The sequence below is a fragment of the Notechis scutatus genome, chromosome 1, assembly GCF_049901735.1.
Source record: "Notechis scutatus isolate UNSWTSFEM ecotype Mainland chromosome 1, rNotScu1.2, whole genome shotgun sequence".
NCBI lineage: Eukaryota > Metazoa > Chordata > Lepidosauria > Squamata > Elapidae > Notechis > Notechis scutatus.
The window spans coordinates 27245765-27389943 of NC_142009.1; the positions used below are offsets into that span (position 1 = coordinate 27245765).

The window sequence follows — 144179 nt, forward strand, 5'->3', positions numbered from 1 at the left end:
GGCCCAGATCCAAGAGGTAAAACGGAAGGAGAAGGAAGAAATGAAAAAGAAAAAGGAACTGGAAGAGCTTAGGTGAGTGAGGAAATAGGTTCCTTTCTTGCTATCCCTAGAATGGGCAGCTATGGAAGGTCTGATTGAACTGATAAGCACAGACAGTATCCATAACTTTGGATGTTTAGCAGGTCATGGAAAAGTTTTGTTTTAAATTGGGAAGCAAGGTGGTTTGGCTTCTTCAACATCTTGCTTGGATCCCAGCCCAACTCCTACTTGATTCCTCTCCTGTGCCCCTAACGTTCCAAATAACTTTAAATAGAACTTTCAAATAATGGTAATGTAATGCCAAGATTTCAGCTTCATCCTAATGTTGTTGCAAGTTAACAGTTTGTGCTGCACAATCAACAGAATGCTCACAAGCAACCTTGTTACAAACATAAGTTTTAATGTAAGAAATGAAGTAATTAATTTCCTAGGGTGGAATGGATTGCAGCTTTTTCTAGCCATATAGTCCACTAATCAAAATGTTCTTTTTTGCTCTTTCCTCCCTTTCTCTTCTTGGTTTCCTTGCATGCAACCAGGGTGGGCAGTTTTTGTAATTGCACAGTATGTAGAATTGTACTGGTCCAATTTGATAGTTTCTTGCTGGTCAACTACATTCTGCTATTTCAGAATAGTTGTCTCAAAATATATCCTATCTGAGAAATTGTCAGTCCTTCAAGAAAAGCCAGGACTGGTCAGGAAACACATATCACACAAATGATTCTAACTCTTGTTTATTTTTAAATTGCATAGTAACAGCATCTTGGAAGAGTTTCTCTTTCCCTCTTTTATGCCCAAGAGAGAAATCCTGAAGATTTCAGCTCCATTTCTGCAGCCCCACAAAAGACTTCCCTTCCGTGCCAGAGGGGAGCTGAAATCCTTTGGCAGACTACAGAATGTTTAAGAGTGAAATGGGTACCAGCTGGGAGAGTTTCAACTCTGTGTGGCACTGAAATCCTTTGGCAAGCTTCTGTCTGCTTAATGATCCAGGAGAACAAGTGTAACTAGGAGTGCTGGGATTGTGGTTGTTGAGCAAAGCAGTTATGTGGGGATTTCACTTAACAATTTCTTCACTGAATAACTGAGATTCTGGTGCCAATTATGGTCATCAAGCAAGGACTACCTGTGTATTGCAGCTTTGTGTCTTTAGAGTTTACAGGAATCTTTTAAGGTTGTTTTGTTTGAGAGATTTTGAAGGTAAATTCAGCAAGAGTTGATACTTGCATGTGGTTCAATCAAAAGACACTGCCAGTATCAATTTCTAATTGGTCATATTACAAGTAAGGTTTTAAAGTTCATTAAATAAGCATGGCAGCATCTTACTCCCCGTTGTACAAGTCTTATGCTTATCATTCAAACCAAACCACTTTTGGATTTATGGAAACTGAAATTTGAATTCTAGTCATGAATTCTAATTATCACAATTTTATTCTACACTTAGACTTTTAACTTATAATTTATAATATTACTTTTTTTTCTGTTGTTGTCACTCATGCTGGATCTTACCTCACTGACAAAATTCCCATTTATATTAATTATTTAACCTCAAGACATTAAAATATATTTGTTTTCTTTTTATAGAAGTTACTCTTCCTTAATGAAAGCAGAGAATATGACTTCTAACCAGGTGTGTTTTTTGATACTTTGTGTTGAGACTATAGATATTATGATAGTCCTCTTTGAGTCCACATTTCATCTTGGGACTTAGCAAGTAACACATACAGTAGAATGACAGAGAATGAAATGCTTCTTGTTTACCTAACTGAGTCCTAATTTCCTCGGCTACTTTAGTAGAAAAATCTGTAGTCTTGAGATCTTCACTTTCTATCTTGATGAATGCAGTCCATCGTTCTCTTCCCATAGTTAAGTCTTAGATAAGTCATGCATAGCCATTATATATAACAGTAATTGATAGCATTACACTCCATATAATTTTCTAAAGTATCAATCAGTCTTTTTTAAACAAATGCCAGTTTACCAATGTACTTGATAAAAAATATATTATCTTTTATTTGTTCTGCATTTCCTCTAATTAGCTTCCTTGGACAATCCCCAGATTCTCTTATTATAAGTGAAGGAAAGAAACTTTTTTCTATCTACTTTTCCACATCATTAATAATTTTTTGCAGCTTTGTCATGTTAGGTGTCTTCTTGTCTGCACTAAAACATTTCAGATATTACAGACTTTCCACACAGAAGAATACCTCCAATAAATTGACATTTGGTAGGCCATTTCTGCATGTGCTGTGTGCTGTGAGATGAAAATGTTTGCAAATCTCTGCTTTGGGATCATAGGAATGGAAGAATGTGATTTCAATATTTCTTTCTCTGAGGAAGTTACAACAGTTAACTGAAAGAAAAAGAGAGAAAAGGGTTCTGGTATTAAATCCGTGTGGTGCTGAGCAGCCTAAAATATTAAAGTCATAAAAATATCCCTCCTGACGCATTTTTTGTATTTCCTTTCACAGGATGGCAATGACTCCGATGACTTCATGTAAATCTAGGCACCCTCCTTGTGGAAGATGAAGATGAATTTTGACATCTTAGCCTTTTGCTTTGGATGCCAAAAATAAGCAAATGAAATTGGGAGTCTCTTTACTTGTTTTATTATGAGCAGCAAGTATGTTCATTTTCCTGGGCAGATCATTCCAGTTAAAGTTCTGAAACCATCAGTTGTGACTCCAGAGCTATTAGGATGTCTTACTTCCTGGAGAGGCTGGATTTCGGGGTGTCTATATTTCCAGGATAGGTTGAGGAGAAGGCTACACTCAAGAGGCTTTGAGCCATAAAATCAGTTTCTGCCTTAAATTTTCCTGGGGAGCAGATCTGGAATGTTTTGCCATTATCTTTTGAATATACGTCATTGAGCTCAGAAATATTTTTATCTCACAGTATTGGAGTTTGATTTTTTTTTTTTTTAGTTTCCTTAGTTGTTTGGGCACCTGGTTGCACCAATTACAATTTGATACCTCTCATCCCTTAGAAATCTGAATTCAGAACAGCTGTCTTTCCATACTTGTTATACTTGGCTAGAATCCAAAAGTATCTTTCACCCAGAAATCAGCATTTCTTTGCATTTGTAGCATGTTGCAAAACCCGGTACCATCTTTCAAGGAGAGAAGTATGCACTTATGGGCTGTTTTTGTTATGTTTGGGTTCCTTGTGATCCTGATGGAGAACTTTATGTGAGATTTTTTTTGCATTGGAATAGTAGAGGATCCAGAAAAGCTGTCACTATTGATTCTTCATTCAAGAAGGCATTCAGAAGGTCTACTTCTTTCGTTCTCTTCTAGCTAGCAACATACAATATTTCTTTGCAGTGAACGTCAATCTTATTTTTCCCATAAAAAGCGAAAACTAAAAAAACAAAAACAAAAAGTGGTAAGCTATTTTCTCAATGTTGCGTCTTAGTTTGGCATTACCCACATTTTTCTTGTTTGGGGATTTTGTCTATTTTCTGTCTTATGGTGTCACCCGGGCATCTTCTGAAATGTATAGGTATTGGATATGAAGTCAGGATCCCTAGATAGGAAAACTGTTTGCTTAGCCTCGATAGGGAAAAATGTAAGGTAAACGTCTTTATCTGAACAAGTGCCTCAGTATAGAAAAAATTATGAGGGAAAATGGTGGTAGCTACAATGTCTATAGCGTGGGTGTCAAACTCGCCGAGTCAAGTTGCCATCACGTGACATTTTGTGACGTTTTTCCCATTCGCAGAGCTGGAGTGGACAGGGCCTGCCCATGATGCATCTGGCCTGTGGGCCGCCAGTTTGACACCCCTGCTCTATAGAATCTACAAACTCTAAACTAGAGAGCTTCTGACAGGACGTTGGAGAAAAAATTAGGTTTGTTACCATCTTTTACTGTATTTGCTTGTTTTCTGCGGTGTTATCACTGAACATGCAGAAAAAGTTAAAGGCTGGCTTTGACTTCTCTAAAGTTCTTAAATAATCTTAGAAAATGCCTTCAAAATAGTTCAAGGTTCAGCATTAAAATTCCGTCACATTAGAAGTTACAAATGCTCACTTGGAACCTCCAAAAATAAAATAAAAAAAAAAAAAACTACACTGAAATTTGATTCTGTATGCTTGCCTTCCTGAAATCTGCTGCAATGGTGTCTCCAGCTCTCTGAAGCAGAATTTTTGAGCATGCAGGAAGAGAAAATAGTGCTAACAGAAATCTAGTTATGCCGCATTGGATCTTGGACCTTACTTCCAAGACGTATTGGGTCTCGTTAAAAAAAGATACATACTAGTCAATGTGTTTATAGTAAAACAAAATCCCCTGAAGATAAGCTAATTTATGAGAAGGGTAATAGTGTATACACTAAACGTAATACTATTATTGGCAACCTTGTCTTACTACAAATTACTCAGAACAAAGAGTATTTTTTTCACAAAGAAACAAAAACATGTATCTAGTTATTGATTTCATAGAATGTCATTGATCTTCAGCAATTTGAAATAGGTGAATATTACATTTTTGGTAATAACTTGGCAGACTTCTATAGCAAATATAGTTTGTTTCCTTCTGAGACTATACAAAATTTGGCTCGATGTTGCTGTTCTCATTCTCTTATAAAAGCATTCATTTTTAAAGGGTTGCAAATAGCATCTCATTGATTAGTATTAGCCTAGATGGGTGACAAAGTTTTATATATGTTAAAAGCCAAGCTAAATAGTTGGCTGTAGTTCCTAACACATCATCATGCCCCAATTTGTAGTATTGTCTCAGATGGTTTTGGCTGTATAATACTATTTTTGGAAGGTGAAACCTAGGGTATAGAGTACTTATCTCCCTCCAGGAAGTTCACTATTTTTAAAAGGTTGCTTCTTTAGGCTTCTAACCATTTGGGCTTTCTAAGTGTGATAAACTTTTACTGTATTCATTGTATACTGTGACATGATTGAAAATGACTACTTTGATTCTGGAGACTAACATGATCAGGATTTCAGTGCAATCTGGGATGTTTCCTTTTTCTTTGCTTTGTTCTCATTGACTTTGGGAAAGTGAGGTTCAACAAAGTGGGGGGAAATGACTCCAAATAAGTTCTAAACATTCAGTATAAAGCTTCCATTTTTATTAAAAATAACTTTAAACTTCAGGAAATATCAACTTTTCTGCAACAAAGAATTTTAAAGAGGTGACTCAAAAGATTCTTCTGAATAATAGGACATCTTTAACTAATTAGAGGATGTGTATTTTTTTTTGTTTTTAATGTACTATGTTGTTGGTTTTGGATTATATCCTGAAACTAAATTGTTGAACTGTTGCTACTCTTACATATATGTTAATTGCTGAGACTGCTGTTGTTTTCTCACTGAAAGTCATCCAGACAGTTTCCCAAATTCAGTGATCTTGTTCTTCTGAAGGATTCAACTATCTGTATATACTTGTCTTCTGTCTTCACCTGAATCTTGTTCTAACTGACACATAAACTATTTAAACCTATGATTGTCTATGTTTTTTTTTAATTTAAGTAATTTGGATTCCTCTGACATTTCGGCATATGGACAAATTATCTTATTCTGATTCTTTTAATTTACAACTAAACATTTTCCACTTGTTTTGTGAACTAGTTCGGCCAAATGCATGTAAAGTGATAGTAAGTTTGTATATATTAGATTGTGATTGGTTTTGATTGATTTTATTTATATTTGGAACTAAAGAAATAAAAGAGAGTGTGATGGTTCAGTGTTAAAGACACCAAGTTGTCAGTTGGAAAGCTGAAACCCTGGATTTAAGACTGTATGCCATGCAGCAGGATGAGCTTTAGTTACTTGCCCCACAAAAGCATGCAAATGCAAGTAGATAAATAGGTATCACTTGGTGGGAAGATAACAGCGTTTCATGCACCTCGGTGCATAGTCATGGTGGCCATATGACTACGGAAATGTCTTTGGACAATGCTAGCTCCCTTGGCTAAGAAGCAGAGATGAGCACCACCCCCTAGAGTCAGTCACAACTGGACAGGGGATAACAGATGACTAGGAACTTCCGGTTTGCAGGGCTTCGGCGGCAGCAGGAATCCGTGATCGTGCGCGGTTTCTGCTTGCGCTCGCCGCTGGAGTGCCCCGAGCCACCCGGCTTCGGGGCTAAGTCACCCCGTAGAGGTGACTGAAGACAGGGGAGACCCGGCAGGGCTTGAGGGGAGCCGCACCTCCTCTCCTCAGCTGGCTTAACTCCCTTTTCCGAAGGCGGTAGAGCGGTGGTCAGAAATGGCCGCCACAAAGAAGCACTCATCCGGAAAAGAATGTGCAGGAGGAAGCTAAGAAGTGAAAGTTTTGGCTGACCGGGATAAGAAGCAACATTCAAGATATCCTGGAATTTAAATTTTTAAAAAAGATACATCACTCCCAAAGAAGATCCGGAAGCAGCGAATGAAAGTGAAAAGGGAAAGTTTGTTTTTTCTTACTCTCCTTCCTTACGGTGACAGCAGATGAATGAGAAATCGGAAAAACCCGCTTTGGCATCAGCAGGTAATTAAACTGGAAAATTAAAGCCAAGGGGACAATAAAGATTTCTGATCACGGCAGTCCAGTCTCTTCTTGAAAGTCTCAAGTGATGACGCTCCCACAACTTCCAAGGGCAAGCTGTTCCATTGGTTGATTGTTCTCACTGTTAGAAAGTTTCTCCTTATTTCCAGGTTAAATCTCTCCTTGTTCAGTTTCAATCATTCCTTGTCTGGCCTTCGGGTGCTTTAGAAAATAGCTTGACTCTTTCCTCTCTGTGGCAGCCCCTCAAATATTGGAACACTGCTATCATGTTTCCCCTGGTCCTTCTCTTTACTAGACTAGCCAAGCCCAGTTCCTGCAACCGTTCTTCATATGTTTTAGTCTCCATTCCCCTAACCATCCTGGTTGCTTTTCTCTGTACTTTTAAAGAAATAAATTTCAGTCAGAATCATTAGCTGAGATCTGAACAACCTGTTTAAAGACTTGGACACTCAGGTGACTTGGGTGAGATGGAGTTTGGTCTTTGGTCGGATTAGAAATGTTGCAACATGAGAGGGAAAACTTATTTAATATAGCTGCAGCTACTCAGGTCTTCCAAGGGTTGTCTCACAGAAGAAAGGAAAGAACAATTCTCTGCTGGGATTGTATCTTGAAAGTTGCAAACCTGCACAAAAATCGATTTCATCTGAACTTAATAGTGGCCCAATTGCGATGCAACTCACACTGTCCCAAAATGCATGAGGCTGAAATATTTGGGCCCATTTTTCAAGGTAGGGAATGTAAGGGATGAATTAGATACCTTAATCCCTTTAGAAATTTGAATCTGATTACTCATTTGAATACCAAGTCCTTGTAAACTAGATTGGGTTTTTTTGGTTATCTTTATATAGTAAAGTCTTTGCCTCTTAAAACCTCCTATCTCCCAAACTCAAAATCCCACTTTCCACTACCTCTTGTTATTTGAAAACTGTAGTGTTTCGCTTTTATCGGCAGAGGGAGCTGTAATGCTGAGAAAAATTTCAGTATCTCACATAAATGAGGGAAATGAATGATAGCAGCTCCTGGCCCACTTTAAGTTTGGAAGCTCCGCAGTGTCAAACTTGGCTAGTACTTGAATGGACCATCCAAAATACCCCAAAGGTAGCAACAGCAAAACATTTGCATAAGCTAAAAAAATTACATGAATGTGCCAACCAACCAAGAACTCATTTTAATAATAATCTATAAAGATTTAAAACATTCTGAATGCCTTTTTGTTCTGCTGCTCTGCCTCACACCTTTCTATGCTTGAAACTGTCTAATGGCTACATTCATAATATCTTTTCTATTTTTGGTTTTTTATTTAATTTGGAACACAAGTATATATACAAGGTATTTAGTGCAATTCGTTTTTCTGCTACGTCACTAAACTTCCAAATTGGAACATATTAAAACAATTTACTGATTCCATTAACGCATTCTCATTCTGAACAGATTCTCTCATACACTCAACCTGCTGCTTTCCAATTCCCAGAAACCCCATCTAACAAGTCCCCATGGGAATTTTGTGTATCGCAGTGCTAACATGCTAAGTGGTTATCATGTTGGGGAAGATGGCATCTAAAGCTCCAGAGAGAATAATCAGACCTGTCCAGAAGGAGGTTTGGGCATTTGTTTTTGGAACATTTTAAGCTTGAGACCAACAGTCTGGAACAATTTTTGTTTTCCAGACTGGTTGGTGTTTGTTGGTTACCATCAGCAGCTGCAAACAAATGAGGCTATTGGGTGGAGGCCTCTCCTCTCTCTTGCTTGTTCTGGAGGCCTTTCCAGAACATTATGAGACTTTCCGGTTGGGCTGGTACTTCTTTGCTCCCCCGGTCGGTGACCGCCTATCTTTTTACTGGAAGTCTGCTATGATCTTCATGAAAATCTAGCAGAATGCTGGCCAATGGACTCGGGCTTCCTGAACCCTTGGTACGAGACCAAGATTTGTGTTGACCTAGACATCAAACTCACTTCAGTGGGATTGGCAGTGTCTCAGTGGAAAATTGGACATCTGTAGTATCGTTTTGCAAGTCTCTGTATGAAAACGAAATATACTGTTGATAAACAGCATTAGTCCTGAGGGAAGGAATACTTTTAGAGAGATCAGTTTGGGAATACTGTTGTTATTGTGTTTCTGGCAAATAAAAAAAGAGCTGTTTAAAACAAAATATCAACACATGGTAGAAGGATGACAGTTTATATGGAAACTGGCTTCTTCAGCTTTCTTTTAAGAATATTCAAGAGCAAAAAATGCAGGTTTGCCTACCATCCTAACTTGGTGTTTTCTAATGCAGTTTTAAATTGGCTTATTCAGAAGGAAACCTGGGCAACTAGAGATTTTCCCACACTGCTTGACTCTCATACATAAATCAGCTAGAAATGAAACTGGCCCTCAGATTTTAGCCCCTTCCTCCATGGCGGCTGGGGAATTGTGGGAGTGAAGGCCACACATCTTAAAGTAGCTGGGGTTGAGAAATTCTGATCTAGCACACCCTGCAGTTGGAGCAGTTCAGTTACCATAATCTGCAGAACAGTCAATCCAACCAACCAGATTTATGCCAAGAAACCTTGTTTTGCCAAAACAGCCATGTTAAATATGAACCTTTGTATTGCTTCGGTACAATTTTTAAAGATTGTAAGGGAACCTCCTCCCTTTGACCTATTTTCTTTCCTTTTTCCTTTCATATCCCTTCAGATTGATACAAGATGCTGAAGAAAACTACCAGGAACTAATTACAAGTTGACACAAGCTAACTGCAAACAATTACTCACACAGGCAAAGAAATTAGAAAAAGATAACAGCTATTCCATATCTGTAGATTTCTGGAGGATCCAGATTATCTGGAGCCTTATCTGAGTCTGGATTCAGGCTTTGTTATCCAATGGAAACTGCATTGGTTGCTGTTTGATAACTTCTGGTGAGAGGAGGATAGGGGGAATGTGACCTTTCTGGTCTTGCTTACTTTATAATTGGCATTTGATCTTATTGATCATAGTAATCGATTGGACCACTTGCAGGTGTTGGGAGTCTGAGTGTTGTGTTGCTTCAATTGGTGATGGGTAGGAAAAGGCAAAATGGTGGTTATTCGCTTATGGGGTGCTGCGGAGCTTGTATTCCCCTCTGTTACATGAGCTTCCAGGTTTCGCTTAATGTTGCTCAGCATGGGATGAGTTATCAGTATGTAGATGATGCATATCAATTGCCTCTGGCTGAATAGGTGATATGGTGGAGGAGGTACAGATGCTGACCTCTATCTTCACCATATTATGTTAAAGTCAGAACGGGGAGGAGCAGAATAAAACTGAATAGCGGATACCTCTGATTATAGTGATATGACATGTTTGGTTTTGATTGAAGTGTCCCCCCATGCAGAGCTGCCTCACAATTTGAGGGTTCTTTCTAGATTCATGGTTCCTGTTCAAGCACTATGCATAATTTCATCCCGTGCACCAATTGTGACTCTTCCTGGATCAGGAAGCACTATGTACATTCACTTAGAACTCTGGCCTTATAATGGGGATATTACAATTTGTTCTATGTAAAGCTGTCCCTGAAGACGAAGCACAAACAAACTGGTTCAGTGTGTTTTCAAGAGATTCTACCATGAAACTATACTGCCTGTCTTGGAGCAAATAGCTTTAAGTATACTTACCCCTGCCTCCTTTAGATCCTAATAAATTAACTAAATGTCTTCATTCCTTCCTTGTCTCCTACAGTGGCTGAGTCAGTGTGCGGACTCATGTCAAATTTAGGCTATAATCTTCAGATCTGCCCTGCCCTTTGCATTTGGATGAGTGAAAGCAACATGGTGACTCAACCATATATTTGTATTGCTTGGTGATACGGCTGGTCTATAGGTGTAGGAAAGAACTGAATGGAAACAGACCTGTAGTCCTCTGGTAAGTTGCACAGTTGGGGGAGATGAAAACCAGAGGAACCTTAGCAGCAATACCAGTTAGCATATTGTAAGCATAAATAAGCTTTTCTATAGTATTTTGCTTGCTGTAATGAACCCAGTGGATGGAGAGACAGAGACAGGGCGGGGGGAGAGGGGGAGAGAGAGAGAGAGAGAGATTGATTGTGGCTTCCCAGTCACAAAGTAAGTTCAATCTAACATCTTTATTCAATATTGCATCACCCAGCTCCAAACTTTGCAATGAACCTGTGCGGGCATCTTAGTTGCACAGACTATGCATTTCACCTGCTACAGCCTTATGCTCTTGCTTCAATTAGTATTCATAGTGAAAGGCTCCTTCTGGGAGTGTAGCAAAAGTGAATTTTTAGAAAATTACTTAGTGGTCAGAATCAGGCCTGTCAGCAGCCCCAACAGCTGCAGGACTGTTGACCTTGGCTGGGGATAATGGAGTAAATGAAAAACCCCAAAATCTTGGACCTGGCCTCTCCTTTTTTGCAATGGCTTCTCTTTTTACTGAGTCAGCAGCAGCCAGGGAATCCTTGGCTGACTGAGGTAACACAAGGCTGAGGGATCATACAATCTATTTCCTCATGTGTGATTTCAAACGTCTTCTAGTGTCACTTAATCATCATTAAAGTGACATAAATCCTGTCCTTAACACCTGTATATCAAAACAACTATGGGTAATACTGGAAGATTCTGTAAATCAGAAGTGAGCAAGTGGCTTTTATTCAGAACTTGGTAAAGTTCAAGACTGATCTCTTAGATGTATTTAATAGTCAAGGAGTGGACAACCTAGTTGTTCTTGATTTTCTTATTGATCTTGTGCAGCTATGCCAATATGGATCTAATTTGGGCAAAGTTTGGAGAGAGTAGGTACCGATTCTAAACTGATTTATTCTAGGAATCCCTTGCCATGTTTGGAAGAACTTTTAAGAATTCAATGGAATGCATACATACAACAGGGTCTGAAGGCATTCTACACTAGATGTTGTCTTACTGCAAATAACAAAATTAGCTGATGTATTCTCTTTACAGCAAGTGGACAACCTTTTGATAGTTAGGGATCATCTCAACATTTGGGGGCTGGGTGGAATTTTATTAGCTTACTAAGGCTATTAGAAAGGTTGGTACAGGTTTCATGCGTTTCCCATCAAAAAATGAGAATAAACCATGTCATTTGATCAAAGGGGACTAGAAAAGTAATTACATCCACTGCCATCTCTGTTCTACTTTGACAGCAGCTCTCCAGAATTGCAAACTTACCTTAAGATGTCTGAGGTTTAACCTTTAAGCCCACTCCTGCTGCTTAAGTTCCACTGTGCGGATGTATATGAATATACCTACCATAAAAACTTGTATGTAAGGAAAGTATATCTTCCTTCTGTCATTTTGTTTTATTTTATACTTAGCATCTGTCAATGCTATGGTGAAAAAGTGTTATCAATGATTCTGGTAGTTACATTTGAAAAAGTCCTTCGTCTTGCCTGCCTTCTTACATAGAGGACAATTGGGTCAGCCCCAGATCAATAAACTTGGCTCAGGCTAAGTCTGGTGTAAAGGCAGGGGAAGTAGGCTGGCAAGCTCAGCCTATGATCATTTAGCGTCTGAAGTAGAAACACAAATGAAGATTTCCAATTTATAATGAGGGAGCCTCCTCCCCACCTGCTGTCTTACACAAAAGAAGCTCCATCTCATTGAGCCTCAGATGGGAGGCCTTTTGTTGACGGCAATATGTTGACTGTTCTGATCCGGGTCCCAAACACAACAAACCCTCTATAGTTAAATCAATGATTCCTTTATGAGGTGCGCCAGCAGCCCCGGCAAAAAGTCTCACTCTCTCTCACAGCAGGCCAACAAATGTGTCTGGCAGGGAGATGAATGGTTGTCTGCTACACCTATTCATCTCCACTCCCTGCCTTTTATCCCCACAGCTAGGGTGGGGCTTTGCTAGCAGTGGTGTCTCTTCCATCCCAAGGATTGGCTCATGGATTTGCACTGCTTTCCTCTGCCTTCTGCGCATCCACACGTCGGGCACTGGACACGGATGTTCCTTCTCTTCCTCATCAGCCACCTCTAGACCTGGGAGCTGTTGACTCTCCATCTGAGGGCTGATGGATGGCCCAGGCTCCATCCCTTGTCTCTATCACTGACAGCTCCAGTCTCTCTTCTCCCTCGGAGCTCTCAGGTTTCCTTGATGCTGGCCCTGACTCCCACGCCCCCTCCTCATCCGATTTGGCTGCTGGAGGAGCTGGCAGTCGACAGGCCACAACACTGACTCAAACTGCTTAGAGGGGGCTATAGAAATAGAAATAGAATAGAATAGAATAGAATAGAATAGAATAGAATAGAATAGAATAGAATAGAATAGAATAGAATACTTTATTGGCCAAGTGTGATTGAACACACAAGGAATTTGTCTTGGTGTAAGTACTCTCAGTATACATAAAGAAAAGGTACATTCGTTAAGAATCATAACGTACAACACTTAATGATAGTCACAGGGTACAATCAACAATCAAATCATACTAGGAAACAGTCAATATAAATCATAAGGATACAAGCAACAAAGTTACTGTCCTACAATCACAAGTGGGAGGGGATGGGTGATAAGGAGTGATGAGAAGATTAACGGTAATAGTAGTGTACACTTTGTAAATAGTTGAACAGTGTTGAGGGAATTGTTTGTTTAGCAGAGTGATGGCTATACAGCACTGTGAAGCGGTATGTGCTATAGCTGTTTAGATTTAATGTAGTTGGGGTTAAAATGTTTGAATAGTATTTAGAACTTTTGCTTTTGTGAATGTCTTCTGTTTCTATCCTCTTTAAGAAAATCAGTAACATTTTATTTATTTATCCCCACCCACCCATTTTACAACATGACCGCTGATGCTAGTGAGTGAGTCATTTGGGTGCTCTAAGGGATTGGGCTTCATTCCCAGTCACTGGTTAGCTCTTTTGCATGCCAGAGCCTCACTTAATGGAAAACTCACAAACCCAACCAAAATAATCACTGAAACCTCTCCTTTTCCTGCTCCGGCCCTGGAAGAGGAGAGTTTGGTGCTAGTTAGAATCAGGGGCTCATTAGATCTCGGAGACAGACAGCATAACGGTGGCCTTCCTTGGTTTCTGTCACCTTTCCCTCTTAGGACAGAGCGCTTGAACCCCCGCCATGTCATTGAGACATCTGGCTCACACTTGAAACACAAGAGTCTTCTTCCCAGCACTATTTCTTTCAATATTGCATTGTGAATTCTTTTCGATTGTGAATCGAGTAACTGCTCTCCTGTATGGGTTATCAAGTTCCTGTGGAGCGGCAGTTAGAAGTGGAATAAATACAGTGGTGTCTCATAGATGAAAGAGCATCTGGAGCAGATCTGAATGACACTGATTTTATAGAGTGCCAGTCTGGCGTAGTGGTTAAGGTGCTGGCCTAAAATCCAGCAGATTGCGAGTTCTAATCCTGCTTTAGGCATGAAAGCCATGTGGGTAATCTTGGGTCAGTCACTGCCTCTTAGCCCAACTCACCACACAGGGTTTTTACTGTGGGGAAAATGAGAGGAAGGAGGAATATTTGTTGTGTTTTCCATCCTGAATTGCTTATAAAAATGAGGTGGGATATAAACAAAGAAACAGCTCCCTACCATGACAATAATGACCCCAAATGATCTGAGACTAGAGAATGAACCTCCAATTAATAGATAGGAAATGCACCATTCCCCCTACTGTAATGAGGTAGCAGTGCGCTCCACCTGTAGTACTCCCATGTGTATCTCTCCCCCAGTAGTAGCAATGCCACACTACCCTCCTGTTGAATCAGTGCTTTTGGATGGTCCCCAAAATCAGGGGTCCCCAACCACCGGTCCGCGGACCGGTACCGGTCCGTGGAACAAGTCCTACCGGGTTGCTGGTTTTGATGAAAAGTGCTGCCATTTCTTTTTTCATCAAAAAATGTGCTTCCGGTGAAAGCTTTCTACCTCACCGGAAGCACTTTTTGATGAAAGTGCTCATCAAAAGATGGCGGCGCCCAGCTAATGCCAGTACCGGGCCACGCCATAAAAAAGGTTGGGGATACCGGGCCGCGGCATAAGAAAGGTTGGGGATCACTGCCCAAAATGACACCAATAAGTACAGTAGTCAGAGAAGCATGGAGCCTTCTCCGCAACCCACACAATGAGGCAGTTGCTTCAAGTGGTAATGGATGGTCTTGGTCTGGATTTTGGGATAGTTTGGTTATTGTATTTACCTTTGGCTTATTTTAAGCTCTAAGGTAGGCGTCTCCAAACTTGACAACTTTAAGACTTGTGGACTTCGACCCTCAGAATTCCTCAGCCAACCATGCTGGCAGAGTAATTCTGGGAGTTGAAGCCTACAAGTCATAAAGTTGCCAAATTTGGAGACCTCTGCTCTAAGGGACAGTTCCCAACTGTTTCTACAAAGGGAGGGGAAATTGTGCTATCAGTTTTCAGCAAGCATAGATAACATCTGGCCTTTAAAAGACTCAGAAGTCATATATGATAGTCCCAAGTTTAAGTCCCAAGTTTCATTTCTCTCCAGCATAGCCTTCACAAATGAAGACATAGATTTGATGCAAAAGTTACCCAGCATCTTAGTAAACCAGGTTAGGACAAGAAAACTCATCACAGCAGTCAGAAGTATACCAATAGCAATTGTAATAGCAGCACTTAGACTTTCAAAGTGCCTTAAAGCTTTCTGTAAGCGGTTTACAGAGTCAGCATATTGGCCTCAACTATCTGGCTCCTCATTTTACTGACCTCGGAAGGATGGAAGGCTGAGTCAACCTTGAGCTGTTCAGAATTGAACTGCTGGCAGTCAGCAGAATTTGCCTGCAATACTACATTCTAACTACTGCGCCACCATGGCTCAATGAAAAGAAAAATGGGGTTTGGACTGAAAATAGTATCAGGAGGATTGCCTGTGTTATATGCTATGTATTCCACGGGTAAAGCAGCTATATTACAAGAATAATACTCTGATAATCCACCCTCCAGTTTTCAGAGGTCTAAATCCTGGGATTAGACACCAAATGCTGTTCTCCTTTTCTAAAATCTGTTTACTGAATCACAAGATCCACAAAGCATCAATTACATTAAAATTAAATTGATTCGCTGAGAGCCAAAAAGGAACTATGTAGTTGCTTGAAGCCTTTCCATAAATGATTTTGAGGTTTGTTAAATGTTCAGGTGTAGCTGGTATTTTGGAAGCTGGTTGAATACCCACCCATTCTGGCACATAGCCTCTTCCCTGGGGCCAAGAAGCAACAAGAGAACAAAATATTCCTCAACACTGGAGCATCAGCCAAAGCCTGGATTATTGGCATACATACCTTGGGACCTCTTTAAGAAGGCAAGAGACTTACAACAGGATGAGAATGGAACGATCAGCATAATCCACCCTGTTCATTGTGCATTGTTACATGATCGATCACTGAGGAAGCCTTATGCCATCCCTTGGCAAGCTTCACTTATCCATTGGTTTGGTCAGTCCAGAGTGGTGGAACATGCCTTTATGCTTTGCTGAATATTTATTCTGCCTTTTCATAAATTCTGTTAGCAGAAAAAGTCTATTGTTTCCCCATATTTTTCTGTTATAATTGTTCCAGGATAGGAAGGAATTAGTGTAGAAAAGAAATAATAAAAGGCACAGAGATGGGAAAAGGCAAAAAAGCTTATATAAATACACATAAATATATCTATAAAGAAGCAAAGGTGCTTTTTTTTTTTTCAAAAGGCAACTTTGTTTTTTCTTGAAGATGTTTTGCTTCTCATCTGAGAAGCTTCTTCAGTTCTGACTGAATGGTGGAGGAGGGAAGGATTTATATGCCTTGCAGTTATCTGGTCATTAGCACTCTTTCTGAGAGTTGTTGAGGCCACTTGAAGATTTATCTGTTCCTCAGGGTCACCTGAAAAAAAAGCACCTTTGGGACAACCATGATAACTGAGAATCACCATAGATATCTAAAGAAGCACTTGCAGAAGCTATGCTGGATCTTCAGCCAAGATTGTCCTTTTAAAATATAGCATCTATTGAATCCATGAAAAGTTGTGAAATGTTTGCTATTTCTGTTGTACACAACCCTTGTTGCTTTTATCTTTCATTGCTTTCACAAATTTACCCTATTGCAAGTTCAAGAATGTCTCCTAGTTTCTTTTTCAAAAGTTGACATTATATTTCAGCATACTTACCTGTCTTCTGACACAGGAGTTTATTTTGTAGAGCTGGTCCTTTTTATATTATTTGTAAGATCTGCGATTTCATATGAGAGTTCTTTCAGTAATCTTGGACGGGCTTTCTCTGCATCCAAAGATTTGTTTGCTTTCAATTTGTTAATAAGGTCTAGAATGTAAGGTCAAATAAGCAGCTGGCTGAGAAGGTTACGGTGAATATATAATTAGATATAAGCCAGAAAAATCTGGCAGCAGACAAAAGAAGGGCATGTTTTCCTGGAAATTGATTAGCCCAAGATCTTCAAACAGTTATTTTATTTAATATGTTTATACCTTGCTCTTCAGCTGGAGAGGCACCCAGAGTGACTAACCAATCAATAAAAACAGAGTGTTCCTGTGGTTAGGCAACACATATGAAAGAGCTGGAAAAGGAAAAAGACAAAACAAGAATTTATGACATCAGCTGATGTCTGCTGTAAACTAGCAGAATTGGCTTTTTCAGAATGTAAATTTGGATTGGATTATGAATGTCCAGCAAAAAACACGATATGAGAGCTTCTAGGACAGTTTCCTTTAATTGGTTTTCGGATGCAGTTTGCATTCATCATAATTACCCTGGATAAATCCATTTTCAGGGTTTGCAGGACAAACATAAAATTAATCAATGGGGCTGGGTATACACAGCATACTAAACCATGCGCGTGCGCGCACGCACACACACACAGAAACAAACTAAAAAACAGGATTAAACCTAGTGATGTCTACTTGCCTTTTTCAGGAGGCAACTGAACTTGTTTTTTCTTTGAAGATGTTTCACTTCTCGTCCAAGAAGCTTCTTCAGCTCTAACAGGATAGTGGGGAATGAAAGGATTTATATTTCATGCAGAAAACTGGTCATTTGTGTTTCCAAGGAATATAAATCCTTCCATCCCCCACCATCCAGTCAGAGCTGAAGAAGCTTCTTGGATGAGAAGCGAAACGGAAAGGAAAAAACAAGGAAGTCCAATTGCTTCCAGAAAAAACCACCTTTGGGACAACCATGACCTGGATGACTGAGACTCTCCATAGACTATCAGTTGCATAATAAAGTCATCACTCAAGTTTATAAGATGAGCCAGAGGAAGTATTTCTCTCATTTCCATAATGATATTATTGTACAAATTATGTAAAGGAATTAAAATGATGCAATTTCCATCGTTTCTTCACTGACATTGCTGTGGATGACATGCTCCCAGGAGTGGGATTCTACCAGTTTGCACCTATTCGCTAGAACCGGTTGTTAACATTCTAAGCAGTTTTGAGAAGAAATTAATGGCCTAATCCTGTAAGGAGGGCAAGAAGGAAACATTCTGGTGTTGCTTACAGAAACTGCCTCTCCGTTAACCCTTATTACATTCTTGGCAGGACTAGACTTCCTTTCTCTGGAATTTCTCTGGAGTTTTTTTCCCCTCCTTTGCTGGTACTTTGCTTGTGTGGAGTGACCATTCAAAGTTACAATGGCACTGAAAAAAGTGACTTATGACCATTTTTCACACTTACGACTGTTGCAGCATCCCCACAGTCATGAGAGGCCAGGCGAGGAGATGCATGCCTCGATGTGAGTGATATTGAGTTGGCCAAACCCAGCCAATAACATGACCACCAAGTATGTCCACCCAGTCACATGACCACCAAGCCACACCCATCACCTAAGCCATGCCCACAGAACCGGTTGTTAAAAAATTTGAAACCCACCCCTGCATATTCCCCTCTGCTCTTAATCCAGATTATATGCAAGCTATCTTCCCCTATGAAGGATCTACTAGGGCTGCCAAAGCCAGCAGTTGGCCCAAGGGAGGCTTTTTCCATTGTTGAGCCAAAGTGCTCTCTAATGATCTCTGAGTCAACGAGAAGTACATTGCCACAATTTGCTGGTCCAGTTGCTAATTCTCCCTTTTCCAAACCATCCGACTATCCTCCAAGGCAACAGATGTCAAAGCCTAACAAATTTGACATGCCAAGTTGCGGTTGCCCATAAACAGTGTCAGAATAAGGGACAAAGTTCAGGTAGTCCTTGACTTACAACAGTTCATTTAATGACCAACATTGGTCATTGACCAGCACTGAAAAAGTTACTTATGGCCATTTTTCACAGTTATACCTTTTGCAGCATCCCCATAGTCACACGTTCAAAATCCAGATGCTTGGCAACTTGTTCATATTTATGATGGTTACTGGGCCCCAGGATCATGGGATCACCTTTTCCGATCTTCTGACTAGCAAAGTCAATGGGGAAGCCAGATTCAATTAACAGCTAGGTTACTAACTTAACAACTGCAGTGATGAACTTAATAGCTGTGGCAAGACATGTCATAAAATGGGGAAAAACTCATTTAATAAATGCTTCACTTAATTCACTTAAATTTTGGGCTCAATTGTGGTAAGTTGTGGACCACCTGTATTCCTTTAATACTGGTACAGTGAAGGTTTTCAGGCTGTGAAATTATATTGTGCTTGTGTGGGAGGCGATGTAGGAAAGCAGAAAGAAATCCCCAGAGCTACTCTTTACGTAAAACAATAGTCAACCACAGTCTGTGTAACAGGCTCAACATTTCAAGGTGTGGACATGTGTTGATCAGACTTAATGCAGAAAGATGAATTTGTCCTGGTATCCCAGGCTGGAAGAGGGACAGAATGGGGAAGGAAAGTGAGCTACATCCAGTATGAGTTGTTTCCCAAAATATTCAAAGTCTTGGTTAATCTACCCAACAATTGAGTTTCTGTACTTCTAGGCTTATAATAAACACCAGAATCTTTGTTGTTATTACTGAAAACTGAATCCTGGACAGTTACCAATCATTTGGGCAGTTAATTGCAATGCTCCCTACATGGGATTGCCCTTGAAAAGTATCTGGAAGCTTCAATTGGTTCAAAATGTGGTGGCCCACAAGGTTTTGTATCAGCTTAGATTTGCACACATGTTAACCCCTCCTGCAGAAGCTGGATTGACTGCAAATTTGCTACTGGGTCCACTTCATGGGTCGGGACCAGGTTATTTGAAGGTCTGTCTTTTCCCAGTCACATCTACCTGACCTACCAGAGTGAGAAAGCAGGGAATGTTATGCCTCCTCATTTCTAAGGAGGTCCATCTAACAGGACCAAGAGCGAGACCTTTCCTGTGGTGGCACCCTCCCTGTGGAGCATCATCCATGCCGAGATAAGATTGGCTCCCATTCTGACACTTTTTGGCAAAGCCTGAAGACATAGTTCTACCAACAGGCTGGGTACCCAGAATTATATGGAGCCCATCAAGTGGCTTGTCTGATTGTTGTTGCTGAGGTGGTGATGGTTGTTATTGCTTTTTGTATTAGGGTTTTATCCTTGTAAGTTGCCCGGAGTCATCAAGAGTGAGTTGGGCAGCCATATACATGAAATAATAAAATAATTTCCAAAATTACAATGAATGTATATTTCTACAGCTAGATAGAGTTTTTCTTTTCCTCTTCTCAGCTTTTACTTATGGTCATGTGGCTGCTTCCCTAGTTAAAAGCTGTAGAGCAGGGGTGTCCAACCGTGGCAACTTTAAGACTTGTGGACTTCAACTCCCAGAATTCCTCAGCCAGCTTTGCTGGCTGAGGAATTCTGGGAGTTGAAGTCCACAAGTCTTAAAGTTGCCAAGGTTGGACACCCCTGCTGTAGAGCTTGGGTTGGGAAGCCCACTGATGTTCCTGGCTCCTTTATGAAGTCTTGCTATTCTGCCTTGGGAAAGCTCCTTTTATGTGAGGCTGGTTGATCTATTGCAGAGAAGTAGAAGGCAAACAATACACCCACTCCTCCTTGCCTGATCAGTCTTTTTCAGATCCCAGGGGATTTGTGGTTTTATTCAACCTTTAATTTGATTTGAAAGCAGTCGGCACCCTAGCTATTTTCCACCGTGTTTTATCTGGGAGTGCAGCGGTGTTTGTGGATGTTTGGAAAAAGGGGGAGGAGATGCTTTGTTTTAATTCCACCCTGTGAGCAGACCTCGGCGCTCATGGCGTCTCTCTGGCCCAGCAGGCCGGAGTGGGTGGCAAATATTGTGGGATAGTTTTGCAAGGCAGCGATTACATTTCAGGGGCCTCCAGCAGTGAAGGATGGAGAGCTTGTATCCAAAAAAATGACCTGATTCGAAATCTTGCCAAATACATTTTCATGAAACATGTCATAGTTCTCTTCAAGGAAGAGACCATTCTCACTAGGATGGTGCCAAAGAATTTAATGCTGATGAGAATAAGAAGATATTGTGTACCCATGGATGTTTTATATTAGGTGGGAACTGCAACAAATACATCCCAATAAGCCTTGTCTTTGTCTCAGTGTTACTGGAATTTCTTCAATTTCTCTGCAAATTGACAATAATCAAGACATAATTATAGAAAATGGTTTTTCTTGTTGCCTCTTTTTCAAGTGATTATAATTCCCTGGCTTCCCTTTGAGATAAGGGGGAGTGATGTAGCCTAATAGGTTTTACATATCTCGAGGTTGCTTAGAAAATCGGAACAAGGGTGGAAAACTTTAATGTTATTATAGAAAAGAATGAATTAACCTTCACCCATTAGGGATAAAGTAAGTTTGGGATGAAGGCAACATCACAAATGTGACAAAGTAAGGATAGGCCCTAAGACTCTAAAAGCTAACAAATCCCTCCAACTTCATTTTCTTTGTTTTCTTGTGGGTTCAAAAGTATTATTAATACTTCAGTAGCATCCTACTTCCTACTTTTGGTGATCAACAATAGCTATATTCTTGCACTAACAAGGATGGAATCCTAAATTCTGGGAACCTCTCATGAAACCTGGATACCAGAAACAAAGTCCTGTGTAGAGGTGGAGAAGGAGGTAGGCAAATTTAACTTTGAGAGGACAGAAGCAACATAGTTAGACCCCCAAAAGATGTCACCAAAGCTCTCTTTTCTATGATTTCAGAGTACAAGCAAAGAATAATGGGTACTTGCTGCAGGAAATCAGATTCTGAATGAGTATTAAAATAAATACATTCTTCACTGCAAGAATTGCTCAATAACAAAAATCAACCAGCAGGTGATTGGTTCTCCTTCACCAGATATGTCCAAGTAGTTCTTAAGCAGCTTTAATATGGAACAGGGACCAGACCTATGACCTAAATGGCTTTTTCCAACATTATGATTTTACCTCAGCGATTCAATTACAGCAATTCTTTATTCAGATATTTTTCTTTCCAGACATCTGATTTGATAATGGCATGTATGTATGCATGCATGTGTGTTTAATTAGCCATTTTCCCCTCAAGATTATTTTTGGAGAGAAAGTAGATAAGGGATACTCCAGGAAGTATATAAGAAGGAAATTCATTTCTGATAACTTTGTCTTTACTTAAAAGCAATGATGGATGTCTGTAAGATTATATTGTAATTAACAGTGATCAACACTGGGGGAAATGGATATAAAACCTTCATTTTTATTTTTATTTTAGGAGGCTTGGAGGGAAGATTTGAAAAGCAAATCTTGGATTTGGATTACAAAGTTCTTGTAATCTTGGAGAAGATTGAATGTGATGGACAGATTATGTGTTGTCTAGCCCTGTTTCAGTACAAGATACACTGGTCATCATTTTGTTAAAGATAGGCTAGGATAACATAGTACATGCTACAACTCCAATCATTTACACCAGCATACTTCTAATCATGGAACCACGAGTCACAGGGAATTTGATCTAACATATGTACTCCTTAATTTGGAAGGGCAACAGGTGGAGAAGGATTGGTTCAGAAATTTAGAAACTTAAAAAAAAGTTTTAAAACTTGAGGCACTTCTGATCTCATCAAGTCCAGCAGTGTCAGACTGGGCATCTTCAGGAGGTGAGATGATGGTGGTAAAAAAAAGTTGAGATAAAGGCACCGTAGTGTGATCAAAGGTGGCCTGTGATGCACATCAAACAAAGGCAGAAATTCAACCAGTTACAACTGCTATCTTGCCTCCCCCCTCCCCACATGTACAGCACATAAACTCCTAGATTCAGGAAATACAGATTAGAGTGGCTTTTTTGGCTGTTGTTTCACTTATGGCTTTCCTCTTCCTTTAAAGACCAATACATTTACCTCATTTACACTTTGCTTTTTGCATTGTTGAGGTTTGCTATTTGCAATGCATGAAATGAATACAGTCTTGACAAAAAAGCTAGCTAAATGTTTGAAACAGTGTTTTGGAGAGTAAAAACAAAATACTTTATTTAATGCTTAGACAAGGATAATCCCCCCCCTTGTGATTTAAAAAGCTTGTGCTAACAAGCAAACTGAGCTAGTTGATCAGCAAATGTCTGATGGATTTAAGGAAGGCTCAGCAAATGAGTCAGCAGCTTATGTGTGATTTGACCACAGAAGGAAAATAAGGTTTTTGTTTTGTTCAGCTATATTTAGAAGCTTCAGTAAAATTTGAGGATATGTCACAATTGCAGGACTGATCTAATAACATAGCACTGTCATACATTTAGACTTATATACCACTTCACAGTGCTTGTGATGACACGGGGCATGGCACAAAGGCAGTATAATCAAATAATAAGCAGGAGTCCCTTTATTAGCTCCAACTTTGCCCCCAATGTCCTGGTTACCTTCTAGTCTGGACACAAACTCTCCTAGGAACAGCCTTTGGCTGCAGAGATTGAAATCCAAAATGTAAGTCCAATCAAGGCAAGATGAGGTAATTAGTTCGGCAGGGCAAGAGAAGTAATTCCAGACGTGAAGGAATGGCAGTAATTCAATTCAGTTGGGAGGATGCAGGAACGCAGATAACCAAAGTCAACACAAGATAAACTCACATTTGTTCCAGCAGACGCTGCACTCAGCTTGCATCTCTTTTAAACTCTCTTCCCAGATGTGCCTTATGAAGAGAATCAGGGCCCTTTCCTCCCCTGTAAGCCACGCAACCCACGTTGCTCTCTTCTCCGTTCCTCCCTGCATGCCCTAGGATGAAGAGGGGGGTGGGCCTGAGTCTTCCTCTGAATTCCCTCTTCCTTGTTCTACCTCACCCCTGCTCTGCCCAGACGGACTTTGCCCCTCCCCAGTTTCCTCCACAGCCAATGGAGCCACACTCACACTCCCTGTCAGCTATTCATCTTCCTCCTTGGATTCAGACTCCGACAGGGGCATGACAGTGCTTTACAGCCCTATCTAAGTGGTTTACAGAGTCAGCATATTGCTCCCAACAATCTGGGTCCTCATTTTACCGACCTCGGAAGGATGGAAGGCTGAGTCAACCTTGAGCCTGGTGAGATTTTAACTGCCAAATGGCAGTCAGCTGGCAGTGAGCAGAAGCAGCCTGCAGTACTGCATTCCAACCACTGTGCTACCTAATAGAATTAGGTTCTAACTTTTCTCTGATCCCACTCCTCCAGACCAAAACCCTGGATAATAAGGATTTGCTTTTAAAAAGCTGTCCTAATCAACTTTGGAGATAGAATAAGAGCCAAACTACATGTGGTTCTCAACAGGTTATCGATTTTCTGTTTGTAAATGAAAGGGAGGATGTAAAACTTAATGCAAGATGTACTTTTGAGTAAAACAAGGCAGTGGAGAAAGATCCAAGTGTTCCTCTGCTATCCACCCAGCCTCCTCTGCTCAAAGAAGCGGATTGCTTTCAGAAAGACCAATCAAAACTGCATTACAAGCTTTTGCCCATAAATCCTAACATGTCCCTTAAGAATTGAAAAAATGCTAAATAAATAAACCATATGTCATCATTGTGAAATCATTCACATCATTATGAATGACATACTTATTGCTCCCCTCTCCCTCCCATGAAGCTCATTGCTGGAATTTAAGGAAATCAGAGTCAATTTTCATCAGTTCGCTCCTAGGCACTCACCCAACTTGTCATTTTTTGGCTTGATTATATGATTGTTTAAATACGTGGTATTGCGAAAGCATTTCCAGAGAAATTTTTTTCCTGGTTCTTCTTGATTTTATTTTGGCTAAAGAATTTGCTTTTCTGTCTCAAAGCAGCAGATTAGACATGGATTGGAAAATTTAAATGGCTAAGATTTTAAATAATTGAAAGTGGGGGAAAGCAACTACACCGCCAGGGTGTCAAACTGGCGGCCTGTGAGCTGGATGCATCATGCGCAGGCCACGCCCACCCCAGCTCTGTGAATGGGAAAAATGTCATGAAACATCATGTGATAGCAATGTGATGTGGCAAGTTTGACATCCATGAACTACAGAGAGGTGAGAGGAAGTAACTACAAAGAACTCCTTCCTTTCTTCCCATCAGTATTTTGATCCAGTGGTTTCACCTGCAGAGAAAGCTTTCAGTTGCTGGAAAGTAATAGTGGACAAAGCATATTGCTCTCCTGTACATGCCTGTAAAATGGTTGATCTGGTTGGTCACTGTGTGACAGAGCAAACTGGAGTAGATAGGTCATTACAGTAGCCTGATTCCATAGGATCTTTCTTTGGTCCAGATAATAAGACTGTAAGTGTTACATAGGTGTACAATGGTATGTGAAACAGGAAAACAGTTTAAAACAAGTTTAAAATAAAAACAAAAACAAAAAACCTTGGAGCAAGATAGAAATAACAGCAGCAGAAAAATATAGAAAATGCAGAAATCTAAGCCAATGACTTGCCAAGATAGGATTGCTTTTGATTATGCAGATGCAGAGCAAGACTCAGTTGAGCATCCTAAGGGGGGAAGTAGGTTGGTATGGGAAGCAGGGGTTCTTTAGCTAGTTCAATCTAAAACCACCGGAAATTTAAAGATGAAAGGCAGCATTCTGAACGGGCCTTAGGAAAAAAGTGGGAACTTTTGAAGATGCTATAAACTCAGGGAGAGATGATAAAAAAGTAGGCTTCTGTCAGCACTTTTGCTGCCACATTCTGTAAAATCCACATAATCCCGTAAAATGGTGAAATTATCTAGAACGCTGTCTCTCAACCTTCACAACCTTAAGATATATGGATTTCAGCTCCCAGAATTCTCCAGCCAGCCCTAAAATCCACACATCTTAAAGTTGTCAAGGTTGAGAAAGACCAGAAAGACTTAATCAGATAATCTTGTAAAGATAGGTGGATAAAATTGCCAAGTCCAATCTAAACATCTGGCTGACTATGCAACCAACCATAAGAACAACAAAACACCCTACCTCTATATCTTCACCTGTTACCTAATAATTCTTCATTCCTTGGTTAGGATTTCAGTTATTAAACTTCTACCAGTCTTTGACTGTGAATCGAAATGTAGATTACTACTGCTACTACTCCCGGTATTTCTACTACTAATTGTTTAAACCTGTATGCTTTTCCAATGTTCAGTGACAGATGATCTCTGGTATACTCTATTTCTTTCATAAGGAAAATAGCAGATTGTCCAACTGTGATTGTTGGGAAGAAAGAATATACCACCCAAAGAAATAGACATTGGAATGGGCAAGCTTTACAAGTCTCTGCTCCATCGCATACAAAGAAGACAAGCAATTTCATTTCATCTTTATATTAATTTTTTATTGTTTTGGATGTATATGTGTAGCAGTTATACCATACATGTGTAAGAGAGTTACAGATGAAGAGATCAGTGACACAATCTAGTTGCACTATGGAATGAATGCAAAAGCATACGAGCCAATATCTCATATGAACACACTTGCATATGTACACACCCATATATACAAAAAGCATGGCAACTGTGTAACATGAAGATATGAAGTTGCTGTTGATTGAGTCAGCCCATTTATTCATTTAGCGTGGCTAATTTTTATGTATTCATTTATTCAATTTCTATAGCCACCTACTGAACCAAGTGACTCTGGGCTTTATTAAGTGGCAATATGTCTCTAGAGCTTCAGCCCTCTATGGATATGTTAGAGACTGGATTTAGGACCGTTTACATGCAAACCATGTATTCTAATTACCAGTGATTGCTCCTCCTACTTACTTTGCAGCTGCAATTTGAAGTTCCTAAAATTAAGGAAGTTCAGTGATTTGAAGCAATTTTTCAAGCTTACCCCTAAAGCTGCTAGAAATTGAATTTGACCGTGCAGAATAAATGACTGCACCATCCATTCCTCATTATCTTTTTGCCTTCCTGGGGAGACAGGTGTCTGCAGCAAACATTAAAACTTTTTGGGAGGGGATTAAAAAAAAGGGAGAATTTACAATCCTGGAGGTCCTGGGGCCCCCGGAAATCCACGCGGACCTCGTAATCCAGGATTCCCCTTTTGGCCCATCAGCCCTAAAGGACCAGGGGCCCCAGGTTTGCCTGGGATGCCCGGTTGCCCAGATGGGCCAGGCGGGCCAGGAGGACCAATGGCCCCCTCAGGACCTGGAGATCCAGGGTCCCCTTTGGGGCCTGCCCGCCCCTTGGAACCCCCTTGTCCAAAGCTACCCTTGCTTCCTTTGAATCCAGTGGGGCCTTTTGTGCCCACAGCGCCTCTCTCGCCTTTAGGTCCAGAAGGTCCAGGAGGGCCCAAGGACCCTTGTGGCCCAGGAGGGCCCAGACTCCCCATGTCACCCTTTACTCCTCTGCTTCCAGGTGGCCCTTTAATGCCAAGCTCTCCTCTGAATCCTCTGGGGCCAGGTGGACCAGGAACACCTGGAGAAAGAGAAGAGGCAGGGAAAAACTAAAGGAATGGGTAGCAATATCAGGTTTTTTTTTAAAAAAATATATGTTTACATCGTTCATTATTATAATCATCCCTAAATAGTATGCAAAATAAAACTATTACACATCATACAACCGTTTCAGTAAAATAATTATAGATAAAGCCCAGGAAATAAGCATAATAACTGAAAAATGGTATCTTCTGATTCAACAATAATCTGTAGAAGATGACACCAAAAGCAATCTCCCTTGATGACCCTAAGGATCCTAAGGATCCTATAGCCCATGGTGCCACAAGCACAGACTGTGGGCCCCATATGGCCTGCCAATACCTCTTTTATGGATCCAAATCCCCCAACAGTGGGCAAGGTAAATATTTATCCCGTTTTTGGGGTGTTGGATTTTTGAGGAATTTTAAGAATAAAACAGCTAGGGTTTAAACCTGGTTGAAGGGTGCCCATTTCATCCCTTAAAACTTTCTCAACCTCCCCCCAAACCTTTTGAAGTTTTGGGGACAATACTTTGTCCCTTGATGTGCTGAGAAGTGTCTGGCATAATTGCTGACATGATGAAATGGACATGAATTGATTAGAAGAGCAGGTTAAGAATTGAAGAAACTTCTTGGATTAGAAGTGAAAGGTCTTCAAGGAAGAAGAAAGTCCAATTGCCTTTTGCAAACGCACCATTGGGACAGTGTCAGCATTCCAATAACAACCTCCAAATTAAAAAACTCAGAGGCTGTCATCTTCTCAAAGATCCATTTTATTAGAGATGTCATATTGGCACATCTGAGGAAAACCCGAATCTGAGATTTCCGAGTTTTCCTTAGGCCAAAGAGAATCCAAAATCCAACCTCTGCACCCAATAGTTCATCATATGGTCCAATCATTACTTTGTTCCAATTGGAGACTATCCCCAGTCACTCCCCTCTAGGTGCAGAGTAACATGTCCTTGGCTCTCTGAGAAAGGAATGTTGTTATGGCTAATTTTCCACCACTCCTTGAAGTCCCCCTCCCAAATTCCCAGGCACTGAAATGTGGCAGCCCAGAAGCCTCAAAGAAAAATGGCTTCCAGGCTGACAGACAGCAACTTAAGAGCTTGCTTAAGGAATGAGCAATGGACAGAAGTAGTGCATTGGGTGGGCTCACATAAACCCTTTTGTCATCCTATAATCCTCTGTAACTTCAGGTCATATTTTGGACTGCTCTGTTTTTGTGGAGGCACCATTACTTCATCCTGCCTGAGATATAAAATAGCCTGAGTTAGGCCCAAGGCATATCAAGTGCACTAAGGTATTTTGGATTTGCTTGCTTTCTCATTTTTGTGATGTTTGTTCTGGCATGTTTTTTTCCCAGTTTGCAAATGTAATAATTATAACAATATGTCATATGCATTTTGTGCACTTTCTTCTTAAAGTACATATTTTGTATTCATTTCCCTCTAAAAACAGTTCTGTACTTTTTCTTGTATATGCAATTTTGTAGATTATAATACTTGTGTCTACATATATCCATAATATAAATATTATAATATTCTGAAAAGTGAGGATTTTGATATTCATGTAATTTATTCCAAATGCATTTTAAGATTCAGAAAGTGTTTCTAATTGAAGTTCCCCAGCATAGCTGCAGAAAAATGTCCCTAAAATGCAACAGGATTGAACAAAGTTTTGAAATTCTGAGGCAAGCCAGTAAAAGTAACATTAGTAGTATAAACAACAGCTGTATTCCTTGCAAATAACAAGCTCAAAGCATCCAAAAACATCAAAATGTGGAAAACCACAGAGGCAAAATACCTGCATTCTGAAAATGTTTAGGTAGTTGTTATAGCTTTTGGGGAGTGGAGGGCAAAAGGCTAGGGTAATTTTAAGCAGGTTTTTCCCCTCTGAAAGTCACGGGGTTGTAACAGCTGCGTATTATCCACTGGAGAATACATGTTTTTTTTTAAAAAAAAAAAAAAAATCCGGATTTTTTTTTTAATAATTAGGGTAGTAAGATTGTTTTCCTTTCTAAAATTGATGTTTTACGTTAAAAGCAGATATCTTTCTTCTAATATAGAAAGAGAGAGGGAAGGACACTCACTCCCATTATTATATGATAATTTGATACTCAATTTTGGTATTGTAAATCTCAAGGGATGTTCAGCTAGTGACAAAGTTTCCTTGCTTGCTGCAGATACACAGTTTCTGCTGCCTAGCTTCAGTTGCTCATATGTGAAGCACCTTTCCAAAATTCAGATTCTTGTTTTCTTCCACCCCAGTTGATGCATTTGACAGGCAGGAGGTAGACTGACAGCTGTTTCCAAAAAGGAGGCCATAGGTTTTATAATAGAGTTGCCCGTTCATCTAAGAGACATCTTATTTAGCTTCTCTCATCCAGGCAATGAGTGGGTTCTGAGTCTCAATTCTATGCAGACATTTTCTGGATCCCAGCAGCAAGTTACATACTGAATTTACAGTTGTCCTCCAAATTTATGACATTGCTGTGAATATTTCCAGCAATTGCTTTGGTAGTATGATTTGTCTGGCTAATACCTTGCTTGTCAATGCATTCTCTGCTTCATTTGCAGTGAAACGGCAAATGTCATTGTTGACTGTAACATTTCAATGTTTTGCCCTTAGGTTTTTTGCCAAAATATTCCTCCCTCAATTATCTTTACCCTAAAATAGATTTTTTTTTGCAACTTTCTACTGCCTGCAGGTATCTTTTAATTCCTATAAAGTTAGAGGCTTGATATCTTACAGAAATCAGTTTGGTGACAGAAGGAGGAACCTCAATGCCTATCTAAGCTGGCATATACCTGAAACTGGGAAGAAAATCTCTAGCCAAAGAAATCAAGGCTTATAGTAGAACTGATGGACAATCAGCCACATGAAAATGCATTAACTTCCTGATGTAATTGTGTCTTAAATTACAATGTCTCAAGCAAGAGTACACTTTTACTGCTGTGATAATGCATCTAAGTTAATTTTAATTCTAAGTTGGAGAACCTAGAATTGCAAATAAATGCCTCTTGGCCTCCTGCTTTGATGAGACAGTTCGTGGTGCCTTTTTTAAAAAGTGGCCAGAAACTGAAAAAAGCCAGAATTTTCATATAGATTTAAAGAAACTTATATCAAGAGCTTTTCTTTAAATATTCTAAGATATAACCTAATGAACTAGCTAAAAAAAGTACAGCAAATAGAAGTAAACAGTGGACCTCTCTGTTCTGTAAAGGTGACCAATGAATCTCTGGAGCAGCATTGAGGGAATCAAGGTTATTTGTCAAAATCCAGACTATTCCACTGTAAAGCACTGTGAAGCAGTGTCTAAGTCTAAGTCTAAATGAATCAACATTAGGATTCTTTTATTTGGGATATATTCACCTGGAAACCCAATCCTGCCATTTGTTTACCTTGTATGATGGTGATGTTCTTCAGGACCTCTCCATGTCGGATGTCAACAGCTTTCATCTCTTCCATGACCATGGAAAGGTTGCGAATGTTAAAGTTTAACTGGGCACTGAGCAGGCTAAAACGCTCCCGCAGAAGATCGGTGGTGCTTATCATGAGGCTGACTGATTTGTTCAGGTAGTAAAGCTCTTCAGCATGTGTGTGGAAGCCCAGTGTGCAAGAGAGTCGCACATCATCCAGGTACTTGAGCATGCTGTGAACATGGCTATCAGTGGCATTGATGTTGGTAAAGATTGTGCTGATCTCAATCTCATGGGATGTCATACGGCCCTCTAAGGTCTGGAAGTGATCAGCTGTCCTATTTTGCATGTATTGAGTATGGTATTGAAAGTCATGCATGTTTTCCTCGTGGTCATCCAAGAAGGAGGAAATGTTGTCCAGCTGCAACTGTAAACTTGTTACTTGGAGAATGAAGTCATGCATACTCTCTGAATTCTGGCTGATCCTTTGTGAGGCAACACCTAAATTAGTTTGAATATTCTTGACCAGATTAGCTGTTTTGGAAAAGGTGGTCTTCACGGTGCCAAACAGCTGGGTGTAGTTCTGCCAATCAGTCACAATCTTCTGTAGTGTCAGGGTCTCCTCATTTGTCTTTCTTTGGATGATCTGGACCCAGTCTGAGGTCTGCCTACTGGTAAAGTTTATCTGCTGCACAGCAGTTTCAACATCAAAGTGTTCTTGAGTTAGCTCCTTGAGTGAGCTGCCTAGCTGAGAAGTGGCAGCCTGCCAGCCCATCACTTGGGCCAGAAAGAGGCTCAAACTCTGGTTGACCTGCTGAACAGCAAAGAAACATCTATCCACTTCATCAGTGATCTTGCTGCTGGAAGATGAAAGCTGCTGGTGGGCTTGTCCAGCTCGATCAAGTAGTGCATCCTGGGCTAAGAGCTTCTTCTGAATCTCCTCCAGCTCCTTTTGCAATTTGCTAATTTCTTGTCCAAGTTGCCCTGTGTCATGACATAAGGAGCAGTTGTCCATTGATTTCTGATCTGAATGAAGAAGCAGAAGCATATCAGTTTAGTTGATAACTCTGTTTTAATCCTGAAGTTTAAGCAATAATTGATTACACTTGGTTCCTTCCCATGACTAAATTATGGAGAACATATTAGGAAAATAATGTGGCCGCACAAAAATAAATACATGTTATAGAATCCAGTTTCACTTGTTGCAGAATTTAAGCTAAAGTGATACCGAATAGCTTCCTGATGTGATTATATGCAAATCACATCAGTCCAGGAAGCTTGGTCCTTGTTATCTGAGGATGATGTAAGCTGTTGTTAAACACAGCTGGGAACAATAAGTTGGGGATGGCTGAACCCAGCATACAAAAAGCTGGAGGCACTGGTGGTACTGGTGGCACTGCTTAATTTCTTGCTACAAGGTCCCTGATCTGGATCCCCGATTTTCTTCCATCATTGTAATCTGCTAATACCTAAGAAATGAGAAACGGATCATAGATCTTTGACATCAAGTCTTATTTGACCTTCAGTTACCAAAATGTTGTTGTATAAACAGAAAACAAGTTCTAGCCACCATGTTTTTAAATTGTTCCTTATGGCAAAACATATATTTTATATATGATTGAATAATACATAAATCCAATCATTCAATGTAATGCCAAAGATATGCAGAAGCTTACTAACTGGATGATTTATCCTATGCTACTCTATATAGCTAACCAGCATCTTATCATATATGACTCCAAATTTCAAGATGGACCCTCCAAAGGAAGAGTAAAAGATCTTAACAATGTTGTCTGATCCCAGCTTTCCTATATAAGATGCCTACTCCAATTGGAAACTATTTAGAGTAGGCATCCAGGTGCCTACATACCCATTGTAAGGCATCCAGAAAGTATCCATGATATCAATCACTCCAAGATAATTTCTCTTCAATTGATTTATTTAGAAACAGATCTGGCATGTCAAAGGCAATTTCCCAAAGTGAAAATTTATCCCGCATTACACAGAATCCACCTTGTCTCCTCCCTTCTCTCCTCCCACTTCTACACTTCATAAATCACTAGAACCAATTAACTGCCACTGGAATTTCCTAATACGCCATACAGAATAACCTTGAACTTTTCAACTCCACCAACTCTCTTAAAAAAAATGTGGCAGCTGAATTTCAAAGCTGACATCCATGTGACATAATTATGTATGTATGGATATATACTTCATGAGCAGTTATAATCCTTATAATGGGAAGACCAGAACAGCAACAGAGAGTAATAACTACTAATTAAAACCAGTTGTGTATAAATAAGATATTTCAGTTGATCCACAATCCTCATATACCACCCAGTCTCAAAAACATCTATGAAACAATCATCATAGAAATACAGTTCATGCATACTCCTTTCTTCCAGCAGAAACAGCAAGAAAGAAACAAAGAAACAGGGTGCAAGAGAATGAGAGACAAATGTAAATATACTGTAAAGAGAAGAAACAGGGGAACAAAACTAGATGGAGATATAAGGGGTGTGTGTGAGCTGGGGAAGTAAATCCATGAAATTCTACAGAATGTTTAGGATTGGACTAAAAGAAAAAGAGAGAGGTTTGGCAAGCAGTTTATCCCAAGGACAGCTAATTTTAGGTTAATTTAAAAAAGCAGCTTTATTTGTAATCTTTTGTACCTTTTGCCTGCCCTGTTCCTTTGTTTTAACAGGTTCTGCTGTTCTCTTATCAGCACATGCAAGAGGAATAAAAGAATGGAAAACAACCTGATAATCCTGACTAGCCTCTGTGTGAATGCACCTGATCCAGGAGTCATAGCAGGTAGGAAGGTGTTTCAAGTTTTAAACTCCCAGCTGCTGGCATGAAAATACAGTTTCTCTGAAGCTAGAAAACCACAATAGAAACTCCCCATCCAATGAAAATCATTGCTTTGAAAGAGAAAATAAGTGAAAACATATTCCCTTGTCCAGTGGTAAGATTCAAATAATTTAACAACCGGTTCTCTGCCCTAATGATGTCTTCCAACAACCAATTCACCAAACTGCACCAAACCAAACTGTTTGGTTCTCCCGAACTGGTGCGAACTGGCTGAATCCCATCACTGCCCTTGTCCATATTGAAGTGGTGGATAGCTTCTGTGTTTTAGGATCAACCATCAACAGTAAAGAAACAGTCAAGAAATAAGCTGCAGACTCACACTTGGTAAACACACACCATGGGATTATGGATTCCCTGTCTGGCGGTTCACAGAGGGGTCAGATTAGGTAATCATACCTCTTCAGCCCATATCCTTAACACTGGTACACCACAGGATTGCATGTTGAGTCCCTTATACTATACTCTTTATGTGCATGACTGCATTCCTACTCATGCTAGTAATACTATTACTAAATTTGCAGATGATACAACAGTGGTGGGACTCATCTCCGGATGTGTGTATGTGTGAGTCTGCCTACCGTGATGAGGGGGACTGGTTGCTTTCATGGTGTGGAGACAATAACTTGGTCCTCAACACCAATAAGACCAAGGAGCTTATAGTGGACTATAGAAGGAACAGATTAGACATCCAGCCCTTGTTATCAATGGAGACCGAGTGGAGCAAGTGGCCAGTTTTAAGTTTCTGGGTGTTACCATAAAAGAGGACCTGACCTGGGGTGCCCACATTGCAGCACTAGTCAAAAGGGCCCAGCAGAGATTATACTATCTGAGACTTCTCAGAAAACAACAACTGAATGAAAAACTGCTGGTGACCTTCTACCGCTGCACCACAGAGAGTATCTTAACTTACTGCACCTCGGCATGGAAGATAGGAAAGCACTCCAGAGGGTTAACGTCATTGCCCAGAAGATCATTGGTTGCCCTCTCCCCTCTTTGGAAGAGCTTTATAGGTCCCGGTGCCTTAAGAAAGTTCAAAACATTTTCAAAGATCCATCTCATCCTGGGAACCCTTTTTTTGAACTATTACCATCTGGCAGACAGTACAGGATAAAAACAAGGACAAATAAGCTGAAAAACAGCAGTAGCTCTATTGAATTCTACTGTATAGTGCAATATTAATGCAATATCAGGGCTTTTCGATTCAATGTATAGAATGTGAAGGATGTGTGTTTGTGTTTATTTTCATAGTCATAATGTACACTGAAGATGGTATTTAATTTTGTTGTACAAGGTGCAATGACAATAAAGTAAACTAAACTAAAACTAAAGCAGCCACAAACGCCTTGGAAAAGATATTCAGATATTATGATGAATACCATGGACAGCCAAGGAAACAAACAAATGGCTCATCAAACAAATTAACCCAGAGTTCTTACTTGAGGCTCAAATGACCAGGCTCAACTTATTTTATTTAGGACATATTCTGCAAATACCTAGTTTCCAAGAGAAGGTGCTAATGATGGAAGAAGATGCCTACCAGCAAAATACACAGGGACAAACATAGTTGCAATGAGTGCACTATTTGGAAGATCAGAAGGACCAGTAGACACAGATTATGATGAAGAAAATTCATTTATATGGTTGGTAAGATCAATCAAACAATCAACCCTCTTCATAACCACAATGGTCCCCAATCTTAATACAACTGCCAGCCAAATCAGTTATGAGAGATGCTGGAAGTTGTTAAATCTGCATCATCTGGGGGATCAGAGGTTTTCTCCAGTTTGCAGTATGGAAGGAGCCTTGCCTTGCCTTGCATATAGGACATATCAATTTCAAACCCCTGTAGGAACTGAAACATGTACCATATCAGTATAGGAACTTAAAATAAATGGAGCTAATTAGAATGTAACATTCATGGGTTTGTTTGTTTTTTGATGAAAACATTAAAGCAGCAACATTGCTCTTACCTAGTTCCTGAAGATTTTCTTGGACTGACACAATTGTCTTTTCATAATATGTCTGAGTTGAGTTAAATTTATCAGCTATTGATCCCACTTTCTTGAAAACTGCAAGAAAAGCATGAAAAATGAATTAACATGTGACTGTCTTTGACTCAAGATTATGCCAGAGTCATTATCAACTCAAGGTGAACAACAAGTTTGGGCAGCATAAAATATTCCAGGATGAAAGAAAACTCCATCTAAGAGATTTTAATTGTGTTTATTTCCTATTGCACCATAAGCCAAACAATGATGCAAATTTAAATAGGAACGGGCCAATCAAAAAACCATGTGCAAAATCACCTTAACAATCTTGGCTAGGAGTTTTCAAATGTCTCCTTTGCTATAAAAGTTACAAATTAATGGTCGTCAGTAATGAGAATCTTCCTGGGAAGGAAAATTATAGGATTTGTTTAATATAACACATATGAAGAACAAATGTTTGGGAAATCTGTCCGGCATATCACATGTTAGAGCATTGAGTTTTGGCTGCCTATTGGAATGTTTATTGTTGTGTCATTTCTTTATAAATCTCTGCAAATATTAAAAGAACCCAAATCCATATATGTACTTTGCCTGCAGACTTTCTCATTATTGAGAAAGTTTATTATTGAAAGTTATAGTAGTCCAAAATGAGGAAATGTTCCTTTAAACCACAGGTTGGTTATCTGCCATCCCTTCTTGTGGTCTCTTGAATCCCCTCTGAATATAACTGATTAAAGTGTTTTTCTGCCATCTTGATTCTCTCTCTCTCTCTCTCTCTCTCTCTCTATCTATCTATCTATCTATCTATCTATCTATCTATACACACACATATATACATATATACATATATATATCATATATACATACACACACACACAGTATATAAAATGAGATTTCAGTAAATTGATCTACGATAGGAAATCGATAGCTCAAGGAACCTGGTTAATCTTTCATTCTGAAATAGTGTATAACCACTCCCCTCTCCAATACAGATAGATCTGTATTTTATTTCCTTTTTCCTCAAGGGCCGATTTCCTTCCTCCAGCCAAGTACTAAGCAATGTGGAACAATGTCAAGTTCTCTGGCCCATACATCTCCCCCAAACATTCCCTTGTCCTGGCCACTGCAGGATTTTTCCTGACTCATGTTTATTTTGCAATTCACCATATCCTTGCGGTTCTTCCAAGCCAGCTGCTCATCTGATCTTTACATTCTGTACATCTCCACTGAGGTTTCCTCCTTATGGATTAAGTTTTACCAGTGAGGAACAAAGCTTGAAAGGGATGCAGCTTTATGGAATCAAATCAGATTTCTTCAATTTGACTGTTTAAAAATTCAATTTATATATGTGAAAATATTTCCAGAATATTTCCTAATTAGTTTTCTGGCAGCTGTTGAATTTTCCTTGGTATAAGGTCATACTTTTCAATCTGATCCCTGGTTTCTTTACTTGCCCCTCTGACCACTTTTGGCTGCAAGAGAGGCTGAAACACTAGATCCCATTGCCATTTTTTTCTTATTTGTTTAAATTGAGTGGTGGACAGGTCCATCTAGAGCAGGGGTGTCCAACCTTGGCAACTTTAAGACTTGTGGACTTCAACTCCCAGAATTCCTCAGCCAGCAAAGCTGGCTGAGGAATTCTGGGAGTTGAAGTCCACAAGTCTTAAAGTTGCCAAGGTTGGACACCCCTGATCTAGAGACAAAGACTTGAAACTGACCCATCCATGCTTAGCTTTATGTATGGCAACTGAAAGGCTCCATGTTTACAGGAGGTCTGTCTCCTCGCATCATGTTCTTAGTTTACAACTTTCACATCAATCCACTCAGGTAAATTGGGAACCAATTTGGACTAGTGGTTAAGGTACCAGGCTAGAAAGTCATAGATTGTGAGTTCAGGTCCTACCTTAGCCACAACAGCCAGCTGGGTGATTTTGAGCCACTCTCTCTCTCTCAGCCCAACTCACCTCACAGGGTTGTTATTGTGGGGAAATAGTAGGTGGAAGGTGTGTTGGATATGTTTTCAGCCTTGAGTTATTTGTAAAAATTAAAAGGTGAGATACAAATAATTAAATAAATCAATTTTTCATACTCCACTTATTCAATTCCACATGGATGTTGTCTTTTAAGTGTCAGTGAAGTTTCCTGCAGATGCTGCTGGGTGTCCTGAATGCTTGTATAGGGTGATAAGCTCTGGCCTTTAAAAACCTAACAAACATATTATGGCATTAGTTAGAGCTTTCTGTTTATCTTATATATAGTCATATAGAGTGACTGTATAGAAAAAGTGTGTTAGGGCTTTTCTAATAAATAACAAGCTGTTTCTAAACTAAAATAATGCTCAGTTTTCACCAGTGACGTTGACCTTTCTTCTATTGTGTTCATTCTTCCTGGGTCTATTACATCCTAGTATCTAATACACAAATTGGGAATGTAGGATTTTTGCTTTCCATCCTCTACATTCCTTGGCTCAAAAGAGGAAAGATTCCTAACTGCCAGTTGGAATTAGTTCAAACCGAGGACAAAAGAAAGACGAGCCCCTAACTATCCTTGGGACAGTTGCTTTTTTAGGGTTCCATTTCCACTTGGCTTGTTATCAATATCCGATTGTTCGTTGAAAGGGATAGGATTGCAGTCTCCATCTTGGGAATGTTTAGGCCAGAGGTGGTATTCAGCAGGTTCTGACCAGTTCTGGAGAACCGGTAGCGGAAATTTTGAGTAGTTCAGACAACTGGCAAATACCACCTCTGACTGGAGATTTTATAGTATCCTTCCCCTGCCACGCCCACCAAGCCACGCTCACAGAACCGGTAGTAAAAAAAAATGGAATCCCACCACTGGTTTAGGCCATGTTTAGAACCTGGCAGATTATGTAGGATATGAAGCACACAACTGATCTTTCAACACAGCCACTTTTGTTCCAGCCTTAACAAGCACTTTTGTTGCAGGCTCCATTATAGACCGTGAGAGGAATATGCAAACCAGATTGGGATGTCTTTTCATTCTTTCCAAATCAAAAGAATGCTGGAAGAAATTATGCAAATAGGCTCAGAACTTTGTATTCATCCATAGAACAATTATTCAAAATCAACATAGGTGGACCTAATTCATGTGATGGAAGAGGCCAGGAAAAGAAAGACTATATTTGTAAATGGAGCCAATCCATTTAGAGGCTGCAGAGAATAAGATGGATGAAAATCCTTCAAAGAATACTTTCAGATTATGAGAAGATAGGTCATGTGAAAAAGGCTTTTATTCTAGAAACAAAAAAAGCAGTAACATAAATGAAAGAAAACAGTGTGCAGCCCAGTTGTTGGGAATCAGGCAGCAAACAAGTTTATTATTATGGTCTGTCACACCACAATTAACTAGATGTTCAGACTAGCATGTTCACAATTAACTAGATGTTCAGACTTTTTATCCACCTAGCAACTCCTTTTCAAGGATCTGGGATAGCCAATGTTGTTTGATGGTGTTTATCATTATTATATGGGGGAAATCAATAATTGTTTTCTCTTTGGCTTAGCCTTAGCGCATAGTGACCCCAGCCAACAAAGACTTCTTCAACAAACCATGGATAAACACACCAAGGTTTGAGATCAATCTGAGATTCGTTTAGTTTCATGTTTTTAAGGCCATGTTGCAAACAGATAGAAGAGACTAGAATAACAGAGCTGGAAGAGACCTTGGAGGTCTTCTAGTCCAACCCCCTGCCTAGGCAGGAAACCCTACACTACTTCAGACAAATGGTTATCCAACATCTTTTTAAAAACTTTCAGTATTGGAGCATTCACAACTTCTGGAGGCAAGTTGTTCCACTGATTAATTGTTCTAACTGTCAGGAAATTTCTCCTTAGTTCCAAGTTGCTTCTCTCCTTGATTAGTTTCCACCCATTGCTTCTTGTCCTGCCCTCAGGTGCTTTGGAGAATAGCTTGACTCCCTCTTCTTGGTGGCAGCCTCTGAGATATTGGAACACTGTTATCATGTCTCCCCTAGTCCTTCTTTTCATTAGACTAGCCATGCCCAGTCCCTGCAACAGTTCTTCATATGTTTTAGCCTCCAGTCCCCTAATCATCTTTGTTGCTCTTCTCTGCACTCTTTCTAGAGTCTCAACATCTTTTTTACATCGTGACAACAAAAACTGGATGCAGTATTCCAAGTGTGACCTTACCAAGGCATTATAAAGTGGTATTAAAACTTCACGTGATCTTGCTTCTATCCCTCTGTTTATGCAGTCTAGATCTGTGTTGGCTTTTTTGGCAGCGGCTGCACACTGCTGGCTCATATTTAAATGGTTGTCCACTAGGACTCCAAGATCCCTCTCACAGTTACTACTACTGAGCAAGGTACCACACATGCTGTACCTGTGCATTTGATTTTTCTTGCCTAAATGTAGAACTCTACCTTTTTCACCATTAAATTCCATATATATATTATTAAAACATTTTGCCAAAAAGCTTCATAAAAAAGATGAGACTTATTTGCAGATGTTCCAGGCTAAGCAGATGGAATCCAAAGCAGGCAGGCAGAGGAGCCGTGGTAAACTGAACACTTCCCCCAAAGGAATAACATACCAAGATTGGCCTTTGCTAGCCAGTTCTTAAAACTGAAGGGGGAACAAGTGCAGGCTAATTGCTAGAAAAAAGACAAAGCTGGACCAGGAAGGGCCATCAAAAGGGAATCTGGGGAAAAGGAAGAATTGCTGGATACTTTTTGCCCTCCTCCTTCCAGGGTGCTGGAAAATGCTGAAGGAGGTTGATTAACGATACCTGAGTTCCCACAGATACACCCTGTCTGCAGCATTTAAGCTGCATGAGTCATAGCACTGCCATCAGCTAACACCCTAATATTAGAAATATGGACCAATGCCTTTTTCTCCATGCTTTGCAGGGCTTCAGCTACTATAGAGAACTGGGAACGAGATGTTAAAAGATGTTTGAGCTACAGTATCATTCCTAGAGATGCAGTGAAGAATATTCTAGCTGTCCGGTTCAGTAGACTAGAGGAATCTGGAGAAAATGGATTACATAGACTCTTCAGTTGTATTTCAAAGTGGCCATAGTATATAGACTGGTTTCTTGATGACTTCTGCTGCTATCACTCTGGCTCTCCTTGATCATTCCGCAGATTTCAATATCATCAAGCACGTTAAGATTACAATGGGCTATGCTGCAATGGTTCTCCTCCTTTCTGTTTGGGTGATTCTTGTCAGCATGGACAAGGGGAGAAAAGATCTAACCCAAAGCAGCTGATCTTCTGGGTAATGACTAAGTATTATCAGCATGCTGATGATATTCAATGGTTTTGGCTCCATCTTTCCCTGGAGAATCCTCATATTTGTCCTGGATAGGGTAGCAATTCCAATTTGGGATTAGTATGAAATCTGGTTAGTATCTCTTGCCTTGAAAGAGGTGATGGTGTGTCTTTTCCTCAAGAGACAAATATGTTTTTCCCCAGGCCTTGAGTTAAGATAGATGATAAACCTCTCATCAGACTTCTATGTAATGAGTTGGATGGTTGTCCCTTCAGTTAACTTTTGTCTTCTTTCTATTTTGTTTATATTAGTTTGTGTTGTTTTACTACTGTAAGCTGCCCAGCATCATCATGGAGCTAGGTGGCTTAATAAACATATAAAGGAAAAATGGGTAGTCCCTTACTCACCTAAAGCTGCCAGCACCACCACTGCCACTATCAGCAAGACAACAAAGACATACAACACTTTCACAGATGTCTGTAGTGTTAGGTTTTTCTCACATTGACTGCAGTTGGTCCTCATTCGGCCTGCAAGGGATAAAGTATACATGGAGAACCTGGTATATCTAGGGCTGAGTTCAGCTTCTGACTTCATTCATATGCCTTGGATTTTTGAAATATACCCCAAAGAGAAAGGATTGTGAGAGCAGAGACTGCATGAAAACAGAACATAGTCCTCAGGGATGGAAGGGTGTTTTTGGAGAACCCAGTAGAGTTTTCCAAGATTTTCCAGTGCTGGAATGAAGTGAAAAAAGAAGGGCAATGAGGGAGGAGACAACCCAGCCAGGCTTAACTTTCTCTTACCATTTGGTCTGTATCGGAAGGAAGGCATTTCCTCGTCTTCTCCAGGAAAGTCCTCTTCTAAAATATAAAAGTAAAATTAAAACAAATATGTTTAAGTATCAGCAATTGTGAAACAAAGCATTGCTACTTTTTGTCTAGACCTGTTATATTTGGCTTTTATCAGATGTCCTTTTGAGTTCTTTGGGTAAAGAAGCTTTATTAAATAATGCCAGTGCCTCCCACAGACTTATAGCACTATTAGAATCAGATAGCATGAGTATGTTTTGGGACACAATGAGACTGTTATGCGTGATCAAAATAGCCAGAATTCAAATAACCACAAAAACAGAGGTTGCTCTTTAGCTATGACTTGACAATAACAATTAAGATCCATATCTGCACAGTTGTTCCTTTCCAACAGATGTAAATGCTGCCATCTTTCTCTGATCAGGTGATCTCCAAATTACAGCTGTCCATAATTTTCTGGCAAGCAATTGGTCATTCTCTCCAAAGTTGATAATTTGACACACATGAAGAAGTTAACTTCAATGCTTCTTATTTTAACTTAGTTTAACATCTTGTAATCTTTCATGGCAATTTTGTCCTCTGAATGCTAGAACAGAAAGTCTACATTCCAAAGGAAGGTATTGACATTTTAAAAATATACTATGCTATGCAGAAAATATATATAAATATATTTTGCTGTGGCAGGGGAACAACAAGAGGGAAATATCTCTCACAGAAACTCTCTATGATACTAGAACCTCTGCCTAGAGTAGGCTAAAAGGGGGCTGTGTTGTTTAGCACATTATGGGAAAGTCTTAACATACTGGGTCAATTAGTAATGTGCTTGTTTGAACATACCATGTGATATGAACACCACAACTGGCTTTGTTAATCTGATATGGGATTAAGCATGTCATATGAACTCTGCCTTGAGTTCATTGCAGAGAGGAACAGAAAATTGGGAGGTCAAGTTGAGTAGAAGGGAACAGGTAATTGGCTGGCTAATCCCCTATGTAGATGTATCTTTTGATGCAATGTTCTATTGCAGGATTTGTTTATCAGAATCTTAAAACCACTGGAAAAAAATACAAGGCTAAGACAATTAACAACTAGTTCATCATAACTAGTAAACGGGCCTCCATGACATACAATATCACATCATAGGGACAGATATGTCAAATAATGGGAGAGTATTACTTTCTCCATGCTCCTCTTGCGCAATTATTGGCTTCTGTTGTAGAGCCAGTTCAATTTGGCACAGGATTATCAAAATGCAACTATGTCTTGATATATATCTATGCAACCTACCGATTCCCATTAGGGTTATTAGTGCATTAGTTATTCGTTGCACCAATACATGTGCAAACATTCATTCCTACATACATATTGCATACTTACTTGCAGTCCTCTTTCCTAATGACTGAGTTTGATAGTAAGTGGGGAGAGGCGTGGCCTTTCTCCCTCCCTAAAGTCTTTTCACTCAATAACAATTTCCTGAGGCTGTTTACAGGATGGACTGGCCAATATGCCTGTCATATGCATGTGTAATTACACATTTGTAAGATGTTTGTCAGAAACTCTATTCAGCACAGTGTATTAATTACTGCTTGGCATTACAAATAGGTTAAAGATGGAGATTTTGGATCAAAAATTGAGGACTTGAACATTGTTTTAGACTTTAGTACATCATAAAAATAGACAGGCCATTGTAATATAATTTGTTTATTGAGCAAGAAGGTCTTGAGAGACATGGTGAACTGGGAGGGGGAAATTATGTAAGCTGCTTACTGGAACACCCAGCAGAGGCACCAAGGTAATGGATGAATGGATAGAGACTGGGTGGGACCCTAGATCCACCTAACAGCAAGGATCAGGCTAGAGACAATGATGTGAGGACAGTATCAGAATGAGCCAGATCTAGGTCCCAGATGGCCCTAGAGAGACATTAGTATAATGCTCATGTAATCTGAGGATCCTGAGCTGTCAAAAGTGCCAGTTTATCTTGAGCTCTGCACCATGTTAGCATTGGGAAGGCAGGATCATCAGAGCCTAGAAAAAAAGCATAAATGCAACAACCCAAGAATCTTTAGAGGAATTAACTTGCATAATCTGCATCTTATTCCTCTCACTGTGTTTATTTGGCTCTGCGATCTTCTGTTCCCTACTTGGGGTCACCATCTAATTAGATGAAGCAACATTAGTTGGGAAAACATCCTGTGTATGCTTTTAGATTGTTAACATCTATTGTATCATGAGCCTTCCCTGAATAACTTTATAGTATTTTGCTTGGTTGCCTATTTGTATAAATAGCATGGATATCTATTTCATATTGTTGTGCTTTATTCTCTCCTGAGGATCGTCAGAGAAAGACTTATGCACTGAAACTGAGAATGTCTTTGAGAATTCGAAGCAGCTGTTAAAAAGAAATCGTTTTAGGTGGAGCACTTTCCAAAAAATACTACAATATATTTTTGTGAATCTCTTTTAAAAAAGCCTTAACACCCCCCACCCCCATTTTGCTGTTAGTTTGAATGCAGTGGCTTAACTTTCTCACTTCTTGAATATAATTTTTTCTCTGCATAGGAGATCATGTGTTGGCACTCTTCATCCTAGACGTGTGGAATGAATGCATGGTTGGGAACTGTTCCTAGAGGCTGACTAAGCAATACACAAGAGCAGACCATGTCCGGTCTGGTAGGTTCCCAGAACCAAGTTAAACATTTATCTTAAGAACATAACACTTCCTGTGGATCACTGACAAGCGAAGTTAAATCTCTGCACCCTTGAGGTATCCGATCAGGATGGCTATTTCCTTATTGTTGATGGTGTACTGTTGTTAGGAAACTATACAGCAGCTCCAGTGGCCTAGAGGTGGAACTCCTGCCTCACAATCAGGTGGCTGTGAGTTCCATCCTAGGTAGAGGCTAATAATAGGAATAGCAAGAGCACTTAGACTTATATACCGCTTTACAGCCCTCTCTAAGTGGTTTACAGAGTCAGCCAATTGCCCCCAACAATCTGGGTTCCTCATTTTACCCACCTCAGAAGGATGGAAGGCTGAGTCAACCTTGAGCCTGGTGAGATTTGAACTGCCAAACTGCAGGCAGCTGGCAGTCAGCAGAAGTAGCCTGCAATACTGCACTCTAACCACTGCACCACTCTCCTGCTCGAGCAGGGGGTTGTACTAGATGACCTCCAAGGTCCCTTCCAACTCTGTTATTCTATGAAAAAAAAATATCCTGCCATCTAGTTGGTTGCTGATTAATTGGACAGCAGGGGACAATGAGTGGTTTTCCTGGCTTGGTATGACTGAACGTATGTGAGCTATTCGTTTTCTTTGACAATTTCTGATAGTGCAACCCCTGTGATCCTTAAATGTATCTCACCATTCTTTGATCGCATGCAGATGCTTTCCAAACCATAATTAGATTTGCTTTATCCCAAATTTCAAAAATTTTAAATCTACAATTTTATTGGTTCTCTTTTCCTTTTTATTGCTATGATATCATTAATTTGTTTTTCTACCATTAACGTTACTTTGGCTATGATTGTATATAATTATCCTTAAGAGTTTGTGCTTCTAAATATTATCAGATGTATTTGAGTACACATGGACTGCATTGCTCTGAAAAACTTCTTATGGGGTCTGCCCAAGCCCATAGCTCGGGTGTACCACAAAGATTTCCTGTAACCCCCATTTTTTTTCCAGTTAGTTGATATAGCTCAAGATGGCTCAACTTCCTTTTTTTGGCAATTCTGCAAGGCTTTTGGGCAACAAATGAGCCTGATCTACCATTTATAAATAGTTCTATCAAGTCACCAAGAATTTTCTGGGCTTTTATATCTGTCCAAATTTTTTAATCTGTGCTTTTAGTATCTTGCCAAGGCCCTTGAGGTTTCTTGCCAAATGTTTTGGAAAAGACCAATGAACAAGATCCTTGGGGGAATGAGCCTTCCTTTAGTTTCCCTGTTTTTTTGTTTTCTTTTTCTGGATGAGGAATCAATGTTATTTGGATACTGTGGTTAACCAAAGAGACTAGGATGCCCCAGGGATTCCTTTGCCAGCCACAGGCTAGGCAAATTGACAGAAAAAAATCACAGATTTGGCAGTGACTTTGGCCATCAAAATTAAAGACAAATGACAAAATGTGAGACTTGATGGAGCTGGCACTCTGCCGGTGGTGGGAATCCCCTGGGCCACTTATCTTACATACATAGCAGGATATCCAATGCTGGACTGACCTCAAATCATTCTTTTTACTATGTTTAATGGGACACTTTCCACTTTCTAAAATGTAATAAGCTGAAAAAAATATATAACTCAATCATCTTACCAAAATTAAAGGGTTTTTTAATGTCTGTTTTTTTTTAATGGTTTCAAAATCACTGGGTATATGTATTGCTGACCTTATAATAGTGGTCAACAAATGCTTTCCGCAACTGGCTTTTCCTTCTTGAAATGAATGCTTTTGTAAATGTCTAGGCTTATTCAACTCTCAAGAGCTAAACCCAGAAGAAAAAGAAATGTCTTTTTAGAATTGCTGCATTGATATGGACTTGGGGAAAGCTTGACTAAAGAGTGCAATGTCAAACCCAAACCTGGGCAATTTGGAAAACTTAATGCCCATGGATGTATTTAATAACCATGGAAAGTTTAATCACGATAGTGCTTCAAACAGAGCTGTACATGAGGCATAGGGGGAGGAGGAGGGCCAGCAGGGAGTGACTTGCCCAACACACTCTAACCCAGGGCTCTCCAACCTTGGCAACTTGAAGACATGTGGACTTCAATTCCCAGAATTCCTCAGCCAGCAAAGCTGGCTGAGGAATTCTGGGAGTTGAAGTCCACAAGTCTTCAAATTGCTAAGGTTGGAGACCCCTGCTCTAACCAATTTATTTATTTATTTATTTATTTATTTATTTATTTGATTTGCCAATTGTTTACAAGATTATAAGTATAAATGTATACATAGTTGTGAATACATGAAATGGGTACATATAAGAAAAATAAAAGAATAAGAGAAACAATAGGACAGGGACGGTAGGCACGTTGGTGCGCTTATGCACGCCCCCTACAGGCCTCTTAGGAAAGGGGTGAGGTCAATAGTAGACAGTCTAAGGTTAAAGTTTTTGGGGTTTGGGGAAGAAACTACAGAGTCGGGTAGAGTATTCCAGACATTGACCACTCTATTGCTGAAGTCGTATTTCCTGCAATCAAGTTTGGTGCGGTTAACTTTGAGTTTGTATCTATTGTGTGCTCTTGTGTTGTTATGGTTGAAGCTGAAGTATTCATTGACAGGTAGGACATTGCAATGTATGATTTTATATACCATGCTTAAGTCAGACCGAAGACGGCGTAATTCAAGGTTTTCTAGTTCTAGAATTTCAAGTCTGGTGGCATAAGGTATTCTACGAGTAGAGGAGTGGAGAACTCTTTCATGCTGAAAGCAAAATTTATGCTGAATTGAAGGCAATATTCAGATCAAACCTGGCCCTTTGTTTCTTGTTTTTTTTAGCCATATTATTACATCACAACATGTTTGAAGAAGATAATAACGGAAGGAATCTCAATAATAAATTTAAATTTCTGATCTTTGTTGATTTATCATACACTCTTCATCCTAGCCTGCTACTTTAAAAAATCTTCAGGGTGCCTGAGATATTTCTGGGTAGGGAGCATTATGTCTTGAAGTGGCCTTATTTTGAAGATCAAATCTTTGCTTACTCTGGCTCCACAATCAGGCAACTTGAGAAAAGCAGTGGAAGGATACTGTCAAGTGGACTAGGCCTTCCTATATTTATTTAATTTTCTCATGCATGCAAGCAGTTCTCTGTTTTGAGATTCTCCCCCTTATATCAACAGAAAATTGTCACTGGGCAGCATGCCAACTTTGAGAATTGCATAAAATAGTCTGGTGCTGAAAGGTTTATTTATGATTGCATTTGTGTGTTTTCTTAAAAGGCAAATGTACTATTGGACCATGTTCCATGTTAATGGAAGAACAGAGACAAATAACATAAAATAGTCTGAATCCTGGTAAAAGCCTGTGGTTGCAGTGCAAAACTTTTAAAAATATGATGCTGAATAGATTCCTGATAGAGCATTACATGGACGTTTCTAAGAGTGGGCAATGGATGTAATTCATGGGATATGCTATTATGTAGATCAGATTGAACTGAATGGGAATCAAGCAGACTTTTTTTTGCAATTATTCTCTATAATGGAAGAGCTTGTCAACTATACACAATTGTTATAAAATTTAATCATTTATTTTAGGGAATTCAACTCTTCTAGTCTTTTGCTGAAATGGAATCATTCCTGTTAATTTTGCTAGAATTTAGAACATTTTGATATCCCAGCCCAGGTCTCTTGGACCACAAAGGCAACAATCCCCAGCTAAGTTGGGAAATTTAGGAGCCAGGTTGAGAAAAGCTACAATAGCAACTTCAAAGAACTTCAAAGAAGAAGCTAGCCTAGCATATCAGCAAGTATCAAGTTGACCCCTTTTTGCATCCTGGGAAATTCCGTTTGTTAGCAGGATTTTTGTGATTATTTGAGCCCTGTTTTTAAAAAATGAAAATAAAAGTTTGTGCTACCCATTCATCAATCCTGAAGGCTAAAACTAGCAATCATCCCATTTCTAAAGAAGAAGCCAACTCCTTTCTTCTGGCACTTCAAAAACATCTGCTCACCTTAAACACAGAGTGGTTTCTTGCAATATTATTATCATCCAGAAAGATGGATCATGCATCATGGTCATAAAAGGAGAATGGGGTTAAAATGCAGTATCTACAAAGCCTGTTGTAGTAGAGCCAAGGAACAGAATTATTCTGCCTAGTCCCAAACAGAATGGCCCAGGGGCTGAATATTGCTCTTCTGCACATGCACATGTATGCTGTTTTCCAGAATGGTGGGTTTGAAAATTATGTTTGCATTATGGGGGTTATGGAAGGGGAAATGAGGTGCCAAGCAGATAAGCCCCAAATGGGTCCAAGCATCACTCATTTTTAAAGTTTGTCGCTTGGTATGCTGTGCAAATCCCTAACCCTAACCCCTTGGTCAAAGAACTCACAGGATGACTTAGGTCAGTTGCTCACATTTAGCCCTACTACATAGGCTTCCTAAATAAAATTAAGGAAGGTCCTCTTGTAGTTCTTAGAGGTGCTCTATAAATACAATGAATGAATAAACAAATAAATAACAGAACATTTGGACCAGAGGTGGTATTCAGCAGGTTCTGACCAGTTCTGGAGAACCGGTAGCAGAAATTTTGAGGAGATCAGAGAACTGGCAAATGCCACCTCTGACTGGCCCCGCCCCCACCTATTCTCTGCCTCCCTTGTCCCAGCTGATTGGCTGGATCTTCTTTTGTTGCCCTGCACAGGAGAATGGAACTGGAAAGCAGGTTAGTGGGGTGGGGAGGGAATGGGATTTTGCAGGTATCCTCCCCCTGCCATGCCTATCAAGCCACACCCACAGAACCAATAGTAAAAAAATTTGAATCCCACCACTGATTTGCATCACACACAACTGCGCTGTATTTGAAAGCTGTGCCATCAACTGTTTCTGTAAGAGAAGAGAATCTAGGAAGCAACATCTGAATTGCCTTTGGTTATACCCTTAAAAATAGCCATAAAATTGGAAAACCACCATCTGAGTATGATTTTGTCCACCATCTAAGTAAGATTTTCAGCTTGGAGTCATTACTCTTTCTTTGAGGCTCCATTTTCTCTCTGGAAGTGCTGGACTTGGCTCCTTGTTCTGCAGTCTGTTGGTGGAACACAGGGGGCGTTCCTGCTCTGTCTTGTGGTAGCATGGCATTTGGCCTGCTTCCAGCTTTGGGATTCTTGACTTTGGTTCAGCTGTAGAATAGGCATTCAAAGAAGTCCCCTCCATTCCTAACCAAAGAAATTCCCCCATCATACATTTTCTTTCCAATCATTTTCCTTTCTCTGTTCTCTTTGGTGCTTTTGAATAAGACGTTTACCATGCAATTTCTTGTCTTAGTCACAGAATTGTGCAAGTACATACTATCTTCCACACACCATCCAAAAACTATCTCCTCTATTTTCTCATTGCTTCTTTCATTTTTCCTCCCATTTAAAAAGGAAAACATGGCATAACTGACAACCAGTTTTTGGTTGCAAATGCTAAGAGCGCCCGCTCTGGAGGGACAGAATATTCACAGATTTATTATTTATTGGAAGAAGTCAAAACAGTATATATGAGAGGTTCCTCTACATTTATCACCACAACCCCTGTAACATAAATGGGGTTGAGGCAGAGAGAGTGACTGGCCCAAAATCACCCAGTAAGTCCATGACTTGAGGGGAGATACGAACCTGCTTTTCTTAATTATTAGCATTAAATTATAGCAAGAATTTTCTGAGCTGCAGCAATCCGGATTACAAAGAGGTCACTTTTTCCCTCAAAACAAAAAAAAAAAAAAAATGATTCTTAATAAATCAGCCAGTATTACATCTTGGCCCACCAGGACAGGAAGACAGAGTATGTTTTAGATCCCATTGATTAGGAATATACATCTGGTGGGACCATGAAAAAGGGCCTTCTCAGTAATGGCCCCTTCTTCTTGGATCATCATTCCCCCTAAGATACAAGTGGTCTCTACCTTGTTGCTTTTCCAAAAGGCCGTAAAATGTAGTTTTGTCGCTGGGCCTGGGGACCACAAATGAAGATGGACCCATCAAATGATTGAATTGATTACGTTGCTAAAGGGTAGTGGGGTGGGGTTTTTTTATGCGGTAGATTTTTAAACGTTGTAAGTTGCATGGGATCAACTATGTGTGAGTTGGATAGCCATATAAAATTAACAAATAATAAACTCCCCATTCTTCCTACCCCAAAGACTGATTGCTATTGCCGTCAGCTTTAGATCATTTAGCCAAATATCTAGAAGGCAAAACCATTCTGGTAAGAAAGTCAAGTTCAGTATAATTTGTCAATCAGAGATGGAGATGAGGAAGGCTTTCTCCAGCCAAAAGCTCTGTACATAAAAGACAAATCAAGCCGCCCAGGCCAATGTTGAGACATATTAAAATATGAGAAGAAAGAATAAGGATGGAATTTTCTTTTCCAGATAGCATGATAGGCAACAATTAATAAGGTGGGATTTCCAGCTAGAGTGGGAGGAAGGGTAAAGAAGAGGTGAGCTTAGACTCCTTGCAGAACAGGAAGAAACATAGATCTTACCTCCCCCAGAAGCCCTTATTTGGCTGTTCCTAAAAGAATGCAGTTAGTTTGGCAAGATTCTTGTAAATAGGCATGCAGCAATGAAGAAGTAACTTTGAACAGCTCATGTTGTTCTGGTTTCTTGGGCCTGATAGACAAAAAGAGCAACTGCCTTTTGAAAGATCTAGCACTCAGAGACTGCAATTTGGTTTATATCTACCTTCCCTTAATGATGATGATACCTTCCAAATGATCATCACCTCTCGTAATTTCCAGCTAGCATGACGATGCTGGGAAAAATGGCCTTAGGTGAGGGATAGCTGCAGAAAAGCAAGATTTAGTACATGTTCTGAATTCAACCAGTTCAAATGGTACTTGCAACAGTCCAGGACTTTTAAAACAGGAAGAGTTGGAAACATCAGCTTTCTCATTTCAATCGCACCATTATGAACACTGGTATTAAATGAATCGTTTAGCCAACTGGAGGGGGAATGGAACCCTTTAATCAATTTCTGTGGAAGTTTGAAATCTGAACTGTACTTTTGATCTCTGAAGTTGGACCAGGAAAACGGGTGGAGGAGGGAACATCCTGAGGCCCTGAGGCAAAAAAATTGCTATGGTTGTAAACTGGCCTCTTCAAGAGGATGTGTTAGGACTTTTGATAATCCCACACCGTTTCATGCCAGCCACTCATTTTCCCTCTCCTGGTTTCCCTTTTATTAAACATTTCATCTTCCTCGTTCACCATATAGCAATTATTCTTGGCCACCAGATTTTAAATTTTTTAAAAAAGAAACTGGAAGAGGGATAGAAAAGGGTAAGGAGAAGGATCAGAAGAAAAGAAAATTGGGGCATTTATATCCTTCAGTCTTCGGACAATGCTGGCTCCCTCAGCCAAGAAACGGAGATGAGCACCAAGTAGTGGAGTCAGACATGACTGACAAGGAAACCTTTACCTTTACTTTTAAATGACAATAGAGTAGCACTTTAAAGTATCTGATAGAGTTGGGAGCATAGGCATCAAGGTGTCACACTGAAGAAGGTCAAGAGATTTCATGTGGACTGCAATCCTATACAAGCCAAAGGGGAAGTGGTGAAATAATCCTATTGTGATGGTAGCTATACAGATCTTCCACACGAAAAGTCTGTTTTGGAAGAACAGAGACTGAATACCGGCCACAAGGGAGGGCTGTTGCCTCTATGATATATGAGTTGCCAATGTTGGGGGGAAAAAAAAATACTGGGTTACATGGATTGTGGTCAAATCTGGCAGGGCTATTACTACTTTATGTGATTGTACATATTTCCCACTCATTTCAGCTGAGGTTAAGGAGAACATTTAATTGCCATCCCTCAGCAGTCCTCCCCCACCCCCTCATGCTTTTCAGATATTTGACTACTCACATCACCAGGCAATACATGGTTTAATATGAATTAATATTCTCTGTCCTATAGCAAAGGATGTGAAGATTGTAAATACAATTGTGAATCTCAAGGGCACCATGTATTACAAACAAACACAAGTTCTCCTAAGGTATCTAATGTTTTCAAGTGCTTCTGCTCGTTATAAGTAATTCCAACCAGTTTTGATAGTGAAGGAAACATAGTGTCTTTGGGTACATCAGTGTAGGCCACCTCAGAGTTTGACCATCTAGCTCAGGGATGTGAAACTTGCATCGTCATGGTGTCATCATGTGATGTATTGTGACTTTCCTCCCTTTCGCTAAAGCGGGCATGGACAGGGCCAGCGTGTGATGCATCTGGCCCGTGGGCCACCTGATCTAGCCCATATAAACAACCTCCATGAAGCTTTTGGGAGAGGTCATTCACTATTCTGGAGTTTGGTGAGCATCAATATACTGGTGACCGCTCTACTGCTTTGGATGAGGTCACACTTCCTTAAAGGGTTTCTGCTAGAGTGCCAGGTGAGGGTACCCTCTAGCAGTGCCCTCTAGAAGAGCCTTTTATAAGCTTCAGCTGGTTTGATCATTGTGCCCTCTCCTGGACCAAGAGAAGGAAACAAAGACACATGCCCTTATCAGATTATCATAATTTTCTCTAGGTGGGGCTACCATTGAAGATAAGTTGGAAGCTACAGCTGAAACAGAATACAGCCATTGCCTATTTGCAGATCAGTGCTAGCCTATTTTGTGGCTGCTGTACTAATTGCTAGTAGGCATCTGGGCTCAATTCAAGGTGTGGGTGCTGTTGTTATATACCAGGTAGAATTTGCACATCCTATACTGTCTAGCCAGGAAAGGCTGTTGCAGGTACTCAATCCCTCAAAAGCTCAAGTAGGTTGGGACCTGGGGAGTGACTTTTTCAGTGGCAACCCCCCACTGCAGAACAGCTTGCCACAGGAGGGTAGATTTAACGCCAATCCTTTTGTCCTTCAAGAAATGGACAGAGACACCCCTCTTCCATAAAACTTTCAAGATGAAGACTTTTACTTGGACAACAATTATTGTATTTTTAATTGTATTTTTTGTAATTGGGATCTCCAAACTTGGCAACTTTAAGACTTGCGGACTTCAACTCCCAGAATTCCCCAGCCAGCCATGTTGATTGGGGAATTCTGGGAGTTTAAGTCCGCAAGTCTTAAAGTTGCCAAGTTTGGAGATCCCTGTGTTAAAACATCAAAACATCCTATTTTGAAACTGATGAGTAGGTGGCATAGTGCGGTAAGAAATATCCCTGATTGTCTCCAATTGTCTATAGGCCAAAGTTTGGAATATTCGTGGTCCTATCTTGCTTCCTTAGTCTTCAGCTATTAACACAACTGTTTTAACCTGATCACAGAATGAACTCATTTTCTGAATTTGCACAGCCTATTAAAGCAGTCACTAACCAAATGAAACGGAGTGCATATTAAGCACACAAGTCTAATCAAGGTTATTCTTCAACATGGTCAATAGGTTGTGCCAAAGCATCTGCAACGTTTCTACACGACTTAAAATCCGGTCTGGTTAAAAGTCAGATGGGAAGGTAAACCGCGGCATTTCCCAAGACAGCAACCCCATCTCCCTCCTCTGCCTGACCCAAGGGGGCGACTGGGGATTTTTTTCTAGAGGAATGGGGTGAAGGAGAGCCCTTTGATGGGGCAGCTGCCTTGTCCCTCCCGCCTCGCTAAGCCCGGAACTCACCTTTCATTCTCCTCCCGTCCGTCCGAGCTGAGCCTGGGAAAACAAACAGGGAGAGGCTGACGCTTCGACCTCATGGGACTAGGCCCTAGAGGGCGAAAGGAGGCAGCCGGGGTCGGGGGACAGTCTCATCCGAAACAAGAGCGGCGGTCCTTGGGTGGCTGGGACGCTACGCCGCCCCCGAAGTCCAAGGAGCCCCGCCGCTAAAACTTGTTGCTTTCGGAGGAGGGGGGACGGCAAGGCGGGGCGAGGTGCCCACCCTTCAGGGCCCCGCGGCGGCTTGCCGTCTCCTCACGAGCATCCCTGGCGCGCCGTCTTTGCTTCCCTGAGCGCAGTTTAACACACAGGAAGCATGTTATCCGCCACGCTCCGTCCTTCTCTTGTTCTGCTCCTTGGGCCGGAGCCCAGATAAACTTCCTTCCAATGTCCCAACAGGACGAGCGGCTTCTCTACGTGCCAGCTGCCTCCTTCTCAAGCTCTCTTACTCTCTCTCCCCCCCCTCGCCCCCATAGACGCTACCCCCAAATCTAGGGTGGGCGGGCCGGGGAAGGAGTGCGAGGCGAGGAGGCTTTGGAGCCCTGCCGAAATATGCACTGTCCCTCCCACCCACTTCTAATTGCTAACAAATGTCCTCTTACTGACAAGGGTGAGCAAGGAAAGCCAAGAACGGGCCGTGGGGGCTATTGGGGAGAGGGGTAGAGAAAAAAGGCAAAGCAGGTTGTCTATTCACACGGCATGTTTAATCTGCTGAATTAACCTCCGTTTTCTGGTCCCAAAGGTGCTTTTTCAAAAGGCAACTGGACCTCCCTTGTTTTTCCCTGAAGACCTTTCGCTTCTCAAGAAACCTCTTCAGATGAACTGAAGAAGCTTCTTGGATGAGAAGTGAAACGTCTTCAAGGAAAAACAAAGAAAGGCCAGTTGCCTTTTGAAGAAACATTTTTGGGACAACCATGACTTGGAGGACTGAGAATCTCCTCTGTTTTCTGGGTTGCACAATAGGCTGAACCGGAGAGGCAGAATTTCTCAACCTCAGCAACTTTTAAGATGTGTGGATTTCAATTCCCAGAATGGCTGGGGAATTCTGAGAGTTGAAGTCCACACATCTTAGTTGCGGTAGAAAAACCCTGCATAAAGTAATCAAAAGTGGAGATCCCTTTAGCTACCAACAATATATCTCACCAATCAAGCTCAGCATATTGTACCAATGCATCTGTTACACCTTTATTTGTATCCTTAAGTGTGTTATGTGAGTGAAGCCAATCTGTTTGTGGGACGTGGGGGAGAGGAAGAAAGCTCAGAAGGATGTTATAGTTCACTTTGGCACATTAGGGATACCTCTGTGGCCGTAGTGCTGTGTGCCATGGCCATATATCTCCTCCTTACAATGGAATGGCATCTGAGAAAAAGGGAAGTTTGAGTGCCTAATAGGTGTGCTTGGAACAAAGAACTAACTGTTCTCACATCCATTGCCTTATGCCACTGTTGCTCAACCATAGCAACTTTTAAGATGGGTGGATTTCAACTCCCAACATGCTGGCTGGGGAATTCTAGGAGTTGAAATCCACCCATTTTAAAGCTGCCAAAGTTGAGAAACTCTGATCTGGATGGTTGAAGTTTCTCTCGCCCAATGCTTGCAAGAGGTGTTCAACTTCAGCTAAAGACCATGCTGACTTGGAACAATAGGATATAAAGTCCAAAACTTTTGAAGAGTGTCAGATTAGGGAAAACTGGCTTCAAATTTGAAAGCATTCTGAGATTTTTTTTTCACTTCTGTGTATTTGAAATGCTGAGAAAAAGGAATAAAAATTCCTGTTCTGTTCAAAGCTGGTGCAAGTTCTGCATTAGTAACACCCCTTATCTCTAGTCTATACAAAATAATAGGAAAGATCAATAAAAGCCCAAATAGCCCGTCACTTTGCACCGCAGCTCCCTTGCAGTGAAGAGAATGATTCAGTCAATTAAGGAAAGGTAGTCTCCTCCTAATAGTCTCCTTCCTCTTGTGAATTTTATTCCTGCTCATTATTTTTGTGACATTTCTCTTGGATGTCCTGAAACCCATGCAAGGGACACAAGATTTCACTCCAAAAGGGGAACTCATATAAGAAAACTAGCTGTACAGTGAGTTACATTGCAGCTGAGCTGGAAGTAAATCAACCAGTTCTCCAATAATGTTGTGTTGTGGTAACATCAAGCCCTAGAGCTGCTTTTGGAACAGCATAGAAGCCTTGGGTAGAAGCGATCTTATTGTTACTCAAAATAGATAAAGGGACAAATCCTTAGTCTCAAAAATGGTGACATATGGTTGAATTCAAGTATGTTGAGAGAACGTACAGTGGGAAAGAGGAAGAGAAGCCACGATCACCTTCTGTTTGTCTAATTTTGGTAGAATGCCAGGCCAGACATTGCTCTGTAAAAATAATAGTCTATGAAAAGCGGTTCTTTTAAGCATCAGTTGGACTATTGCTGGCTCCTTGATATCTCTACGCAAAATTTCCCACATAGAAAGGATGACTGACAAGATAGTCCAGGATAAATCAGCATCTTTCATTCACTCTTCTTCTCCTTTTTATACCAAGGATAGATGGTTTGTGCTTGCTGCCCTCTGCTGACACAAAGAAGGTTCTCTAGATGAAACCATAGGTTCCAATTCATATAATATATAAAGTTATGCTGATATATCCTTTTTATTATAAGTAACATGACATATCAAAATTTATTGATTGGTACAATAGTTTTATAAATTATTGGGTTTCTGGCATCTTATATACGTACTTTCACATATAATGAATCAATCAATCGATCAGTCAATCAGTCTACCTACCTACCTACCTATCTACGATATCTATCTATTCATATGATATATGAAAATGAAAATTTTTGGTTAGGAGTTACTTCAAGTTAGTGCTGACTTCCTTGACTGATCTCTGTAGTTTTCTCAGAGAGTTTTTCAGAAATGGTTGGTCATTGCCTCAGTCCTAGTGAATGGCCTAAAGATTATAAAATTGGCTTCAAACCTAAGGCAGGATTAAAACTCATGGTCTCCTGCTTTCTACTCTGATACCTTAACCATTATATCAAACTGACCTTTGATCAAATTTACCTAGAAAAAATGTAAAAATTGGTGCTTCACTTGATATTTGAATTCTTTTACATATCTTGAGATAATCTTTATTTGTAAAAGAAATATTTAAAACTATTTATCTCAGATTAATATTGAGGTAAATAAAGCATTAAAAGTGTACTGAATTTATGGGGAAGGATAAACATTATAAAAGTGAATTATTATTTCAGGATTGTTAAAATACCCAGAGCAATTTCTTTTAAGGATTTCAACAGATCAATTGGTTCAAAGCTTTAAATGCAAAAAAAGGTAAGCCTCTATATTTTATTTATTTAAATTAATCTTACCATGAAATTATGGTGGGATAAGTTTCCTGATTTTCAGTGTTGTCATTGGACATGCATTTTCAATAAAAGTGATTAAAACAACAACAACAAAGATCATTATAATATGTGACTCCTTCAATATCATAGCAGAGACGATTTCCTTTTTTAGGCAGGATTCCACTGTGTATTTAGTTTTAAATATATTTGGAAGATGAATATATTTGAAAGATAATTAAATATATTTGGCAGATCAGGATCAAAGTAAAATTTAGACTGTTATTCATATCATAAATATTCATTTTGGGTTAATCCCAATTTGAAACTTGCATTTTAATGAAATACTATTAATGGGTAATCCTTTACTAAAACATCTTTTGATTTCACAGGTTGGCTCAGATGTATTAGCAGCATCTAAAGCTCCAGAGTTTTTTCATCCCTGAAATGTGTTCCTTCAAACGTATTGGTATTTTAAAAATACATAAGAGTATTGTTAAAATAAGTATTAGTTATTTATAAGAATTTTGGAATAAGAGTTGGAATACCACATATTAACATTAGTAGCTAAGAGTGTTACAGAATGACACATGTTTTTATTATATTAAAATGAGATTAATTCCACATAAGTGTCTATGGAGATTCTCAGTCATCCAGGTCATGGTTGTCCCAAAGGTGCTTTTTTTCAAGAGGCAACTGGACTTTCAGGTTAGAGAGCAGCAGAGTTGAAGAAGCTTCTTGGATGAGAAGTGAAATGTCTTCAAAAAAAAATCAGAAAGTCCAGTTGCCTCTTGAAAAAGCACTTTTGGAATTCAATGTAAGATTTTCTCCATTTTTATTGGACACCTCAAGCAACATTTACAAAAAGAGTTTGCTAGCATCCTTATTTTGCTGAAATTATACATGGATGAAAGAGATACACACACACACACACACACACACACAATATGTTTTAGGAACAACGTGATTTAAATAAGTTAATGTAAGTATGAATCATATACCAGATAGCTGAAATCAATCCTTATATAAAGAATTCTAGTCACATCAGGTAAGAGAGAAAAAAAGTTTATTCTTTTACAGTGGCAAGATAGTGCTATCACAGATTTATGGTTCTGAACAGGTTATGTATTTATTCTCTGCTTATAAACTGGCTCTTTATTGACTTAATGGAAAGATTGCTCAATATTAGACTCTTGTGATCAAGGCTTAATGATATACTGAACAGATGAAATGTCTTCTATATGTATTGTAACAAGCTTTTGTCTTTTTTTGTTTCTTATTTTTTATTTCTGTGTATTTAAATAAATAAACGAACAAATAAATGGCAATCAGATTGTTTCAATAGCCTCTTCCTACTTACTCAGTATTCCTTCCTAATTTTCTGTTTTTCAGATGATGTATTGTAATGATATGTGGAAATGTTTTTGAGAGATGGAAGAATGGCAGGCAAGGGAATTGTGGGATAAGAGGTGTCTTGATCTGTAGCAGGAATGTGGGCATGGCAAACATCTTAGAAAGGACCCTCCCTAATTTCTTTGGGTGTAGAGAGGGAAGAAATATACTTCCAGACTCACAAGATTCTGTTAATGTAACTTTTCAGTAGTTTATCTGGGTGTACTTCCTGTTTGGATTACTTGCAAGACTAACATATACTGAATAACAACATTATTCATCTGAATCTGAATCTTACTATATCTTACAAATTATCTGCTTTTATCTTGTAACAATGTTAGGAAATTACATCTGATTAACACATCTGGTAAGACAGGACCTCTGCAAATCAGGAGATGAGGGTGTTAAATGTGCCCCATGCTGATTTAGCACTTTAAAGACAACTGTCTTTTGAACAGTATAACATTTTTGTTCAGCTCAACCAGCTGTAGACATTATCAGAATGTATGGAGGTAGGGATAAGGAATCTAGCCCATTAATGCTTTGATATCTGACCAATGCCTAGACTGCTGCTCCTCTCAAGGACATTCTCACAGACTGTTATCCCTTGAATACCTGCTGCTAGGGAGCAGAAAGCCAACTTCTCCATGTTGGTAAGCTTCTGAATGCATCCAGTCGGCCATGGTGTGGCAATGAATATTGGATTAGACAGGCTCTTGACCAGATCGAGAGGAATCTTATGTTCTAATCCAGGAGCATCCATTTTTATGGTTCAACACTTTAGATAAGAGCACTCAACATACAAGACTGTTTACTTGGATTAACTAATTTCCCATGTCAAATCGTGATTTCCACTGACTCCAGAGAGTATTCATTGATGTGTTTGTAGCTAGTTTCTGATGACTATTCAGAAAGGTGACACCTGATATGTTAAGTCCTAAACTCTGCACAACAGCAAGAAAAGTGCGAGACTGTGAGTTCTACTTTTGATTAGTCCAAGCAATCATCACAAGTCAACATTGATTTGAAGATACCTGTGTGCGCACTCACACGCCAACACACAACCTCTGAGTGGGGGGCAAATAGACCTGGAGATTTGGCAAAACATTACAATTGAACAGAGATTCCCCCCCCCCCCTTAAAAATGTTGCATGCCAATCTTGGTGTCATTCTGGCAATCATGATGGAGTTATATCATTTCCTTCTTAGACTGAAGAAGCTACTTAGAGAAGCACCAAAATGTTTCAGACCAAAAGAAAAGAAGTCTAGTTACTCTGACTCAACTTCCAGGTTCCTTCTCAGCTGTTTTTAGTGCTGAATCAATGGGTTTAGTAGGTTTTGTTTATTCTGCAATATATATATATATATTTGATTCAGTCAATCCCAACTGCCCACTCGTATGGACTGTATACCATGCAGCTTTTTCACCACATCAGCATACTTTGATGCCATCCAAAGGTTCCATTTTTAAAGAGACAAAGGTGAAATGATTTACTATGGTAGCAAGCAAACCTTTCTCAAGATTGCAAATAAGCGCCTGCGGGTATCCAAGGCGGAACTGGTAAGCAGGATAGGTGTTTTGTCCTCCCTAGTCACTGCTTTCCCTCTGCACAATCCCCAACTACAGCAATTCCTTTTCTTTTTAAAATAATTTTTATTAAACATATTTTATCATTTTGTTTCACATTTACAATCTTTGCAGCGCTCCAGCATCGCTGATATTCATACACACACTCACACACACACACACACATATCAGTTACATTCCTATTTCTTTCTTTAACTATATACCTTATCATTTCGTTTAGTATACCTCTTAAATTACCTTTATATTTATTCTTTATTTCTATTTTCTATCCATTTATACCATGTGTCTCAGACCAAATAATATTCCGTTTCCCCTTTTTCTTTTAATTCCAATGTTTGCCTGTCCATCTCTGCACAGTCTAACACCTTTTTTTAAAAAATCACCATCCCTTTTCTTACATGCCTGGGAAACCAGACTCCGGTTGGGGAAAGGACTGAGCTGCACTATTGCGGTCGTGGTGTTCGCACGTGTTTCTCCACGGTTATTTATTTATTTATTTATTTATTTATTTATTTATTTGATTTGCCAATTGTTTACAAGATAATAAGTATAAATGTATACATAGTTGTGAATACATGAAATGGGTACATATAAGAAAAATAAAAGAAGAATAAGAGAAACAATAGGACAGGGACGGTAGGCACGTTGGTGCGCTTATGCACGCCCCCTACAGGCCTCTTAGGAAAGGGGTGAGGTCAATAGTAGACAGTCTAAGGTTAAAGTTTTTGGGGTTTGGGGAAGAAACTACAGAGTCGGGTAGAGTATTCCAGACATTGACCACTTTATTGCTGAAGTCGTATTTCCTGCAATCAAGTTTGGTGCGTTTACTTTGAGTTTGTATCTATTGTGTGCTCTTGTGTTGTTATGGTTGAAGCTGAAGTATTCATTGACAGGTAGGACATTGCAATGTATGATTTTATATACCATGCTTAAGTCAGACCGAAGACGGCGTAATTCAAGGTTTTCAAGTTCTAGAATTTCAAGTCTGGTGGCATAAGGTATTCTACAACGAGTATCATTAAGACCACCATTAAATTACAGCTGCAGAGTCGATCATTTCGGCTTTAACGTTCTGATCCCAGAGCCTCAGCGGTTCAGGAGGCAGTTTTGCCAGGGACCGAGTCGCCGGTCCGGGGCTAAATTCTTCGCAGCAAGAAACAGCGTGCCAAAAGCTCCTTTTTCGGCAGCGCAGACCGCTTCCTTCCCGCTCTGCCTCTCGCAGGACCCGGGCTGTCCTGCAATCGGAGGAAAAAGCGCGGCGCTTCTTTTTCCGCAGCGGTGGAGCGCGGGCGTCGCTTGGCGGCGGCTGTGCGAGATGCGCTTTGGCGGCGGGTTTCTCAGTCCGGTCGTGGGAGGGGACGCGGAGGGCGGGGGGCGGGGGGAGGGTGAAGCGGGATAGTGTCTGCCGGTGATGAGCTCAGGACCGGTGGGAGGGGCCGGTGGCCTATATAAGACCTCGGCGGCCACCGCGCCATAGCCTGTCCGGGGAGAACTGCGGCAGAATCAAGGTGGGGGAAGTTGGAGGTAATCTGAACGCCCGGCTCGTGGGTGGGGGAGCTGGTCCAGGCTGAGTAGGTACCATCGGACACGGGCTGCAGGACCGGTAGGACCTTCTGTCCCATCGCTTAGGGAAACTGAAGCCCAGCGCCCGTTTGAAATATCTCAGTGCCAAGATGGGCGAGCGGATCCAGTTTGGGAAAGGAAATCCTCCTTCCGTTCGATATCGAGAGGTTTTCAAGGCGAGCTGCTCCCGGGGCGTAAAAGGGAAAAAAAGGGCCAAACGGCCGGCGGGAGGGAAGCGAAGAGTGACGCAGCTCTCCCACTCTCTGCTTTCAGGCTGGTTACAGTCTCGAAGGTGGGGACCGGAGACCTACTTCGCCTGGAGGAAGGATGACTTGAGGGCGATGCGGGTTTCTCCTCCCTCCTTTTGGAGGATGGAGAAAAGCAGTCGCCCTCTTCCTGGCCGGGTGCAAATGTCACTTGGGAACGATAGAAACGCCAAGGGCAGAAACGGGCATCTCTTGGCCGCGCTGGGGAGAGAGCTACGGGAGGAACGATAGCCGAGAGGATCGGGGACGCTGGGCTCCAGTTAGGGGAAAAAATGCCTGGGAGAAGAAGTAGCCGGTTCGTCCTGCACGTGCCTGAAAAACGGGAGGCGGGCAGGTTGTGTGAGGGGCACCGGTTGGGGAGGGTCTGATGCTCTCGGGTTTGGGAGAAACTTAGAACAGGAGGGCCTGGCTCCTAGTATAGTGTGCACCTGCTGTGCACACACAATTCATGTCCAGCATTTCTGCGTAAAGGTGAAAAAGAACTGAGCTTGGCAACAAGCTCAACTTGGCAAACCACATACTAAATGCTTTACCAAGACTTTCCTCCCCGTTTTTTTTTTTTTTAAACTCTTCCATCTTGAAGTCCTGAGATTTCCTGGGAATGTCCCCATTTGAGCGCTTAGTGAGTCTTACCCAGCTGAGTTTTGTGGTGATCGGCCCAGGTTAGCTTGGTGATGCCACTTAGCTGTAGGACAGAGTGGGAATTTAGGCTTGGCAGCAGGGGCTGCAGCTCTTTGTTTTTATTGATATTTTATTCAGTTCACGTGTGGGGGTGTTTCTTGGTAAGTTGTAGGTAATGAGCAGGGCAAACTTTTTATTTTCTTTATTTGAAATATTTTTCTGGCCACCCAACTCAACCAATGGGACTCTAGGCAGCATACAAGATCAGGGGATGGAAAATATTGCTTAATAGTGAAAGCCCGGCTCTGTGTTGGGTCTTAGCGCCTTCCAATTCATGTTGCTTTACACAATGGGTGTGTCCCATTGCACAAGACTCAAAGTGTGGTATTAAGGAAGAGCAACCAAGCAAAGACTCCAACTTTTGGAACTGCAGCCTAGATGAGGAAAGGAAGGTCGTGTCCAGGCATTTTTAAATGGAGGCGTTGTGTTCCTGGATATTGCAAAGAATTTAGCTTCAAGAAGGAGACCCAAAGGTGCTTTTTCGAGAGGCAACTGGACTTTCGGAAGGTCCAGTTGCCTCTTGAAAAAGCACCTTTGGGACAACCATGACCTGGATGACTAAGAATCTCCACAGACATTGAAGAAGGAGAGTTCTTCTGTCATGCCCCACTCACTGTTAATGTAAGCCCTAACAGCGGCTTCGTAGTCCTTCTGCTACAGTATTGATTTATTGCCACTTGTGGTGCTCATCAGAGTACAAAGTGAAATGCTTCTGCCTCTAGCTTGGGTGCATTGGATGCTGGGGAAATGGAGCCATGATAAAATGTGCCTGGTCATGTTCAGTCCCAGCCAAGGTTAAAGAGTGAATCACTGTCCATTTGCTTTTTTGCTCTACTGAGCTGTTCCTGAACTATTGTCATTTTCTTTTTTCCCATGTGCCATCTTGGCCAGTTTTTCTATTGAAGCAGCATCTAGGTCAACAGAACTGACAGCTTTATTTCTTCCACCCCACCCTCGCCCCCTTTTTGCTTATAGTAGTGCATGCCAGGGTTTTGTGTGTTTTTAAAATAAATATTAGACCTGAAAAAAAAATGGGGATTAACACTAACCAGAAACAATTTCCTAGGATCCTAAAGGATCAAACCTCTTCTGCCACTTGGGGACTGGGAAGCATAGAGTTTTGAAAACCTGGCAGATCTCCAACATCATCTGATTTGCTGGATTTGGCAGGCGCATAAGCTTTGCAGGCTCTTCCCCACCTTTTTCTGCCCCAGTTATTCATGGGCAGCTTTTGAAGTTTATCCCTCAGATGCTGGAAAAAAGTCTTCCAGGTTTTTAGCTACTGGGGCAAGTTGTTCCTTAAATGTAAATAATGGGACTGGAACTGCCCGTTCTCTGATAATTATCTTTGTGTTTGTTCTGAAATAGGATGAAATCAGATAAGTGTGCTGGAATATTAAAAAACAAAAACAAAAGGCAAATCATGTTGAACATTATCCCGGGAACATGACAGAATGTGAGATGATTGCTGTATTTACTAACTTAAACAAATATACACCTGGAAAGAGGTGTTTCTAGATGGCTGCTGTTGAACCTGAGACAAATGGTCTCATCTTTGAGTTTGCTACTGTAGTTATTTTATGTTTGCAGAAACTGTCACATTCATTGTTATCTTTCTATTCATGAGACTAGGCTGTGTCATCTTTTCTACGTGTTCAGAATACTGGCGTGTTATAAGCATATAATGTAAAATAATTGCATGCTTGCTTTTGTTGCCCTCAGCTTTATTGGGCATTGACAGATTTCTGTGATGCCTGGTTACCACTCAGCTCTAAGATTTGGTGCCCAATTATGTTTTTATTAAAAAGAAAGCAGCCTGTAGGAACACTTTGGTGTCACTGTACTTTTCTTGCCATCTCAGCTGGCACCACAGCAGAAGTTACATAGGAACAGAGTTTTGAAATGTAGAGAAAGTAGGTCTTGAATCAGGAATCAGCTCTGCAAAATATAAAGAATGCCCCTGAGTATATGCAGAGAGCATTTTGTTTCATCCTGAAATAACTGTATCTTAGCTCGACATCTCAACTTGTCTAAAAGGCCTTTCAGTTTAAAGCAGGGGTGTCAAACTCAAGGCCCGGGGACCAGATCCGGCCTGCGGGATACTTAGATCTGGCCCATGGGGCCACCCTGGAAACAGCAAAGGACCTGCCCATAGTGCTTCTGCCATCGAAAATGGAGCTTGGGAAGGCCTCATGCAGCTCTCTGGAGCTCCTTTTCAATGGCAAAGGGTTGCAGGAGGCCATGGCAGCCAAAAATGGAGTTCAGGAGTCCATTTTTGCTGGCAGAGTGCTTGGCTCTCCATAGGCGCCCCCGACACAAGTATTTTCGAGCTGGCCACGCCCACCCTGGTCCCCCCCGGAGGTCAAACACAACCCTGATGTGGCCCTCAATGAAATTGAGTTTCATTGGATTAATGGGTAGTTTTTCAAGGTCCAACTGTTTTTTTTTTAAATTATAGAGCAGGTCCACATATGTCTTGGTTAAAAAACAGAGATCCAGAACTAAAACCTGATTTGGATCTCTCCAGTCAAAACCCTGGTGAGTCGAGAAATACCGGAGTCAGGCAATCCAGGTACATAGACATCCATGGGGAGACAACATCAATGACACTCTTGCATAAATTTGTGTCCTGGTGTAAAATATGTAATTTTCATCAGGTGGGTGAATGTGGCTGGGTTGTTTGTTTTGAACTTTATTCCCATAATACTATCACATAAGCCGTGGTTTCCTGTTCACAATGGCTGTATTCACATGCCAAGTCAGGCAATCCACATTAAGAACTGGCTCCAATGTGTAATCTGGCCAAGATGGACTTTGGAAGAAGACAGTGTCTGTGAAGGGGGAGGATGTGAGCATTTCTCAAGGCAGGAATTATAGATGCTTTTCACACCCATGGGCTCGTTTCAGCCTCCCCTGTCTGGCATCTTATCTCCAGAGAAGCTTATCTTGTGCCAGAATTTCCCTGCATGTTTGTTTTCTTGTCTAGGCAGAACCGACATGTCCGGCTTTATTGGTTTCTACAATCTTCTTTCTGTGCTTTTAGTTTCTGTTTAGTCAGATGATGGCTTAAGTGATGAGGAAGGAAAAGGCAGGGAAAAGGATGACAGCCAAGACCTCTGTGGTCAGGAAGGTATTTTCTGAAAGGACTAAAAACATCTATCCTTATAACTTCCCTGTTAGGCATCCCATTTTTGATGTGTAGCGGTTCTGGCTTTACTCATACAACTAGTATTTATCTTTCAAGGTGGTTGTTCTGCTGATAAAGATTCCCATGGTCAAGGACAGCTATAGGGAAGGGAGTCAAACAATGATCTTGCCCAGGATCTAGCAAGTCTGGCCTGCATCCTTTGCAGGATCCGGAAGAAAAATATTCTCTTTTACATAAAAGGTGATATTTAAATAAAGTAACAACCAGTTTTCCTTCTCCTTTCCTTGTTTGAAAAGTATCTCAGTATTACCTAAGTATGTGTGTACCCACTCCCATGTACACATCTCTTTAAATTATTCTTTTTGTCTTATCCACCTCTGCCTGGAGAGCATCCTTGAGGCCAGGAAAATAGCAACTATTTTAAGGAGTTGCCATAGGCACACTTTGAAGCATGGCTTTACCTTGAAATCTAAGTGCTGCAAAAGCAGCACCCTTAACACATTCTGTTAATTTCTATTAATTCTCCACTTAAACTCCCCTCCCCACCAAACTATCTGCAGTCAAGCCCCAAATCTCTCTAAAGGCCATTCAGACTCTTTGTGCAACTAAGTACTAGAATCATGAGAAAAGGCTCATCTAAGGCAAAATTCTTAGCGGGGAGAGACGTGTCTGCAAAGCTAACCAACTAGGTCAGTTCCTTGGTTCATGTCAACCAGCATTGTCTATGCTGACCGTTCACAGTGCTCTAGAATGTCAGGCAGAGAAATCTTAACTGATCCTTTTAGATTAAATTCGGTGATTGAATTTGGGGCCTTCTGTATGCACAACAGATGCCTTGACCCTGCTACTTGAGAGCCTTTAACCACGGATCTCGATCTCCTTCTGTAGACAAAGCCAGTGTGCTGTTTTTCACTGAGTGGTGGCTGTTCCCCTTGGCAATGTGATCAGGGTCCTGTTTGCTGCTGCTCATTTCCCACGCCACTAAGCTCTGCGGAGCCAAGGACTTCGTCAGATCCTTTCTCCTTTATGCAACAGGAACTAATTTATTGAAAGGATTAAAGCACACTCTTTCCCCCTTAAGTAGCAGCCTTGAAGGGGGCAAATACTGTAGGAAATTTGTCTAGGGAAACTGATTCATACTCCCTACAGGGCTCTTCTTCCAAGACTTCTATCGGAAGGGACCCCATAGCTTTTAAGAAGTCCCTCTTCATAAGCAACCCACTGCACTCTTTTAAAAAATAGCTATTTTATTTGATTTAAAAAAGTTCTTGTGACCTATTGTATTCAGGGGAGTTGAACACTAGCAAGGTCAAACTCTCCTCCCATTCTCTGTCACTGGGGGTGGGGAGGGCAATGTAAAGATTTATATTTTCTAACGTACAACTTCGTCAGTACAATATCAACTCAGAACTAAGTCTTCAAAGTTTTGTGTGGCTTACTGTCAGGAGACTGTTACAGACTGTTATCCTTAGGGAGAAAACAGGGATATAGATGCAAAAATAAAAACAGATGTTAGGAATAATGGCATTCATACATTATTTTTAAAAGGGGATTTTATTTGAACTGCCAAAGAGGCATTGCCTGCTTTGTAGAGAAGGTACATGCGGTTGTGGTTTGTTAGGGTGCTACCAGTTTGAAAATGCATGGATGTTATCTAAAAACCAAGCCTGCAGTTAATCTTTGTGGGACAAAGCTAGTTTAATGATCAAAAGAACCCTAGTAACGATCAAAACAAAGAGTACAGGTAGTTCTTGACTTACAACTATTCATTTAGTGACTGTTTGAAGTTACAAGGGCACTGGAAGCAGTGACTTATGACTGTTTTTCACACTTCCAACCCTTGCTGCATCCCTGTGATCACATGATCAAAACCTGGATGTTTGCAACTGGCATGTACTGATGACGGTTGCAGTACCCCAGGGTCATGTGATCACCTTCTGTGACCTTCTGACAAGCAAAGCCAACGCGGAAGCCAAATTAACTTAATAACCATATTACTAACTTAACAGCGGAAATTATTCCCTTAACAACTATGGCAAGAAAGGTTGTGAAATGGAGCAAAACTCACCTAACAGCTCTCTTGCTTAGCAACAGAATTTTTTGAGCTCAGTTGTGGTTGTAATTCGAGGACTACCTGTACCTCATACCCATTGAAAAAGGCCCACTGCATTCTATATATTGGGGTTCTGCTACTCAGAAATTCATGGAAAGCCTTTACCACTACCATTTTAATTTTATATAACAGCAGAATATGCTATATCTCCTGAAACAAGGCAGTCCCCTCCCTCTCTTTAATCAGAGGTGTTATTCAGCAGGTTCTGACCAGTTCTGGAGAACCGGTAGTGGAAATTGTGAGTAGTTTGGAGAACCAGCAAATACCACCTCTGACTGGAGATTTTATACTGTAGTATCCTTCCCCTGCCACGGCCACTAGGCCATGCCCACAGAACCGGTAGTAAAATTTTTTGAATCCCACCACTGTCTTCAACCCATGCAAACTATCACTAATATTGGGTGAGTTGTTACCATATGTGTCCAATTAACATCATTGGGTTTGGTTTTGTTTTTTAAAAAAAGTTCTGAGGAAAAGAAACCACTCTCTGTTATTTCTGTTCTGCTGAGGTTTGTCTGCTTGCTTTGCTTGGAGACGGCATCATAAAATGGTGGGTGCTTTACTGGGGCCTCCTCTTCCTTCACTCCTCCATGACAAAGTGAGGCCACAGAGCCTGCTTTGGTAATCTCCCGGCCATCAACATGGCCCGCCTTTTGTAGTTCTCCATGAGAACCATCTGTCCTCTAGCAGCTAGCCTTGAATACAAGTGAGATGGCTCTTATATGCAACTTTTCTTTAATTGGGCACAATAGAGGAGTTATCTGGAAAGCAGATATATTGGGACAATTTGCTCCTCTCGTCTGGGGAATCTAGCTGGCTGTTGAAGTTGGAAAGGCTGGCCAGGTTTCCTATCCTTTGTTATGTCATGTGTCCATCTGGGAGAACTGACATTGGGATGACTCAAAGTGTGCATTGTTCTGCGTCTTTGTGAATCTTGGCAATTTGGTAGTTGTTTGGCTTTTTGTGGGCTCTCTCACTGGTCTTGGGCAATGCCATAATGTAATCTGCTTAGCAATTTCCCTGATAGTTTTTTTTTTCCCATCTGCAAATGTGTTTTTTTTTTGTTTTTCTGCCTTGGTGCTCTCTGATTTTGGTTGTTTGCTTGTAGATGTTTTGCCTGGATGGGTAACAAATGTCTGCAAGCAAACAACCAATGTCAGAGAGTTCCAAAAACTCCACAGTTCAGCCTTGAGCTATAGATAATTTCTACTGATACTTGAGAATCTCTCTTGATTTTTTTTTCCTCAGTGATCTCTGAGCTACCTCTTGTTTGGGGTGGCAAAGAATGCTCCTCTGGGTGCAATTGTTTTCTCTTACGTATTTTCCCACCACTCTGTAGCCTCCCTGTTTGCCTGAAATCTGAAAACTTTGTGTGGGAGGAATCCCCTTGTTATGTATTCCTTGAGATTTAATGGTAGCTGTGGAAAATCCAAGAAGATGCAGACCAGTAGAAATGACACAGTGAAAGACAGAACATTCACACATACATCTTTACTCTTTTACTCTGCTCTAGCCCATTTCATGTATTCACAACTATGTATACACTTATACTTATTATCTTGTAAACAATTGGCAAATCAAATAAATAAATAAATAAATAAATAAATAGCATTAGCTATAGCACTTAGACTTATATACTGCTTCACAGTGCTTTACAGCCCTCTTTAAGCAGTTTACAGAGTTAGCATATTGCCCCCAACAATCTGGGTCCTCATTTTACCCACCTCAGAAGGATGGAAGGCTGAGTCAACCTAACCAAGACAAGACTTTAAGATTTTATCTAGACAGATTGCATTACTTGAGCAATTAAATGAGAACATAGGAAAAATACAGTTATATGTTTTGGCAAATAAGGTGCATATTTTAACACAGTGTTTTTCAAACTTTGTAACTTTAAGACGTCCAAACGTCCCCAATCACCATGCTAGGGAATTCTGGCAGTTGAAACCCAAGATTGCTAAGTTTGAACAACACTGTGTTCTAATTTGTGCTTCTTTTTTGTTTAGTGTAAAATGCTGTTTACCCTCATTGAAATATAATCTCTTTTTTTGGTGAAATTTGCTTCTTGACTATTGGAGCACTGCGTTTTTTAAAAGCTTGACCTATTTCCATTTTATGTTAATTGAAGTCAGAGGTATGGAGATAATTATAGGTGGATTTGAGTTTCAGTTGCTCAAAGAGTTTCAGTTGTTCAAAGAGAAATCTTCAGCTTTCACTACTATTGAATCTCTTCTTTTTAATAAATGGGTGAGGGGGTGAGGTGGGGAGTAGAGAAAAGAGAAAAAAGGAAGAAAATGAATATTCATATTTTGGGCAATAATATTTTCCTCCTCTATATACATTAAAAACTGAATGGCTGTGTCATATACCCCTTTTAGCCAAGGTAGAGATGTACTGCAGTGGCTGAATGCACATCATCACTTCAAAGTTTGATTAAATTTAACTTTGTTTTTTTTCTGCATTGCATAACATATTGGGTGAACTCAACCCATGTGGTTAGGCAATGATTCAGCATATAGAATAAGCCCAGAAAATGCATTAATTTAATACCTTGGCTAAGCAGGCTGTGAAGTCAGTCATGGGATAGGAAACCACATTGGATTATAGAGTCCAGGTGGTTGCAAAGAAGAGCTCAAATGAATTCCGTATTGTGCTTCCCAAAACACTTCTCAGCAGCATCTTCATGCCATATCATGGAATTACAAATACTGTATAATTTCATCAGGTTTCAGGACATATTTAAACTAAGAAATCATGACAATCATTCTTGGTAATGCAGGCAATGCTCATGGGATAGAGATGCATCACTTTGCTTTCCCCTCTTCCAAAGTGAACTTCTGGATTTTTTTTGCTAAGGCACATCACCATGGCTCCGACTGTGTTTGTAACAGGCAGTCTAAGAGCACCAATTTCCTACTGTGAGGTGTCTTCTTCAAATAACAGAAAAATCACAGTGTTTGGACTTCCTGGAGCAGAACACAGACTCTGTGCTAGGATGAAAACACGATGGATCTCCAAGAAGCACTTTGGAAGAGATAGAATATGACACTTTCCAAGAATGCCTTGATCCGGGTTGAGCCAGTTGTGTGGTTCTTGGGAGAAATTTGCAGTCATTGCATAGAGAGTAAAGACTCTTAGAAGGGAGCATGGTGTTTGGATCCTGTGCCCAGGCTGGCCAAGCAGGAAAGGCTACCCACTGACAGGCAGAGGGAGAAAGTTTGGCCTCAAATTTATTTGTGAATCTCCCAGGAGATTACAACCCACAGGGAGAAAGTTTGGCCTCCCTCAAATTTATTTGTGAATCTCCCAGGAGATTACAACCCACAGTCCAAGAAACCTTTGATTTATTGGATCATGTCTATGCTGACATTGACCTGCTGCTCTGAAGATATTCTGGTCCAAAATGGTCACTGTATTTGCCAGTTGGCTTGCCTGAGCTGCCTGTTGGTTCATTTTAGGGACTGTCTTGTCAGCTGGAAGCCTGGGGAACAGAAATATGTTAAATGGGCTTTGTTGCTGGAAACTAAAGAATTACAGAAGTAATTTTGTATGGAGCAAGTCTTCCTGTTTTGGCCTTCATTCTTACCCATGAAGTAGTAAAGAACAGCATTGTATTAGTCGGTACACCATGCATTTATTGATTTCTGCTCCATTATTTGCTAAGAACTCAAAGCAAAAAATAAAACTCTTACTAAAAAAACTGCTAATCCTGCTCAATACATTGGACAGCATTTCCAGAGAGCAAAGTGAACATTCAAACAAGCTTTCTGGCAGAGTTTCAAACTGAAACCAGCAGATTCTATTTAATTAAGAACACTTCTCTAAACTCTGCTCTGCTGAGTTTTTGATAGCTTAATCCGGTGTGGCTAATAGTCAGGAATGAACCTTTGGGGAGATCTAAGGTTCTGCATGCTGTTCTAGCCAATCATTGGAATGAGAAGTTGCCAGCACTTGTTTGATGACGATTAACAAAAAGCTGTGTTGGCAAGGAGCTCCAGAGTCTCTGCATTGCAAATAAAACATTCTGTATCTATTACATACGCTACATAGCTTTTAATTTTCATTTCTCCAGAGGAAACAAAGGATTTTCAATTTCAAGTTTCTAATGTTTAAAGAAAAATCAATGAGATATATTGTCTGGTCGCAGTTATTTAGTACACTCTTCTATTTTATTTTCCTTTCTTTTTCTTTTTGCAGGAATCTGGATTTCCTTCTATTGAGAAAATGATTCCCACTCTGTTGCTCTCATTGTTGGGAATCTTGGTTTCTTCACAAGGGGGCCATTGTCTTGTTCCTCCTAATGAGCTTCAGAGTGAGTACATGCCTGTTAATTAGAAATGATGGCTTTTTCCCCTGGTTGGGAAAGAATTTGTGGATTTGAACTGCAGCCAGTTATGAGCTTTTGAGAAACCCCAGGTGGGCTGGAGTGAATTAGTGGATGTGCTGGACCAGGTTCTTGTCCACTGTGCATGATTTCTGCAACTGCAAAAGATGCCAAAACGTTGTCTTGTGAACCACAGGAGCCCACACTGGCAAAAAGAGAAAAATTGCTGGCAGTGCTTATAAAGACACTATTACAGAACTAGCCATTTGGGTCATGAAGTCACTTCCCAGAAGTGTGACTCACATCAGTTTGAAGCTAGTTTGGGCAAAATTAAAGCTGCCTTGTCATTTGTTTTGACTTGGTTGCCAAATTTATGCAAGAGGCTTGCAATCAAGTCTATTTCCCCAAGCGAAGGCAGGGAAATGTTTATAATACCTTTTGAAAAGGTCGAAGGATTGTTTAGGAGAAGCAGATGGAAGAAGCGGAGGTGGCTTTGACTTAATGAACTTGAATGGTTTATTTTATTTAAGTAACACGCATTACCATGAATTATAAGGGGAAAAAAATTATAAGGGCTGCAGTCAAGGTAGTAGCAATTTTATGTCTATATCTAAGGCCACACTCTCAGAAATTGGGAGCTATTTATAGTGGCTACATTTGAATAATATTAATTATTACATTTATATGCTGCCAACTTCTTGCAACTCCGAAGGGAGATATGTGTAATGGGGAGGAGATATAAACTTAACTTGAATGGAAAGGCCTATTCTCTATCTAACTTACTCTATTAAATGTTCTGATATTCTCTTCTGTGGACTCTTCATAACCACACCCTCCCCTCCCCCTGGCCCAGTTCCTTAAAACAATTTTGTAAAATAGCTGGTGATGGAAGAGACGGAGACAGATCTTCGACTTCAACTCTTTATTAGAACAAACACAACCCAGCAAACTCTCCATCCGACAGCTCCCCTTTTATAGGGGCTGTCAGACGGCTTAGCCAATCGTCTTGAACTATTTTCCCGCCTAAACGGCGAGTCAGAGCGAAGCCTATTTCTTTGCCTTCACTCCCTCGTTGAATATTCAACAAATTTGATGATGATCTGCTGTGGGATTCACTTTGGCCAACCTTGCAATGCGAAAACAGGAACACCAGTCATAATCCTGCCCTGAGTTGTGTATCCCAGAAGAACACACATCTTCTCATTTCTGCTCCATGAAAAATAAAGGGGAAGGGGAAAGAAATGACTTGCATGCTTCTGGCTCAGGCCCACTTCCTTATTGTAGAGCATGCCAGTGTCTGTTGTAGGCGGGAAAAAAAAGTTAAAATAAAAATCCCAGCACTTTGAATGGGAGGTGCTAAATGAAATATAAAGCCATTTTTCAAGCCAGGCACTGGGTGGGGTTGATGAATTTTGGACAAACTATATTTTTCTACATCTTTAAATATACAGGTAGTCCTCAACTTACACAGTTCATTTAGTGACCGTTCAAAGTTACGATGACACTGAAAAAAGTGACTTGTGACCATTTCTCACATGACTTTTGCATGGTCACGTGATCAACATTCAGACGGTTGGCAACTGACTTGTATTTATGATGATTGCAGTGTCCCAGGATCACATGATCACCTTTTGCGGCCTTTTGACGAACAAAATCAATGGGGAAGCCAGATTCACTAAAGAACCGTGTTACTAACAACTGCAATGATTCACTTAACAACTGTGGCAAGAAAAAGGTCATGAAATGGGGCAAAATTCACTTAACAAATGTCTCGCTTAGCAACAGAAATGTTGGGCTCAATTGTAGTCGTAAGTCAAGGATTATCTATACCTGTGACCTAGTGGAGAATAATTGCGCTCAGCCTTTAAATGCTGCTGTCTTATGGGAAGTAGAAATCCAGAATTGTTTTTTAAAAAATATCATGGATTTCTTATGTAACAGTCCATCATCCATAGCTGTTGCTGGGATGTTGGAAGCTGTAGTCTGATGTATCTGGAAGGTACAGTACCAGGTTGAGGAAGGCTGATGTGGATTATCAACCTTTTAGAAAATCCATAAACAAATCCCCGCTTAAATATTTGGCATTTGTGGGCCTCTCTCTTTATAAGCTGATCAGTATAAAACAGTTGAAACAATTGAAGTAATGCTGGTGTTTGTATAAAGTTATGCTTGTTTCTCATTTTACAGCATTTAATGTTCCCATTTATTCATACTCATTTATTATGTATATTCTTATACCTGTTTATACTTACATGTTTATATATTATGTTCATACTTATACTTGTTTTCTCATACATGCTTGACAAACTAAACTTAAAAAAAAGTATTTAATGAATTTCTATGTCACTCCTCTCACTGATACAACAACTTCTATATTCCTTGAAGTGTGGATCAAGAAAGTAGGCAGAGAAATAATGCATTTATTGTAACACAGAATCCTGTAAGAATGAGAAAAAGGGAAGAAGAAACATGCATCAACACAGTCTAATCATTTTCCAGATGAGCAACTGGAAATTCATGTCACACTTTTCTATTTTTCTTACGCTTCTACTTTCTCCTCTTGTTACATTTGCTTGGAGGCCTGCTTAATGCTGCTGCTAGAAAGCTGCCCCATGCCACTTGTAACCTGGTGGTTAGCCAGGGTTGTCCAAGAATTGGATGGTCCTCTAGACCTACTCTGATGGGTCTCTCGAAACCTCACCCATTTCTCTGTAAACTCTTCATTTGAAATGTTCTCCTTTTTTCTCATTTTCTTGCTGCATCATCTGTCAGGATTGCCTAGGGAAGATCTGGGCTTCATTTGGTATTCTTGGATGAACAGAAGATTGTTCACTTGTCTTTTATTTCTTATTGTTGGGCAATTTAAAAAAAACCAGAAGCAATACATTTTCCAATAATAATGCTGCATGATTTAATTCCTAAGTGCTGTTGTGATGGGAAGTCTGCTCAGTGCAGGAATCTGTTCTCAAACAACAAGTGAAAGAGATCCACCACATCCTGAAGCTGACATTTCCATGGTTGAACATATCTACCATTAGGTTTCTTTTTTCCTGATGTGCATGCAAAGTTTGTTTCCATATTTTTAAATTCATTGTTCTTGCCACGTTTTTCTGGAAAATATCTGAAAGATTCTTCCCTGTCTTCTTTGTGATAAAAGTTGCTGCAGATCATTGTTTCTCAACCTTGGCAACTTTAAGATTAGCTGGCTGGGGAATTCTGGAAGTTCAAGTTGATCTTAAAGTTGCACAAAGCTATGCTTGTTTCTTATCTTAAAATGACCAAGGTTGAAAAACAATGCTGCAGAAACTGTACTTTATGGAAACCTATCTTAACTCATACAGTCTTTGCTTAATTATATCCAGTACCTTCAACCATACCTCCATACATTTAAGCTTCCAGGACTGTTCATTAATTAGATTGTTGTTGTCCTTTGGCTGCACTCCAGTTTGTCAGAGCCCCTCCTAAAATGAGTTGTCTGGAACTAGACCCGGTATTCCAAGTGCAGTCTGACCAATGAAGAATAGAAAGGAACAATGACTTCTCTTGATCTTGGCACTGTAATAAGTGTTTGTCTGATCGATGCAGAGTTGAAGGGAGAAAAGCAAAGAAGAACAATAGCTCTTGATCCTACTTGCTGCTGATTCCTAGTGCTGCTGATCCTGCTAGTGGATCTGAAGGGCACCACTTTGGGGAGGGCTAGCTCCAGCTATATAGTATTTATGGAATGAGTTTTTAATATAGTTCCCCAAAGCAATGTTTGATTTGCAAAAACTCAAAATATGACAGGTCCCTATTGATGGCTTTCAGTAACATGTATCTGAACAATGTATTGGCCTCCCTCATCTGTATCTATAGTAGAAATACTGCAGAACTTACCTCTGACTCTTTGCATATATGGATGGCTCTGGCTTGTGTCATTACATTTTAATATGGAGTATGCTAATAGTACATGAATCATATCAGTGTAACATACAAAATATCACAGGTTGCATATGTAAATTCTTGAGTAATGTATATTAAACCTTACAGGTCAGTTTGAAAGTCCAATCACCCAGGAACTAAGTGCTGTAAAGTAATTGCTTCTCTTGTTATGTTCTTGCTTTCTATTTTATTTTATAGTACCTGAAAAATTCCATCTGTCTGTTAGTTAATATTGTGCACTGGGAAATAGCGTATCAGAATAACGCTGATGTGGCCTTTCCCCCCCATTTTCCTCTCACAGGAATGTCTGAAAAAGGAAGTCGGTACATTGACGGAGAGCTGGAAAACGCTATCAATGGTGTCCGCCAGATGAAGTTATTGATGGAACAGACGAGCAGTGACCACCAGGAGATCTTGAGTAGCTTGGAAGACACAAAGAAGAAGAAGGAGGTCTGTTGGCGTCAGACTTTCTGAGATGTTGTGATTGTTTCCCTCAGCTAGTTCGAAAGTCTTATTTCTTTGACATTCAAAAAAGGGGCAAGGGAGTTCTGTCCCCAGCCTAACCTAGATCCTCAAGTTCTTCTCCATGACCTACCATCTTGCAACTCTCACAGGCTTTAGATACATTTTCAGTGGGGAGTAGAACTATTGCTATGAAATGACTAGCTCAGCTTTCTTCAGCTTAATATTCACAGGAGATGATTGCAATTTAAGTTGCAACTGCAGTTGCTGTCATTATCTGGTGGGCACCAAGCTGCGAAAGACTCGACAACTATCTTGTGGCATGTTTATAAGGAAAAATAGTGGGAGGGAGGCTATGCAGCTAGTCCCGCTCTCTGACATGGTGTGCACCAAGTAGTTTCTTTCCTTTTATTTGGGCATTAAGTATGCATGTCAGCAGGAAGAGGTTTTTTTTTTTTAATTTTATGAACTTGCATTGGCTGTTCTATCCTTATCATGACACATTTAACTTGAATTAACCCATTTCCTGGGTTTGCATATTACAATGAAAAATCAACTAACAACATGAGCTAGGTTCACATGGCATGCTAATCCATTAAAAAGGTAACCAAGTGTAGCATGTTACCTTAAAATAATTGAAAAGTCTTTCAACAACCTTGTTAAGCACAATGATGAACCCAGGCTCTGTATGGATGTCAGGGCTACCTTATTCCATGGTTTTCTTTTACTGGTGGTGGCTTGCTTCTGTCAAGACAGCCTCTTCTCCCAGCTGTTTGTCCTGGAATCTTATCAGTGCACTGCAGATGTTCCCCAATCCTTTTCCTGGCTCATTGCTCATTGATCCTCTTCGTCTGCTCCTCATCCAGTTGCTACTTTCACCATCATAATCTCCTTTGGATGTGAGACACCCCACCTCCCCCGCTGCCTATTGGCTCTTATATCGTGTGTTTCCACAAGCAGGGTGCAAATGCTCCAAGGAATTAGGATTTTTTTTCCTAATCCCCTTGAGTCTTGCACCTAATTGTTGAAACTGAATGTCTGAGATTCTCAGTCATCCAGGTCATGGTTGTCCCAAAGGTGCTTTTTCAAGAGGCAACTGGACTTTCTACTTTTTCTTCGAAGAAGCTTCTTGGATGAGAAGCGAAACATCTTCAAAGAAAAACCAGAAAGTCCAGTTGCCTCTTGAAAAAGCATCTTTGAGACATGTTGAAACTGAAGGAAACTCACCTGCTCCTTCCATTTGCTCTTAATGTCTTGGTCTTTCTTCCTTTTCCATTGCCTTCCGTTCCAGTTCTAGCTCCTCTCATTTTATTGCTGGCCCTTTAGGAAAGTCCTAATTCCTCTGTTTCTTCTGCAGGAGGCTATCCTCCTTGCGAAGGATATGGAGAAGGAACTGAATGAACAGGAAGTGTGCAATGACACTATGCTGGCCCTCTGGGAAGAATGCAAGCCATGCCTGAAGCACACCTGCATGAAGTTCTATACTCGGACATGCCATAGCGGTGCTGGCCTGGTTGGCAGGCAGGTGAGTGAGCCATGTGATGTTGCTTGTTTGGCCCTGGACGTTTGGATAACCACAGTTTTGGGGATTCAGGGGACTCTTGAAACCCTCAAGGTATCATCTGGGTTGAGCCTTATGGCTGAGTGTCACGGGATACAAAATTAAAATCTGGATAAGCCTCACTGAAATGTGTGCACCTTCTCTTGACTGAAGGATCCACATTCAAGAGCACATTCCAAATTAGGCAAAGATTAAATATGTTTGAAAAGTTGGGAGCTCAGGATTTTTAATGAAACACCTGCCTTAAATGATCTCAGATCACCCAAACTTTGGCACCACCTGCTCAATCATACAAGCAGGTCTACAGCCAGCTGTATAGGAAAGTGAAACCCTGTACATCAAATAAATTGTTTCCCTTCTCAAATAATGGCATAAACTCAATTTCTTGGCTCTTCAAATTCTCCTAAATGAACTTAATCACATTCTGCTGGAAACTCTTTATTCTTCATTCTTCTTTGTTGGAAGCGGGTTACAGATCAGATCATCGGGTGTTGAACTGAATGCTCAGGATGGAAGAGAGATCTCTTAAAAGTATTTGAGTTAAGCTTTTTCCAACCTGATCCTGTTTGAGGTCTGCATCACAACTCCCACTAACTCTACTGCTTGGGGATAATAGAACTTGTCCAGTACATCTGGCCACCAATTTAAGGAATGCTGATCTAGAATTTAAAAACTTAAATTGATTCTTCAAATGAATGGATAGGGTGAAATTATGGATGACTCTGGGCTTTTTAAATTTGCAGATGACACAACAGTGGTGGGACTCATCTTCGGGGGAGGGGGGGTGAGTCTGCCTATGGAGATGAGGTGGACCGGTTGCTTTCGTGGTGTGGAGACAATAACTTGGTCCTCAACACCAATAAGACCAAGGAGCTTATAGTGGACTATAGAAGGAACAGTTCAGACACGCAGCCCTTGCTTATCATTGGAGACTGAGTAGACCAAGTGGCCAGTTTTAAGTTTCTGGGTGTTACCATAAAAGAGGACCTGACCTGGGGTGCTCACATTGCAGCACTGGTCAAAAGGGCCAAGCAGAGATTATACTATCTGAGACTTCTCAGAAAACAACAACTGAATGAAAAATTGCTGGTGACCTTCTACCGCTGCACCATAGAGAGTATCTTAACTTACTGCACCTCGGCATGGTGTGCCAAATGCACAGTGGAAGATAGGAAAGCACTCTAGAGGGTTAACGTCATTGCCCAGAAGATCATTGGTTGCCCTCTCCCCTCTTTGGAAGAGCTTTATAGCTCCCAGTGCCTTAAGAAAGTTCAAAACATTTTCAAAGATCCATCTCATCTGGGCACCTTTTTTTGAACTATTACCATCTGGTAGATGGTACAGAATAATAAAAACAAGGAAAAATAGGCTGAAAAACAGCTTCTATGCCAGAGCAGTAGCTCTTTTGAATTCTGCTGTATAGTGCAGTGTTGGTGTGGTCAGGGGTTTCTGGTTCAATGTGTGGAGCGTGAAGGATGTGTGTTTGTGTTTATTTTCATGGTCATGATGTGCACTGAAGATGGTGTTTGATTTTGTTGTACGAGGTGCAATGACAATAAAGTAAACTAAACTAAATTTAAGGGCATGGCGTTATGACCTATGGAAGCTTTACAGACAGTTCTGATAGTGCCTCTCTTGGTTAGCTTGCGAATTCTTACCATATTCCTTTTTTGGGCAGTTAATTGTTTATTTTCTAATTACAATAGCCAGCAGGCTTCCAATTGGAGGGATCTCAAGTTTTCATATTTTTTCCTTCAGCTGGAAGAGTTCCTGAACCGCTCTTCTCCCTTCTCCATTTGGGTGAATGGGGAACGCATCGACTCCTTGATGGATGTAGATGAAGAACAGGGCCGGAAGTTGGATGATCTTGAGGAGCGCTACGGTCTAGTGGAAGATGGTGTGGATGACCTCTTCCAAGAGAGCAGTCAGGTCTATGGGCAATTCTCCCCCTTCTTGCAGTGGCCATTCGGTGGTTTCCAGGATAGCTTCCACAGCATCCGTATCCCATTCACCCATTCCCGTGTAGCCAGGAATACGCGCCCTTTCTCTCAGTTCTTCAGCAATTACCGCCCCCATCAAGGTTTCTACCAGATTTTCCAGCCCTTCTATGAGATGAGCCAGCATTTCTTTGAAGATGCTCAGAAAGCCATGGAGTGGGACCAGCCGGGTCTAGGAGGAATCCCTGGGTTTTCTTTTGATCAAATCCCAACAGGTAAGGGCTGCAGAGTGAGCCTGGCCACTGGAGCTCTTTCAAACACCTATATTTGCCTGCCTACTCCCTCCAGTTATACCAGCCCCCCCAAAAAACATGGAAACTTTAAGACTTGTGGACTTCAACTCCCAGAATTCTTCAGCCAGCATAGAGAATTCTGGGAGTTGAAGTCCACAAGTCTTAAAGTTGCCAAGTTTGGAGACCTCTGAGTTATACAAACAAGTTTTACTGGGCGTAAAAGGGAGATCTAGTTTTTGGTACCTAGCGTATTCCTAAGGATTGGGGAAATACTTGCTTGGTTCATATTCACAGTAAGCCCCTTGTTCACCTCCAAACTTAGGCTTAGTTTTTTTGACTTGTCATAGGACAAACTCATTTGGCAATTTGCTGGTAATGATTAGCAAGGAGCTCTGTTTTCCCCCCCCATTCCTCCCTCCCCAATTTCCAACATGGAAAGGTAAGCCTCTCTAATGTTGCCACTGTGCTTTGCTGCTCAGGCTGTCAAGAACAGTTTGATTGTCTTCATTCTGTCAACTCCAAATCGTGTCCAAAGGGTATATTTTAGAAGGTGAATGTTGTGATGCAGCTTCCAGATTTCTGGTCTCAAGTAATTCTTGGCTTTATTAACAATGCTGGCTTGTGACTTAATACCGCTGGCAAAACTGGGATCTGTTGTGATGTCTGCTATCATTCTTTTTGTTAGCCACTCCAGGTCACAATGACAACCGGATGGTGTGCCGTGAGATCCGTCGCAATTCTGCTGGCTGCCTGAAAATGAAGGAAAAATGCGACAAATGCCAGGCAATCCTGGCTGTAGGTAAGTGGAAGATGGTGAAATGGAAGACGGAAACCTTTATTTGCAGCTTGGTTTCATGGGATCATTTATTAAAATGATTTATTAAAAGAACCGTGATGGCACAGTAGTTAGAATGCAGTATTGCAGGCTGACTCGGCCCACAGTCTGAGTTCGATCCTGACCGGTTCAAGGTTGACTTGGCCTTCCATCTTTCCAAGCTTGGTAAAACGACTCAGATTGTTGAAGACAATATTCTGGCTCTGTAAAGCGCTTGGAGAGGGCTATAAAAGCACTATAAAACAGTATATAAGTCTAAATGCTATTGCTATTAAAGGCAATATGTTGTGCATTTAGTGCTTAACACCCATTCATTTAGTGATCATTTGAAGTAACACTGGCCATTGAAAAAACTGACTTATGACTGATCCTCATACTTACAACTTTCATAACATTCCCACAATCCCAAGATCAAAACCTGGGTGCTTGGCAACCAGCATGTACAGGTAGTCCTCAATTTAGATTGTGTGTAACTTGTTTCCTTTTGCCAACATGACTTTTGGGTTGTGTTCATGGAACTCTCTTGTTCTAGTTACTGAATTAATTCATACCCTACATTAATTATAAATCAATTTAATGGAGCTGGATTCACACAATGCCCTAAATGTCCTAAACACTTAAAACGAACAAAATTTAATATGCTGCATGAATGCAGCTACCTGTAACTGTGGCTGATTTAGTTAAACATAGAATGTGAATAGAACTGTTGTGTTATGATGATGCTATTTTTAACATATATCCAACTTTTCAAATCATTGACTGAGATGGGTCGCTGTAGAAATTGAATGCATGAATGAAATAGATTTCTAGTTGTAGTTGAAAATACAATTATGGTGACTTCATGAACTATTTTGCAAGTGTCACAGTATTTGCAAGTGTCACAGCAGGAGAAGCTCATAGCCAACCAGCCTTGACCAACCTGAAGAAGGTAGGCCAGATCAGGCCTTCTTTGTCCTTGAATGGTAGATCACCTGAAGATCCCAGAACTGAGAAGTCAACAAAACATCCTGGAAGAAGGCAGTGGCAAAACCAATCCTGTACCATTTCTGAGACCACCTGTATGGCCTGTCCCTACAGTCACATTAGGAAGTCTTCACTTTTTTCTTTTCTGGATCTCTTTTCTCTCTCTATCTTCTTCAAATCCATACAGATTGCTCCCAGACAGATCGAGATCAGAGAAAAATTAAGGAACGCTTTGAAGATGCTCTGCGATTGGCTGAACGATTTACCCGGAGATATGATGAAATCCTCAAGGCTTTCCAGGAAGAAATGCTCAACACCACAGCCATCCTGGATCAGCTCAACCAACAATTTGGTTGGGTATCTCAGCTAGCCAATCGCACTCGGAATGACAAGCTTCTGAAGGTTATCACGGTAGGCTATCAACTGCATTTCTCTCACTTGCTTAATTTGATTGCTGACTTAGCCCCTTCACTGGTTTTGTGAAGTCCATTAAGTTATAAAGTAGGCAAATAGCTGGGTGCACACAAACTAAGCTACAAACATTTTAACTAACATTAACGTGTGAATGTAGCCATTAAGTCTTCAATTTGCATCTTTAAGCATATTTGTTTACATACATTAGTATGATGTTTATTTGCCAATTCTAGTTAGCTTCCAACTGCATTGTAAAAACATCAGTAAGTTAGTATCGTACAGCATCCCAACTCTTTCCCTTCTGATAAGTTGCCTCCTATTAGATGATAGCTTCTTCTACTTTGAAGGTTTGCTGGAAGAGAGTACAGCACCAAAATGGCAGCAGGAAGGAGGTGGCCATCCTGATATCAGAGATGGAAGACAGGGTATTCCAGAATGGGAGCTACTACTGAGAAAGCTTGCTTCTGAGCATCCTTCCTTCTAACGCTTGGGGGTATTTTCAGTATATACCCTTGCACAAGGTGTATCAAGTGGGCAGCTTATACCTGCTTGGATATATTATTTCATTGGTGTAGAGAGGTACATCTTGGATTGCAAGATTGTTTTTAAGAACTGCTGGTTTATCCAAAGAAGCTTAGGAATTCTGCTTGAATAAAAAGAGAGGAACTGGATTTATATCTCTCTCTACTTGTTCTGTTTCGTGTTCTGTTTCATGTGGGTGAGTGGTGGACGACAAAACTTTTTCTCTCCATTAGAAACAACTATCTTTTTGATAAGTTCGGGCACTGGTAATGTTTAGTCCTCCTCTTTTAAGGTGAAATCTTCCAGTCCAGAAGGCACATCCCAAACTACTGACACTCAAGTGACTGTCCAGGTCTTTGATTCTGAGCCCTTCTCCTTGACTGTGCCAGGAAGTGTTCCTTTGGATGATGACACATTCATGGATATAGTGGCCAGGGACGCCCTGCGTGATTTCAAGGACAATAAAGTGTAAGTGTGGAGCTGGGGAGATGCAGTCAGAGTTGGGGTAGTCTCTTGAGCTCAGCTATATGGAAAATGACCACATCCATTTAAGATCATTGATCTAGTATAATTTCCTCTATGGCTGGCCTTATATAAAGTGGGCTGTATCACTTCAGACTGCAAGAGACAATCTCAGTGGCTTATTTTCTTGAGAGAACTATGTTGGGATAGTTAGTAGAAATATTTGGAAATATGACTGAAAAGAAGAAGTGCCACCAGTTGCTCCACAAAAACATTCTTCTAATGCTTTATCATATCTTTATCTCTAAGAAGTAATTAAAGGCCAGACACTTTTTCTGTGAGGGACAAATGGAAGCAAGAAAATTGAAATCTCCCATAGTTGCTTTTGTCCATAAAGGACGTTAAAATTTTATTTAAATATCTATGGAGAACCTCAGTCATCCAGGTCATGGTTGTCCCCAAGGTACTTTTTCAAGAGGAAACTGGACTTTCTGGTTTTTCTTCGATGATGTTTCGCTTCTCATCTGAGAAGCTTCTTGGATGAGAATTGAAATGTCTTTTGAAAAAAGTCCAGTTGCCTCTTGAAAAAGCACCTTTGGGACATTTTATTTAAATACCTGCCATCAATGGCCAATTTAGAATTGGAGCCCTGATAGATCTTGAGGTCTTAAGGACACGAAAATCTATAGTATCCTAAAATATCATTAATTTGAAGGAAATCCATAGGAAGCGCATGGGAACCTTTTTGGATAAGGATGTTTTTAAGAAAACAAAATTAGAGTCTATAAGAACAAAAGATCAGTCCCAGCCTCCTCTTTTTCAATGTTCAACTTGCAGACTTCATGTTCAATGAGATATACGCTTGCTTTTTATCCAGGAAGACTAAATACGTGTGCATTTGGGATGAGACAAAGTAATAATATTTCTAGGTCTCCAAATTGATGATTGTTTGGGACGGAGACTCTGGATTTGTACAAAGTGGCAGCTAATCTCCTGTGCTATACAGATAGTCCTCAGTTAACAACTACAATTGGGATGGATATCTCATGGCACACAATTTTTAAATGAATCATGTGATTGCACTGGACTTACAACGTCAGTTCTTCTGTGGTTGTTAAACAAATTACCTGTGATCATTAAGCATAACATCCTGGTGACTGCAGCTTGCACTTTGCTACTGGTTTCTCCATCGACTTTGCTTGTTGGAAGTCGTCTGTGAAGCTCATAAATATTGATCTGCAGGGATGTTACAACAACCGCAACCTTGAAGACAAACCGTATAATTATTGTTTCGGTGCCATCATAAGTTTGAATAATCACTAGACAGGGCACCCATTAACTGAGGACTACTTGTATAGGGTAAGTGTTGAACCTATCAGTAACTGTGGGGATGCCATTTTACACACATTTTACACAAACACATTTAATTCTTACAAGTCTCCATACTTTGTCTCACGTTGTTACTCGATGGTCTGTCCTAGCATTAGGAAATTCCTTTTGGTTCTGGAATCATACATTCTTTCTTTCTTTTATCCAACAGAGAATAACCCTGCCTGCATTCTGGATCTCAGGCCATGACAAGGGAGAGCGAGAGGAGCCATAGCCCTTTTGGCCTCCATGCCTTTCCGCCTCAGTGCTCTCACAGCGCCACAAGGGAGCTTCGCCCACCAAGCCCAACCTATCCGCCTTTGTAGTTTACACTGTATTCCCTGCCCTATTTTTGCTGCTGGGTCATTACAGATGCACAAAATGAAATAAAAGGTTCTAGGCCCAATGCTTGAAAAAGTGCTCTGTGGATTGAGTGAGAGAAGAAATGGGATTTGGGGTTGGGGAGAAGGGCTGGATGATGGCATAAAGAAGTTTCATGCACCTGGGGCAATGGGTTCCAGGCGTGAACTGTATAAATGGTTGGTCAGGATATCTGAGACAAAAGCCCATTGTCTGCTAATCTCCTACCCCATCTTGTCCATTTGAGAGAAAAACACTGTGACACAATGCAGAGCTTTGTATTCCTTCTTTCTCCTTGCTAATTATCCTAGTACTGCCTTCAAAACACACAGACTAGCTTAATCATGGCCATACAGTTCAAACCTCTGCAGCATTACAAGGTCTTTGAGGAATTTTCTAGCACAAATTCACGATTGCAAGAATGCCTCAAGTAATTTCGGGGGAGCCTTGGGGAACTCCGGTTTCATCTGTTCCTGGAACACCAATGATGCTCATCATATATCCCTAAGAATGGTTAGATGATTAGGGGTCAACAGCAATAATGTCAAAATGATATAGATATTGTGACTTCACACAAAAGTCACAATTATGAAATGACAATGGAACTTCTGCAAGCACACAAGTTGCATCATGTGTGTCATGACACATGTGTCTTTTTTCCTGGATGTTCATGCAGCCAGTTTTCAGTGATTAGATGTAGGTGGATCTGTAAATAGGTTCTAGAAAAAGCTGTTTACGTTGAGTGGTTTGTACTAAAAGGATTTTAGTGAAAAACAAATTGTCAAAAAGTATTTACCACTGAGTTACAATTAATGAGGTTTGGATGAGTCAGATTTTTTTTTCTTTTGTTCCAACTTGGAAGTGGTAATTGTCTCACCCAGAATGTTTATTGTCCACAGGCGTGGACATTGCAAGCAACTTAAAATGCTACTGTCCTGTACTTTCTGTATTTATTATTCCTCACATCCTTCCCTCCAATCCCCTAGGAAGGAAGCTCTGTACAACATCTCACCCAATAGATGAAATAGGATATAGTTTGCTGAAGTATAAATCTAATGGGTTTAAAGAATTGTGTACTGGAGAGAATTGCTCCAGGTTCTCTCCAATTGGATTAAAACTCATTTGCAAGTTGAGTGTTCATAAACCCCTAAAAAGATGTTATATTGCCTGCTATGCAATGGAAAAGGATGGTGATGAGCTCTTTAAAGCCAAAGTGCAGCTTGAATTCATACCTTCTCTTGCTGCAAATACTCTGGTTTAGTTCAAGGCCGCTTCATGTGTTAACTCCTTATGTGAACTGTATAGTTTATGAAGGGCAACCAGTTTGGTGTAGTGGATAAGGCACCAGCTAGAAACTGGAGGGCATGAGTTCTAGTCCCTTATTAAGCATAAGGGCAATTGGCGACTCTGGGCCAGCCACTCTCTCTCAGCCCTAGTCAGGGGGCAACAGCAAACCACTTCCAAAGAAAACTGCTGGGACTAATCCAGGCAGCTGGCAGAAATCTGACTGACTTGAAGGTAGATACACACAGGGAGAAGGAGAAGGGGAGTGAGTGAGTGAGTGAGAGAGAAATATTACTTACAATGCTGCAGTACAGAAAAGGTTCACAAAACACTATGATTGCCCTTGTCCCTGTCTTTCAAGGCCACTTATTTTGGGGTGCAGAATTTCTCCTTGATTTCCAAAAGTTGACTTTGGGGCAGAAGAAAGATGATGGCCCTCAGAAGTGGGACACAAATGTCAGCTAAGAAAAATACTAAGCCCATCATACTTAAGGCATTTCAGCGGTCAAGGGGTCAGGAAAATCCCCATAACAAAAGTCGCTGTTAGGTTGACTGTAGATGAGAGCTAGAGCTGTGCTGCAACACATCCTGAAAGGGAAAGTGACCTTACCTGTTGAAGCACCCCACTCCCAAATACTCTCAGGGGGAACTGGGGCATTTGTGTCCAATTCTCAATGTTTTAAACTCCCACAAAGTCACACTTTTTAAAATTTTGCTTAAGAAAAATCCTTTTTCCATACATGTTTAAAAGATCAAAAAGTAAATGAGCGTACTCTCTTAATTCAAAAATCTTTGTGTACGCTTCAAAAGGCACATTCCAGCCTTGTTTTCATTGCTGGGATATGGGGAGCAACATTAAAGAGAGATTTCCGAGAAGTCAAGTCAAAGCTTCTTTGAATTGCACTCAACTTCTGGGTTGTCTTAGCTACAACACAGAAATGATTTTTCTTGCATGATTCTTGCATGATTCTTTTTGAATTACCAGTGGAGATGATAGCATTGGGATTTTCTGCTAGTCTCCTATCCAAATATTAACCAGGTCTAGCACTGCATAGGTTTGGAGCCCAAACACAACTTTGCCACTACAGAAATCAGGAAAACTTCCCTTTTGGAGCAGGAAAAACTGCAGGATAAGCCTTAGTAGACAGTATGATTAAATAACAGTATACAATCTTTGTGGAGGATCTTCCCAAAGAAACATTAGTATATATTTTCTTCTATATCTTTTGCCCTATATGGATGGCTGGGCGACAATTCTCCAGAAATAACATGATTTTTGCGTGCAGTCACTGCAGAAATATTTCTAAAATATGTTTACTTTTAAAGAAAAGAAGTCTTTTGGCAAATAAGCTCAAATCACCAATTTATAAAAAGAAAGAATAACAGGAAATAGAAACATAAATGCCACTTCTTTTTAAGAATCTCTCCCACGTATCTGGAAATTACCCTGTTTTTCTTGCTCCATTGTAAAAGGTCAGAAATGATTACTTCTTCCAAAATAAATTAGAGATACTGGGTGGCTAAGGCAATTAAGGTTTCTAAGCCTTCTTTTTCTGCCTCCGGCACCACAATCTGACTATGATTACTGAATTCTGCTATCAATTTGAATTGAAAAGCTTCTCCAGGCTGTAGTACAGGTAGTCCTTGACTTACAACCACACCTGAGCTCTACATTTCTGTTAAGTGAGTTTTGCCCCATTTTATGACCTTTCTTGCCACAGTTGTTAAGCGAATCATTGTTCATAAATTAGTAACACAATTGTTAAGTGAATCTAAATCTCCCCATTGATTTTGCTTGTTAAAATGTCGCAAAAGATGATCACATGATCTTGGGACATAGCAACAGGTAGAAGTCTGAACCATTAATTTTGATCACATGATAATGGAGATGCTACAAAGGTCATGTGAAAAATGATCAGAAATCATTTTTTAAGGCCATTGTAAACTTTGAAAGGTTACCAAATGAACCATTGTAAGTCGAGGACTATCTATCTATCTATCTATCTATCTATCTTAAAACTCAGGAAAAAAGAAGCAATAGTCCTTTCACATTAGAGTTGCCTTCTATATAAAAATCCTGAATCCTGGTTCATGCAACCCTCAGAAATATAGAAGATTGCAAAAAATTAATTAGTTATGTCCAGGCTGACACAAAAGCTTTACAATTTCAGACTGTTAGTCAGGGATTTGCTCCTGCAGAAAATAACCAGGACAATGATTCTGCCATCTCAGCAGGTTGACAACAGTCTTGCAAAGATTTAGTGATTTACAAATAGCAATAGCACTTAGCTATATACCGTTTCTTAGTGCTTTACAGCCCTCTCTAAGCGGTTTACAGAGTCAGCATATTTCCCACAACAATCTGGGTCCTTATTTTACCAACCTTGGAAGGATGGAAGGCTGAGTCAACCTTGAGCTGGTGAGACCCGAACTGCCAAATTGCTGGCAGCCAGTGATCAGCAGAAGTAGCCTGCAGTACTGCATTCTAACCACTGTGCCACCGCAGCTCTTTCCAAATACATTAGAATATGCCCCTCTTTCCAAATACATTGGAATATGCCCCGTAGATGATTGGAGAAAGGAGTTTCCTTGTTTGGTTGTTCAGGCCAATCTTCCTTTGACTCAGATTGTAGCTACAATCACCACCTTCTCCAACCATATTCGGAAAGTAATGGCCAAGAGCCATGAAGAATGTAATTCATCCTGTTTGAAAGGCATCAAATCAGGGAAGGTGAACTTGTATATTACAATCCTCCTGCCAAATGAAAACTTCAATAAATGAAAGTAATATAACCATCTGTTGGCTTGCTTAATGGGAGACACTGCACTTCATAAACAGAGTCCCTTGTCAGTGAGATGGGTAGCATACAAATTTAATAAATAAAATAAATTTGTCAAACAGGCCAATCGTAAGAGTATGTTTTTTCTTGAATGCTCTTCTAAGTTTAGTGGTTGGCTGCCAGGTTAACAGGTTCAGGAATAACACATAAAGTAAGTATGCATATATTTGAATAAAGCACTAGTTGCAGTTGCCCAATTTTCCTAGAATGCTCCTTGTGAAATAGAGAAATTATGGTAAATTAGAATTATACTGTCATTGGCATTTTGCTTTGCAGTATACTATCTTCCTTTGTAAGTATCTTTAACATATCAGACAGGGGCCAACATCAATATTTCCCTCTAGAATCATTGGCCCACTTCATCTTTGCAGCTTGGCTAAATAGTTCATTGTATCTCTGCGCCTAATTTATGGTTATATTACTTTCCATTTATTGAAATTTTCATTTGGAGGATAGTTGTAATACACACGTTCAGTCTTCCCTGATCTGATGCTTCTTACATCACCAGGAACTCAAGCAAGCCACAGTTCTGCACTTTCCCAGGATTAAGTTATCTAGTGCTCATTAGAAGGAGGTCTACACCCTCTCAGAATTATATGTTTAGCAACAGACTTACCTAAAGGCCAGATTATGAAAATATGTATGCGCAAAGCTACAGATCTATCCGTCTGAATTTTAAAGAGGAGGTAAGACATAAATAAGACTGTCAGTAAGTCTAACCCATGAAAAATCAAATATATTTTTTAAACATGAAGGACTTAAATCTTTTTTTTTAAAAAAACTAAACAATCCATCAGGAACCATAAAGGTGCTTTTTTTCAAGAGGCAACTGGACTTGAACTGATTTTTGAACTGATTTTTCTTTGAAGACGTTCGCTTCTCATCCCAGAAGCTTCTTCAGCTGAGCTGAAGATGCTTCTGGGATGAGAAGCAAAACGTTATCGAAGAAAAACCAGAAAGTCCAGTTGCCTCTTGAAAAAAAGCACCTTTGGGACAACCCATCAGGAACTTGTGTACCAACACTTTATGCTGGCTTACATCCAAACCCTGTTGCATGTGAACATGTTCATGTATTGCCATTTGATTATTGCTGTCTGATGCCTAGTTACCTTTTCATATCACAGTTTTCTTCATTTAGGTACCGCTCTGAGACCCATCCCCAGCCATTCCTGGAGAGACTTCAGGACAGCTGTGCTGATAAAACATTATTTTAAAACCCCACGTAAAAATAAATTTCAACTTAAACAGACATAAAAGCACTTCAGATCAGAAAGTATTTTATTGGTTACAAAACTGCATTCTTGTTTAGTATCTCCCAACCAGGAGAAATCCAACTGTTACCTCCATTCCATGTCCCAATCACTTAACAGTGTCACCGAGGGCACATGGGCAAGATCTGCTCAGCGCTTAGGGAAGCTGTCAAGCAGAGAGGGGTTGCTGATACCTGGACAATTGATCTCAAGTACCTAGGGTGTCCTTTAAAAGAAGGCACTTTCTGTGCACTCCTAAAATCCATCAACAGGCCACAGTTGATCAGGATGCATGGGCTTTCTTTCAGATGTCAGGCCAGTAGCATTTCTGGAAATAGCAATAATCTGGAAATGAGTCACTGTTTTTCTAAAAGTCCCTATTTCCTTATTGCTGCTCAGACATGTGTGGATAAGTATACAGATATTAAAGAGTACATCAACTGTGCCAACTGCTGGACTGTTTCACAAAAAAAACAAAACAAAACAAAACTCGGCACTTGGTCTTTAAACTCTAGGCCTTTTCAGTATAAATAGAAAAAAATGGCACATATAAGTAACTCAGCTGGTGCTCCCTTTTTCCAAACTGTGTAACTGCATGATCTAGGACCAGCTGTTCCCTTTAGCAGCCAGAACAGCTTTACTAAATCCCAGATCCTGGGTATCATACGGCAAAATATGCTGGACTGTAATCCCAGATTATAAACTGTGGCACACCATGTCCTTGATCTGAGGCTGCTCAATAAAGCAGCTCCCTATCTTACTACTCAACAGCCAGCTTTGACCCAGGTCAGCAGTAAACTTCTCACATGACGAAAGGGAAACAGAAAGCACTTCATTAGACCTCCCTAGAGCAGCTCTTCCTTAAAAGGTCAAGAAAAAGGCAAGGTATACAGTATACAGGCAGATGAGGGCAACCTTTTCTAGTTTGCTGTTCCCTTTTGCGTGTGTTGAATTGCCCCTCTTGCCCATCCTCTGGTTGGGGAAGGCCACTTTGGAGAAAGGAGCCGGAGGCAAATATTCGTGTCCCAGGATCCAATCTGAGTTGGTCATCTGGACCACAGGTTTCGTCTTCCAAGCTTTCGGACTCAAAGGGAGACTCCTAGGGAGGAACTCAGAAGTTTCCTGAGGATGGGAGTCCATCTTCAGGGAACCTCTCTCTTTCCAGAATGGGCTCCAGGCAGGAGTCCAAAAGTTTGGAAGACGAAGCCTCTGGTGACCAACTGAGATTGGATCCTGCAGAGTAACGAGAATGAGAAATGATGAAAATGGCATGTCAGGGAAAGATGGTCACTTGCACTTGTCTTTTTAAAATGGAGTAGACAAGATCCTACTTGGCAGAAGCATGAGAGTATCCTTTATGCAGGCTGGACTACTGGGGATACACAAAGGTCCTCCTCCAATTGCTTCGTGATGTTATTTTAACAGAAGATAAACAATAAAGTGACAGGTACCCACAAGGCAGATGGTACAGCTGAGGAACTATAAAGGTTCCCAGAAAATCTTTCCAATTACGTCCACTGTCCCCATCCCAAAATGCTGATGAAGCGAGATGGAGCAAGGCTTTAGATGGCTTCCAAGCAACCCCAGGAGAGAGCCCATAACCACTTCAGGGCTGCTTAGCAGCAGCAGATCTCCACTCTGTGGTTGCTAGAGAAAGGGTAACACCACCACCACCCCTGCACTTCCTTCAGTAAAAGGCAGAAGAATGAAATAATGGAGAGCCATCCAGATGTTTAAAGTTAAGCAAAGCATCCCCAAAGCTACAAAGCAGATCTTGAAACCAGTTGAGTGTTTTTAGCCTGATCTCCCAGCAATACAGGCCAATTCATTCAATAAAAGGTCCTAAGTGGTGGTGCAGAAGTAAGAGTTCCATTGCCATCAACTGTCTCCATTAATGGAAAGCTCATCTGTGGCCACCAGACCTTCTCTATCAGCATCTCTCGCCGCAACCCCTGCTGGTGGCCTCCTCCAGGGCAGGCGAGCAAGGAGGGGCTGGTGCAGTTCATTATAAAGGGCAGCTCCAATGAGAAGGATGAGGAAACCCAGGATCTGCAGTCCATGAAAGACCTCCCAGCCGATGGCCAGGCTGACAACCCAGATGACAATGGTGCGCAGGCTATCAAGTACCATCCGGGTGGTGGCGCTGATCTCTTTTGTGACACTGATGCCAGCAAAGTTGAAGAAGGCAATGCTGCTCATATTGCCCAGCAGGGCTACAGCAATAAGTGGCAGATGGCCAATCTGGCAGAAGGCATCTATAGCATCTTCCAGTACCTGCCGTGGGCTACCGCTGAAACTGCCCCCAGGTATGAAGTACATGGGCACCAGGATGATGGAGAGTATGACGAACCCAAAGAAACCTGTTAAAAAGGAAGAAGAAATGAATATGATTGAAACCCAGGAGCATCATAAGTCTATCTCATCCAACTGGTCCTGTCAAAAAGGTAAAAGACCGCTCTGAGTTGTGCTCAAGACCTAGTGATCACATTGACGTAGTCTTGGCAAGAGTAAAAACACTGCTTGCCATTGCCTTCTTCAGGCTGTTTTACTAATGTCCCAATCTGGATTTACCTCTGGACGTTCCCTCTAGTCTCCCACTAGTACCTGACTTGACTTCCAAGCCCAGGCAAGATTAGTCAGATACTGCTATCTGCTGAATTTCCAGGAGACATTCTATGTAAAATACTTCCCGTAGTTACAAAGCTGCCTTCTCCAACCTGCCAGTTTGTAGATATGTTGAGTCTATTACCCTCAGTATCCTCAGCTTTGCTGTCTGCTTATTCTGGAAGCTGCAGCCCTTATGCAGCTGTTATAAAACCTCAAAAAAAGTGACTGCTAAAAGAAGGGGATATTTTCCCCAAGTCAGAAAGGAAGAAAATCGGTCACTTTAGGAACTGTAGAATTATGCCATGCCTTGTACCATGAGGAAATACAAATAATCTTTTGGAGGACATTGTTTCAGCCATTAATTCACGGCAGTTCACGATGGTCTTCAAAGAACATAGAAGCTACCCAACTGTAGCAGAAAACTATTTATAAATCATATTTCCATTTGATCAGAGATGGTAGCTGTTGATCCATGTGAACCCAGAACATTACGAGATTACATACCTTCAGTGCCAACAGCCTGCAGAGGGTGAACATTGTGCTTGTAGATAAACTTCTCCTCCAGCACCATCTGAATGGCCACAATAACTTGGGCCATAATGATGAGAAGGTCACCTATGGAGAAGCAAGAACCTGAGCATTCCATAAGGAAGATACTCCCTCAATCACTTATTTACTCTGTCAAATCTTGAAAGGAAAAATGTGTGAAATAGCCACCTATTCTAATACATATGGAGATAGATACCCTATGCCTCTTTTTCTCTGTAAACCATTTTTTTTATTACATTGTAGGTCAGTTTTATGAAAGCCGCTTAATTTAATAGAAATGCATATTATAAAATAATAAACCAGACACCTAGATTCCATTTATTTATAATAGCCATTATGCTATTATTTGTTTAATATAAATAATCTAAGCCAGTTTCAATAACTTGTGACATAGAATGCTCTAACTATGAATTGAAGGAAGAAATTGTTCCTTAGCTCCTTGCTGGTCCATGTGCTTTCTGTTTTAGATTTCATCACTGATTTGTTGTGGGAATCCATTCCCCAGAATTTCCAACCTATGGGATAACTAACCGAGAGCTACCAGTGTTCTTATCTAGCAAATCTGGAGAGCTGTTTGGGGGATATACCATATATGTTGTAAATAGCATTCCAAAAATAAACCTCTTACTATTTGAATTTATATATTAGGAAACAATAAAATCAATACCTTTTCCAGTATGTTATTAATCATTAACTACAAATGGTCTGTCTGGAGCAGGGGTGTTAAACTCGATTTCACTGAGGGCCGCACCAATCAGAGCGTTGAAATCTAAATCAGAAAGCACGGGGACACTGCTTTCTGAACCAAGATGTTTGGGATTGGAGAAGAAGAGAAATGTTTTTAAGCTAAGCATCGCAATGCTACAGGAAGAAGAGCATGGTCAGAAAGCATATCTGGATATTAGGGACATCCAAGTCAGCCTGAGATCTCTGTCTGCAGGTAAACAGCATGAACTGCCAAGGAAACCACTCTCCAGGATCCCCCTGTAGAGCCACTGGCTTTAGAACAGTGGCCCCCAACCTTTTTTGTGCCGCGGCCCGGTACCGGCATCACAAAATCATCCGCAGCCTGGTACCAGCATCACAAAATCATCCACGGCCCGGTACCGGCATCAGCACGCATGGCAAGGCGAGCCGAGCAACCGGCCAGCCAGCCGTCCCCGCTTCTCCCGCCACCTTCAACTCCTCCTTTGTACCTGTGTCGATGGGCTTCGCGACGGCTTCGGATGGTCGCTCGGCTCGCCTTGCCATGCGTGCTGAAAGAATCCTTGCGCCTTAGTTTTGTTTGAAGCCGCCCCCCCACCTCGATGAAACTAAGGTGCGAGGATTCTTTCAGCACCCAAGTGCCGCTTTCTACCCGGAAAAGCTCACCGGAAGCACTTTTTCATCAAAACAAGATGGCGGCGCCCAGCAAACCGGCAGCCCGGTAGAAATTGTTCCACGGACCGGTACCAGTCCGGGGACCGGTGGTTGGGGACCCCTGCTTTAGAATACCCCCTCCTTACATACCTGTGATGATCTCACTGAGTTTGTGGCTTTCATCATGACTGCTCAGCAAATCTGCCAGGCCAACCACCACCAGGCCTACAATGGTGATCAGGATGCCCAGCCATTGGCTCAGTACCAGCTTCCTCCCCAGGAAAGCTACGGAGAGCAGGCCCGTAAAGATGACCACAGCTCCACGCAACATCTGAAAGCTAGAAGCGCTGGTCATGTTCAGAGCTGGAATTGCAAAAATGAGTAGTGGGGAAAGAAGGAAGAATGATGATTAGAGGAAAAACTGGGACGAGGAGAGACAAAGAGCAATGAGAATTTGGGCTACGATGGTAGGAACCGAAGCTTAAAATAGAAGAGCTTAGGTTGTCCCCCATTCCTTCCAGATGTTTTTCCCCCCTCCAGAAACAAGAAGAAAAAGGATGATAAAGGATTGCATAATACAGAATAAAGAGTGCTTCCATGAGTGAAATCTTTTTATTCTGTCTCCCCCAACTTGGTAGGTGGTTACATCAACAGTTGTTATTTGGCACTCTTTACATACTCTGTTTCATCAGATGTAAACTATTTACTTATTCTGAATGACTGTTCTTTTCTTATTGTGTTAAAAACAGCTGTTTCTGAATGGAAATGCTGTATGGTTGCATTTTTAAAACAGACGGAGGGAGAGGAATGTGTTTCTCAGCCCCTTCAGAAAGGCAAGCAGCAAAGAACAGAAACTTTATAGAGATTTTACTTTATTTTTGTAGGTGATAATAAACAAACCTTGAAAATCTGTACACTTGCCTCCTGACCCTTCTTAAGCATGAGGTCAAGGCAGGGTCATTCTCAGCCTTTTTCTCAGACTTTCTACTTTCCCAGGGCTGAGCAATTGTTTTTCCTCTCCCTCCTCTTTCTCAAGGCCAGTGCTAAACTCCTCCAAAGTGTCATATTCTTAGCAAAACTCCCTCTCTCCTACTCTTTTATTGGATATTTTTTTTTTTACTAGAGTCATGGTGGCGCAGTGGTTAGAATGCAGTATTGCAGGCTAACTCTGCCCACAGCCAGAAGTTCGATCCTGACTGGCTCAAGGTAGATTCAGCCTTCTATCCTTCCAAGGTCGGTAAAATGAAGACCCAGACTGTTGGGGACAATATGCTTTGTAAATTGCTAAGAGCATGCTGTAAAGCAGGGGTGTCCAACCTTGGCAACTTTAAGACTTGTGGACTTCAACTCCCAGAATTCCTCAGCCAGCAAAGCTGGCTGAGGAATTCTGGGAGTTGAAGTCCACAAGTCTTAAAGTTGCCAAGGTTGGACACCCCTGCTGTAAAGCTATGGAGCGGTTTATAAGTCTGCACTATCACTATGGGTATTTTATGCACAAACAGCCATTTGTAGACACTTACCCACATACATGAGGCTAGTCCCTGTCATATCACATAGTGCTGGAGGCAAGAAAAGCAATCGGTTAAAGGACTGAGGAGCTGTCATGGTGGGTTGTGGCCTCCTCCGGTCAGTGCAGAGCAGGAGGTAGAAGACAGCCAGGCAGGAAAATTCCCCCAGAAACATGCCCACTGCCTGAAATGTAAACCAAAAGGTTGACAAAGTTCTGGACTGACATGGATAACAAATCCCCAATAAAAGCCACCAACTTCTCTCAACCTCCTGGCAGAACTTGGACAAATTGCCACGTTGGTTTGGATCAAGGATTCTGATATTTCATCGTATATTCATCACCGTTTCAACTGTGTTTTTTTCTGAAAGCCTCAGTAGATGGCAGCCTCTCTTCAATCCCAATTGGCTTTGGAAGCTAAGCAGGATTAGACCTGGTTATAAGATGGATGGGAGACCAGTAGGAAATCCCAGGACTGTAGATGACTTAAAGCAGGGGTCCCCAACCACCGGTCTGCGGACCGGTACCGGTCCGTGGAACAAGTCCTACCGGGCCGCTGGCTTGCTGGGTGCCACCATCTTGTTTTGATGAAAAAGTGCTTCCGGTGAGCTTTTCCGGGTAGAAAGCTCACCGGAAGCACTTTTTCATCAAAACAAGATGGCGGCGCCCAGCTGATGTCGGTACTGGGCCATAAAAAAGGTTGGGGATACCGGGCCGCGGCGTAAAAAAGGTTGGGGATCACTGACTTAAAGAATATCTAAGAAGACAATGGTCCACCATTTGTACTGTTGCCAGGAAAACTGTATTGATGTGCTGAAATAGTTAGCAGAACGAACTCAACTCAATATGATATTTTATTCTCCCCACCCCCAATGGTGGAAATGCACATGGAAACCTACACTAAGAGCGTGAGATATACTGCACCTATCAAAATACTCTTTATGTGACTTGATTATACTCCACTGTTCTTTCAGCTTGAGAAATACTGGCATGACTATCACCCAGGATTGAAAGTAAGGGAAGACCAGCTGGGTTACTTAAGAGCAGCAGCACCCACAGGAATGGTCCCTGGCATACAGCATAGCTTAAAAAAAGGGAAGGGCTTCAATTGCCAGATAGGTCGGTCATTTTGAACTGGTGCTTTGGCTGCCAATCTCCCTGCTAAAGTCGTGGTGACAGATGAAAGGAGTTCTTGACCACCAGATGTTTTGATGAGTGTTGGATTAAAAATGGGTTTTCTTGTTTCATTAAATGCGAACACTATAAAGAATTTTGCAGATTTGGGGAAGGGGAAAAGCAAAGCAAAGAGGAAATTTCACTATAGGTAGTCCCCAACGTATGACCAAAATTTCTGTTGTTAAGTGAGGCATTTGTTAAGTGAGTTTTGCCCCGTTTTGCGACCTGTTTGGCCACAGTTGTTAAGTGAATCATGCAGTTGATAAGTTAGTAACATGGTTGTTAAGTGAAACTTGTTTCCCCATTGACTTTGCTTGTCAGATGGTTGCAAAAGGAGATCACATGACCCCCAGGACATGTGACCGTCATAAATACGGGTCAGTTGCCAAACACCTGAATTTGGATCACGTGATCATGGGGATGCTGCAATCATCGTAAGTGTGAAAAATGGCCAAAAGTCACTTTTTTCAGTGCTGTTGTAACTTTGAACTGTCACTAAATGAACTGTTGTAAGTCAAGGACTACCTGTAGGCAGATTTTGTGAGTCTGAAGAACCTACGTTCTTAACATCACAGAAATGAGTTTGGCCCGGTGTTTCTTAACCTCAGCAATTTTACACTGTGTGGAATTCAATTCCCAGAATTCCCCGGTCATCACTTGAGATGGTTTAGATCAGGGGTGTCCAACCTTGGCAACTTTAAGCCTGGAGGACTTCAACTCCCAGAATTCCCCAGCCAGCAAAGCTGGCTGGGGAATTCTGGGAGTTGAAGTCCTCCAGGCTTAAAGTTGCCAAGGTTGGACACCCCTGGTTTAGATATAATGAAACAAAGTAGTGCAGAATCTTGCCAATGTTACCTGTAGAAAGGGATGCTGGAAATAGTGTGGTTCTGTCCCATGGCAGCCTGGTGCCTTCAGCTTGTCAGCCCACCTGAAAGCAAGGGGTGAAGGAGTCAGTTAGAAAATGGTTCCCCAAGCTTTGGATTTACATCTTCGGGCATTTGGGGATGTGAAACATTATTACAAAAGCTTGTGCAAAATGGTAATGGAGGCTAGTTTATTCGTCCCACGGTGAACGCAATCTGCTAGAAATATCAGATTTCTACCTGTCATTCTTGTCATCCACCCTTCTTGTAGGATAATTTATTTTTTGTTTTATTTTCCCAAATTTTGTTTTATTGTACTTTACTAATGTATTTGATTCTGTTAGTTTTCATTGTTTTTTTTTTATTTTTATTTTTTGTTTTAAATATGGTTTTACATTGTGGAAGCCGCCTCAAGTTGCCATGGGTGAATTGGCGGCAAAATAAATAAATAAATAAACAAACAAACAAACAAATAAATAATCCCTACCAATGGAAGCCCCACTGGGAATCTGAGACTTTAAACATGCAAATACCTGTGCTACAGCTGAGTATCTCATGTAAGCAAGGTCTTAGAAGAAGCCAACTTGGACGTGGAGATCTAATAAACAATATTTGCCAAAATTTTTCCATAGTATTGCTTGGATGTCTCTCAGCTTCTGAAAAAGCTTCAAGCCAAAGCTGCCTTTTTAATAGATGAGATGGTGGCAGCTGGAAATAGTCGGTCCATTCAGAAGCTGAAGAAGATACATACTCTGCTAGTAAGGCCAAGTTGAAAGACAAGAGAAGAACTATTCCTTAAACCCACATTAGCGCAGCAAACATCCTTCTCCAACTACAACTCAACACATCTGAAGAAAAAGACTGGGGAAAACAACCATAAATTAAGCATAGCTAGTTTATTGGCTTTGCACATCTTCTAAGGAGAAAAATTGCTCTGTGACACATTCCTTTGCCTGAACCTGTCCCCAGCTTAGCTACCTAACTGCAAACAAAAACTGCAAAGAGTTTATTTGCTGACACCAGGCCAAATCTCTCCGGGGCTGCTGTAATTAGAAACTCTGATATAGCAGAAAAAGTAACACATGAACAGATCTTTCACAGCTCAGGTGTCAAGGCTGCTATTCCCCTATGCCAAAAGTAACATTTGGTGGAAAAAAAGACACCCAATAATTACATAATATAGTAAGTAGAGTCACTATTGCTAAACGTATATTTTTTACATTGCAACGTTTCAGCAATGCCGATGGAAGGTAGGGCTAAATTAAAAGATGTTTTTTTTTTCTCTTTTGATAGGGATATGTTTTTAAATCTTTTTGCCAAAAATGAGTGAGAAACAGTGCTGCCACTATTAGGATGCTTGTAAAATATACCAACAGGATCTTGTTAAGCTTTAGATGCCCCAAAAGGAATCAAAATGCAAAGAGTCCTCTTCCTGTAGTCTTGGTGCAATATTATTGATTAATAACCCAAGACAAAGTTGATGGGATAAAGAATGCAACACTACAACAGAGTGGGTGATGGGTCAGCCATTAACTGTGCAGTTGCAACCAAAACCACCTCTGAAAATAGTATTTGTGGCATGCTGAGATTAGAAAGTCTTCATATCAGACGTAGTAGTTATAAGAACCTTTAGTTCCCAACAGAAAAACTAGATCAGAGGAAAGAGCATAGCTTAGTAGATAGCTACTCTGCATGTAAAATAAATCCTCAGAAGCTCCAGGATGAGTAGGTAAAATTTTACGTCTGGAAATGTGAAAAGCCTCTCTGTCAGTCAGCACCAACAACATCAATTTAGATAGTTTTAGATTCAATATAAGGCAGATTCGTGGAAACATTTGTGCAACAATGCATTGATCAGGTTTTTCCATTAACACTGGGCACAGAGAAAGGGACTGGCATATATTGTGGGGTGCACATCCCATGAATCCTTACGACTGACCGTGTTGATGGGACTTACCGTGTATCACATCTGGAGGCCTAAGGTTCCTGTCATTGGTAGAGAGGCCTGCCTCAATTTTATTGGGAATACAGTTGCCTTATGGGGTGTACTTCCCCCTAACCCTTCAAATTCCAGAAACACCAATATTTCTCCTTTCTCTTTCAATCACCATTGGCAGAGCACGGTCATTTCAGCACAGATTATGACTCTAAAATGAGTTATGAGGATTCAATTCTATTTTTCACTGAAATCAGAAATTATCTTTAGGAAAATGGAAAGGGGCAATTTCAAAGTAAAAAAAAAAAGATAAACAACGACTACCAAAAGTATAAGAACAGCTATGATCAAGTCCTTAAAAATGTAGGTGTAACACCCACCTATCCAAATGTTGCTGGAAAAATAATTTATGCTTTAACAGTCTTGGAATAAAAATGCATGAAGGAAACATGTTGATTAAGCCACTTAAATGCTGCAGAGCTACTGAAAAGCAAGAGTGATTCAAATTGTGTCATTCAGTCCAATGAATCAGTGGTTGAAGTAAAAGTCTTTATAAAGCAGCACCGAATCTGGTGCCCTCCAGGTTGTTGAGTAATTCCCAAAATCCATGCTGTTGGGGATGCCAGATTCACAGTGCTACAGATATGGTGAGCACCAGTTTTAAACATCTGGACAGTTTCAAGAATTTAGTTTTCTGAAGGTGGTGTGTTTCAATTACCAAACTAGCTTTTAATTTAAAGCAAGTTTTTTATTTTTTATTTATTAAACAAATTTATATGGCCACCCAAGTTACACATAGTTGACTCCAGGTGGTTTGCAACATTTAAAAATCCACAACATAAAAACCCATTATTACACCCCCACCCCCATGGTAGCAGCAACACAATCAAATCAACTACTTGACTGGCTCCATCTCCAATTGTGGTCCTCAGGCCTCCTGACAAAACCATGCTTTTAGGTCATTTTAGAAACACTACAGGGTGAGTCCCAAAGGTTTTTTTTCATGGACAATCATGACCTGGATGACTGAGAATCTCCATAGACAACAGGGTGAGGATCAACCATATCTTGCGTGGAATTATGTTCCATAAAGAAGAGATCACCGCCAAGGCGGCTCTTTTTGTGGTCAGACTGAAGCAAGCAGAAGGCGTGTGTGTGTGTGGGGTAAGATTCACCCATTTTATTTTTCTCCCTCAGGGAGCAGGAAATTCAGAATGGAAAGAACATACCAGAGGGACTCATGATGTTAGTCTGAAGGTCTTAGATAGTTAAATCTAGTTTGGTTCACAAAACTCAATGGGAAATTTGTGATTCAGTGTGCTGTGGAATCATTGCCCTTTTTTTAGTTTATTGTGTGAATTAGACCATAGTATTAAGCAAAATGGCTGGATTTCTGTGGCACCATTTCAAACTTCTTCTGAATTGGGACTTTAAGGGTGAGGAAGGGATCAAATCGCATTCACTCAACCTAATAACCCCTTCTCACAGAAGTTCAAAAAGCTCTGATGAGATCACCAGAAAGGGACTTAATAGCTGAGCAAAACCTTGAAAGTTACCCGTTCCTTTATCAACCACAATATGGCTAGCTTGAGCATTTCAACGTGTAGAAGACAACAAAATGAGATACAAAATGCAGTAATATGAGAATTAAGAAATGATGGCAAAGGCTACATCCCGAATTTTATTATGAGGAGGGACCTGAAAAAGTTGGGAGTAAGGGCCAATATAATGATTGTTGGGAACTGCTGAAGATTTGTGAACTTGCAAATGCAAAGTCTGTGAACCATCAGCTCTTTCTATTTTGCCAGTATGTACAGCATGCTGATGGAGTACAGACAAAACCAAATTTGGCCAAATATTTATTATTGATTACAGATTTATATGCCGTCCATTTCCCAATTCACCCACATTCAGACATAATTGTCCTGCTCTTCCTACTACCACTTCCATCTAAGCCTCTTAACAATGCTTGGAAAAGGCTATGTAATCATTCAAAAATCATATGAGATCAAGGTACTATAACACAACATGTGCAAACAAGTTTAAAGCAACTACACCTACAGGTTTTTTTTCAGTAAACTAGGAAAATTTCAGAGTACAGGTAAGCTCCCCCAAAATGTCATGACTTGTCCTCTTTCAAGATGTTTGCTTACTCAGCAACTAGAACTTGCAAAAGGACAAAAAAAAATATCATGTGACAGAGATTTAGCTGATGAGATTTGTAAGAATCAGGAATACAGCTACAACTTCTAAAAGTTTCTTCAAACCATCAGAGGAAACCTATAGGTAGAAGAAATGCAATGAGGTAGACTTAGGAAGAACAGAAGACTCGGACTCAAAAGAATCTTTTCCAAACAGATGTCTCCAAGCAGCTAGATTTGGCTGGTTTATACAAATTTAAACCCCATTTGGAAGCCACTAGGTTAGGGAATCCAGCTATATAGTATGTTGGTCCCAAGCTGAGATTAATAGGGAGATCTGGAGAAAACCTTATGATCAGAAGTGGTATTCAGTAGGTTCTGACCAGTTCTGGAGAACCGGTAGCAGAAATTTTGAGTAGTTCAGAGAACTACTACCTCTGACTGGAGATTTTACAGTATCCTTCCCCTGCCACGCCCACCAAGCCACGCCCACAGAACCAGTAGTAAAAAAAAATGGAATCCCACCACTGCTTACGATGTATTCTAATGTTTATAGAAAAGTTGTCAAAGAAAAGTTCAGAAATGGTACAGTATTAGAAACCATTTTTGCCTGGTACTCCCAGGCTACTTGGGAAAAAGAAGAAGGACAACAATGTAGTATGAGCAATCTAGGAAATTATAATGCAGAAAGGGAAATTTTTGAGGAGCATGAACACTGAAAGACTATGACAAAAGGAACCACTTACACTGGAAGAAACTGAACAGAATTGATATGTGGAATGTCTCAAACATGAACTATGCAAAGCTAAATACCAAGAAAGAAATGATAATGACCAAATAGGCATTCCTGGCATCACTGAGATCATTTTTTGCTCAGATGAGTTTATGCAGTACTGTTCTGGAAGTGACACCATGAGAAGGAATGCAGTACCACTAATAACAAATGAAAATCACCGATCAGTTGACAGCTTCCAAGCACTAAATGCAAAAATAATGGCTGATCAAATCCAAGCTAAATCTCTGAATGTCTCATTTGTTGAAATGTATGCACCAACAACAGAAGTATCTGAAGAACAGCTCTATGCTGACATTTAAGTAGTGTTATAAAAAAGTTGAAAAGAGATAAAATATATTTTATGGGAGATTTAAACACCAAAATTGGAGGCAATTAAGAAGCAGAAATTGTTGGCAGATATTTTTAATAGAAACTGGCCGAGGATTACCAATGCAAGATTTATTCAACCCATATCCTACTTGTACACCTGAACATTCCAAATACATTGTATTGCAATGAAATCTATTATATGCTTTTCAGCCAATGACAGAAAAACAGTTAGCTCTGTTCAAACTTTACCTGTTGCAGACTATGATTTGCATTATCAACTACTTGTAGTCAAAAATGATTTTAATTGAAATTCTGTAACACAAAAAAAGATATGGTACTGATCTAGGAATGTGATAGTGACAAGATTTCATCTTTATACAATATGTAGTTGAAATAAAAAAGAGTTAATTAACCATGGAAAAACAATCTAATAAACTATGGAAAGAAACAACAATAAAAAAATCCCATTTCAAATAAACAGCTCAGAAACATGTCCCACACAAAAATCTAACAAAGATAAGCAAATGGCTTTCAGTGGAAATCATCCAAAGAAAAGATAAAGGCATCGCTAACAAAGCAAGATAAGCGAGTACTTTCAACTTATAACTAGAAAAGAATGACAAATACTGGGATGAGCATTGTACACAATGGAAGACAGAAATAAAAAGGGTTACTTTTTGCCCTAAGAAAACTCAGACACCATTCACTACAGACAAAGAAAAAATAAGGGGCAGAAATGGTGGTGGTGGGACAAATGATAAGAAACAAATAAAATATAAATAGAAGGAATACACTGTATTATGGCATTGGATAAAGTAATAATGTTGCTTTACTCATAACACAACAGAAATTTGAAGGGAAGTCAGATATATTGTTCTTGTGAGCAGCCCAGAGTTGTCTCTTAAGATGGCTGGCCATACAAAAAATATTATAAATAATTTTAAAAATATTAATAGATATTAATATTTATTAATATATTACTATTAATATTTAATTAATACACAAATTTTATTATTAAAAATAAAGTAATAAAATAAAATAAATTATTGGAACACAAGATATCATGAGCCCTGAAGCAGTTATCCAGAGAGACCCTGGAAGTGACATTTTATCAAAACTGCTTAAAAGCAACAACAGCAGCAATTACATTAAATAAAAATATATGGGATGCCAGTGAATGGATGAAAGACTGAAAAAGGTCAAGTTCATCGCAACCCCCTCAAAAGGATGACACTCACAACTGCTATTCAAAAGCCTTGATTTCATACTATAGCAAAAATTTGTTGAAAATCCTATAACTGTGTCAAACCATGAAAAAAGAGCTGTCCAACACATAGAAGAGGAAGAAGTACTTGAGATCACAATGCAAATGCTAGAACAAGCATGCATATTTCAAAAGGATATATATTTATTCTTCATTGACGATACTGATCCTTTCAATTACACGAAAATTTTATCCAAGTATTTGTGAGAAATGAATGCTTCAGGATGCTTGATTAAATCAATAAAATAAAACCATTACGCAACAAGAAGGCACTGTCAGAACACAGACTAATTCAAGACTATAAAAGATGTCTGGCAGGGCTGTATTCTATCCCCTTTGATATATACATAGAGGCAGTTTTAACTAAGATGAATCAGAATTGGAAGAAAGATTAGTGGCAGGAATATTAACATTTAAGAGATGCAGGTGACACGATATTACTGGCAGAAAATGCTACAGAACAAATGATTCTAAATACCAAGAAGTTTAAGTTTATAAAGACAGTTGGAAATTGTGACATGAATACAAAAATTGACTGAATCAGCTCAGGACTTTATTAGATCGTTTGGTTCCAAAAATGATTGAAGATGTCTAAACCAGAATTAAATGTAGAATACCATTAGCCATGCTACATTGAGTAGAAGAGAGATCCACAAAGCCATGCATCTTAATGCGAAGTGCAGAATAGTAAATATGATTGCTTTTCTGTAACTACTTAGGATGATGAAAACTAGACATTAAAAAAGATAGGCTCCTTTAATGTATGTGTTTGGAAATGTCTACTGTGCATATTTTGGACAATAAAAATAACAAACACAGATATTTTAGATTGCATCATTCCAGGAATAACACTGGAAGCTAAGATTACCTAGCTAAGGCCATCTTATTTTGACCATATCATGTGATCAAATTCCTTAGAAAAATCAATTATGTTGAGAATAGTTGAAGGCAATGACAAATGAGGCTGGTGAAAAAAAATGCAGAACTGATATTATCAAGCAAGGTCCTGGTTTAAAGCTTCAAACTTAATAGGATATTGGAAAGAATGAAGATAACTGATCTTAAAGGGTCTGAAAGTTGGATGAGACTGAATACAGGTAGTCCTCGACATACAACAGTTCCTTTAGTGACCGTTCAAAGTTACAACGGCACTGAAAAAAGTGACTTAGAACCATTTTTCACACTTACGACCACGGTAGCATCTCCAAAATTCAGATGCTTGGCAAGTGGTTCATATTTGTACGATCACAGTGTCCCGGGGTCATGTGATCAACTTTTACAACCTTCTGACAAGCAAAGTCAATGGGGAATCTAGATTCACTTAATAACCATGTTACTAACTTAACAAATACAATGATTCACTTAACAACTATGGCAAGAATAATCATAAAATGTGGCAAACTCAACAATGTTTTACTTAGCAACATAAATTTTAGACTCAATTGTGGTCGTAACTCAAAGACTACCTGTAGATAAAGGGTAGGGTTGGGAAAGGCTACCTAAACCCTCACTTGTCAGGCACAGTTAGCATGCTTTCTCTCTTCTTGATAATAAGGTGCAGAAATATATATTCATTTCCATTCAGAATTCACCACAATATTGGTGGATCTCTAAATAAATAAGGCTTCACTACATTCTTCTTCATTCAAAGAAGTGTTAATTCAGTGTATTCTTCTTTTTCTACTGCAATTCTGATAACAAACCTGAAGGACTATAAGCAAGTGATAAGAATGGTCATTGAACAAGAGCTGGCTACCTTCTCAGTCCTGAGAGCTGCTCTCTCAACTTTCTTATCTGCAGCAGCAGTCCCTTTGTTTACCAGAAAATCAAGTTTCAGACAGAATAGGTAAAGCAAAGAGAAAAATAGGCGATGAAGTTGAAAGAGAAATCCTTTCAGGAAACTGGAGACCCTTAACATGTGGAGCAGCTTTTTATCTCCAGGATATTTCCCTCATGTCCAATAAATGGAACCAGAAAGATGAAAATGGGTATCTCCACAAACTGATTTTTCCCCCTTTTCCTAGTTTATGTAGTTATTATCTGCATCTGCTAAAATTTCCTTTGGCCAGTTAAAACAGATACCACAGTAAATTTAGGTAGAAGGGCTTATTTATCACTTTGAATTGGCTTTATTTGCTTCTAGACTGATATATAATCCCAGCAATTATGATTTGTAAATCAAAGTGTCCACCAAAGCATGCTGTGTGAACCCAGCTGGTGTGGATTGTTCCATTAGCTGTGGTAAAAGAGGCCTGACTTTAGCACAATGTGTAAAATGTGTCTCCAGACAACTTCACTATGTGACAGGACCCTCAGAAGAACTATGCAGGATCAAAATCCTTCTTGTTTCACATTCAGTTTCACAATGAGCAAAAACTATCTCTCAGAAGCTATTAAACATGATGTCAGTTCTGAAGCTTGATTTTATTTATTTATTCATCAGAATTTTACATGCCCACCTAATGATTCTGGGCAGTTTACAATAAAACGGTTTCCTGTTGATATTTCCCAGCAACTGGGAACAAACCGGCTCAGTTCACATATTGGCCTATAAAGTAATGGGGTTGAGTATAACTATAGTTCAGTAAGAATCCATACAGTACCAGTATGGTAACCATCACATTAAGCCATAACACAATTTATTTTGGGGGTGTATCAAGTAGATGAACCTAGCAACTAGAGGTTTATAATCTGGATTAATCGGAACCCACCTCAACTCTGAAAATGGCAATTCATGTCTAGCTAACCTGCCCAACAGACCCCAATCATTCTGAAACGAATGGCTGAATGCTTGAATACTTGAATGCTTGCATAGCAAGTACACAAGGCCATGGCAAGAGACCCTTAAAAGAACATTTATAGCTCAGGATTAAAATGAGGGGTCCCTAGTTTTCTGTGCCCTTCGTTGTTTTATTGAAGACTTTCCTTTACTCAAACTAGGTAACCTCATCAGATGGAAGATCTCGGTGATCTCATCACAAACTATCTCCCCCTCCCCCCAATTCTTTACACTCCTTTCCCAAGCCTCGGTCGATCTCTGCCCCGCTTGCTCTTAACGGCAGTTGCTCTTCCCAAACCCCATCTCACCCCATTCCCACCCCGAGTTAACGCGGGCAGAGCGGACGAGACGCTGTCGGGGCTGCCTTCCCACGTCCCCGCCGACTTACTTCGCGGAAAGCGTGTTGATGGAGCCGGTGATCAGCATCAACGCCGCCAGGCAGAGCTGGTACTTTGTCCAGGCCATCGCTGCTCTTTGCCGCTCTCAGTAAGCAGCCGGCCCCAACTGTCCCTCTCAGTGGTTCGGTTGCATTTCCTCCTCGGCACGTCACATGACCGCCGTCGATCAGCTGACATCGGCTGCGCTGGCAAAGGCGCCCACGGTCTGCGGGACGCTTTCTCAGCAGCAGCGACTGTGGGGGGAGAAGCGGAGCCTATACGCTTTAACCGAAAGCAGGCAGGAGTTCAGCCGGTGAAGCTTCCTCTGCTGTTCGGTTTGTTAATGTCAAGAGGGGTTTTGTCCTTAATTGCTGGCCTCCCTAACGATCGCGGTGTGCATTGTTTGAGCTGCAATCTTAAAGAGGGAGGGTTGAAAAACTAGTTTGAGCCAAGCATTTTAGGGAAAGACACAGATTTTGCTGCTTCGGCAAAGTGACGAATAGCAGAGCTGGGCAGAAATTAGGTTTGCTAGTACAGATTACAGATACGGAATTGAAAGTGCAGGGAAGAAGGAAGTGTTTCTGCTTATCCCAGATTGCTCATCTTAAAAAAATAAATAGAATTAGACATGGTTAATACTTGGATGGGGGTACTACTAAGATATTCCGTTCCTGAAGGCCAAACTGAAAAGTGGAAACAACATTTTGAAAGAAAGCATTGGCAAACTATAGCAATACTATGGCAAAGAAAATTCCACGGATACGCCCAAATAATCTGGACAAATCCAACACAATTTGTCTTTTCTTTACTTGGCATGCCATGCTTCCTGATAGTGAGATCAAATCTCTGATTTACCTCAGACTGGAGATTCTAATTCTGAATTTTTTAAAATTGGCAGCACAATTACACCATGAATGAGAGCAAAAGGTAAAATTAATAGCTTTTTTGAGGTTGGTTGATCATCAAGAGGCTTGCATTTTTGAATGTACAAGGAGATGGTCCAGAAAAGTGTTCAAATAAATTATTTGGATTCAAAAATCTGGTAAATTACCTATTCTGTGAATAATTACTATCTATATGCCATCATCTTTGGCTACTCTCCTACATTTAATTTCACCAATCATCTCCTTTTACTATTTTCTCCTCTGCTCCAACAAATCTGACATAGCAGTGTATTCTCTTGCAAGGATAATGCTGCACAAATTTAAATGAAGTGATTCAAATGTAGCCAATTTTAATGTTGATATTTATTTTAATATTTTAATGTTTTATCTTGTTTTACTTGGTTGTAAGCCACATAAGAGTTGCCTCTTGATGAGATGGACGGATACATATTTAACAAATATAAATTTGTATTCCAAGAAAAACTATGTTAAACCACTGTTATTTTAACAAATGTCACAAGACTTATTATTGTTTTCACTGTTTAGACAATTAACTTGTTTAGTTTAATTATGTTGAATTTAGGAACAATGATCTGCTTGGGCTTCTTTTTTTGAGGCAGGCACACAAGGCCAGTAATAAGTTCTGGAATGCCATATTTTGGAACAATAGCAAGGCAAGTGTGTAATGTTTTACCACACTTCAATGTGCTGAGCCCATGTAGTTGGGTGTGACTTGGGACTTCACACTTTCTAGAAATCTACCACAAATATTTCCAGGCACTTGCTTTGCTACTGTTGCAAAGCACATTGCTATGTTATACAAAGTCAAAATGTGACCCTCACTTTTGTTTACATTTGCACTCAGGCTAGAACTAAAAAAACCTCTAAGAGTTGACAACATCTGAAATGGCCATCTTATCCCTCTTAGCAGAAACTGCTGTTTTGATTAATATCCTGAATATAGTTGGTTTGCTTGCAGAGCCGCGAGAATCTCGACATGTTTTCTGTTCTGCAGGGTCCAAAGAAAGATAGTGGCAATAAAGTGGTGAAGACAAAACAAAAAAGTCAATTGGAAGCCTAAGTGAGCAATGCCTGACTAAATATATGTTTTTTTCAGTAGATAATATCTATCAAGCATGGCGAAAAAGAAGTGGAAAAATAAAATCCAACAGAATAACAGTGTCTCAGCCCAATTTGCTTCATAGCTTGGTGAAAATACATCCATTGGTATATACAAGATTTAAAGAAGTGCCTCCATTCTTAAAAACATTACATGTGTGAATTTAGATTTTTATTATATTATAGTTATTTGCATATACAAACATTGAAAGCTGTTTTAGTCTGTTGAGCTTGATGATTCATCTTGAAATTAAAAAAGCTTTTGAAGCATATACCTAGTTTCTCTAAGAGATTTACTGTGCCCAAGACAACATAACAACCACAACTAACATTCCCCCTGACATTTTGAATTATGTCTCATTAGGCAACTGATGAATTTGGCTGTATGGTTGACTGACCACATTTTCTTGAGTTGAGAACCAAATTCAATACCTGACAACTTTATTGTTAAAAGTGAAGAAGCTATTATTAGCTTATTATTCCTGAGTAATGGAGCTGCTTTGCCTGGAATACATGCTGTGCATTAAATCTACTGAAACCTCCATTTTCCTGCTGCAGTATACAGCAGTGATGGTTAACCTTTCTGTCCTTGCGTGCCAAAAGTTTACACACATGCATGTGCACGTGCGCACTTGTGCCAGTAACCATATCGCGCAACACGCATCTCTGTGCATGTGTGCATGTCTCCTGAGCGGCAGCTACCTGACGATCAGCTGGTGAGCAGGCGGTGCACAAGCACCTGTGCAGTGGACCTGCTCAGGGGCAATGGCTCACGTGCCGGCAGAGATGGCTCTGCATGCCACTTCTGGCCACACATGCTATAGGTTCGCCATCATGGGTATACAGTATACAATGTACCATGTGGGAGCGCCATCACTTGAGACTTTAAAGAAGAGATTGGATTCCCATCTGTCAGAAATGATGTAGGGTCTCTTGCTTGAGTAGGGGGTTGAACTAGATGACTTACAAGGTCCCTTCCAACTCTGATTATCTGTTATCTGTACTATATACAGATTAATGCCCTCTACTTTTTGGGTTTAATTTTTTTTTTAAGTAACCATAGCACTATTTCTGAAATCTCATATAATGTAAGATTTTTGGCTTGGTGTTAAATTTTGGACTGTGCTCTAAAATTACCTGGGCAACAGAATAGGCCAAAGTTCTTATATTGTTCTGTTGTGGAAAGCAACTTTCAGAGCTGTCTTCACAGCTGACCAGTCTAAATGCAAGCTAGCTGGGATAGGTTTCCAACAGTATCTGACATGGACTTCATCACATATTGAATCAAATCCTCCAACCCTTCTCTGCCACAGAGAGGAAGGTTTTGAGAGACTGCAAGCAAATCTCTGGGAAAATGGAGGCAAGGAATAACTGCTGACCAAGGAAGGAAGAACTGAGTTTTAAGAGGTAAAGGGGAACTAGAGGCAATGCTTATTTCACAACTCTTGTTTATTTCTGTAGAACTAGGTAAGCATTTAGGTAAGACTTTGCTATTAGCATTTTGATTTGATATGAATGTGCTAGCTAAATCTTTATTGTAAATTTGTGTTTATGTCTCTAAATAAAATGATTCATAATTCCCATAGTTGTCATGTATTTTGGATTGTGTTCGAGAATCTAGCTTTATAGGCTTTAAATGATCACTTTTCTTTCAAAAGCAGGAGTTATATAAATCTGCAGCTGCACATGGATAGAAGATAATATTTGTAGCTCAGGATTGAACTCTGGAATCCTTGGGGCTCTCTGAACTTAGTTGTTTTCTTGCAAATGTTTCATGACCAAACACTGCCTGATGTTATTTAGTTTGGTAATGAAATGTCTGCAAGAAAATAACCAAACTCAGCACTTGCAGCTGAACAGTAAAGTGCTCAATCCCACCACATAGTCTTGATGGGAGCAATGGTCTTGTTTCCCATGAAATTTGGCAGCTATGTAAGTTATCTTTTTTGTCAGAACTGTTAATATTTAAAGTTTAAAAGGGCTACTCCATTAGAGTTTATTTTTCTTTTCTTTTAAATAAAGTTTCATTTTGTCTATACCCCATGAGATTGGTTTATCTCCAAGGACAGGAAGGTTAAACCTCTGGTCACTTGGGTGGCAGATGCCCAGGAGTTTATGTTATAGCAATACTTAAAAAATAACCTTTCACCTAGTAATTGTCACATAGTCATACAAGATAAAGAAGCGCTATATTTCTCATATGCCAAGGTTAAGGGGAAGAATAGCAAATGAGGCATTGTTCAGAAAATAGTTTGTGGCAATGAGAACTAATTCAGGATAGGAAGCCAGATCTGGGAGTAAAGAATCAAAGAGCTTTTAGGCTGGGAGCTTCTGTCTATGAGTTCTGTTGAGTTGCTACAGTGTCGCAAAATATGTATTTGGTTTTAGATTAGCTTGTTGTATGGTCCCAGCAGCAGTAATTGAGTTCATACAGCATTAGGTCAACTGAGGACGTAGCAACTGCACTAGCCAAAACATGCTAGACTTGTTAGGTTTATTCGGTTTTTAGTGGCATGTTATATTGTGCAAATTCAGCCTGCTTGATCAGCTTGAAGGCTCAGTGTAGAATGGAATGAGAAATATTGACTGATTTAGTAACCAAGATAAGTGGGTTGTGTTGTATAAAATCTATTATGGTTTAAAATGTTCTGTGAATTAGGCAAGTACTTCCAAACCTGAGGAAGCAAGAATTGTTTCTTCTTTTTATTCCCATAAAACTTTTTGAGGCTTTTTGCCTCAGTCTAAGATTACCTCTTCATTTTCTACTGTATATATCTAAGAACTCTTTTTCATATCAAGAAACTTGATCAGGCATTGATGAAACAGCTACATTTCCCCTCTTGTCATCCCTTCCCATGTCACCTTTATGGTTGAATTATTTTATCTACAGTACGTAGAGTTCTTGCACCAATTATCAATTTTATACCATTTATAAATTTTATAAATTGCTTCAGCATGGATTTTGATCTTTTCTTAATATGAGCAGGTCTACTTTCCCCTAACCCCCCCAGTGCTGTGTCTTGTCTAATCTTGTTAGAACTCCTAATTCAGTCTTAGGTGAGGAGTGAAACCTTATTAGAATTGCTGGCAGGCAGCAATATCTTGACTCTTGCCATATTTTGAAACCCCAAACGATAGAATATAAGAATTAAATGCAAAACTGCCAGAGGATCTGAGTTGTACCAAGTAATGTGTTTAGCTGATATTTGTTCTTCAAGTAGCCTGGTCCAAAACATGTAGAACTTTGAATCAATGAATCAGAATAGAGCTAGAAGGGACCTTGGAGGTCTTCTAGTCCAGCCCCCAACTCAGGAGATCCTATACCATTTCATACAAATGACTGTCCAGTCTCTTCTTAAAAACCTCCAGTGATAAAGCACCCACAACGTCTGAAGGCATCCACAACATCTGAACATTCCATTGGTTAATTGTCCTCACTGTTAGAAAGTTTCTCCTCAATTCCAGGTTTATTCATTATGGCTCAGTGTCAGAATGGTGAACTGGAGTAGAGATAATTCTTGACTTACATGAAATACAGGTAGTCCTTGACTTACAACAGTTCATTTAGTGACCATTCAAGGTTACAACGGCAGTGAAAAAAAGTGACTTTTGACTGTTTCTCACATTTACAACTACTGCAACATCCGTGTGGTCACGTGATCAAAATTCATTTGCTTGGCAACTGGTTCATATGTATCCAGGGGTATGATCACCTTTGGCAACCAGCAAAATCAATGGGGGAAGCCAGCTTCACTTAACAGCCATGTTACTAACTTAACAATTGCAATGATCTGCTTAACAACTATGGCAAGAAACATCGTAAAATGAGGCAAATGTCTCACTGAGCAGTATAAATTTGGGGGTCAATTGTAGTTGTAAGTCAAGGACTATTGTACATTGACAGTCACTAATGTTGCAGAATGCAGCATTTTGATCCCTGGTTCCTACCAATTCATATGGTTGCATTCTGTCACAGATAACTAACTGATCCTTGATTTAGCAATTTACAGATGACCATGACAGCATCAACTGAGATACGTCAGATGCCTTGTAGCTGCACTATAGGAGAGCTATAGAAAAAATGGAAAGGAGGGAGATGGAAGTGAAGGGCTGGGGCGGAGCTGGGAGGGAGGACAGCTAGAGGCTTTCTTCATGTAATCATCTAGTAGAAGAATTCCTCCTTCTCTCTAAAATAGCAGAAAAGATATAGCAATTACACTCCCATCACCAACTCATCTCCTCCTCCTGATGCACCAGCACAGAAAGATATTTATGGGGCTAGAAATAGACTCAGTAGTTCTCATTGGCTCTGATCGGAGACTATTATGTCATCGTTACCCAGTCAGGATAGTTCACCTTCCTATCGGACAGATGTCGAAGGCTAGCTGAGAATTAATTCCTTTGTGCTCCCGGAACTTGCTTTGGGTATTTCTAAATGTGTAGTTCAATATCTTATGCAAAACTAGAAAATTGAAAATTCAATAATCAAATTAAGGATCTTGTATAATTGAACTCTTTTTCTGACACTACTGATGGAAAAAAAAAATTGGAACGTTGAAATTGGGAAAACAAAGAATTATTCTTTAATAAGGTCTCCTTTGTGTACTGATTTTAGTCTTTGTGGTGTTCTATATCCCCTTCCTCCTTCCAGGAGTTTTGTTTTCTGATTTATGGCTAGGCAATCATTAAATATAGTTCCATCTAAGTTCTCCATTTCAATTAGATTGTCTAACTACCCCTCCTTTTAATGCCTTTTTCTCTCTTTCTTTCCTGAAAAGAGGTTGAACCATATTGGTTCCTGCAGTGGCACTGCCTGTGCTCTTTACTGACACCTCGGCTTTGTGATATAAATCGCAACAAAGGAAAACTGAACACGTGTTGTGGGCTTGCGGTTTTAACTGCAAAAGGGCCTAGTCTAAATTCTAACAATGCAGAAATCTTGGGTCCTGTTGTGCACAAACATCCATCCATTTTCAATTACATTTAAAATATTTTTATTGTCTGGTGATACTTGAATTCTCAGATATGTGAAAGGTAACTAAGAAATATTAAATGGATGAAATCCTCATCTAAATCCTCATTGAAAGCTAAAATCTGTGACAGATTGATCAAAGGTCTTTCTCAATCAATCTTCCATTCCCACGCTGTCAGCTGTACCAGTGGGAAATTCCCAAAGAGCAAATGAGAACCAGTGAGGTATAATAGTAAATAGTTGAACTGGGACAGGAGAAACTAAAGATCAATTTTATGCTCAGTTATGAAAACTGGCTGAATTTAGACCAGTCACTAATATACAACCCAATCTACTTTATAGGATTCTTGTGACAAAATGTGAGAGGAGGGAGTGGACCCCTTAAGATCATGGAGGAAAGACAGGATATGCTGTAATGTAAGAAAAATGATTAATGACAATAATAGTGACCTCATGCCTCAATAAGATTGGCCTCATGTCTTCTGCTCTCCAATAATCAGAACTGAGAGAAAATATTCAGCCATTGATATCCCTAGTTTATAAATTTGTGTAATTTTTGGGTTACACAAACCAACAGCTTCTATCATTATTCCTTCTTGGCTGCTGCTAAAGAAAATTGCATGTGATTTATACAATTGGAGAAAATCATGTGGGGATTTTCCATTGGTTCTGTGAAATTGGATAGTTATGAAATCACTAAAATTGGATTATCTTTGGGACAATGTCCCAATGTAGAGGGCAGAGGGAATGAACCTGAAGACAGAAAAAAGAGCTACTGCCAAAACATGGTCAGATAATAGGAGCTTGAGCTCGGGTCAAGAGAGAAACAGACACGCTCCTTGTCAGCTTCCCAAGGTAGTCCAGAAAAAAAAGCAGAAACCACAGATACTAAGACTAGTTTCATTGTGAGGCTACAGTAACAGAATCCTGCAAGTCTGAAAGTATTTCTCCTGCCCTTTACTTTTACTTTCTAGAAAATTAGGGAGAGTCCCTTCTGAGGCACTTTCACATATCCTCCTATTTTTGCATGATCTTGTCTAGTCTCCCAAGGTTATTCCTACATAGCATCACAAAGATAAAGTGAGGGACTGGGAAGCACATTCAGACTTGAAAGTTACTATAAAAAAGGTAAAGTTTTCCCCTGCTCAGTCATGTCTGACCCTATGGGGCAGTGCTTATTTCAGTTTCCTAGCCAAGGGAGCCAGCGTTGTCTGTGGTCATGTGGCTGCCATATACAAAGTAGTACATATTTATCTGCTTGGCATTTGCAAGCTGTCGAACTGCTAGGTTGGCAGGAGCTGGAGCAAGTAATGGGAATCCACCCCCTTCCAACCTTCCAATCAACAAGTCTTAACCGCTAGGCCACCATACTCTATTCTGTTACTATAACTATTAACAATAAAAGTATTTCTAACCTACATGGCATCAGTTTCTAAGTCAGGCCTACCTTGTTTGGCTGACGCCCAGTGGTGTTCACAGGGAGGTGTAAAAGTTGGCCATATGGTGGATGAAGAATCACAATGCCTTTTCAGATACGTGCTGACATTATGTGCATGTCCAAAAAAGCTGTGGTTTTCAATGCAATGTTCCATGACTTGAAATAAATCCCCATTCCTTCTTGTGTACCCTTCATATACAGTTGACATTCCATCTCTCCTTAGGAACAATCCCTTTGTAAAGTTGACTTGGTGTCAAAAGCCACATGGAAATTTTTCCAAGTGGAATTCTCACACTTACAAAGGCTTGTCAAACTGAGCATCTATTTGCATCTACTGTATATTCTCCATGAGCTATTAGGGAGGGCCTATCTTCACCCTTTTTCTCTGACACATAATATCCAGACTAAGTTTTTGGAATGCACCCCTCCCTCCTGGGAATCCACCTCCTCATTCCATTCCATTGCATCTAGCAAAGTGCTGAAGTGCTACACATTTGATTTATTAAAAAAAAAAAACACACAGAAAAATAATTCCTTTCTTAACCAGCAGTTCTTCAGGAATGCTCAGAAATGCTTCTCTTCCTCTGAAGAGCTGCTGGTTTAGAAGTCAATTATTTTTCTATGTTTTTTTAAAAATACATCAAATGTGTGGAAATGAACGTGAACCATGGCCATGGTTCAAAACCAGTCCACATTCACAAAAGGAATCTGGGATTCCTGGAATCCCATTTACCAAAGGATGTGAGCCTTCTTCCGATTTAGTCCTTTGTGGGAATTATTCTTTGTTCTTTGTGTACGTGCTAGGACAACGGAGCCTTCTGGTGGTTGGCTGGAACACGAAGCAAGGAGCAAGGACAAATTGTTGCCATTTCTTAACCAGAACTGTAGCAAACTTAAACTTTGCAGCTTTGTATGCTTATGCGAATGATCAGTGCATTTTGTGTGATGTAATGCGTTTGTGATAGGACGTTAACAAAAATTGCTACGTTAACAAAGATTGCTTCTAATAAAAGAGGGTTTCGGAGTTTGCTCTGAGCTCTCATCCCGAGACAGCCTTGCGTTGTGTCTTCTTTTCATGAGAGACCACCACAGTCCTTACTCTCCTCTTGAATATCTCCAAAAAGTGTTGAACTTTTTGACCCCACCAAAGAGAACACAATATACGATAGGGAGAAATATTGCTTTAGGGGTAAAAGTTCACAAAAAAGAAAACAAAGGAAAGCATATTGTACAGCTAGGACAAATACTAAGGTTTAAAAATACTCATAACTCCCGGTATGATATCTAAAGTGAATAGATGAAATATCTTATTAGGGCCTTTCTTGATCAATAAAAATACAAAAGCAAACATCGCATTATCAATAGAGTCAAAATACGGTATAAAAGAAGTTCATAATAAGCACATATATTTTATAATAAATCTAAAATTGATACCCCTAAAGGAAATCCACCTTGACATCCTTTGGAAGAACAAATGCTGAAGATGAAACTCAAATATTCTGACCACCAAATGAGAAGAGGATTCATTGGAAAATACTTGGATGTTGGGAAAGATCGAAAGCAAAAGGGGAAGGAGGGGCAATGAACATGAATTTGGGCAACTCCAGGAGACATTGGAGGACAGGGGGTCCTGGCATGCTGTGGTCCATGGGGTCATGAAGAATTGGACACAATTTAACAACTGAACAACAACAAAAATGATACACATTGTTGTTTTTCTTTTTATATCCAAATCTTTATAGCAATAGCAATATCACTATTATACCGCTTTACAGTGCTTTACAGCCCTCGCTAAACAGTTTACAGAGTCAACCTATTGCCCCCAACAATCTGGGTCCTCATTTTACTCAAGGACGGAAGGTTGAGTCAATCTTGAGCCTGGTGAGATTCGAACTGCCAAATTGCAGTCAGCCAGCAGTCAGCAGAAGTAGCCTGCAGTACTGTACTCGAACCACTGCGCCACCACAGCTCATATAATATAATGTGCCCATTTATAAATAAAAAAAATAACTAGAAACCTTGATCTCTAATCATGCTGAAATGGTATTAGTTTTTGTGCACATAATGAAAAAAATAACCGGTTAGTTTTATTAGTGTTTCTTAGGTTGTATGTTTATATATGTATGAACTGGATAGTTACACAAACTAATTTCTTGGGCAGAAAATTATATGTTTTTAAAAGGAAAAAATGTCTATGGAGATTCTCAGTCATCCAGGTCATGGTTGTCCCAAAGGTGCTTTTTTCAAGAGCCAAGTGGACTTCTTCAGCTTCTTCTTCAGAAAAAAGCACCTTTGGGACAAAAGGAAAAAAATGGCCCTCATAGAAGATATGGTATTAAGACCTATCTAATGTTTATTTTAGTTTTAATATTGCGGTAGAAGAAAGATAAATATTTGAATAAATTATTAATACAAGAAAAAAATGTAATGGCAGAAGGCTTTCTAGATTAATCACACTAGAGGTCACAGTTAACAGTAATCAATCCAATAATGAGCAGCTACACTGTTAAAAACCACAATTGCTCAGCAGATCTGATAATTTATACTAAAACATGCAAGAATATAATTTATTAATTTATGACAAGGCCAATAAAACAATGCACAAAAAAGCAGGATACAGGGGATTAGTAATAAATCTCTAAAGATATAAAAATACAATAACATAAAAACAATTAAAAAGACAAATAAAAGGTAGATTTGAAAGTTCAAGGTGCCCTTAATCTGCATAAGAATGAAATGCATTGCAACTGAGCAAAGCTTTGCTTTGTTCCTGGGAACTGCAGTAGAGAAGTCAGCAGGTAAAAAGTAAATAACTTTTAATTTCACATCAGTTTGATCTCTTCACACTGAGCACAACACAGAAAGCAGTGAAGTAAAACATGGCTTACTGATTTGTTATTGCAGAGTTGGAAGACATACAGTAACATGGTGCATTGGGCATGTTGTGTTGTATCTCCCATCTGCATTTGGAGTAAAGCAGGGGTGTCAAATTCAATTTCATTGAGGGCTGCATCAGGGTTGTGTTTGACCTCCGGGGGCTGGGGTGGGTGTGGCCAGGGTGGGCATGGCCAGCTTGATGTCACTCATGTCGGGGGCACCTGTGGTGGCCCGAGCGCTCTGCCAGCAAAAATGGGCTCCCGAGCTCCGTTTTTGGCTGCCACGGCCTCTTGCAATCCTATGCCAGTGAAAACGGGCTCTCAAGTTGTGTTTTTGCTGGCAGAAGCGCAGTGGGCCAGTCCTTCTCTGTTTTCAGGGTGGCCCTATGGGCCAGATCTAAGTACCCCGTGGGCTTGATCTGAGTTTGACACCCCTGGAGTAAAACATTAAACTTTGCTAATGTGAATGCTCTTCTCTGAGTAGCAGAAATATAGCGGTAATTGGGGTGTGTGAAAGTAGTATGTAAGAGGTCCCTGAGACAGTAGGGTGGACTTTCAGATCTACCTTTATCTAGTTCAAGGATGCTTTACTCAAGTTTTTGCATGGATTTGTCTTTTCCAAATTGTAGTAGGACCAGAGCAGAAAAGCCACAGAAGGACAGAATTGTTCGCAATAATCTTCCAAGTGGAAGTATCCTTATTTATCAAAATCAGTCAGGCCAGCAATTCACCCCAAAGAGTCTGTTTTAACCAGTATTTCAGATGACAGGTCCTCATTTGAGGTGCTAGAAAGTGGCATCGATGTTTCATTAAAAAAATAATCATATTCTGATTGGCTTGAGAGACCCACAATAAACTTCTGATGAGTTTAGATCAGATGGCTTTCAAAATGTGAATGCAAGTAGTCCTTGATTTGCAACCATTTGTTTAGTGACTGTACAAAGTTACTATGGCCCTGAAAAAAGTGATTTACAGCAAGTCCTTGCAGTTACTACTGTCACTGTGTCCCCATAGTCAGATGAGGAAAATTCAGGTGTTTGGCAGGTAGTATATATTTACAATAGTTGCAGCTTTCTGGGGTCACATGATTGCCATCCACAGTTGGTTTTCAACAAGCAGAGTCAATGGGGAAAGCCAGATTCGTTTAACCCATGTATGATTCACTTAACACCTGGCTCTCAACACCTTAGTGCTGAAGATATTAATGGCTACCTGGAGCAATATATTCCCATTGCAGCTGGCTAATCTCATGACTACACAGGCAGTTTTGTAAGCTCAGACTGTGAGTTGTCAGGTTTGCCATATGCAGAAAGTAGAAATAGTTGCCGAGATATTTAAATACTTTCACTAGCTCAGTGGGATAGCTACGGATTTCCCATACCTGCTGGCTATATTGTTTGGGGAAAATCACCACTTTCATTTTTGAATAATTTGTTTGAAGTCTCCTGATTTGGTAATGTGAAGCCAAGCCCTGATGGCTATGTTGGAGTCCAGTTTGGGTGAGGGAAGAGAATAGTTATTTTTTCATCATAAAGTATAGCAATTACTCTCCAATTTGAGGCTGGTAAAAGTCATATTTGAAAGGCCTGAACTATTACAGTAACATAAACGTTTTTTTTGTTTTTTAAAGGGAGGGATGTATTCTTCTTGAAGCCTCTCTTTTATGTGGAAATTGGTGCTGTCAAAATACAGCTGATATTGCTTTAACTTTCATGGAACTGCCCTCATCTGTAGGCAGCAGAGGGAATGATTTCGAAGAACAGGAAGAAGAGCTGCTACCAAGGCATTGGTCAAATAAAAGGGACCTGAGGCCAGGCCAGCATAGTAATATGAATACATGCCTCAAAAAAGCTGTTTTACAAGTAGCCGTTTTGGCCTTGATGGGGTACATTCTTTACTGATGCAGAATTTTGAGGGTTTGCCTCTAAGAAACCTTCGTTCAGGAATAACATTATCTTTAAGTTATTCTTGTGCAACCTGCAGTAATTTGAATAGATAAAAGAGTCTATCCCCAACCTCTTCTTGTTATGTCTTTATCTTTAGTGTAATAATGGCAAGATGAAGTAGGTCAGATACATTTGATACATTATAATGTAGGAATTTGTCATCAAGTCCTTCATTTGTTTAGCATGAAAACTATCAGCTAAAATCAATCCCAAAATAACTTCTAGGAGGTACTGTTCTGAAAAATTAGCTGGGGTGTGTGTTCTTTGGAGGGGAATATTGACGTTAATCAATAGAAGACAAACCCTGATTACTCAGGTAATATCCAGGAAGGTACACATTGTTGGCTTAAAGGTTGGATGAGAGCAAGATAGTTATGCCCTCCAGGAGTGCCCTTCTTCAAGTTACAGGAAGTGAGAGGGAATAAAATGATTCAAATTCACTAATTTTTGATTCTATATTTCCTGAAGGAAAAAAAACCCCAAGCTGCTGGCTGTTGAAACTGACTATATTCCAGTTTGACAGTACAAGTAGTCCTTGACTTATGACTGTAATGAAACCTTGCCCATCATAGTCATAAGTCATGAAGTTGTAAAATGGATCAATCATGTGACCAACCTTGTTTTGTGGCAGTCATTAAAGCAAACCAGTGGTTCTGGGGGAACCATCATAAAACATGGCCACATGACCATGGGATACTGTAAACAGTCATAAATATGGGCTGGTTGCCTAGCACCTGACATGCAGTCATGTGACCTTGGGGACGGGGGTTGGGGCAGCCTTTAGAACTTAGAAACAGGGCCTTAAGTACTCCCAGGGAGGTCCATCATAACTTCAAATGATTGCTAAGTGATTGAGGTCTATCTATACAGTGTGATCAGGAACTGGTTGAGAGGATCTGACAAAAAGTGGATTATTTAGACATGAGGAAATTATATTTGAGTCCTATCTCATGCTGATATGCTTGAGCTAGAAAACTTGGAATGGACTTCTTAAGGTATAATTAAAGGAAGCATTCCCAACTGAATTGCTGCTGAACTGTGGCCCAAAGCAGCTGGTGGAGTAGCAGCTAATACTCTTCACATTTTTGCAGATGAAATGTGAGGTTTGTTGGTCAGTGGCTCCTGTAGTCCAGTGGGGATGCACGGTCAGGCAAAATAGGAGAAGAATGAAGTAGATGTACAAGTGTGAATGTTGGCAGATAGGAATTTCGCAAGCAATTCAACACCAGTTTTTACAGTAATATAACTTATATTAAGTCATCTACTTATGAAAGAGCGAGGGTGGGATGACTCAGCAGTTAAATATGCTGAGCTTGTCAGCTGGAAAGCTGATAGCCCGGGTTCGAGTCCTGAGTGCTGCGCAATGGGGTGAGTTCCCAGTTCCTGCCCCACTAGGAGTTTGAAAGCATTCAAATGTGAGTAAATTAATATGTACCCCTTTGGTGGGAAGGTAATAGTGTTCCATGCACCTTTAGCATATAGCCATGAGCTGGCCCCATGATCATGGAAAATGTCTTCAGACAACATTGGCTCACTCAGCCAAGAAACAGAATTGGACATAACTGGACAGAGAACCTTAGTCTTGAAGAAGAATTCGTTTGGTAGCTGGGTGACTTTGCAAGGTTTCTTTGGGGAGGACACTGGAGCTGAGAGTTAAATGGTCCTTGAGCAAGTCACAATATCTGTATTCAAGGTTAGCTTATCTTCTGGTTGATATTTTGGAAAGTAATTGTGTTTGAATAAGAGATTTGGCACAGCACCTTTGTTTTATGTTAGATAGCCAAACTTTGATGTTCTGGTCACAAAAAACATGTTTCAGGTAGATTTAAAAGGACTCCAGATATTTTGAGGAGCAGGGGTAGGATAATTGAAGTTTTAAATTTAATTAAAATTTTGCAGTTAGAATTTAGAATTTCTTTCTGAATCTCTATGGAGACTAGTGCTCATAACAACTGGCACAAAGCATGAATGGCAGACTATCAGCGTCGGTTGCTAATGTTGTTTCTAATAAGAAGTTTGATCTGAGTTGGTTGTAGAGAAATTACAATAGATGAAATATCAGACAGGATGGAGTTAGTGTATTCCATTGTGATCTGGGGTCACTTTACTTTCTCCAAGGAGCAATAAATTGCCCTTTCCCCATCTATAAAAATAACCATTCAGTTATCCAGCAGTCAGAAGAGTGACTTAAAAGGTTGTATATAGCATCAAATTTTTTTTGTCAATGGCTATAAGATTCAGATTGAAAACATAGTGTCAGCTTTTTTTAAAAACAAAACAAAACACTATTTTGCAGCAATTCAGGTTGAGTGGCTGTTAAATTCTTGGTAAAATCTTTTGTGATGGAGCTGTTCAGTAGGTTATTTGACAAAGGGTCTATTTTCGAAGGAGAGGGCTTATTTTTTTATAGCTCTATAGGTCTTCAGGTTCATTTCCTGTTAAACTTAGAAGGACAGGTGGGTTATTTGGGGTGAATAAATCATCCCCACATACTCAGATTCAATCTACAGTCAGTATTTACTTGTTATTCTTATAGTAGTTGTTTAGAAGTTTTCCTGGGATTTTTAGTATTTTAGTATTTATTTGATTTGTCAATCACTTACAAGAAACAGGTATAAGAATACATGTAGTTTTGAATACATGAGATAGATACTTATAAGAAAAATAAAAAAACAATAGGACAGAGACGGTAGGCAAGATTGGTGCACTTATGCACGCCCCCTGTGGATTTGGGTGGCTGGAATTTGTTCAAGCTGTTTCTCCTTTAAAAACTCAAGATATTTTTAAGAGATTAGTTTCCAAGGATAAAGATAATTCTAAAAAAATGGGATGAAGGAAAAATAAATAAATAAAATGAAATAAAATGAAGCTTATTGATGAGAATAACTAGGGGGGATATAAAGGAGTAGAATAAGAGCTATTCCATAAAAACGATATTAAAAGAATGGAAGAACAGAGAGAACAAAAACAGCTGTATATATCATCATAAAATATGAAAGCAATAATATAAACATCCTTCCTCCATGAGTAGAAATGAAACTAATTACAGTCAACCATCAGCAGCTAATAGTTGCTGTTGTATTTTATTCTGACCAAAGAGATAAATATCACTAACAATTCAGGTATATTTTAGAATTTGAAGAGCAGCACCTGGTTGGTTAATATCTCCAAATAACTATAACCCCAAATGCTGATTAATAAGCATTGTAGGAATTATCCTGTAACAATATTCATGTTATTGGGGTGTAATCTACAGTATGTTAACATGTGCAGCTATTTTTGCAACTTTTAAGAGATTTGGGATGAAAATTGTCGTGTCCGGCGCAGGAAGGAAGCTCGGAGTCAGTGACTGGTTTCGGCTCTTTATTGTGCTCCGGTTACAGCTTAAAAGTTGGAAGGAGAAGCGGCGGACTTTTTTATTCAAGCTGCGGCTGACGTCATGCACCGTTAGCAGTCTCGGCTTAGTTCCACCAATCGCGGGAGATTCTCCTAACGGCAAAATCAGTGCGACTCGCTCGGCACCAATCGATGTGCCGCGCCTGTAGTCACTTGCAGCGCGGGTTTACAGTATGTTAATTGACTGTACAGAACACCCTCCCTCTTGGTTCGGTCCTACGTAACGTAGTCCCGTGGTAGGCGGGGCCGTACTTGCCTACTGGACCGCGCAGGTTAGTTGTTGTTTGGCTCTCGACCGGTTCGGTCGAGGCCTCTGTGTCTCTTGGTTTCGCCGATGGAACCACCTGGAAGGTGTTGCCGGGCCTGTCGTTGCAGCTCCCTCCCGGTCTACCCGGGTCGGTCGAAGCTGCGACTCTCGCCTCCCGCCTGGTCTTTCCGGGCTGGTAGAGCTGGCCTGGCTGTTTCTTCCTGGCGAGGCTTCGAGTTGGCTGTTTCCCGGTGAGTATTGCTGGTTATTTTCTATTCTTTCTTGACCCCCTGTATATTCCCTCCCCTCTTGGTTTGTGTTAATGGGGTCGTCCGTGTTTGCTTGCGTGTCGGTTGTGTTTCTTGCCCTTGATCTTAACTGATCGATGTGGCGTTTCCATGATTGTCCGTCAGTTGTTTGCAACCTGTAGGAGTGGGGGCCTGTCAGTTGGGTTATGGTCGCGGTACCCATAGTGGGTCTCCGGTAAGGTTCTTTGCATAGACTGCATCGCCTGGTGCAAAAACCCGGTGCTTGCTTGATGAGACTGGGGCTTTTCCGGGTTGTATGTGGGGTGTAGTCTGTCGAGTGGGGACCTTAGTTTCCTCCCCATTAGTAATTCTGCCGGGCTTTTGTTTGTCGTTGTATTTGGGGTTAATTTTGTATTAGAAGCATTTTATTTATTTTTTCTTGTATGTCCCCGTGTTTGATTTTTTGGAGGGTTTTCTTTGTAAATTGAACCATCCGTTCCGCCCTACCATTGGCCGCCGGATGTGCCGTTGCTGTCAGTGCGTGTCGTATGCCCGTTCCGCTAGGAATTTTTCAATTCCAGCGAGGTGAATTGGGGCCCGTTGTCTGACACGATGACATCCGGGAGGCCGTGGGTTGCGAAAAGTTTGTTGAGTACCTTGGTGACAGCTTCTGTTGTGGTGGTTTTCATGTTGCTTACCTCCAGCCAATTGGAGTAAGCATCCACCGTGATGAGGAATGTGTTTCCTCTTGTGGGGCCGGCGAAGTCTATATGTATTCTGGACCATGGCCCCCTGGGGGTCTCCCATTCTAGTATTGGCGCGGCGGGGGATTTGGTCTGGTTTCTGGGCAGTGTGAGCACCTGGCCACCCAAGCCTCAATCTCCTTGTCCATGCCTGGCCACCAAGCGTAACTTCTGGCCAAGGCTTTCGTCCGTACGATGCCCGGGTGCCCTTCGTGCAAAAGTTTTAATACTTTCCCTTGCAACTTTTGGGTATGACCACCCTGTCCCCCATAACAAACAACCTTTCTGTAAAGACAGTTCTGTTTGCCGGTTCCGAATGTCCTGAACGATTCATCGTTGTCTTTTCCTCGCCACCCTTTTTCTACCCAATGTAATACCCGCGCCAGACGTTTGTCTTTATTAGTCTCTCGGGCAATGTCTGACACGGTTATGGGTAGGTCGGGCAATGCCTCTATGCTGAGGGTGGTCGCCGTGGGGGCTGGGTCGCGCCTAGGTCGGGTAGTGGCGAACGGCTCAGTGCGTCTGCGTGGGTGATCGTCTTACCGGGACGGTGTGTGAGCCGGTAGTCGTAGGTGGTGAGGAACTCGGACCACCTTGTCATCCTGGGGGATAGGATGTTCGGGTGGCCTTGTTCCCAGCCAGGATTCCCAGCAGCGGCTTGTGGTCTGTGATAATGGTGAATCGGCGGCGTAGAGGTACTCGTGGAATTTCTTTACTGCTGCAACGATGGCCAGGGCTTCCTTGTCCAATTGGCTGTAGTTTCTTTCTGGTTTGCTGAGTGTCCTAGAAAAGAAAGCAATGGGTGCTTCTTTCCCGTCCGGGAGTGTATGGCTGAGGACAGCGCTGATGCCAAAGGGTGAAGCGTCGCATGTGACGGCGTAGGGGTAGAGTCTCATTGTATTGTATGAGGACGGCATCCGAGGTGAGCAGGTCCTTGGTTTTCCTGAATGCGGTGTCCTCACGTTTCCCCAGGTCCATTTGGCCGTCTTATCCAGGAGCCTATGCAAAGGCTCCGCCGGTCGCTTTTGGGGCAAGAAAACATTGTAAAAATTGAGCAGTCCCAGAAATGCCTGCAGCTCTGTTTTGTTCTTGGGGGTGGGGGCTTCCTTGATGGCTTTGATTTTGTTTCCGGTCGGGTGGATGCCATGTTGGTCTAGGAGGTACCCCAGGAACTCGACTTGCTCTGTACAAAGCTGGCATTTCTCTCTCTTCACTTTTAGCCCGGCCCCTTGAATTTGTCAAGTACCTCCCTTAGGCGACCCTCTAGTTCTTCCCGGTTGGCTGCCGACACTAGTACGTCGTCAAGTAGGGGACCACCCCTTTATCCCTCGCAGTAGTCTCTCCATGAGGCTCTGGAAAATTCCCGGGCCACGCTGACTCCAAACTGGAGTTGGTTACAGCGAAACGCTCCCCGGTGGGTGACTATTGTTTGCGCCTCGGCGGTTTCTTCGTCGACCGGCAGCTGCTGATAGGCTTGCGCCAGGTCGAAGCCATAAAACCTTGCCCCCAGCGAGTGAAGTAGGTGTTGCACTACTGGGACGGGTAGGCGCTTTGTTGCAGGGCGCAATTGAGGGTGGCCTTATAGTCCCCGCAGATTCTTACTGGCCCATCTGTCTTAACTGGGGTGACTATTGGGGTCTCCCATCGGGCGTGGTCGATTGGTTGCAAAACCCCTGTTTGACGAGTTTGTCAAGCTGCTCGTCTATTTTTTTCCGTGTGCGAAAGGCACCCGCCGGTTTTAGGCGTATGGGGGCAATGTTGGGGTCTAGACTGAAGGAGATAGGGGCCCTCGGTACTTGCCTAGGGTGCCGTCAATACTTCTTGGAAGTCTTTTGCCAGTTGCTGCTCCCAGTCGGCTTCCGCGATGTGATATATGCCCGTGACCTCGATGCCAAGTGGTGCGAACCATTGGAGTCCTAGGAGGCTGGGTCGGTTCGGTCCACGATTGTCAGGGAAGCTTTGCGGTGCGGCCCTTGAAGGTCACCTCGAACTGCCCGGTCCCGATGACGGGGATTTGGTTCCCCTGGTAGTCCTTGATCACCAATTTCTGGTTCTCCAGTCCTCCCTTCTGGATGGTTGGCACCAGCCGCTTGATTTCTTTCAGGCGACCATGGAGAGGTAGGACCCGGAGTCCACCTCCATCCGGCAGGGCTCGCCCTCGATGTCCACTTCTACGTAGACCTTTCGGGCATCGGGGTCTCGGCGTGGCCGATCGTGACTGTCTGGTGGGTTTCCTCCCTCTGGCGGTCTTCCCCATTTCGCGCCCCGGTGTCTCGGCCCAGCGACTTTCGGCTTGGTGCTCTCTGTGTCTGGGGTGTGTCGTCTCGCTCCGGTTGCTCGGGTCCCGGCGGCGGGGCTGTATGTTTTCCTGAGTCGGCAGACTCTGGCGATGTGGCCCCTCTTATTGCAATGCTGGCAGGTCGCGTCGATGAAACGGCATTCTGATCGAGGGTGGTTGCCCCACACCCAGCGCACTGGGGACCCGACTTACGACCTCGTTGATCTCGTTGGTCCCGTCCTGCCTGGAGCCGATGGACGTCTTCCTCTTCTTCCAGGGTGTCCGAGGTGGAGTCCAGATCCCGTGGTGTGTGGTGGTCTCTCGTCGGCTTGCCTCGGGGTTATCGGTGCGGTCCCGTTCTCTGCCTTCTGAAGTCGGGCCGCTGATTTTTTGGTTGCTTCGGCTGCGGAAGCTTCCGCCATGGCGGTGGCGAGGTCGATGTCGCCCTTTGCCATCAGTCGGCTCTTTAGTGCCTGGTCCCGGAGGCCTAGGACCACGTGGTCTCGGAGGGCATCGTCCAAATCCCGGAACTCACACAGGCCCCCGAGGTCCCGCAGGTCAGCTATGAAATCGCTGACGCTCTCGTCCTGCCGCTGGTTCCGCCGGTAGAACTCGTCCCGCCGGATGAGGATGGGCACGGCGGGGCGTAGTGGTTTTGGAGTAATGGTTCGAGGTCGGCCCAGTCCATCGCCTTCACATCTGCAGGTTTGGCGAGGGCTTTGCCATCTTGAACACCGCGGGCCCGCAGTGCATCAGGAAGACGGCCCTTTTCTTCTGTCCGTTCGCGTCTTTCAAGTTGCTACTCTCGAGGAACATTAGGAATCGGTCTGTGTACGATTCCCAGTCCTCAGTAGCTGGGTTGAACGGCGGGCGGGGTGATGCCGCCATCTAGTCGGTCTTTGTCTTCCTCGGGACACGTGCTCGGTGGTTCTTCCTTGAATCCCACCTTTGTCGCCAGTGTCGTGTCCGGCGCAGGAAGGAAGCTCGGAGTCAGTGACTGGTTTCGGCTCTTCGGCTCTGTGCTCCGGTTACAGCTTAAAAGTTGGAAGGAGAAGCGGTGGCTTTTTATTTCCAAGCATGCGGTCACCGCATCATGAGACCGCTTGAATCTCCTGCGCTTAGTTCCACCAATCGCTGGAGATTCTTAACGGCCAACCCGTGTGCTCGCTCGACCAATCCGATGCCGCAGCGCTTTAGCCAATCGCAGCGCGGGTTTACGAGTATGTTAATTGACTGTACAGAACAAAAATGCAGCAAAGAAACTGATATTATAAAATTTACATCAGAGATGGAATTGAACCATATGCAGTAAATGTTAGTGTGGAATGTTTCTTGAAAATGGTGAAAAATGGTGAAGCTCCAATACAGCTACAATATTAATTGGGTAAGTGTTAACATAGGGCTGTGGATGGATTGACTATGTGATTTCAAAGTCTGTATGAAGATTGAATCTGTGTATTATTCCTTTATAACAGTGTTTCCCAACCTTGAAAAATTTAAGATGCATGTCAGACTTGCCACAACTTAAACGTCTAAATAAAAATTACCTTTGGTTCCATTTGTTGAAAAAGGTATAGTTTATTAGAGGTCAAGTGTATTACACTACTTTCTCAACAAATGGAGACAAGAGTCATTTTTATTTAGCAATCACAATAGCATTTAGACATATACTTCACAGTGCTTTATAGCCCCTTCAAAGCGATTTACAGAGTATTGCCCCCAACAATCTGGGTCTTCATTTTACAGACCTTGGAAGGATGGAAGGCTTGAGCCAGTCAGGATCCAACTGCTGAACTGCTGGCAGCTAGCAGTTAACAGAAGTAGCCTGCAGTATTGCATTTTAACCGCTGCACCACCACAGCTCGTTAGTGTTTTAAGTTGTGGTAGATCTGTCAACATATGGACTTCAATTCCCAGAATTCCCCAGCCAGTACACTGAGAAACAGTGTCCTATATAAATGCTATAAGAACGGATGCAAAAAACACCGGATGATCACTTTGCTCCTGAGAATGTATTTGACAGATCTCTGTTTGAAATAATGAAAAATTTAAAAATGAACAAACCTTGAGAAGCACAGGGCAACTTTAAGCTGCGTTGGTTGCTGTAATTTGAAAAAAAAATAACCATATAAGTCAATATTTAATGCAATATGAAGGCCTTTGACTTTTCACAACAAGCCGGCAAAAATACCTTTGGACAAAGGGCTTTACACAGGAAATCCCATTGTCTTGGGACCCATACAGAAAAGCACCCATCCCATATTTACTGAAGGTGAGGAAGAGACACTGAGATGATCTCAACAGCTAATGTTTGCATAATACCAGTAGTGACTCATATGATAGTGGCACTTGTTTTTTTCTCATTTTAAAGGCACCCTCCCCCAGACTCTTTTAATTCCTTCCAGCAAGAAATGATGTAATCAGTGCAGTAACCTCAACACTGCATTTACAGTCAGATCCAGAAAGTACCCTAACATCTCATTCTAGATCAGTTGTTAATTCTCTTTGAAATAACCATTTGTATGAAAGCAACCAAGGTATAAAAATGTAATTTGCTCCCCAGTATCTTAAAAAAAGCATATGATTCTACATCAATCAGTTGCAAAAACTAACAATAAGAATCTAAGAGGGTTTTTCAATGAGCACTTAGAGGCTTCCTCCATTGGTGAGTTGAAGTGGTATCCACCCAATTTTGTGTTGGCAGATAACTGGATTGGCATAAAAATGGTGCTTCTTCCTGCCACTGATCCTTATTCTGCCTCTATTGTATCTATTCCAAATCACTGCCACTCCTTTAGTTCCCCTCCAAGTAGTGGCATCTACAGGGAGGAATTAAAGTCAGGACTTGAATCATTACTCTTTCTGCCAGCCCTTTGAAGTAGTCTAGACAAGAAGCACCAATCACGAGTACTAACACTACCTTTATTGTAAGCTTGCAGTAACAATCTTGCAACTCTGAAAGTCCCTCTTCCCTCCCTTACTTTGACACTCCTGAAAATTAAAGAGGATCCTTTCTGAGATGCTTTCTTTACTCCCAACCCTTTTTCAAACTCAAATCTTGCTTATTAGACCAGTGTCCCCAGTCGTGGGATTCAACTGATGTAACAACTGGTTTGGCGAGTGTGCACGCTAAATGTGTGCTTTGCGCACGCACGCAGAGTATGAAAATCAGCCATTTTCAGTTCTAAAACGTATCTTCTACTGCAGCCCCAGTGAGTAAAACAGCTGAGGTGCAGCAATCCGCTATGCCGCATGAATCAGCTGGGCTGCAAAACATGGAAATATAGGACAGACTAGGGCAGGGGCAGGTGGGCGGGGCCAACCGATCACCCGAACTAAGGGTTCACCCAAACTGGTCTGAACTGAGTATCCCTGAGTATCCCTCAATCTTTTCAGCAACAGGGACTTGTCTTGTGGAGAGAGGCTTTTCCGTGGGACCAGACGGGCTATGATTTTGCATGCTGTCCACAGATGGGGCTTTGCTTGTTTGCATGGTCTGATTTCTGGCATGCCGTGGCCTGGTGCCGGTCCATGGACTGGGGGTTAGACCATTGGCAATGCAAGGGCTCCTTCATCCTCCCTCCCAAGGTCCTTCCCACATACCATTGCATCATCTGCTAACTTGCTGAATTGACACCACTTGCTGAAGGGTGCCACCCTTCACACTGCTGGGATAGGTGAACAACTTAACAAATTTTACCCATCTCGAGACTGCCTTGAATGTTAGAATAAGAGGAGAAATGCTATTTTAACACAGGTGTGGTTAAGGATGATTTATGTCTTATTTGTGGGATGGAGTGGAGGCAATTATGGGACTACCGCAAAGACAAAGATATTGCCAGGGCCTTGGAATGTAGTTAAATACAGGCAAAGAAAGGTCTGAAAAATTATAAGCCAAAAGATCTTGGCAGCATTCCATTATTTCCTTGCTATCGGCTTTTCTGTATCAGGAAAAGCACAGCAAAAGGTGGGTGGAAGCAGAAGGTTTTAAAAGAAAGACAACATAATAAGGTTTCTCTATAGCAGGGATCTCCAACCTTGGTAACTTTAAGTCTGGAGGACTTCAACTTCCAGAATTCCCCAGCCAGCAAAGCTTACAGTTGCCAAAGTTGGAGACCCCTGCTCTATACAAGGGTTTGGCAGTGGCTGACAGGCTGGGAGATGCAGCTCAGCCTCCGAACTTTCCAAGGCTGGTTTTTCATCTTTTTTTTCATCATCATCTTCCTCTTCTTCTCCTCAGCTTTTAGCTGCCAGGATACATCAAGTGACAGTTACACAATCTGGATCTTTTGGCAGAACATTTGTGAAAAGAAAATAATCTATTAAGGGAAAGGACTTCTGCTCCGAATGTCTAGTTTCTTGCTGTAGGAGGGATATTGAGTAATATAATGTACAATGTCAAAGTGATACGTTTGGCACAGAGAGGCTGAGTTCACACTCTACACAGTACACTTATAGTCTGCTTAGTCTGTTTAGCTCCGACTTAGCTAAGCCCAGGCAGTTTTGATGCATTCAATAAAACATCCTTAAAAAACCATGGCTTAAAGCAGTTTAGTGGAGTGGGGAGGGAATGGAGATTTTTACAGTATCCTTCCCCTGCCATGCCTACCAAGCCACGCCACGCCCACCAAGCCACGCCATGCTCACAGAACCGGTACCACAGAACCACAGATTTTACAGTATCCTTCCTCTGCCACACCCACCAAGCCATGCCATGACCACCATGCCACGCCCACCAAGCCATGCCATGCCAAGGCCACCAAGCCACGAACACAGAACCGGTAGTAACATTTTTTGAATCCCACCACTGTCTTCAATGTAGCTTTTCAATACAAGCTGATAATCAAAACAACTTCACAAAATGTTCTTAATGATCAGAAGTGTTTTGATGAACAGACAGATCTACTGGCAGTGCAGCTGCTCTAAGATAAATTAAAAAAAAAAGAATGGGTCCCCACTTGGTGTTATGTATTGCATCTTGTATACGGACCTAGGGGAAACAGGGATGCATACCATATTGTGTGTAAAATAGGGGTAGTTATGGTAGTTAAAAACTGCATGAACTTTGCTAGATGAGTAGATCCATCTAGTAGTTCCTTGCTCCATTTCCAGTAACAGCCCTTTAAATAGTTTTGAAAAGTGAAATAGAGCATGAAGGAAGTAATCCTCTTCTATGCTTTTAATCTGGTCCTCTGCCTTTGAACATGAACATTCCAATTACTCTAGAAGGCAATTTTGACCTAAGCTAAGAAGGGGAAAAAAATGAGTGAGGTCAAAGAGGAATTGAAACAGCATACCCTTTTGTCCAAATCTCACAAATGTTCTCACTGTTCTTACAGAGAACCTCTAAATAACTGACTAGAGATGGCTGGAGTTGCTGATAGATTTCATTTCTAAAGTTGTTGGCAATAAATTTCTTCCGTCCAATTATGTCTAGTTCTTGGAGATTGCTTGGACAAGTCCTTACAATTTTCTTGGCAATTTTTTTCATAAATGTTTAGGCATTGCCTCCTTCTTAGGGCTGAGAGAAAGTGACTGGCCCAAGATCACCCAGCTGGCTTTGTGCCTAAAGTGGAACTAGAACTTGCAGTTTCCCAGTTTCTAGCCTTACCCACTACACCAAACTGGCTGTTACGAATAAGGTATTCTGCAATATGTATTGCCTCTATGGATTGGATTTAGAATTTCATTTGCATAAAGGTACTGGTTGGCCACTGCCCCAAAGGGCAGACATGACAATTTGGATACACTTGAATGGTATACATATTCGGAAGATGCATGTCTATGCCTATATATGAAAAAAAAAAGACTTTATTTTATTTTTTTGAATGTGCAAGAATGTAAAGGCAGGAAAGTTCACCAGCTTGCATCCTTTTGGTAAACTAGAATATTATGCATGTTTGTAGAAACTGTGCAAGTTGAGGTAATAGCTGATTATTTCAGTTATATTATCATGGGCACAATTGTACTAATTTCATGGAAAAATCATTAGACTACACGGGGCATCTAAATCACACCACTTGTCTGGTTGGAACTTGTGAGTTTATCAAGAACACTCTGGTCTGATTTATCAGCTGGTAAATGTATTTTACAAAAGAAAAGGACCAGAATGCCCCTTAAATACTTAGGCCTATAAATTTTGTAGATAGTATAGCCAGAGAATTCTTTCTAAAGAAATAAAGGGATTGTTGTCCAAAACCTCTGGAAGGCACCAAATGACTTCATCTTGATTTTTATTTTACAACCAATAAATATGATTGGTTGTAAAATATGGTTATGAGCTTAGGCTGAATTTTTTGGATTATGGAAAGGCAGAAGGGAAGGAAAAATTTGATCATTGATAAAAATCATGTTTAATATTTACCAATAAAAGCCATCTTTTCTGAGACTGACAAATATTATGTTTTCAGAATTTTGACATTTTGTACCAGTGATCTGTATTTTTCACTTAGTTCTGAAATAATAAGAACTAACAAAAAACATGCATATCCCCCAAATATCTGTTTCATATAATGGTACTGGCTGCAAATATGGAATGTGAGATCAGGATGGGATAATGTACTAATACTTGCTCTCCTCAATCTTTCAGAAGCTTTTGATGCCATCAACTATCCTATCCTTTTGGATCAATTCTGGGGCTTAGGAGAACAGTATTAATGCTGATTTTTTTCCCCTTCCTCTGGGCTCTGTTTGAGTCAGTGTTGGATGTGGGCAGGGAGATCTGTCCCAAAGCCCCTCTTATTTGAGATGCCACAGGGTTTAACTTTCCCCACTTATGTTTTTTAACATCTACATGAAATGAGTGATGAGATGTTATTCCCAGCTGTATATTCTGTCCCATTTGACCAGGTAATGGTGTGGAAGCTCAGCGTATGGAGCATATGGGGGTCTGGATGGAGAAGAACAGGTTTCAGCTCAGCCCTAGCAAGGAGGAGTAACTTTATGATGGATCTGGAATGGGGTGGAAGTGAGGACTTTGCATTATAAAGGAGGAGTAACTTTATGATGGATCTGGAATGGGGTGGAAGTGAGGACTTTGCACTTCCACCCCATCCAAGAGCAAAGATAATGCAAAATCCTCATTTCCACCCCATTCCAGATTCATCATAATGCAAAATCCTCACTTCCACCCCATTCCAGAACACCCACAATTCCCTCACTAACTTGCTTTCCAGCTCTGTTCTCCTGTGTGCAGGGCAACAAAAGAAGACCATGTGACTACCAGTTTAAAAAAAGTTCAGTCAGACCTTCCAACTTCTTGGAGAAAAAAAGATCTCGCAAAGTTGAAAGGTCTGACTGAACTGACTGATTAGCCTCCCAGATCGCAGCTGCTGGTCCCTTGCTGCCTCCCAGCTGATCAGCATGGATCCCAGTCATGCAGCCTCCCCACCTTGAATGGCAACCTGGTGGGTGGGGCAGAGCAGGTGGGCGGGGCGATGGGCGACCTGGCAGGTGGGGCGACCAGGCAGGTGGGGGGCAGGGGCAGTCATTTTCCCTCCCAGTTTGGTGAACCAATCAAATTTTTCTCTTCATGGATGCAAGAACTAGTTTGAACCCTCTGAATACCACCCCTGTTTGGATGTTAGAACTTCCTGGAGCTGGGAATTTTTCCACCCTTAGCTCTGGAAGGTGTTGCACTACCCCAGACAGAATTGGTGTGCAATTTGTGGGTCCTTCTGGATTCAAAGCTCTTGTCCTTTGCATAATTTTATTTTGCATACCAATTGTGCCCTTTCTTGGAGCAGGAGGCATTGAGTCTACCCTATTGGTGAATGTTAGGTTCAGGACTCATTTTGTGCTAGCTTGCTGGAACAGTATTTTTTATTTCTTTAGTATACTGTGTATTTTTATTGTGTTTTAATTCCTGTTAGCTGTCCAGAATCACATTGGTGAATTGGGCAGTGACATAAATTGATATGTGATAAATAAATAACCATACTTAGCAGGTATGCAAATCATGTTACAGAAACTCATATACTATATGTAGCAATTCTGACAAATGCTCTTAAAATAGATCTGCTGTAGAGCTGTGATTACTGAGAATGTCCTTCACCCAGAAGTTCCCATGGTCTTATCCTTCATAGCATGTAACTGCAGTACATATAATGGTACATACATACTAGGGCTGGGTGGGTTCACACACAAAAAATTAAAAGCCTAACTCAACTTAATTTATATGGCTGATTTGGTTTGGCTCATACAACTTGCTAAAACAAAGGATGGATTTCCACAAGGTGCTGAATAGTTAACTATCCAAGCCCATTTTATTTGCCCCTTAATACAGCAACTGGGGTGAACTCAGTCATCAGATACATTTTTTAAAAAAATCTCTACTTCCACTTCAGCCAACTTCCGCCTAAATTGTAAAATAAAATTCATTTTTCCTCCAAACATCCTCAGCCTTGATTTTGTAGAGATTCTTCCTGTATAAAAGATGTAGATATGCAAATTTCTGGTCCAAGCTTCACTCCCCCTCCCTTGTAATCAGCTTGGATAACAATAGCTAGGTTGCCATAGAGGATGCAGGCTTGTCTTGACAGCCGTGGTGTGGGTGGCTTAGATTTTCTATGATGCATCCTTCTGAAGCAGGACTACTGCCTTTCCTTCTTCATCTGAAGAAAATCACATCTTTTGTGTGACATCATCCTCAACCCACCTGGCTCATCAAGAGATTACTCAGGCAGTTCCTTCTTCCCAAGAAGATGCTGCCCAATCAGCTGCCTCGTTGTCTTAGCCAATCAGCTGGCTCAGAGGTGATGTCATGGTGTGAACTTGGCAGCCTGGTGGATGCTAAGTGGATCTTTTAGCATCACTCCCTGAACGAGAAGCTGGGAGCGGCTGAACCAAGGACTGGACTTAAAAAGAGGTAAGTGCAGCAAGATTTAAGAAAGGGTCCCATCGGGAACTGGGGGTTGAGCAAACAGAGGAAAGAATAAATGTTCTACCAGCTGGATTTTCAAAATAAGGAATGCCAGTAGGTACAGACAAGACTGTTGGGCAGGATCCATGAATATTACTCTTGGCTTTTGGAAACCAGCACTTAAGACTCTGGTTTCTTCTGGTCTTTCCATCCTATTCAGATCTTCAATTGCCTCTTTGCATATCTGACATATTAATGTCTGTTTTAGTACTTTCATAAACACATTCTGTCTCTGTATCTTGCTTTCCTTTTATTGGTGACCTCATTCTTCCAACTCTGAATATTTAGTACTTTTTTCTTTTTCTTTCTGTGCTGATACTGAATGTATTATCAAAACAGATTTGTTTTCTTTTTTCTCCCCTGTCTGCAAAGTCCCTTTTCCCTCCTCTTCCTTCTTAATACTTTCTTATTTTATATCATTGCATTTTTAACCATCACCATACCAAGAAATAGCTGCTTCCTATTACTTGTTGTAATATGTGTAATACACTTCACATAACCTGCTTAGTGTCCTGTGATGCAATCTAAAATCTGAAGCCCTTGGGATGTTGGGCAGAGAGAGAACAGTAATTTTAGAGCTGCAACATTGTGGAAAACAGCTTCCAGACAGTAATAGTAAAGTCTGGTAACATGTTGAAGACAAACATTTATATGACAGCAGCTTTCATGAAATATAGTTCATTTAGAGACAATGCCCCCATTCTGTGTGAGGTTATATTTTAATCTTAAATACCACAAGTTTTCCCTCAAAAGGAGAACATGGGTATTATCACAGGGGCAAGTAGGGTTGCTTTGGAGATCTGGATGTGGGGGGCCAGTGGATAGTTACAGACATTTCTTTCTTCCCCTTCACAGTTGTTTCTTCTCTTGCAAATTTGCAATGAACTCACTATGATCCAGACAAACTAACAATGGGCAAGGCTGCTTTTATGGCAAAATACTTTCAGAAGGCAGGAAAGAATAGGCCAATTAATTGGATGTGGAATTCAGATCCCTGAAACATCCTGGCTTTCTCTCTTTATTATTTCTTTGTTGATAGAAAGTTTCTTGTGTTCAACCTGGGCTGCTTATTGCTGAAACCTCAGAAACCAGAGGAATGGCTGCATAAATTTACTGTGCTCAAAGGGAGAGTTGCTTTAGTAGTTTTCTAAAGCTGTTCTTATCCAGAAAATCCAAGATTAACTCTCACCATCACTCCCACCCCCCCAAAAGAGAAAAGCATCTGGACTTCTTCATGTCTGTAAAAAGAAATAGATTTTAAAAATAGGAGTGGTCAAATTTGGTTTTCTTGGTAGACAAGCTAGCAGATCCCTCCCCTCAAAGGGAAAGTTGTGGAGTTTTTATAGTCTTTTAATATTGGCATAAAGTTAGCTCTGTTAATTTGGAAATGCTCTTTCTGTGACTTGTATAATGATTACATTCACTCATCGCCTCAACCCTGGTTTCCTTAGGCTAAATGTTACTATTCACTGGCTAAATCTTTCTACAGCAGTTCTTCTCCATATTTAGTTTTTTTTTCTCCGCCTACTGCCCCCAATCCCCCAAAATACCTCCAACTGCCTAGGGACATCAATAGACTATTCCAAAGTCTTTTGATTCCATTTCTGGCTGAAACTTTCTCAATTCATGATATGATCCTCTTTTCACCCCAGATTTCACCGATGCCAATCAGCCCGCTTCCACTTTATGCTTTTTGTATCTTGAAGGTACTCTGATTTAAAATAAAAGATGAGGGAGCCTCAGGGCTTATATCAGTCAACCATCAGAGGGGTTTTCTTCCCAAGGACTCTGTTTTAATCACCATCAGACAACCTTGGCAAATGTGAAGCATTACAGTGATAAAGAAGCTGCAGAGTCCTTTCCAAATAGCTCCAGGGCAGAAAAGAATGATTGGAAATGACAAGTGCACACATGGAATGCTTTGATTGGTTATGGGTTTCCCAACAAGTCACATGTTATCCAGTGCAGGTGGACAGCAAATGTAATCTTTCCTGTCTGCTCTGAAATTCCTCCCATGTAAGTAAAAGCAATAAAATCAGATTTCTGTGGCATGAAGTAATTAAGCACAGCATGTTCAGCTCCAACCCTTTGCTCTCTTCTCCTTTCCTTTATATTTGCAGATAATGTCTAGGCTGCGGGTTATCTCATGGCAGGAGAGCCATGAGGCTTCCTTCCCTCACTGCTTCTTTCCTTTTGATTTCATTAGTGATATCCGAAAGAAGGCCAGCACTCCATCTTTTCTCCCTCCTAGTCAGTTCTTAAAATGCCTGAACAAAACCTGCAATTATTTGTCAGGGGTGGGCAGAGTCTTGCCTGGAAAAGGGAGAGATGCCAAGTTATTGGTAAAAATAAAAATGGAAATGATTAAAGGAGAGAAAGCAAGCATTCACACCTGTGTGATGAACCTGTGATATACATTAGCAATGGTGGGTTTTATTTTATATATATTTTTAGAAAAATAGGAATCAGCATGTGACCTTTTCTCTCTTTTTCCCTCCCACATCTGGAGATGAAGGCTGAGAGACCTCTCCCACTTCCATGGCATTTATCTCAAATGGGTGTGGGATGGAATAGTTACTGAAGGGGGAGGAACAGCTGTTTTCTCTTTAATTTTTTTTAAAAATATTTTTGTGTGGAAATTGATTCACTTCTTTATAACCTAACCCCGTGTTCCAGCCACCACACCTCTTGAGTAGCTTTGTACAACCACCAAATAAAAGAACAAAGTCAAAGATAAAAGAAAAGGCACAGAGCAAAATCAAAATAAAGACAAAGTAAAGGGAGTGTGCAGTGTAAAGATCTAAAAAGCACGAATTTCAGGTTGTTGGGTTAAAAAAAAAAGAAATCTAAAAGAACACCAAAGGGAAGAAATAGATAAGATTTCACTTGACATTAAAAATGGCACAGCGGAGATAACAGGGTCCTTCTGGGTTATGGCTGTGTGTTTGGAAACATATGAGCACTTAGTTTCAGGAGAGTGAAAGGTGTCCGATAGTTAATGAAATAAGCCCATTTTGTACAGATGCAAAATGTCTGCAAGTTCTCCAGCTTGTCCTTTATGAACGAGGCTGCAGTGTCAGGTCTTTATCAGGCCCTCCTCTTTCTCCTCCTCCCTGCCTGCTTTCAGTTGCTGTGAGCTCATCCCACATTATACAGTACAGTGCTGTGGCTTCTACCTCCCTCCCTCCCCCCTCCCCTCTCTTATCAACCAAGCGCCACACAGCATGCCTGGTGGAGCCATTGGAAAGACAGCAGCATTTCTCTTTCCAAGCCTAGGGCTCCCTCCATGGGTTCGCCTCCCAGCCACCCCCCACACCTCCCGAGCCGGCTTCTTGAGTGCTTTCCCAGGAACCAAAGCCAGGGGTGGGTGGGCTTAGCAATAAAGGAATAATGGTGACGAGAGGCGGTGGGCAGATCTCAGCCAGTACCCAGAGCTGCCGGTGAAAGTGTTGAGCGCATGATCTCCTAACAAAGGAAAGGAGAGCTGTGGATCTTGGGGACTGAATGATGTCCCCTAATAGGATGAAAAGGAAGGGGGCTGCGGTGACCAAACAACATTTTTAGAAACATATTTCCTTTACATGAAGGAAGAAGAGCTTTTTAAGACTACTAGGTAGGCAGAAAGAGGTGGGGACAGCGACAGGGAGACTGGCGATGCTCTGAGAGGAATGAAGTTTTGCATGCAGAACGTGTCTTCCAAGTGGAGCAGCAGGAATTTTTCTGAAATTGTGTGCAAACCTCAGTCAAATTCTAGAGGCTTAACATTTAACAAGAGGACTTTTGGGTGTTGCATTTGTTAGCTGTTGTTAATTCAAGCAGGTAAAAACAAAAAATACATTCATTTTTAAACTAACATCAATCCTAAGAGGCACCTTTGTATTTCTCAGTGTCATGGCCCACTCCTGGGACTTTATCATGGGGAGAGGGGGAAGTGATTTGGAACATGTGGTTCCTCTCGCAGGAACAATTCTCATTTGGTTTTGGGAAATAAATACAGCATTGTTCCTATACTCAGGTCTAAAACTGATTTACAGAATGTTTTTTGGGAGCAAGCAAACAGTCCTGGAAATACATCCCCACTCCAGTTTAGCAGATTTGACTTTCTGAATTGAGCTAAAATCTAACCACCCTTTTTGGATCGCTAGTTCTGTACTCCACTGTTCTTTTGTACTTGCCCGCTGCAAATATTCTGTGCTCAATTGACAGTGGCCCCCAACCTTTTGGGCACCAAGGACCGGTTCCATGGAGAGAAGTTTTTTCGTGGACCGGAGGGGGTGTGGTTTCACATGCTGCCTACATCCCATGGATTTTGTGCGGCCTGGTCTCTGGCACGCCACGGACCATAGGTTGGGGATCCCGGCTCAAAGAGACGTCACTGAGAATTCCAGGCAAATGGACTTCTTTCACTAATGGGATTAATAATGATTTTTTTTTTTTAAAGATTGAGAATTACATATCTCCAGATGGTTGAGAAAAAGCCATCTAATAATAAGTAATGTTAAGTTTTTATTGTAGTTCTAGTTTTATTGTAGTTTTATTGTAGCCTTGTAGTTCAAAGTCCAATTTATGTATTGCTTACAGAAATGGCTTAAGAGTTCATTTTCTAACCTACACTCCCTAAAAACTCGGAAGTTTCTTTTTCACTGCTGTAACCTATTGGGTCTTGTAATTAGTAAGTAGGATGATCCTTATGATTTCACAAAAGCTGGGTAAAATCAAATGAACAAAGAATGAATGTATGGAACACTGCTTTTTCCAAGCGTTTCTTGTAGCAGCATCTGGAAGTATCCATGCATATACATCAAGATGGTCATTGCTAAAGCAAGGCATTAGCCTACATTATATGAAGGGAACTGAATCTAAAACATCTCTTATGTTCCACCTGTGTGTCATGTTCACACAGAACTGAATGATTCTTTCAGCTGGAAATTTACTCCCATATCTTAAATTGGCTTGACTATAAAAAAAAAAGTGTTTCCAATTTTCTTGTTATTCTTCCTCCCCGTTGCATTATGATCTGATTCATGTAATCATGGTTTGACAAATAAATTACTGTCATCTGAATTTGCACATATGCTAGGCCTGAGCTTCATGGCTGAGCACAATACCTGTACCCAGTGGGCTCTGTTTGCCAGCCCTTTTTCAAGATCTCTACAGATTTCTTAAAAGGCAGGGACCTAAATTGCTTCTGGGTGGAGCAGTTCCATCTGCTATTTCTTCTATTGAAAAAGTCCCATTGTGTGAGCTGCATCCTCTCTCCCTGTCTGTGAGAGCTGTGTTCATGCACTCCAGTCACCCCAGACTCAGTGCCAATGTGTTCCAAGACCGATTCAAACTCTCAAATGGCCCTGACTCTGCATTGCTTAGTGTGCTTCTTCGACTTTTATCTATGCTTAAATGGAACATAGGAAAATTGGGGAGATAAAACAGAGCTGGACTGAATCTAATGCCCGCTGGAAGGACCGTGAAGCTGCTGGGGTAAACAGCTTGAGATCTTTGTGGGAAATTCACTTTTTTTTAAAAAAAAATTTTTTTTATTGGTTTTTAAAACAAACATAAACAAACAAAACATAAAACCATCAAGCCATCTTCCATATATATACATATCCATATATATACTTTTGAGCACGTGACTTTCAGGGTCTTGAATATTGCCTCCTCTTGCAAATCCCACTCCTTGTTTCCTTAAAACAGAGATCTCCAAATGTGGTAACTTTAAGACTCATGGACTTCAACTCTTAGAATTCTCCAGCTAGCATAGCTGGCTGAGGAATTCTGGGAGTTGAAGTCTACAAGTCTTAAAGTTGCCAAGTTTGGTGACCCCTGCCTTAAAAGGACAGAAGCAAATTGAAATTCACCCATGTGTTGCTTTGTCTTTTGCTTGTCTCCTCAGGTTTCAGGTAGGCTCTTCTCCGTCAGTTGTGATCTTCCCCTCTGACAGCCACCAAAGCAGCAGGATACTAAGAACAGCAGAAACCATGACCCTGGCAGGTATGGAAATGCTTCCCTCTCTGGGCTTTCTTCCATTGGCCTTTGAACATAGTATAAACATCCCCTGATAACATCTTCACTCTGCTATATCCTTATAATGTTATCATATGTCACTCTTAATAGATAATCAGAGCTGGAAGGGACCTTGTAGGTCATCTAGTCCAACCCCCCGCCCAAGCGGGAGACCCTACACCACATCTGACAGATGGCAGTCCAATCTCTTCTTGAAAGTCTCAAGGGATGGCGCTCCCACAACTTCCGAGGGCAAGCTGGTCCATGGGTTGATTGTTCTCACTGTCAGAAAGTTCTTAGTTCTGCAGGGGTTACAGTAGCATGACTTTTTAGTAGGATAACCCTTTAGACCAGGGGTGTCAAACTCCCATCGTCATGTCGTTGTCACGTGATGTATTGGGATTCTCCCCCCCCACTTTGCTGGACCGGGTGTGGGCGTGGTCAGCACATGATGTATCAAGTCCATGCTCCAGCAGTTTGACAGCCCTGCTTTAGACTGAAACTTCACTGCCCATGCTTTTAGTGGCACAGGAAAATGGGGTCAGCTTAGTGCTCGTTGGCCAATTCAGGCTTGTTTTGGCATCACTCTTCCATCTCTGATTTTTCTCCTATATTATCATTTTCTTCCTTTTCCCTGTAGGAATAGCTGGGGATTGTGATTATTGGGCT

The 144179-nt window shown here is 40.8% G+C and overlaps 5 protein-coding genes across 10 annotated transcripts in view; 3 read left to right on the top strand and 2 right to left on the bottom strand.

The window, feature by feature from the left end:
- CCDC25 (coiled-coil domain containing 25) overlaps positions 1 to 5487 on the top strand; it is a 23985-nt gene extending 18498 nt beyond the window's left edge. Inside the window, exons 7-9 of the mRNA XM_026671543.2 lie at positions 1 to 72; positions 1618 to 1663; positions 2505 to 5487. The exon at positions 1 to 72 is cut by the window's left edge and continues 131 nt beyond it. Of these exons, the coding sequence (XP_026527328.1) occupies positions 1 to 72; positions 1618 to 1663; positions 2505 to 2534 (148 nt within the window). The 3' untranslated portion in view covers positions 2535 to 5487. The remainder of the gene's footprint in view (positions 73 to 1617; positions 1664 to 2504) is intronic.
- Positions 5488 to 26098: 20611 nt separating this feature from the next.
- On the bottom strand, positions 26099 to 54497 carry SCARA3 (scavenger receptor class A member 3). Of its 2 annotated transcripts, XM_026671540.2 has the most exons (6): positions 53853 to 54497; positions 41535 to 41591; positions 41139 to 41258; positions 35462 to 35560; positions 30603 to 31646; positions 26099 to 27200 (listed from the first exon to the last, which is right to left on the bottom strand). In XM_026671540.2, exons 1-6 carry the CDS (start codon positions 53857 to 53859, stop codon positions 26761 to 26763), a joined length of 1767 nt encoding a protein of 588 aa, XP_026527325.1. In that variant the 5' UTR covers positions 53860 to 54497; the 3' UTR covers positions 26099 to 26760. The 2 variants fall into 2 exon arrangements, with proteins under 2 accessions (XP_026527325.1, XP_087815764.1); XM_087959638.1 differs by lacking the exon at positions 41139 to 41258 and having other exon boundaries at positions 53853 to 54366.
- A 7078-nt stretch (positions 54498 to 61575) lies between these two features.
- CLU (clusterin) lies at positions 61576 to 85460 on the top strand. Of its 4 annotated transcripts, none has more exons than XM_087959657.1 (10): positions 61693 to 61718; positions 65181 to 65258; positions 72179 to 72293; positions 76528 to 76676; positions 78046 to 78213; positions 80008 to 80461; positions 81165 to 81278; positions 82465 to 82688; positions 83506 to 83681; positions 85216 to 85460. In XM_087959657.1, exons 3-10 carry the CDS (start codon positions 72206 to 72208, stop codon positions 85220 to 85222), a joined length of 1380 nt encoding a protein of 459 aa, XP_087815783.1. In that variant the 5' UTR covers positions 61693 to 61718; positions 65181 to 65258; positions 72179 to 72205; the 3' UTR covers positions 85223 to 85460. The 4 variants fall into 4 exon arrangements, with proteins under 4 accessions (XP_026527323.2, XP_026527324.2, XP_087815783.1 ...); XM_087959662.1 differs by having other exon boundaries at positions 61694 to 61718; positions 65181 to 65292; XM_026671538.2 differs by lacking the exon at positions 65181 to 65258 and having other exon boundaries at positions 61576 to 61734.
- Positions 85461 to 90787: 5327 nt separating this feature from the next.
- On the bottom strand, positions 90788 to 108603 carry SLC35F6 (solute carrier family 35 member F6). The gene is made up of 6 exons (XM_087959669.1): positions 108452 to 108603; positions 98831 to 98903; positions 96813 to 96984; positions 95443 to 95655; positions 93889 to 93999; positions 90788 to 93137 (listed from the first exon to the last, which is right to left on the bottom strand). Exons 1-6 carry the CDS (start codon positions 108526 to 108528, stop codon positions 92656 to 92658), a joined length of 1128 nt encoding a protein of 375 aa, XP_087815795.1. The 5' UTR covers positions 108529 to 108603; the 3' UTR covers positions 90788 to 92655.
- Positions 108604 to 137353: 28750 nt separating this feature from the next.
- STMN4 (stathmin 4) overlaps positions 137354 to 144179 on the top strand; it is a 16788-nt gene continuing 9962 nt past the window's right edge. For both annotated transcript variants that reach the window (XM_087959676.1, XM_026671480.2), the window contains exons 1-2: positions 137354 to 137453; positions 143401 to 143498. In XM_087959676.1, the coding sequence (XP_087815802.1) occupies positions 143486 to 143498 (13 nt within the window). In that variant the 5' untranslated portion in view covers positions 137354 to 137453; positions 143401 to 143485. The remainder of the gene's footprint in view (positions 137454 to 143400; positions 143499 to 144179) is intronic.

What these genes read in the sequence shown, in the direction of transcription:
- SCARA3 (XM_026671540.2), bottom strand. An exon ending in CTTCCGATACAGACCAAATG is followed by an intron (nt 41,259 to 41,534) that starts GTAAGAGAAAGT and finishes TATCCCTTGCAG; the next exon opens with GCCGAATGAGGACCAACTGC. An exon ending in AGAAAATCTTCAGGAACTAG is followed by an intron (nt 31,647 to 35,461) that starts GTAAGAGCAATG and finishes TTCTTCATTCAG; the next exon opens with ATCAGAAATCAATGGACAAC.
- CLU (XM_026671538.2), top strand. Translation starts at nt 72,206, where the DNA reads ATGATTCCCACTCTGTTGCTCTCATTGTTGGGAATCTTGGTTTCTTCA. An exon ending in ACACAAAGAAGAAGAAGGAG is followed by an intron (nt 76,677 to 78,045) that starts GTCTGTTGGCGT and finishes TTTCTTCTGCAG; the next exon opens with GAGGCTATCCTCCTTGCGAA. An exon ending in CTGGCCTGGTTGGCAGGCAG is followed by an intron (nt 78,214 to 80,007) that starts GTGAGTGAGCCA and finishes TTTTTCCTTCAG; the next exon opens with CTGGAAGAGTTCCTGAACCG.
- SLC35F6 (XM_087959669.1), bottom strand. Translation starts at nt 108,528, where the DNA reads ATGGCCTGGACAAAGTACCAGCTCTGCCTGGCGGCGTTGATGCTGATC. An exon ending in TCCAGCATCCCTTTCTACAG is followed by an intron (nt 96,985 to 98,830) that starts GTAACATTGGCA and finishes TTTACATTTCAG; the next exon opens with GCAGTGGGCATGTTTCTGGG. An exon ending in GACTAGCCTCATGTATGTGG is followed by an intron (nt 95,656 to 96,812) that starts GTAAGTGTCTAC and finishes TTGCAATTCCAG; the next exon opens with CTCTGAACATGACCAGCGCT.